Source organism: Ictidomys tridecemlineatus, chromosome 9 (genome assembly GCF_052094955.1).
Source record: "Ictidomys tridecemlineatus isolate mIctTri1 chromosome 9, mIctTri1.hap1, whole genome shotgun sequence".
Lineage (NCBI taxonomy): Eukaryota > Metazoa > Chordata > Mammalia > Rodentia > Sciuridae > Ictidomys > Ictidomys tridecemlineatus.
In genome coordinates, this window is record NC_135485.1 from 39452044 (window position 1) to 39596222 (window position 144179).

Here is a 144179-nt window from a genome sequence, read left to right on the forward strand (position 1 = left end):
AATAATAATAATAATTCCCCAGTACAGGTGGTGGAGAGGGCAGGTAAAAAAAATCATCAGTGGGACTGATGAAGGTGGGAATGGTGGGGTGCAGGAGATCAAGCCCAGGACAGGGCACATGCTAGGAAAGTAGTCTATCACGGAGCCACATCCCAGCCTTGGTCATGCCATTCTCCTGGCTTGCTCATCCAAACTCTCAGTGACTTCCATGAGGATGGAATGTGGCTTTCCTATAGCCTTGGCTTAAATATTATCTTTCCCTTTAAAAGATACTTTGAATAGCTGCCATGGTAGTGCATGCATGTCATCCCAGTGACTCAGGAGGCTGAGGCAGGAGGATTCCATGTTCACAGCCAGCCTGGGCAGTTTAGTGAGACCCTGTCTCAAAAAACAAGGCAGGAGCAGGGTTATATAGTCTGGGGATGTGGCTCCATGAAAAAGTGCCCCTGAGTTGAATTCCCAGTACCAAGAAAGAAATGAAATCTGAAAAGCACATTTTTTTGGGGGGGGGTGTGCTGAACTGAAAATAAACACAAATCTTTCTTTTTTTAAAAAAAATGTATGCTCAAATACACATGAAGTATTGGAAATAATTTAAAAGAAAAATAAATGCTTTGCATAAAATCAATTTCTTAAAATATAGTTCTAGGTTGTAAAACAAAGAAGTGCACACAGATGCCCTTTTTAAAAGAACATTTAAAACCCATTATTTAAATAAGTTTCTTACAAGGCAATAAAATCAGGCAAGCAAAGAAGTAAAAATTTCAAATCTCTCTGACATATTTCTATTTTTGTGCCTTATTTGTCACAGTGGAGGGAACTGCTGACAATAAAGTTAGGAAGGTGATGTAAATAGAGAGGCTGTTGCTAACTATAAGGTTACAAGTTAAAAATTGAATTAATTTTCATTGCATGTGATTTTTTATAAATTCTTTTAAGTGTAGTCTAAATTTTAGTTTAATGCACTTAAAATAAAATTTATGCCATTTATCAAAGGGAAATGTGGGCTGATTGTTGCTTCAGCCTTTGTATCAGGGATAAATGAGTCAGAACCTTCTAGCACCTAAGCTTTTCTTAGATAATAAAGAAAGATTCTTGGAAATCTTTATTAACTCTTTCTAGCCACTTGAGCATTGTTCAGAGAGCTACAGTTTGAAAACTGTGCTAATAGAGAAATTGGGAGGACCCAGAACTCAAACTGATTTCATTCTCTTATTCACTCAATAAGTTATTCCCTGTCAATCAAATATCCAACCTTTAGGATATTTGTCAAATACAGATAGTTTGTTTTGAAAAATTAACACGTAATAACTGTATTTTTTAAAAATTATTTTTTGATCCTGGGGATGGAACCAGGGTGTTCTACTGAGCTACACCCCCAGCTCTTTTTATTTTTAATTTTGAAACAGGGTCTCACTAAGTTGCTGAGGCTGGCTTTGAACATGGAATCCTCTGCGTCAGTCTCACAAGTCACTAGGATCACAGGCATGGGCCCCCATTTCTAACTATTTTGTGATCTTGATAATAATTGATAGTGCTATGGGAAGTGCCCTGCAGGAACTATATTGTTTTATCCTTGCAACAATCTTGTTATAGGAACTATTACTCTCTAGTCCCTTTATACAGTGGAGGTAATTGAGGTTCAGAGCAATTAAGTTGACTACAATCACCCAGCTAGGGAGAGTAGGAATTACAAGCCAGATTTTCTGAATCCAAACCCTACATTTAGCCACAATGGTGTAGTACCCCTCACCAGAATGTTCCTAACCTAGTAAGGTGTAGAAATAACACCACCAATTTCTGAGGTAATAATGGAGAGCTTAATTTAAGCTGTATTTAGAACTTGAATTTCACATAGCAAATTTTTCCTCACAAGGACAGAGTTTTAGCAATCATAAAACCTTCCTTTATCTAGAAAATAAGGACTTCTCTTATCTCAGGACATTTGGTGGTTATCAGTATCACTTTGTTTTCCAACTACTTGTTTTACAATAATTTAAATTCTATTGGTATAGATAAATCCTGCCCATCTCCCTATCAACCTTCAGGAAGGAAAACTTGGAAATCAAGGTATTAGCCTGATTGATGAGAGAAACATGACAGGGATGTGTCTCGGGGAAGATGAGCTGACAGATTCTCAAGTATGGGGCACTTTTTCAAAAAAAAATAAATGTACTTCGAGGAGCACTACAGTCCAGACTTTTTCATACTTGACACAAGACATTTTAAAATGTAATTTAAAATTAAAAAAAAAAAAGGAGCCAACTTGCACTTTGAAAAGTCACAACTGTGTTCTTATATTTGTGGGTGCCTAAGCAACACCTCCAGATCACCTTCAGCAGACATTCATTCCACTGCCAAAATAATAATGTTTGGGGACAGGTTAAGCTGCTCTGACCTTGACTTCCCAGAATGTCAGGATGAAAGGAGAGAAGCAGAGGTTACAGCCTAAGAATGAAAGGGACAGAGTCCCAGGCAGACAGAGCCCACAGAACTCCTGAACAGGAGAAAGTGGGCAGGTCCACCTTCAAGAAAAACTGCAGCCCTGTTTCTGGATCATGGCGAGATGAGGCTGTCTCCTTTCAGCCCTGTTCCAGCCCATGAGCCTGAGTCACTTAGGCCTTTGACTCTGTATTTTGCGGCCAGGGTGAGGCTACCCCGCAAGGCTTGCCTTCTGTCATCTGTGGGGAGATTCTGCAGTCCCTGTGTTCTGGGATCCTGTAAACAAAATCCCCAGGGAAGAGGAGAGATAAGGAGCAGATGTGATCATCCCAATCTGAAAGACAAAGCAAAGCAAAACAAAGGGCAGAGTTTCCTCCACGGGATCAAGACAGGTTTCTGGAGATGACTGGGTTCTCCTAGGCCCAGGGCGCTGTGGGAGGGAAGTGAGCCTCCCCAGCACAGAAAGCAAGGGTCTCTCTTGGCTGTTTATCTAGAAGGTATTTCTAGATCAGCCATTTTGATTTGCAAAGGTGTCAGATGGATGCCCTCTCTGTAGGAGTCTGGAAGACCAGTTCTTTAAGTGTGAATTTCCCAGAAAAAAACATTTACTAAAAATTTTTTTTTAAAAGTACAGTTAACTTGGAATTTTCCATAATAGTTACAAGTGCTTTTTTTTTTTTTATGAACTGTTTAGTGCAGCCATGTGGAAAATATTACTCTTCATTTGTGTTCTGCTGGAAGGCTTTAGATGGTGTTCTCCTTCACCCTCCTGGTATTTATCTGTGGCTGACAAGCCACCTTGACAGGTGGCCCTGAGAATTCTCCAGGGGCCCGGTGAGGCCTGGCCCCCACTCCCGGGTGGTCTGAGCCCAGGGTGTTGGGGAGCCAACTCAGCATTCTGGGTCTGGAATCATTTCTCCATCCCCTCCTCAGAGCTGCTGGTGGTGAAGCTATTTTCCTTCCAACGTGTGAACCGGGATTTTGGCAGCGTGAGCTCATGAAGAAAGCTCATGTCGCTGTCACAAGTGTAAAAAGTGTTTCAAATGTTCCTGGAAGGCTTTCAGCTGGTTCTGTCCATGCCTAGGTCCTTCCTCCCCTCCCAAGATGACGGGCAGATTGGCTGTGTGTTGGAGATGGTGAAATCATTGATGTGGATGACTAATTGACATTGTAAAGTTCCTTAGGGATGGGGGGAGGGGGTTTCAAGGCTGGATTTATGTTAATGTGGCCAAGAAATAAAATGTATAACAACCTTCAAGAATTTAATATTCTTTTGCAGACAGGCTCCCAGAGGATCTTATTAAACACACAGGCTTATTTTGAAGCAAAGAAACTCAATGGTTATAAAAGTAGAGGGGGAAAAAAATACACCAGCCTTTATTTGCAAACATTTATTTCGGATGGTATTTTTCCTACTGCAGCCTCATTCAAATGTATTTTTTTCTTTCTCCTGTTTTTTTTTAGCTTAGTTGTTCTGATTTTTTTAAATTTTAATTGACAAAAATTATATATATATTGCTAGACGCAATGGTGCATGCCTGTAATCCCAGCAGCTCCAGAGGCTGAGACAGGAGGATCACAAGTTCAATGCCAGCCTCACCAACTTAGATGGGCCCTCAGCAGCTTAGTGAGACCCTGTCACAAAATAAAAATAAGAAGATTGGGGGAGTGACTCAGTGGTTAAACACCCAGGGTTCACTCCCTGGTACCAAAAAAAAAATTATATTTATGATGCATAACAGATGTTTTAAAATTTGAAATGACTAAATCAAACTAATTAACATATGCATTACCTCATTTTATTCTAGATTTTTTTGGGGGGAGGGCACTGGGGATTGAACTCAGGGGCACTTGACCACTGAGCCACATCCCCAGCCCTCGTCTCACTGAGTTGCTAAGCACCTCACTTTTGCTGAGGCTGGCTTTAAACTCACAATCCTCCTGCCTCAGCCTCCTGAACTGTTAGCATTACAGGTGTGAGCCACTGTGCCCTGCCTCAATTAAAAAAAAAAATTAATTGTGTGTGTGTATGTGTGTGTGTGTGTGTGTGTGTGTGTGTGTGTGTGTGTTATAGGGGACTGAACCCCGGGGCTCACTACTTACATCTCCAGCCCTTTTTTTTTTTTTGAGACAGGATCTTACTAGGTTGTCCAGGCTGGCCTCCAACTTGCAATTCTCCTGCATCAGCCTCCGGAGTTGCTGTGGCTACAGTTAAGAGCCACTGTTTCTGGCTATTTATTCTAATTTTTAATGAGACTCCCACCCCCCAAAAAATGTTTACTGGGCTGGGACGTGGCTCAAGTGATAGCGTTCTCGCCTGGCATGTGTGCGGCCCAGGTTCGATCCTCAGCACCACATACCAACAAAGACGTTGTGTCTGCCAAAAACTAAAAAATAAATATTTAAAATTCTCTCTCTCTCTCTCTCACCTCTCTCTTAAAAAATTTTTTAAAAAAATGTTTACTGAAATCCTTATGTGTGTATAGCCGGCATGGCTAAGAAGAACCGCAACTGAGCACTTTGAAGCTGTTCTGAGGTCCTTGGGTATTTTTCTGTTTTCTCCTCTTTCTTTTGTGAAAGAAGCTTGTGCTAGTACTAAAGCTGTGGCATAACCCAGTCCCAGTCCCAGGGGATCAAGGAGTATTAGCTGCATTCAAAAGAATATTACTATGGTTTGAACAGGTGTTCTCCTGTTAAAAGGTGGATCTCCAGCCTGTGGTGCTATGGGAAAGTGAAGGAAACTGCAGGATGTGATGCCTTGTGGGAGGAAGTTAGGTCATTCTGGATGTCCCCTTCAAGGGGATATAGGGACCCCAGCCTCTTTCTCTTTTTCTTTGCTTCCTGACCACCAGGCAAGCAGCTTCTTCTGCATGTGCTCCTGCCGATTCATTTTGTGTCACTGTTGCCAAGAGACCATAGACTGGAACCATGTATGGACACATACCTTTCCTCCTTTTAACTTGTTAACTTCAGGTATTTTGTCACATTAGTGGAAAGCTGACTAACCCAATAATTCTTAAGAGAATGAAATGACAAGACCTGAAAAAATTATTTGCAAAACATATATCTGATAGACTTTTAAATCCCAAACATGCAAAGAACACTTACACTCAACAATCAAACAAAACAATCCAATTGTTTTGTGGTGTTGTGGCTCAGTACTAGAGCACTTGCTATGTGTGGGGCACTGGGTTCGATTCTTAGCACCACATATAAAATAAAAAAAATTTTTTTAAAAGTCCATCAACAACTAAAAAAAAAAAAAAATCTGAGCAGACATTTCACCAAAGATGTGCAGATGGAATAAGCATATGAAAAGGTGCTCCACATTGTGTGCCCTTAGGCATTGTCAACAAAAACATTGAGCCAGCACTGTACACCTGTTTCAATGACAGAATCCCAAATCCAGTAACTCCCATTTATTGCTGGTGAGCATGCAGAATGACAGTGGACAGTTTGGCACTTTCTTACAAAGCTAAACTTAATCTTATTGTAGGATCCAGCAATTTTGCTGAAAACTTATGTCTACTCAAATACACATTACAGGTGTGGTGGTGCACACCTGTAATCCCAGAGGCTTGGGAGGCTGAGGCAGGAGGATTGTGAGTTCAAGACCAGCCTTAGCAACTCAGTGAGGCCCTAAGCAACTCAGTAGACCCTGTCTCTAAATAAAATATAAAAAGGCTGGGGATGTGGCTCAGTGGTTAAATGCTGCTGGGGTCAATCCCTGGTACCAAAACCAAAACCAAACCAAACCAAACAAACAAAACTCTTTACATAAACATTTATAGCAGCTTTATTTATTTATTTATTTAAAGAGAGAGTGAGAGAGAGAGGGGGACAGAGAGAGAGAGAATTTTAATATTTATTTATTTTTTTCTTAGTTCTTGGTGGACACAACATCTTTGTTGGTATGTGGTGCTGAGGATCCAACCCAGGCCACACGCACACTAGGCGAGCGCGCTACCACTTGAGCCACATCCCTAGCCAGCAGCTTTATTTATAAATGTCCAAACTGGAAACAACCAAGATATTCTTTGATAGAAAAATGGGTAGACTGTGGTATATCTGTAAAATGGAATATTACTCAGTGATAAAAAGAAATGAGCTATTGGGTTGGGTGAATCCTGATATAAACTATGAATTTTATTAATAACAATATATTAGTATAGATTCATCAACTGTATACATATACCACACTAAATGCTTATTGTTAATGGCAGAGCAAGATTGGTATTGGTGGGGTGTATTTGGAAACTATGAACTCTTAGCTCAATTTTTATGTAAATTTAAAAGTTAAACTTAAACCTAATGCCTGCTTGGGCCCTGGACCTCTTATCTCTGCTCTCAGCTGTGGCCATTAATTAAGGAGATACCAGACGAGGGGTAACAGGTGATAAAGAAAACAAAAACAGACACACACACAGAGAAAAAGTTGGGGCCAGGTGGGCAGCCAAACTCTAATGGAGCTTGACTGACCCAGAGCCAGCTCAGCATGTTTATTTTATAGGTTTCATCAAAAGGGAAAAGTTTCAGCAAAGCAAGCAATCTGAAGGACACAAGACTGGCAAAACATTAGGGTCATCTAGTTAGGCTCAGAATTCTCTATTTCTGGGAGTTGGTAGCTGAGCTCAAGGTCTCAACTCTGGCCTTTGCACTAGGTTTCCTCTGGCCAATGTCACCATAGCAACTGGGCCTTCTTGACCTGCATCTTTGCACAGGCAGTTCCCAGCCCAAATGTAGCCATGAGAGAGTCAGACCATGATTCAAATCACTGCTCTCCACATGTGTGCATATACAAATATGTGACAACAAATGCCATCATTATGTATAATTATAATGTACCAATAAAAATATATGGAAAAAAAAAGATAAAGCCTATTACCAAGTATGATGGTGCACACCTGAAATTCCAGCAAATCAGGAGCCCGAGGTAGATGGATCCCAAGGATCCCATGTTCAAGGCCAGTCTTGGCAATTTAGTGAGACTCTGACTCAAAAGAAAAAAAAAAAAAAAAGGTCTGGGTACATAACTAAGTGCAAGAGCACCACTGAGCTCAATTTCCAGTATTTTTTTTTCTTTTTTTTTTTATTGGTTGTTCAAAACATTGCAAAGCTCTTGACATATCATATTTCATACATTAAATTCAAGTGGGTTATGAACTCCCATTTTTACCCCAAATACAGATTGCAGAATCACATCGGTTACACATCCACATTTTTACATAATGCCATATTAGTGACTGTTGTATTCTGCTACCTTTCCTATCCCCCATCCCCTCTCCTCCCATCTTCTCTCTCTACCCCATCTACTGTAATTCATTTCTCTCCTTGTTTATTTTCCCATTCCCCTCACAACCTCTTACATGTAATTTTGTATAACAATGAGAGTCTCTTTCCATTTCCATGCAATTTCCCTTTTCTCTCCCTTTCCCTCCCACCTCATGTCTCTGTTTAATGTTAATCTTTTCCTCCTGCTCTTCCTCCCTGCTCTGTTCTTAGTTGCTCTCATTATATCAAAGAAGACATTTGGCATTTGTTTTTTAGGGACTGGCTAGCTTCACTTAGCATAATCTGCTCTAGTGCCATTCATTTCCCTGCAAATTCCATGATTTTGTCATTTTTTAGTGCTGCATAATACTCCATGGTATATAAATGCCACATTTTTTTATCCATTCATCTATTGAAGGGCATCTGGGTTGGTTCCACAGTCTAGCTATTGTGAATTGTGCTGCTGTGAACATCGATGTGGCAGTATCCCTGTAGTATGCTCTTTTAAGGTCTTCAGGGAATAGTCCAAGAAGGGCAATAGCTGGGTCAAATGGTGGTTCCATTCTCAGCTTTCCCAGGAATCTCCATACTGCTTTCCAAATTGGCTGCACCAATTTGCAGTCCCACCAGCAATGTACAAGAGTACCCTTTTCCCCACATCCTCGCCAGCACTTGTTGTTGTTTGACTTCAGAATGGCTGCCAATCTTACTGGAGTGAGATGGTATCTTAGGGTGGTTTTGATTTGCATTTCTCTGACTGCTAGAGATGGTGAGCATTTTTTCATGTACCTGTTGGTTGATTGTATGTCCTCCTCTGAGAAGTGTCTGTTCAGGTCCTTGGCCCATTTGTTGATTGGGTTATTTGTTAACTTATTGTCTAATTTTTTGAGTTCTTTGTATACTCTGGATATTAGGGCTCTATCTGAAGTGTGAGGAGTAAAAATTTGTTCCCATGATGTAGGCTCCCTATTTACCTTTCTTATTGTTTCTCTTGCTGAGAAAAAACTTTTTAGTTTAAGTAAGTCCCATTTGTTGATTCTTGTTATTAACTCTTATGGTGTCCTATTAAGGAATTTGGAGCCCGAACCCACAATATGTAGATCGGAGCCAACTTTTTCTTCTATCAGATGCAGAGTCTCTGATTTGATATCAAGCTCCTTGATCCATTTTGAGTTAATTTTTGTGCATGGCGAGAGAAAGGGATTCAGTTTTATTTTATTGCATATAGATTTCCAGTTTTCCCAACACTATTTGTTGAAGGTGCTATCCTTCCTCTATTGGATGCTTTTAGCCCCTTTATCAAATATAAGATAGTTGTAACTTTGTGGATTAGTCTTTGTGTCCTCTATTCTGTACCATTGGTCCACCCGCCTGTTTTGGTACCAGTACCATGCTGTTTTTGTCATTATTGCTCTGTAATATAGTTTGAAATCTGGTATCGCTATACCGCCTGATTCACACTTCCTGCTTAAAATTGCTTTTGCTATTCTGGGTCTTTTATTTTTCCATATGAATTTCATAATTGCTTTATCTATTTCTACAAGAAATGCCATTGGGATTTTGATTGGCATTGCATTGAACTTATAGAGAACTTTTGGTAATATCACCATTTTGATGATGTTAGTTCTGTCTATCCATGAACAGGGTATATTTTTCCATCTTCTAAGATCTTTTCTACTTCTCTCTTTAGGGTTCTGTAGTTTTCATTGTATAAATCTTTCACCTCTTTTGTTAGGATGATTCCCAAGTATTTTTTTTTTTTTTGAGGATATTGTGAATGGAGTGTTTTTCCTCATTTCCGTTTCAGAAGTTTTGTCGCTGATAAACAGAAATGCCTTTGATTTGTGTGTGTTGATTTTATATCCTGCCACTTTGATGTATTTATTTATTAGTTCTAGTAGTTTTTTTGTAGACCCTTTTGGGTCTTCTAGGTGTAGAATCATGTCATCTGCAAATAGTGATAATTTAAGTTCTTCTTTTCCTATTTTTATGCCTTTAATTTCTTTCATTTGTCTAATTGCTCTGGCCAGTGTTTCGAGAACTAAATTGAATAGAAGTGGTGAGAGAGGGCATCCCCGTCTTGTTCCAGATTTTAGAGGGAATGCCTTCAATTTTTCTCCATTCAGAATGATGCTAGCCTGAGGCTTAGCATAGATAGCTTTTACAATGTTGAGGTAAGTTCCTGTTATCCCTAGTTTTTCTAATGTTTTGAAATAAAGGGATGCTGTACTTTGTCGAATGCTTTTTCTGCGTCTATCAAGATGATCATATGGTTCTTATCTTTAAGTCTATTGATGTGGTGAATAATGTTTATTGATTTCCGTATATTGAACCATCCTTGCATCCCAGGGATGAATCCTACTTGATCATGGTGCACAATTTTTTTGATGTGTTTTTGTATCTGACAATTTCCAGTATTTTTTTTTTTAAATCATAACTGGTACAAGTGTCAATCTTTGGGGAATTGGAGATCTACATTTAGCCTGATATTGTTACTGGCTGTGTGGCTTGGGGCAGATCATTTAACTTCTCTGAACTTCAGGTTGTCTATCTGTTACATGAAGATGATTTCATCTGATCTGCCTAGACCTTGAGGGCTCTGTCCAGGACAAATGAGAAGATGCAAGAATGGAGGCAAAAACACACTGGGGGAGCCTCTTTATGTCTTCTTCACTAGCTCCCTAAGGTCATGACTCTGGAGCCTCACTGAAGGTCTAAAGGCAGCACCCACCCGCCAGTCACCTGCCCAGGCATCCGGCTCATCGAGGTCTTGACCCCTCACTTTGTTTACTGGCTCCTCAGGGGGGTGGGAAGCACCAAAGTTCACTGGAGAAGGAAGACTCTTAATGAAGCAAACTGTTGGAGGAGCAAAGTGGTTCCTGCTTGTAATTCTACCAACTGGAATTGGGGAGCTGGGGCAGGATGATTGCAAGTTCAAGGCCAGCCTGGGCAACCTAGCAAGAACCCTTTCTTAAAAAACAAAAAGGACCAGTGAAATAGCTAAGTGGCAAAGCACCCTTGGGTCCAATTCCCAGTACCCAAACAAACAAACAATAAAAACAAAACATTCTGGGGAAAGAACCAGACACTGACAAATGGAACCAACCAAATTATGTTGTGTGAATGTACAAATACACAAAAATGAATCCCACTAATATTTTTATGTCTACATGCACATATATAATTACAACTATAGTGTACCAATACAAAAAAATTTAAAATAAATTGAAAATATCCTGGCCAGATATCATCGTGGTACATGCTTATGATTCCAGTTACTTGGGAGGCCAAGGCAGGAGGATAACAAATTCGAGGCCAGCCTGTGGAACATATAGTAAAGTCCTGTCTTAAAAAGAAAGAATTAATTCTGATGTTTCAATGTGCTCTTGGTCATGAGATGCTTCAGAGTTTCTGTTCTGAAGGTGGAAGTGAGCACTCACACACGTGTGCATGCAAACAATGTGCATGTGTCTCAAGAGAAAGCAGTTTATTTTCTCTTGCTATATCAGAATACCTGAGACTGGGTTACTTATCAAAAAGAGAGGTTTATTTTGGCTCATGATTCTGAAGGCTGGAAGTCCAAGATCACTGTTTTCTTTTTTGTATTGTGGATTGAACACAAGGGTGCTTAACCACTGAGCCACATCCCCAGTCCTTTTTATTTTTTTTTTTGAGACGGATCCTGCTAAGTTGCTAAGAGACTTATGAAGTTGCTGAGGCTGGCCTTGAACTTGCAATCCCTCTGCCTCAGCCTCCTGAGTCTCTGAGATCACAGTCATGCACCACTGTGCCCGGCTTTTTGTTGTTGTTGTTTTGTGGAATTGGAGATCCAACCCAGAACCACGAGCATGCTAGGCAGGCACTCTACCACTGAACTACAAATGCAGACCTTTTAAATTTTTATTTTGAGACAAGGACTTCACTAAATTGCCCAGGTTAGCTTTGAACTTGTAATCCTCCTACCTCAGCCTCCTAAGTGGCTAGGATTACAGATGTACACCACAGTGCCTGGATTTGACTTAAGTTCTTTTTTTTTTTGGAGGGGTACAGGGGATTGAACTTAGGGGCATTCAACCAATGGGCCACATCCCCAGCCCCATTTTGTAATTTATTTAGAGTCAGGTTCTCACTGAGTTGCTTAGTGAGAACTTTTTTTTTTTTTTTTTTTTTTGCATTTGCTGAGGCTGGCTTTGAACTCCTGATCCTCCAGTCTCAGCCTCCTAAACTGCTGAGATTACAGGTGTGTGCCACTGCACCAGGCTCGATTTAAGTTCTGACTGAAAAAAAAACGCATCCAAACCAGAGCAGAGAGGCCATTGTGAAGCCTTTGGGAGGGTAATTCCTGCTTGATGTATATAAGGTGTTCCTCTCCTGGGGGTAGGAGTATGAAACCTGTTGTGTTATGAAGCTCTGGGCCCTTAGAAGATGCTCTGTCAGAGGCCATATGATTGTTCCAGAGGGTAGACTCAAAGTTAGACTCAAAGGGTGGTTGGAGGGTGGGAGGCAGGAGGAAAAGGTTTTGGGGGGTGGGTGCAGTTTCTGTGAGGCTGCTAGCGCCTAGGTCCACGCAGACATCAGCCTCAGGGGTCATTCTGTAGCAAGAACCACGGAGGGGTGTGTGGGCGGAGTCCAGAGCAGTGGGAGCAGAGGACTCCACCAGGACTGGACCCAGCGCCCCTCCCCCAGCCACGATGGCACTGCAGCTCAGGGCCACCCATGATCTGTGAACCTTGGTGAGTTCTTTCAAGGCAGATTGGCTGCACCCCTGGACACTGAAAGCACAAGGTGACCTTCATGGTGAGGGGAGGCTGGGAGGGCAGACGCTGTCTGAGACTAGGTCACTTAGCCTCTGTAAGCCTCATTTTCATCCTTTGTAAAATGGAATCATGATTTCTGTCTGGGTGGGGATGTCGTGCAGTGGTAAAGTGTTTGTCTGGCTGTACAAGACCCTGGGTTCAATCCCCAACATTGGTAAACCAAACCCAAACAAACAAAACAACCCTCTACCTAGTTACCTATAACAGGGTTAGAGATGGAGGGATATAAATCATATAATGTGTCTGACCCATTGTGAGAGTCCCATCAATGCCTGTTATTACTGTTTCACGTGATACTTGAGTAATTTGTATAAACGCATAATTTGCATCTTATTTGATGACATGTCCCTTAGAGAGAGGCTCTGGGTGTGTTCATCTTTGTCTTTTGTTTGGAAGGCTGGGCATTAAGTCCAGGAGTACCTGACCACTGAGCTACATCCCTCGTCATTTTTAGATTTTAGTTCAAGACAGGGTCTTGCTAAGTTGTGGAGGCTAGCTCTGGATTATCCTCTTGCCTCAGCCTCCAAGTTGCTATGATGATGGGCATGCGCCAGCAGACCCAGCTCCATCTCTGCCTCTCTTTAGAAGGCAGGAACTGCTTCTGATTCTTTTAGATCTTCATTCCCTGCAAAGGGCAGCCACGTGGTAAGCAGTGTGGAAAGCATGATGAGTGAATGAGTGAGAGCCACGTGGAGATGAAGGGAGTGGAAACCGGATCAGAGTGATTTCCATATGCCTGTTATTTTTGCTTGAAATTCATTCCCAGATCTTCTCTGCTGGGATCTTGGCTGTCATGCATTTGCTGGGGTTGACTGGATTATTTAATTGCTGTTTTCTGTCTCTAACTACTGTGATTATGACTCAAGTAGTGGATACATTTAGAATGCTATATAAATAATAATTATTTTAATTATGGTTTGACCTGTACGATATACTCTCACAGCATAGCTGACTGTGCATTTGTGTACGTGCCCTCTCGAGAGTGGCACAGAAATCTCTCATTGTGAAGATACAAAGGAGTCGCCCCTCTGTGCACATGGTGATTTTGGAATTATAACAGGGAGAAGTATAAGACTGCAGTGATTATAGCAAGTTTTGCAGAAAGAAATGGCTTTGAAATAGTATATAACCTAAGTGTCTGGTATTTAGATAACATAAAATTTAATTTTATTGACAAGGCTTTATTTTTAGAACCAGGAAAAATGGGCACAGGGCATTTTTTTTTTCAGATTTTCTCTCTGAGAATGAAAGTACATTGTTGGTTTAAATAAGATTTAAGCAAAGTAATTTGCATAGTGTATTCAGCTACATGTCTGGCATTTAGTAGGTGCTAGATGAGTTTTAGGGATCATCATTTAGCAACAGCGTATATCTAAGTAACCATTTAAAGCATCCAATGTTGTCTATATAATTTTTAAATGACCTCCATTGTAACAGGGGTTCACTTGATGCTTTGACTATATCCCTTGTTGCTTTTTTCCCCAACCTTATTTTTCCTGACCTTCTCCTCTCTAATCTTTTCCCTGATCATCTTTTCCCTAATCTTCTCCTTTCTGATCTCTCCTCTGTAATTTCACTTCTCTGCATCACCTCTTTAAAAAACCCCTGCTCCCCATGATGGGTAGAATCACTGGCTCGGGGACAGGAGTCCCCTGGGTTTCCCCTTCGCTAGCCAAGCAATAAAACATTTTCCTTTTTCTCAAGACCTTGTCCTGAGAGACCTTGTTATTGGACTGGCATCAAGGACAAGGACTGAGCTTTTGGTTATGCCATAAGGAGCTCAAATTTGGTTCACATGGCACCTTGGAGACACTTATCAACTCAGCAAATATTATTTTTTGCACTTGAAGTGCTCAGGGACTGCATTAGACACTGGAGGAGCAGACAATGGTTGGGGCCCACGAATAGAAAAAAATGAAAAAGATAGTACGTGCTCCTGTGGAACTTAAGTCAAGTTGTTAAAGGTCAACATTCCAACAATTAACTTTAAAATCTTGATTGGTGCCTGGTTTGGTTGCACACACCTGTAATTCCAACTAACTACTCAGGAGGCCGAGGCAGGAGCATCTCAAATACTGAGAAACCAGCCTCTACCTCAGAGCAAAGCCTGTCCAAGGAAGGGGGTGTGACCTTTGTCCTTGGAAAGACCCACAGAGCACTCCTAGGCACATCCCCACCCTGTTAAGTTGTTTATCTACAAATAACATATCATATTTCATACATTAGATTGAGGTGGGTTATGAACTCCCAATTTTTTCTTGATGTCAAGAGCTTTGTAATGTTGTGAACAACCAATAAAAAAATAAAATAAATTAAATTAAATTTTAAAAAAAAGTTGTTTATCTACAAATAACAGTAGAGATCTGCTGTGCCTGATGTCCCTGACTTAGTCAGGCTAGGTGGGGACCCATAGCAACCCCCTAGCAGCCACCCATCAGCATGAGACAGGGAAATACCTGGGATGCCAGATGACCCTCCCAATAGTTTTGGTGGTTGATAACATGTTGGGGAACCATGTAGTTAAGCAGGAACACCCCTCTTGGCTTAAACCAATCAGTTCAAATGAATCCCCCTCTTGTAGTAACCAATCACCCCTACCCAACTTGTTCCCACCAGTGAATGTGCTAATCATGTTTTAGAGTTGTTGTTTGATTGTCCCGTGGTGTGTGATGATTTGCTAAGAGATGCTATGATGTATGTGAAGTCCCTGCCTTCCCCCAAAGAGTGTATAAAACTGCTGCAAACCCTGGGCTCAGGGTCTCTCAGCATCACCAGTTGCTGTGTGTGCGCGTGGAGGACCAAGCTAGCTCACAATAAACGCGTCTTTGCTGCTTACACCGATCTTGGTCTCTGGTAGTCTTTTGGGGGTCCCGAATTCGAGCATAACAGTACTAGGCCAGCCTGAACAACTTAATCAGACCCTGTTAAAAATATTTTAAAAAATAAAAAATAAAAAAGGGATATAGGTGAGTGGTAAAGCACCCCTGGGTTCAACCTCAAGTACCACAAACAAACAAAAAAAACTTATTTGGCTTTGTTTTTGATTACAGAATCAGGCAACACTTTATTCCATAAAAGTAGAATAAGTGTCCCAAGGAGCCAAGTAGAGTGGTTGCTTTTATAGGCAGGGAAGAGTTGAAGAAAATAGCAAGAATAAAAAGTGGATCTGAGCTGGGCACAGAGACCTATTCCTGTAATACTAGCAGTTAGGGAGGTTGAGGCAAGAGGATCACAAGTTCAAGGCCAGCCTCAGCAAATTAGCAGGGCCCTAAACAGTTTATCAAGATTTGTTTCTAAATAAAAATATTAAAAAGGGCTGGGGGATGTGGCTCAGTGGTTAAGTGCCCCTGGGTTCAATCTCTGGTACCCCCCCAAAAAAATAAATAAATAAAAGTGTATGTGTGTGGGGGGTCTGTTATTTCAAAGTTTCTTTCCTTATGAAAGAGGAGCCTGGGCAATAGATAAACAACTGATTGCTAATATTAGAGATTAGATTACTTTTTTTGTATGTAAGGATTAAGGAAGGGGGAACTTCATTATCATGCTGATAGAACTGGTCTGTAGGTTGTTATCTCTTTAATCTTGATTTCTTGGAAAGTCCCATAAACACTTTAGTGATTTGGACCATCCATCCCCCACCCCCACAGCTGAAAGGTTTATTTAACCAAGTGAAAAAAAACCAGACAATCATGGAGCAATAATAAGACTCATACTGGGCATCAACAGTACTGTTCTAATTGTTTTACTCAACCTAACTCTTGGACCTTTACCCAGGGAAGGAAACTGAGACAAGGGGAAGGAAAGGAGAGTGTTAGCAGATGGACAGCAACCCCGCTGACTCCGGAGGAGTCCATGTTTCTGACAACAACATTACATTGTCTCCTGAGGATGTGCAGATGGCCAGGTGTAGTAATGCACATCTGTAATTCCAGCAACTCAGGAGGCTGAGGCAGGATGATGGCCAGTTTGAGGCCAGTGTGGGTAACTTAGATCCTCACCAACTTAGAAAGACCTGTCTCTAATAATAATAATAATAATAATAATAATAAAAGAAAGAGAATGGGGATGTAGCTCAGGGTTAAAGCACACCTGGGTTCAATCTCTAGTACCCCCCAAAACAAGCAAGCAGACCCAAATATAATTCACAGAGAGTGGTTACAAAACCACTCATAACTCACTTGAATCAAATGTATGAAAGATGATATGTCATGAGCTTTGTAATGTTTTGAACAATCAATAAAAAAAAAAAGAGAGAGAGAGGTCAGGAATACTCCCAGGAATGTCACTGAGCTGAATTTTGAAAGGCTAGAAAAAAGAATGTCAAATAAAGAAGAGCAACTTCTAAACGGGTTTGCCTAGCACCCCCATTTCCACCCCTTCTTAGGGTTCCCACATCAACTCTAGTTAAACTCAACTGTAGCTCAGCACATTTTACACAATTACCTTTTATCTGTCCTTTGCCTGTCATGTGCAAGCTCTCTGAGGACAAGGACCTCGCCTGGACATCTTTGTCTCCTGAGCAGCCAGGAGACCCTCAAGTTTATTGACAGGACCTGTGCAATTAACTTTTCCCCTGAAATTAGATGTTTTATTCCAATAAAATGACCACTTTTAATTTAAAATACCAGATGCCCTGCAGAAATGCACGTTTATATGGGGCTAAGGTATGTTGAACATGCAGCTTGTGATGTGAAACATACTTTTGTGGCTAAATCAGCAGGATCACTGGAGCCAAAGCAAACCCTTAAACGTGTATGCACCGCAGAGGATGAATGCGTTCCAATTATCTGGAAAGTTAATATGGCATTTTAAATGAAAATGACAGTAAATCCTGCTCTTGTTCTCATTTGAATACTTCGTGCTTCTCTATTCTGCTCACACAGAGGCTGCTTAGCCTCCCTGGTCCAGTAGGAAATGCTCAGTGGTGGCTGTCAGGTGGATGCTGTTTGATGGGATAGACAATAGAGGGAAATCAAGTTGGCACCAGAGAGGCTGAACATATTTAAGAAATGCACAAAATCACCAATTTATGATAATTAATGTATTCTGGAAAATCTTCCCAGGAACATTCTTTTTTATGTTATCACATTCTCTCCCCATTGTTATTGAAACGTTAGAACACTTGAAGCTTATTCTTTCTTGCACTTCAGGATCTGAGCCAGCTGCTCCCTAAGGCCTGAACAGCTCTCTAGGAAGGATTGAAGCTCCAGAGACCAGTGTAAGAAAAGGGGCATTCTTCCTGGAAGACATTAGGGTGCTTCCTGGAGATGTGGAGGGATATTGGATTATTTGCAAAAATTCATTTTCTGTAACTCCCAAATCTTCCCCCAGGGACGAGGCTGTAGTCTCCTTTAACAGGAAATCTCTCTGGATTAACTCCTGGACTTTCTGGAGCCTCTTTCCTCACAGGCAAGCTCTGGGCTCCTTTTGCATTGCTTGAGCCATCTCTCAGGGCCTCTCCATGTCCACTCCAGCCATGCAGTTTCCATACAGCTAGGCAGACTCCTTTCTTCAGGTGGTATCAAAATTCCCCACTCAAAGATGATAGTCACTGTTATTTTACTCACTGTCTGAAATAGACAGGATTCATTCAGTCATTGTTCCCACTGACATTTGATGAATGCTCAGAATATGCCAAATGCTATCTGCTAGGAACAGGTACTGCAGCAAGTCATGAAGCAGACAGGCTTCTCATCTTCAAGGACTTTACAGTGTAATGAGAAAAAGAGAGAGGGAGGGAGGAGGGAGAGAGAGCACCGATAGATAAAGATGTAAGCACAAGCTGTGATTAGTGCTGTGTGGTAGTTTTGTGGCAGAAGAAAGAACAGGAAAGAAAGGGGACAGGGACCCAAGGTCTTGAAGTCTAAGATATGAAGCACTGGAAGGAAGGCTTATGAAGATGGTGGGGAGGGTGAGAGGAAGAGAGTTTTCAGGCATTGGGAAAGCAGTGTGCAGATTTGGAGGAGGGAAATAGCCTGGCAGATTTTTAGAAGAAAAGACTATTGTAGTGAGAGTGGTATGAGTTGCTGGGAACTGTGGCACACGACTGTCATCCCACAGCTTGGGAGGCTGAGGCAGGAGGATCTTGAGTTCAGAGCCAGCCTCAGCAGCTAAGCAAGACCTTAAATAAGATATAAAAAGGGCTGAGGATGTAGCTCACTGGCTAAGCACCCCTTTATTCAATCCCTGGTACTGGGGAAAGAGAGAAAGAGAGAGAAACAGTGAGAGAGAGAGACAGAGAGAGAGAGAGAGAGAGAGAGAGAGAGAGAGAGAGAGAGAGAGGGAGGAGATGACTTGGGGGAGGTAGGCATGGAGTCCCTTTTAGTTTCAATGAGATGGCTGGGGGTGTGGCTCTGTGCTAGAGCTTTTACTCAATATACACTAGGCTCTAGATTCAATTTCTGGGACACACAAATACAAAATCAAATGAAAAGCCATTGAAAGCTATTAAGCAGGAAATGACATTGATTAAATTAATGTAATAGCAGGCTGCCCATGAGAATGCATAAAATTAAAAAGACAGACAAACATCATGGATTGGATAGATTTGAGAACAAATGCAGTGTTCATACTCCTTAGTGAGAGCAAAAATTGGTGCAACTGTTTGAAAAATTGGCAACATCTACTAGAGGATGCATACCAGGAAGGACCCAGCAGTTCCACTCCCTAGTCTATTCCTAACAAAAATGCACTCATATGCTCACCAAAAGGAGAGTGTTCATGGCAGCATTATTTGTGATAGGTATAAAATGGAAACTACTCAAATATCCATCAATGATAGGATGGATAAATAAATTGGGGTGAAATCATACAATGAAATGCTCCCCAGAAAGGAGAATAAACAATCTCCTACTCTAAGCAGCAATGTGGATGAATTTCATTAACAAATGTTGAGTGAAAGGAGCCAAATAGATGAGTCTATTTATATAAGTTATAAAACAAGCAAAACCAAACTTACTGTGTTGGAAGTTAGGGGAGTGAGTACCTTTGGAAGAGGGGATCATGTAGAAGTGAGGTGATTAGCTTCTGAAATACCGGTCACCTTCCACATATGGAGCTGGGTGCTGATCACGTGAGTGTGTCCTTTGGTGTAAAATCACTTGAGTTATATACTCTGGTTTGTGTTCTTTATATATATGTATTATGTTTTGATAACATAAGAGCTTATATTTTAAAAAAGAGTGACCCGACTGCTGTGTGCAGAGTGGGTTAACAGGCAGTGGTAGACACAAAAAAGTCATTGGAAGTAAGTAAGAGGAGTCTCTTGGGAACAGGTGGATGGCATGGAGTGGGAGGGAGTAGAGGACAGATTTGAAATACTCTTAGAAGGTAAAATTAATAAAAGTCATTAACGGCCCAAAGGGAGGAACAAGAACAAAGAAAACCTCTAGCTTTAGGGTATTAGAAAACTGAGTGAACGAGGTATCCTTACTCCAGAGGTGAAGGACTTGTGGAGAATCACATTTGTTTGAATTCCTTGTGACTCAAGGCTTCCCACCATGGAGTTGGTGCTGGCTGATTCCAGGGGAAATGGAGAAAATCAAAAGGACTCAGACAGAAAACCTGGAGCATTGCCAATCCTGAAATGAACTCCCAGGATAAAAGGGGGAAATAGTCATACTCAGATAGGGTATTTTTTTCCCCCCAGGATTCCAGAATCTCTCTTTCACCTCCCTGATTTCCTTAGCTCAGATCAAATAACACCACAAAAGCAGTAAGGAGATGCTTGTAGTCTTGTCTTGGTCACAAAGTGGAAAATTCCCACCTCTTATTATTCTGTTCATAGAGTGTTGCAATAGAAGAAAAAAATTTTCCTAGGAAAAAAAAGAAAAGGAAACAAAAATACCAACCAGAGAACATACAGCAGATTGAGAAGTAAAAGAATGTGTTGAATAAAAATTATGGGAGGCCATTGTTTTGAACTAAATTCTTGAAAAGACCAGGTTAAATAGTTCTTGAAACACTGGCCAGAGCAATTAGACAGACGAGAGAAATCAAAGGGCTACGTATAGGAAAAGAAGAACTTAAATTAGCCTTATTTGCTGACGATATGATTCTATACCTAGAAGACCCAAAAAGCTCCACCAGAAAACTTCTAGAACTAGTAAATGAATTCAGCAAAGTAGCAGGTTATAAAATCAACACCCATAAATCAAAGGCATTGCTGTATATAAGTGACAAATCTTTTTTTAAAATATTTTATTTATTTTTTAGTTTTTGGAGGACACAACATCTTTGTTTGTATGTGGTGCTGAGGATCGAACCTGGGCCACACGCGTGCCAGGCGAGCACGCTACAGCTTGAGCCACATGCCCAGCCCCATAAGTGACAAATCTTCTGAGAAAGAAATGAGGAAAACTACCCCAATTACAAAAATCTCAAAAAACAAACAAACAAACAAACTTGGCAATCAACTTAACAAAAGAGGTAAAAGATGTATACAATGAAAACTACAGAACCCTAAAGAAAGAAATCAAAGAAGACCTTAAAAGATGGAAAGATCTATCTACCTTGCTCTTGGATAGGCAGAATTAATATTATCAAAATAGCCATACTACCAAAAGCACTATACAGATTTAATGTAATTCCAATCAAAATTCAAATGACATTCCTCATAGAAATAAAAAGAGCAATCATGAAATTCATCTGGAAAAATAAGAGACCCAGAATAGCTAAAGTAATCCTTAGCAGGAAGAGTGAAGCAAGAGGCATCACTATACCAGACCTTAAACTATAGTACTGAGCAATAGTAACAAAAACAGCATGGTATTGGCACCAAAATGGATTGGTAGACCAATGGTACAGAATAGAGGACACAGAGACTAACCCACAAAATTACAATTATCTTATATTAGACAAAGGCACCAAGAACATGCATTCAAGAAATGGTGCTGGGAAAACTGGAAATCCATACGCAACAAATGAAATTAAACCCCTATCTCTCACCATAAAACAAAACTCAACTCAAAGTGGATCAAGAACCTTGGAATTAAACCAGAGACTCTGTGTCTAATAGAAAAAAAAGTAGGCCCTAATCTTCATCATGTGGATTAGGCCCCAACTTCCTTAATAAGACTTCTATAGCACAAGAATTAAAACTAGGAATCAATAAATGGGATGGATTAAAACTAAAAATGTTTCTTCTCAGCAAAAGAAATAATCTGTGAGGTGAATAGAGAGCCTACATTTTGGGAGCAATTTTTTTTTAAGAGAGAGAGAGAGAAAGAGAGAGAGAATTTTAAAATATTTATTATTTAGTTTTCAGTGGACACAACATCTTTATTTTATTTGTATGTGGTGCTGAGGATTGAACCCAGCACCCCATGCATGTCAGACAAGCGCGTTACCGCTTGAGCCACATCCCCAGCCTCTTGTGAATGAATTTTTAACCCCACATATCAGAAAGAGCACTAATCTCTAGGGTATATAAAGAACTCAAAGAGCTAAGCACCAAAAAAACAAATAGCCCAATCAATTAATGGGCCAAGGACCTGAACAGACACTTCTTTGAAGTGATATACAATCAATCAACAAATACATGAAAAAATGTTCATCATCTCTAGCAATTAGAGAAATGCAATTCAAAACCACTCTAAGATATCATCTTATTCCAGTCAGAATGGCAGCTATTATGAAGACAAACAATAATAAGTGTTGGTGAGGATGTGGGGGAAAAGGCACACTCATACACTGCTGGTGGGACTGCAAATTGGTAAAGCCAATATGGAAAGCAATATGGAGATTTGGAAAGCTGGGAATGGAACCATGATTTGACCCAGCTGTCCCACTCCTCGGTCTATACTCAAAGGATTTAAACACAGCATACTTCAGGGACACAGCCACATCAATGTTTATAGCAGCACAACTCACAATAGCTAAACTGTGGAACCAACCTAGATGCCCTTCAATAGATGAATGGATTTTAAAAATGTGACATTTATACACAATGGCATACTCAGCAATAAAAAAGAATAAAATCATGGCATTTGCAGGTAAATGGATGGAGTTGGAGAAGATAATGCTAAGTGGAGTTAGCCAATCCCAAAAAACAAAATGCTGAATATTTTCTCTGATATAAAGTGACTGATTCATAGTGGGCTAGAGAGGGGAAGCATGGGAGGAAGAGATGAACTCTAGATAGGGCAGAGGGGTGGGAGGGGAAGGGAGGAGGCAGGGGGTTAGCAATGATGGTGGAATGTGATGGACATATTATCCAAAGTACATGTATAAAGATACAAATTGGTGTGAACATACTTTATATACAACCAGAGATATGAAAATCTGTGCTCTATATGTGTAATAAGAATTGTAATGCCAAAAAAAAAAAAAAGGACCCCGTTAAAAAATCCAAAATGGACTCATTCACATTCAAGTTCCAATTCGCCAAGCTGAAACTAAGCTGTTTAGGTGAACTTCTGAGAAATCAAAATGAGAGCAATAACAGTTGAATTTCCCAAACAAGTCAGTTTCAACTGGGATCCCCATAATCTTTACACAAAACAATTAACCTGAAATAATCTGAGGATAACTTATCAGTTTTTTTCTGATAGTTCCCCCCACTACACACACACACACACACACACACACACATACACACACCCCTTACAAGGACATCACCCTTAATTTGACATCACCAAACTGCTTTTTGTCTTTCTCTTTCTTTAAGCCCTTCTGTCTACAAAACCAATTTCCTTTGCTTGGATCATCAGAGCACTCAACATTCTGATTCTGTTTTGCAGAGTGAAGTGTTGTTGCCTCATTCTATCATCAAAAAACAAAGCCAATTAAGATGGCTGAATTAAATTGCAGTGATTTTTTTGTCCACTGACAAGTGTTTTCTGAATTGTCTAGATTCTGATCTAAAGAATAGGTTGTCAAGGTCTGGGTGCTGGAGCCTCAGAGGGCAGGACAATCCTGGAGATGGTGTCCGGGACCCTCCATGGTAGCCTTTGTAGGCTGTGGCAAGGATCTTGGAACTCTAACAGTGGTCCACTTTGTGCTTTGAAAATGACCCTTACTGCCCAGCCACTGAAATTAATTTTAATCTCTCCTGTACTCTCATCGCAGGGGAAACCACCTTGCTTCCCCATTTTAGGCAGATTTATCTGTCCTTGAGTACACACCCACCATAGAAACAAAGAAATCCATACTTTGGGGATGGCACTGAAGACCTCAGAAATGACTATCTCCCAAGTTAATAAGCAAATTACAACTCAAACAGAGAATGCGTGGAATGTAGCCTTTGAGTCACCCCTATAAAAGCCCCTTGTTCCCGCTGATGGGCAGAATCACAGCCTTTGGGACAGGAGTCCCCTGTGTTTCTCCTTTGCTAGCAAAACAACAGATCTTCTTTTTTCCTGTTTCTCAAAACTGTGTCCTCATTATTGGATTGGCATCAGGGACAAGGACTGAGCTTTGGCATCAGAACTACCTGTGGGGTACATCTCCATCCCTCAATACACCTTTGGAAGTGAGTGGCATTTATGCATTTGAAGCACAATACTGGGGGGGGGGGAGGGGAATCACAGGAGGAAGAAAACCCAGCTTGCCCAGCCTAGGGGAGAAAAAGCACATGTCAATTCTGAGCTCTCTGATTAGCAACTCTGTCCCCATCAGGTTCCACCTCGTAGACTGTTTCCAGCATCCAAGAACACCTTGCCCACTGTGGGGCAGCCCAGGCCAGAAAGGTCCTGTTCCTTCCCTACCTGAGTATGCACAGTAGCTTTGGCAAGTCAGAGACCTTTCCCACTCTGTCGCTGCCCTGGCTATCAGTGGCTGGGAGGAGCATCAGATAAACTAGCAGTTTCAGAAATGCTTCAGAAGGAGCACAATGGCATCAGAACTGAGGGATTGCATAAAATGGAATAGAAACAATGGACTCCCATTGGTCTGGATTCAGAAAGTATGAGGACAATTAAAATATTTATTTTTCATACAACCTTCCAGCAAATATGTTGACCTGGTTGGCATTTAATCTCTGGATGGTGTGTGTGATGGTATGTGTGACCCAGGGAAAACCATGTGTCACCCAGCTATGGAGTGAAGCTTGTACTGGTCAGGGAGAGAGCTATGCATTTTATTTTATTTATTTATTTTTTTTGAGGTGCTGGAGATCTAACCTAGGACTTCAAGCTTGCCAGGAGAGTACCCTAGCACTAGCCTCAACTCCAGCCCCAGGCATTTTAGCTACAGTTCTTGGTGACACTCTGCAGAAAGACCCAGTACTAGGCAGAATCCATCAGACAAGCCCTTCCTTTGTTCTCCAGATGGGGTGGGGTGGGCAAATCTAGAGTCTCCAATTCCACTTTCTCATGTTTTATTGGTGGCTTTAGGGAAAGCAAACAGGAGCCAGGCAGATAAGATAACCACTCTCTGAAGTGTGAGCCTGTAGTTTAAAATTGTCTTTTATTTGGAAATACATTCACTCTCATTTGAATGCAAGAGCAAAACTTAAGCACGTAGCAACAGACCACTCATGTATTCCATATGCAGAATAAAGATATGAGGTCTAATTTCTATTGTCAATAGATTAATTTTGTATGCTAGGTATTAGGTTCAATGAAATAAATTTTTGATATTCAATTATTTTTTCTCCCTTTCAGTACCGGGGATTGAATGCAAGGGCTTGTACCTCCTGAGCTACATCCCCTAAGACAGGGTCTCCTCTAGTTGCAGAAGCTGGCCTCGAATTGGTGATCCTCCTGTGCGAGCCTCTCAAATCACTGGGATTACAGGTATGCATCACTGTGCCTCACTTCATTGTTGTTGTTTTTTTAATCTAGAGAAATAGAAGCTATGTCTCATAGAATCGTCAGATCTAATTTGAATGGTACCATTGAAAAAGTTAAGTGATCTATAGGAATCAAGGACAGTGTATTTCAGGTATTTCTTACTTTGCATGTGTGTGATAATCTGATGTGTTTCTATCTCAAGGAGTATTGAAGTATATCTTAAGTATACTTTCAGGCTTTTTTTTTTTTTCAAATGAAAATATGGCATTCCACATTTATTTAGGAGATTATGGGTTAGTGTTAGAGGATTAAATGCAAAGTTCAAAGTCATCACAGTTATGGCTAAATTTGACCAGTATAAAAATAGGCATTAGGGCTGGGGATGTGGCTCAAGCGGTAGCGCGCTCGCCTGGTATGCGTGCGACCCGGGTTCGATCCTCAGCACCACATACCAACAAAGATGTTGTGTCCGCCGAGAACTGAAAAATAAAAATTAAAAATTCTCTCTCTCACTCTCTCTTTAAAAAAAAAAAAGAGTTTTAAAAATAGGCATTACATCTGAATTATCAGCATCTTTCTTTTAATTTATATGTATGTGTCTGTCAGGCCCGACTGGCATTTGTAACAACATGAATTAACCAGAAAGACTATGAATCTTTTAGTTGGAAAAATCATTTAGGTTCAATCAATCTTTATGTTCCCAAGTGGACAAAAAGGGGCTAACCCACAATAATATTAATATCAGGTTTTTCCATGGTTTCATAGAAAATTATATGGTTAGAAATATTTTCTATAATCCTTGTCCATTTTGGAATGCTATTTCCATGGGAGAATTGCTGAAAGTTAAGCTTTTCACAATGTGGGACAGTCTGACAATATTGTTTTAGTGGTAATAAAAGTAAAATTTACTATGCCATTTTTTTTTTTTTTACTAGCAGCTCAGATTTTTTTCCACCCCCAGTGGTGCTGGGGAATCAAACCTAGGGGCACTATACCATCAAGCTACATACCCAGCTTGAGATTTTTGTTTTGATATTTGAAACAACTGATGCTGGTTTAATATTATGAGGTACTGACTGGATGTCATAGAAGTCAATGTTGAGCATTTAATTAACTAATTTATTATTATTATTATTATTATTATTATTATTATTATTACCATTACTATTTTGATTTTGGGGATTGAACCCAGGGATACTCTACCACTGAGCCACATCCACATCCCCCACCCCCCTTTTTTTTGAGACAGGGTCTGGTTAGGTTGCTCCAGGCTGGTCATGAACTTGTTATCCTTCTGCCTCAACCTCTGAGTAGCTGGGATGCACCATCACACCAGAAGCTATTGAGCATTTTAGTTTGAATTGAACTGAAGTTCAAGTTCAGGGATATATTTCTGCAGTTCCTGGGGGCCCGTTGGATTTCACATTGGCTGTAAAGCACACATAGGGGCAAGGACTGCCTGTCCCAGCCAGGATGGAGTGAGTACACGTCTCTCTCGCACTTCCACCTCCGTGCCTTTGTGTATACTGATCCCTCTTCAAGGAACATACCTCTGGCTTTCCATCCTTAGTTACTGATTTACTCTTCAAGGCTTGGCTCAGACAGAAGCCACCTCAGGAAGCTCCCCGACTCCGTGCTTTCACAGCTCTACAATTGTTCCTTTCCATTTGAAACCACCCGGGTACCTAGCACAGAGCAGGCAGTGGGAGGGATGGAAACCGGTCGTGGTCAGTTAGAATTGCATCACTCCCTCGCCCCCTCCCCCAGCACTTATCTGCAAACCTTGGTGCCCTGAGGATGACTCCAAACAGGGGGCCCGTTGGATTTCACATTGGCTGTAAAGCACACATCCAGGGTAACCGCTGGCTTGTTGAAGGCTAGACTGCAATTCCGCCAGATTTCAGAGGTGACTGGGAGGCTTGGGGTAGGCGAGGCCCTGATCTAGTTCCTCTCCACAATATTTGGGAACACTTGGCTGAATTTCTGGCACCAACTGTGGACGCACCCAGGGTGGATTTCGATTCTGAGCTGGCCTCTTGCGCCCTCTAGTGGTGGAAAATTACAGCCCGGTAGCGCTAGAACTCAACTAGGTCCTGTGCTTTCTTTCCGTCCCCGCCCCCACCCCCAAGGAGGACAGGCACTAACCTTTAGTGAGCAGTGAAGTCAACGCATAAGTACATTTACGGAGCAATAAAATAACTAACAGGATACACACACACAACAAGAATCTTAGACCATCTTGTTGGATCATTAAAAGGCCTTAGGTATCTTATTTTGTTGTGCAAACCCAGATAGCCTGTAAGTAATCAGTGGATAATTGAAAATACACCTTAATGAAAGACAATCACTTTGTCTTTGTGAGCCTGTGAAACATTAGCTCATGGAGCTGGACGACAGCACGAAGTCCTCTTATCTCCCCAAGATAACTCCACCCCCAGGATGACAGATTTGGAGATGTCATCAGTTTGGAGTCTTGGTTATGTTCAGATTTTGAGATAGCCAATCCTAGGGGAACAGGTTATCTCTCTGAACAAGGACAGTTCCTTAGTCAAATGCATTCAATTGTTGTGTGCTTCAATGTCACCATTACAGGACACTAAAAACAGTCCTTTCCAAGAGACAGAGACTGCTTTGCTAACTTTGTACCCATCCAAACAAACACTTTTTTTTTAATTTAACTTAACCACTGAGCCACATTCTCAGCTCTTTTTATTTTTTATTTTGAGACAGTCTCATCAGTTGCTTAGGGCCTCACTAAGTTGCTGAGGCTGGCTTTGAACTTGCCATCCTCCTGCCTCAACCTCAACCTGAGTTGCTGGGATTACAGGTATGTGCCACCACCGAGCATACACTTCTTATACTTTTTAAATGACTTAAAAATAGTATCTAAATGTAACTTCTTTCTTTGGAATTGCAAGAAGCTTTAAACACCTCTTCTCAGGGAAAATTTTTCTGGAGGGACAGGACCAGCCGGGGCTTCTCATGATGGCCACAGTACCAGGTGTCCATGGAGCACTAGTCATGTCTGCCATTTAATCAGGACCTGGATTGTTTTCTGTCTGTCTCCCCCACCAGAAGCTAGGCCCCACGTAGGATTTGTCTGTTTGTCCATGACAGAATCCGAGTCTAGCACAATTCCTGGCACAGGAGGTAGTGAATAAATATTTGCCAATTTCTACAGTTCAGTGGGGAAAAATACTGAGGAGAAAGGCCAGAGGGGAAAGGTGATTTCAATTCTTGTTAGGAAGTGAGGGAATCCACACTCAAATTAGGAGCAACAAAAATCAAGATCAGAGACAGCTGGATGGAAGGCTGAGATTGGCACCTAGAGGGTCCATGCACCACCATAGCCACCTTAGCCCAGTGAGAGGAGAGAAACCCAGAGTTCTCCTATTGGAGCAGAAGCCATCATCTCCTGGCCTTGTGCAGGAGAAGATGTTGGCCGAACCTCCAAAGGATGCTTTCCTGGCAGGATTGTTTTAGTACCTTACAACAACGGGGCCAATTTCCCTTTCTGAGAGTGTATTTTTAAAGCACTAACCGTCCATGTTGCAAATACCTTGAGGCTCTGGAGCTGCAGAGAGGGAAGGTCTGTGGGAATAGATTAAAAGCCAGAGTAAGACTAGAATGAAGAATGAAACCATGAGACCAGGAGAAAAGAGAGGGCCGAGAAAACTGTTGGACCTCTTATCCCCTTCAGCTTTCTTTTAGTGTCCCTGACTCTCCAAAGACGATTCAGTCGAACCAGCAGCATTTACAAGTTCAATGTTGTAAAAGACACACAGGGACTTCAGATCCCACAGGGAAATGGTAAATGAGCTCATCAGCAGGAAGACATCCAGCTTTGGTAGGCTTCACCGGGATGTCACACAGCTGTGTGTGTCTTCAGCCTTTCCGCCCTGTTTCTGAGTGAGGGTGGTTGTATTGGTAGTTGGAATGAGTAAAACCCTTTTTGACTCGATCACTTAGGCTAGTTTGGCTACAAGTAACGGAAAAATTCAAAATAAGTGACTTAATAAGAGAGAATTTTAATTTCACTGCATTTTCAAGGAGAGAGAGGGGCAATTAGTGTTTGTTGGGGCCTCTGGGGTCAGGGACCTTCTACTTTGTTGCACCCTGCTGCCTGGTTTACATTTTCCAGGTGGCCTCATAGTCTAAGACAGCTGCTGAAGCTACATACATCTACTTTCTACCCAGCAAAAACACCCGTCAAGGAAGAATATGTCGTTTACTTTCTTTCTTTCTTTCTTTTTTTTCCTTCAGTACTAGGGATTGTGCCCAGGGTTCTCCCACTGAACTATATCCCCAGCCCTTTTTATTTTTTATTTTGAGACAGGGTCTCAGTGAGTTGTCAAGGCTGGCCTGGAACTTTGGATCATTGAGATTATAGGTGTGCGTTACCCGGGTCCCACTGTGTCCTTTCCTCTTTGGGTACTTATTGGGCAGTTTCACCTACCACTACTAGTACTTCTTCTTTTCCTCCTCCTCCTCCTTCTTCCTCCCCTCCCCCCTCCTCCTCCTCCTCCTCCTCCTCCTCCTCCTCCTCCTCCTCCTCCTTCTTTTTCTTTTGATACTAGGGATTGAACCCAGGGATCCTTAACCACTGAGCCACACCCCTCTTTTAAATATTTTATTTAGAGACAGGATCTCACTGAGTTGCTTAGGTCCTTGATAAGTTGCTGAGGCTGGCTTTGAACTTGCCATCCTCCTGTTTCAGCCTCCTGAGATGCTGGGATTACAAGCATATTGCACCATGCTCAGCTTACTGGATGCACCACTTCTGCTTACTGGATATTGACTAGAACTCTTCTTCAAGACCACCTCTATCTGCAATAGAGATTGTTAAAGGAAGGTTTTGTCCCAAGAAAGTGGGGGGTGGAGGGGAGAAGTCAGTGACTCTATTACTGAGAAGGAAATAATAATTTCTAGAGGAAAATATACATCCTTTGTCTCTGGAATCATACATCTATTTTTTCCTTCCTGAGAGAGAGTCCTGCCTCAGTCTCTCCAATGCTTGCTGGGGTTGAAAGTGGGAGTAGAAAACTAGTATTGAGTCTCATTAGGACAGAGTTCTGGCTTTAACTCCACTTTGAGTCTTTGGGTGATCTAAAATCAAAATTGATATAAAGTGTATTTAAGAATCAAAATAAGGGGGAAGTCTAGTTTTGTCAGTCATATAATAACTAAAGTTCTTAGGTTTTCATAGAATTTTTATTATCACTCATAAATACAAAACTATCACTTAAGTCTCGCTACAATTTATAATGTAAATTTTAGTTGATAAGTGCAGTTGGCTCTAATGTAAGCATCATGTAGGTTTAAATTTTTTAGTGGCCACATGAAATTAATCTCAATAATATGTTAAATCCAAAATATAATTTTTATGTACATACAAAATTTTTTTTAAAAAGTGCAATTGGCTCTTTATATTCAAATAACCCTCACTTTATGGATTCAGAGAAGTCCACTGATATTCAGGAGATTTCTGGCTGATCTTTCTCAGTTATCTTCTGTGCCTACCGGAAAATGCTAGAGTTATCCAAAAGTCTGTCCTGATTTTTCTTCTCATTTTAATCCTTTTCCTGAAATTTTTCAGTGTATCGTGTGTAAGAGTAGCCTCATCATTTTCCTCTCTAAATCTGTTCCTGGTTGTCCACCAACTAAGCAAAAGTCACCAGCTATAGCTTAAGCCAGGGACCACGCACGCTATTGCTCACAGCTCACATTCCATCATTCAACCAGTGACTGTTGTGCCTTCTACTCCCCTTTATATGATCACTTTCAATCTCTCCAAAACCCAGCCACCACCCAGGAGCCCAGGAAACTTCTTCTTGGCTAGGTGGCAGCAGTAGCCTCCTTGCCTCCTGGGATCATCCAGATGCATCTTGCCTGAAATTCAACTTTGCTCCTGTCCTGAGCCTCCCTAAATCAATTCTGGTTCTTCCATAGAATTACACACAGACTCTTAGCATGGCCTAGAAGACCTCCTCCATCTGGCCTTCTAGCTCATGCTCCTTCCCATCTAGAGCTATTAAGAACACCAGTCACTCTAAACCTCTTTTACTTCAGCTGACCTCATGTTCTCTCTCACCTCTAAGCCCATGCACATGAGACTCCTTCTCAACGGGATCCTTAGGTTCTCAGAGAGGATGTCTTTTTCTTCTAAGAAGCCCTCTCCTATCTCTCAAATGGGCTTCCTCTCCTCCTCTGTGCTCAGACACCACTCTCTATATTTAATACTGCTATGGTATTACAGTGCAACTCCATGTTTGATTGCTTGAATAATCCCAAGAAGGCAGAGCTGTATCCTTGGTCCAGAACCTTGGGTATCATAGGCTCAGTACATATCTATTGTATTGAATTATGGTATGTAAGTTTGAATAAAAGCCACATTATTTATTTTGGATATTATTTAATTCCTAAGACAACCACATGGATTATGTATGATTATCCCCATTTAATAGAGAGTAAAGGAAGAGCCCAAGGTTCCATTGGTTTTCCACTTCACAATATCTCCTCATGGAAGATGTTTTTCCTTCCTTCCCTCCTCCTCCTCCTCCTCCTCCTCCTCCTCCTCCTCCTCCTCCTCCTCCTCCTCCTCCTTTAATTCACAGGGCTCTGTTGTACTACTGGGACTTGCAGAGGACAAGGCCTTTCTTCAGTCAGACTGGTCTAAACAGAGCCAGCCCTCCTTCCCCTCCTTCCCCTCCCAACCCACAGCTGTGTGCTGGAAAGCTGGATGGCTGAGGCCCCTAATAAAGAGCAGACCTCCCAACCTCCTTACTCCCTCCCCCACCCCTCACACGGTTTTTCAAATTAAAAGCAACTAAAACGTAAGGCCTCAAGGGGAGAGGGAAGTTAGGAGGACAACAACATCCCTAGATAACACAAAGCCAGGCTCTCTCCCAAGGTAAAAGGGTAACAAAAAGCCAGATCCACGGACGACCGGTCCTGCCACATCTGTCCCAGCTCTGAGGAATGTATGGCCCACCTTGGCTGGGCTGGACCATTCAGCCAGCTCTGGTTCTCAGGATAATTAAACAGGCTGTGTGTTAGGTATCATCCACAGGGAGCTGCCTTCTGCTACTCTCTGGAGAGTTCCAGAAAACACGGAGGTGACCCTGCATCTTGGACTGAGCCGGCGACCACGGAAGAGGTGGGTCAGGGGTCCTGGAGAGAGGGTCATTGCCAACCAATTTACACAGGCCTGTTGGACCCTTCACGAGAACTCCTCTTTTTCCAAGTCTTGGACCGCTTTCAATCTTAGCGTGCAAAGAGGCTCCTGGGGCTAGCTTCGGAGCCTCCGCAGGGGGCAGACCCGAGGCAGGCGCTGAGTCCTCTTCCCTCTCAGGGACCCCACATCTGTGTGCTGCATCCGCGACCTCAGCCGAGCCTTCCTGGGAAGGACCCTTAGCTGGCCCCAGGGAGGCAGCGCTTCCACACGCAGACCAGAGTTAAAGGGGGTGGGAGAAAGGGCACTCAGTGCAGTTTTCTTTTGCAAACCACCAAAGGCCCTCATGTTCAATTCGAGAGGCCAGAAACACCCTGGCCCCAGCCCATCGACTGCATTTGAAAAGAAATTCGCAAGTTTCTTAAATGTGATTTTCACAACTAAAGGCTCTGGTTCCAATTACATCCTTAAGTCTTAAGCAAAAGAACCTTTTGCTTTAGGTCGGAGGAAAGTAGTGTTGGGTTGGGGGTGGAGCTGGGGAGCAGAGGAGACCACAAGAAGCCAACTCGGAGGGAAACGCCCACGAAAGGCAGAGGTGTGGCTCCGCGAGCTGCTCTTAGCCAGGAACTGGGTCGAAGGAGTTGGGGACACCGGGCAGGGCAGGTAAGCCTGCCTCCCCAAACAGTTACCATTTTGATCTGGTTGTAAAAGGTTTGCGGGACTCTCTTTTCGAGGGTTAGCTCACCACTGCACCTCTTTATACACTTGCACCCAATTTCTGGTTCCTAGAGGCACAAAGACAGGGCCACAGTCATCGCTCTTCGCATCCCTTTCCTCCAACTTCCCGGCCCAGATCAGTTCGGAAGTTGGGCCTCCTTCCCCTGCGGTCTCAGCCATCTGGACTCCCGATTTTCAGAGAAAACCTTCACTCTTCACCCCTGGGGTGGGAGTGGACACAAAAATCAAACATAAGAGAAAATCACCATCCGGGTGCGTGTTGGGATCTCTGTACACAGCCTAGGCTGGCGAAGGCCAGGACTTTGGGATCCCAGAGCGACATGGTCCTCGCAGGATCTCCCGGGCAGACACCCAGGAAGGAGAGAAAGGACTAGGCTGCCAGCCTTGGCCAGGCAGTGCGTCTTGCCTACTGCGCCTCCGAGACCACCCAGGACCCCGGGCGTCGAGGGAGCAATCTGGAAGGATCTTAGAACAACACAGGAAGAACGCGGCTGGGCTCGCCCCCCCCCCCAAGCCCCGTCCTGACTGACGGGAGCAGACCCGACCTCTCCAGGAGCCCCGCGGACCGTAGAGGGCGGAAAACACGATTCAAACCCGCCTATGAGCAGTGGGAGGGGCGGGGGCGGCAGGGGCAGGACTGGGTTTAAGAAACCACCCGCCTCAGTTCGAGGGCCTCCTGCCCGGAGGTTGCTCCTGACCACTGGGTTTATTTTGCTTTGGCAGGGGAGGCAGATGTTGACCTCTCTTCATTTTGCTCGATCCAGCCTCGCCGAAATCTCCCCCCACCCCAACCATTTGCTTCCCTGCGCCACCCCCCACCGGGTCGCTGTCCCAGGAGTCAGCTCCCCAGGCCTTTAAACCTTTGAGAATGTCACACATGGAAACCTTTAGCAAATGTTTGTTAATGATCATAACAAAGGCATCATTCAAATTAGGCAGGTAATTACTACCAGAAGGACAACTGGGTCCTCGCTTGCTCATCCATTTCTCTCTGCTTCAAACTCCGGAGGAGTTTCTGCTCGGAGACACCTCCGCCTAGCCCGCATTTTGGGCCCCTCTAAAGGGCTCTAAAATGAACTGTGAAGTGACCATTTGCGGGGAACGCTGGGCCCCTGCGTGCTAGATAGAGCCCGCGGCGGCCTGAACCAGCTGGCCGTAACTGCGTCGCAAAGGGGGGCCCTCCTTGGCAGGCTCCCTACTTCGCCTCTTTCCCTTTTGGGCTCCAGGTATAAAAACTCAGACCTCAACTTATAGTTAATAATTGCACGAATGCCGGTACCGGCTTCCCCCTTTACCTTCGCACTCTGATTTTTTTGAGGGGGTCCTTAGTCCCCGTTCGTTATCTACAAACATTACGGTATCCTGCTAGCATTCCGAACAAGGGGCTGTTCATACATTTGCCTTCAATGATTTCCTGAAGGAACATGTGGAAGTAATAGCGAGCAGTGCAGTCACTCGAGCTGAAGATGCACGAGAAGGGCGTGCAGAAGAGCCCGGGGGAATGAAGCCCCCAGCTCCGCCCTAGGAGTTTTTTTTTTCTTTTAGAGTTTGACACCCCACGATCCTGTCCCAGTTAAGTACAGCTCCGCGCTCTTTGGAGCTTCTCTCTATGACCCTCCTCTGCCCGCTATCCTGGGTTCACCCTCCTGGTGAGGCAGAGGTGTTGGCTATTCGATGTGCCAGTCTCAACCAGGTCGCTCTGCTCACTGAAGGGTGTGTGGAGTGGATGGTGGGGTGGGAGAGGAGGATAAAGGATGACTCCCCCCACCTCTCCCAAGCAAGATAATTCAAAATTCGAGCGCAGAAGGCTAATGGGCTCCCCTCCCCCGCCCTCTCTGGGCTGTCCCACTCCGCGCAAGTCTGGTTCTTGGAGCATCAGCGCCCCCTTTCCCTCGCAATCAGGATTGTGCTTTTCCAATACTGTCTCTTCTGGTCTGGGGCACCGGGTTTGAGGCTCAACTTTAGCGTACGATCCATTCGGTGGGAAGGAATTGAGGGAGAGTCAAAATGCACCCTTCCCCGGGATGCGGAGGTGGCAGGCTTGTTTTAGACGGTCCTCCAGACACCCAAGCCTGAGGTCTTTTGTATGGAGATAGAAGCTAGGGCAACCTCTCCCAGATAATCCCCATAACAAAGGCACAACAAGATAAGTGGCTCCTAGGGCATAAAGGTCGTTCTGTGCCAAAACGTTCCCAATTTAAGCAGATTCTCGGTTATTTGTACTCTATCTTCGACTCCATTTAGTCTTTCAAAAACCAGTCATCATCTTATTGGACTCAACCGTTTGCCTAATCCCATTAAAGGATTAACAACTACATGGTTCCCCCCCCCAACCTCTCCCCCCCCCCCCGCACCCCCAGTACCCCAAGGATCCTAGTTCAAAACGACGCAACCTCTTAGAGATTTCGCTCCAGGGCCCTATTTCTGGTTAGGCCAGGAGTTGCTACAGAGGGACATTTCTCAAGTCCAGATTATATTCTTTCTGGGCATTAACTACAATTTTACGTGATCTTTTTCTTCTTCTCAAAAAGAATACACAGCTATAGCATCGTAGGAAAATATCCCCCAAATTGGGAGGCAAACTCTGGAAATGACGGTTTGTTTGTAGTTCCACGAAACCCCTTTCCCGGCAGAGCGTCAACACCTCCCCTTTCAACCACCCCCACCCCATCTGGTCTGCTCCCCGCCCGCCCCCTCTCAGCCTCCCCCCAGCCAGTTGTTGTTGAAGTCTGGGGGTTGGGACCGGACCCCCTGATTGCGTAAGAGCAAAAGCCAAGGCGCAATCTGGAGACTGGGAGATTCAGAGTGCAGGGAGTTCTAGGGTAACTTTTATTTTGAAGAGGCCAAGGAAGGGGGGGTTCATTTCCTGACAGCTATTTACTTAGAGCAAATGATTAGTTTTAGAAGGATGGACTATAACATTGAATCAATTACAAAACGCGGTTTTTGAGCCCATTACAGTTGGAACTAGAAGGAGAGAAACAGAGGAGAGGACTGCAGCAGTGACTTGGAGGCCGTGGACATACTTTTTACTCCATGTATAGGATTTCCATTTCGGATTGACATAGGAGGAGAAGGTAAGAGAAAGGAAAAAATGATTTTGTTTCTAAATGATCAGACTCTGGCTCTGGAAGAAGCGAAGTTAACTTCAAACTTGGGGCGAGGAGAAAAAAGAAGAAAAAATGTGGAGCTGAATTTCAGTTATGTATCCAGAGAGTAATTTATTCTGAATAAATTTCAGGGGGTTGGAGGGTGTAACCATAGAGTTAGGAAGTCTGAAATTGAACAACAACAACAACAACAACATTTTCCAGACCTATTTTTTAAAAGCAGTGTTTTTCTAACAACCCTATGGCCTCCCAAAGAAACTGTTTAGGCTTACATTTTTGAGGTTTCTTTGGAGGTGGGGTGGTATTCGTGGATACTGGGACAAACACCAAGTAACGCTGGGGGTGGAGGTAGAGGTGTTTGCCCTCTTCTTGGCAGTGGGTCCTGGAAGGCGACAGGTTTTTAATGAGTATTTTCATTCCTCGTTCGCGGTTTGGCGGGATATTGCAGCAGCCGGTGGTGTGGAGCGCGGCTGGAGGACCCGGAGAGGTGGGGAGAGCAGGGCGCCGAGTGGGGCGCGGGAAAGGGTTTTGAGGCGGGGGAGGTGTGAAGGGCTTGCCTGGAGGAGGCCGGACCTCGGGTGCCTGCCGGGTGCACATGGCGCCAGCCAACCGCGCGTAATTACTGGACGGCGCTGCGCCTGGTGCGAGCCGGGGCCAGACTCAGCGCTGCGGTGGAGGCAGGACCAGCCGAGAACCGGCCTGGGCGAGGGTTTGGGGAGCTCCGGAGCGATTTGCTGGGTCAGTGAGGTGTGAGAAACAGCCGGCACCAGCCCCGCAGTGCGCTCGGATTGAGTGCCTCTGGCGGGGGCGACAGCGGCGGCGCGGGCGAACGGTCTGGAGTAATGACAAACACATTTGGCCTCGAGTGAAAAAGTCGTCGTTGCCTCGCATTCCAGCAACTGGGATTTAAGGAATTTGGAGCTGCACTCCAAGGGGCCCTCATTGTGCACGGTGGTCCCCACCCCCCACTGGTCTCCACTCGCCTCCTTCTCAGTGGAATCGTTTCTGCAAAGCCCGGTGCTCGTTTTTTCTGCTCAGTCCCGGCCGCAAGCAGAAAAGAGTGCAAGCTTCCCCCAAAGTGCTGACCTTCTTGTGAGGAAGTCAGAAACTACCCGAAACGGACAAAGTTGGCTGCTGGTAAGACAGGCGAGAGGCCAACCGTCCTCACCCATCCTGTGGGCACCCCAGCCTGGGGTACTCTCTCCCCTTGGTGCTTCTCTCCGTGTTGGGATGCGTGGCACTGGCCGCCCGCGCTCATCCGGCGCAGCTTCATCCTCACCAATCGCCCTTTCTGTATTTCTTTCCCAGAGGCGGCCTCCCTGCGGGCTTCCGAACCTTCTAAGCGCATCTTTCCTTCAGTTTTTACACCTGAGATTAACTCCTCTGGGCAGCGCCAGGGGAGCGGGCGGCGTCCACTTGGCTTTGAAATTATTGGGGTCAGCGGTCTGTTCGGAAAGGGTGTTGACCAGCCCATTGCTAAAGGGAGAGTGTGGCCCGACCCGAGCGTGCAGCCGGATGGTGTCTGCACGGCCCGGCCAGGTGTACGGAGTGCCAATGCCCTGGCGTCGCGCCTTAGTCAGAAAGGAAGTGCGGGACACTCTGTCTACTGTAGGTCTCTTTCGAAGCCAGGGCGCCCGTCCCGCACTAGACATCCCCCAGCCCAGGCTACGACCTCGGAATGTGCGGAAACTGCTTGGAGGAACTTGACACTGAGTCCATCTTCGAGGGTGGGAGGAAAACACTGGCTGGGAGGAAGCGTGGATGGTCCCTATGAAGTCTGGGCCGCCCTGCGCGGGGCTGCACTGCCTGGAAAAGCCCCGGACTGGGCGGTGTGGGAAATAGCTTTTTGGCTCCATGGCCATATTGCTCAATGTTTTGGACCCACTCGTCTCGCCTCGATCGCTCCCAATCAGAACTAGGAAGCTTTATGGAGTCTGAAGGCAAACGGGGCACGACATCCCTGCGAGGTCCTGGGCCGCCAGAGGAGAGGGAGGGGCGCCCCCGAGCTTGCGGACCTCACCCACAGCCGCGCTGGCTCTGGTTTTTACATAACCCTGCTCTCCATCGGCCGACCTGGACTCTGCCATTGCACCTCCTCCCCGTCCTCGGCCTCTTTCTTTCTACGGTCCTCTTGAAGAGGAACATTTTCTTGACTCCCAAACAGCCGGGGACCTGTCCTGTCCTACTGTGACGCCCTGGTCAGTCCCTGCGTCGGAGCTCTTGCCTAGTCTTGCTTCTGGATTCACCCAATTACAGCTGGACCTTGCTCTAGAGAGTGAGTGGGCGCCAGAGGAGAGGGAGGCGCCAGGAGCAAGTCGTAGATGGTCCCTTGTGCCCAGCGATCTTGATCCAGTTCTTAAATCGCCAGGGACTTGAAACAGAGCCCAGGCGCCCAACTCTCGGCCGGGGCTGCTTTCCTCCCGGGGCGCAGACAGGGGAGGGATGCAAGGGGAGGGGCAACGGGCTGGGCTTTGCAGCTGAAAACGCGTCTGGCGCCGAGGCGGGCCCGTTTTGTGCCTCCTGGGGACAGGCCGTGGGCGGCGCGCGTCCTGGGGACGTGGTGGCCAGCGTCTTCCTGTAGACCTCGATGGGTGGGACTCCTTCTGGCTTTCTGGGAGCTGGCACTAGGTTACACACTGTAAAAAGTGACAATTTTAGTGGAAAGAGCAAAAGAAACTGAATAAGTGACCAAAAGGTGCGGCTTTTAGTGTCCCTCGCGTCCAGCGCGCGGGGTCTCCCTGCAGCATCAGCCTTGGGGAAGAGGGGCGTAAGGAATGTTGCGGGATCGCGCCCAGCGCGGGATTCAGGGCCAGGGGAGATTGCTTTTCCCGACTACACTGTAGCCCTGCCGGTGCTAGCCTTTTGCTGAAATGGCTCGGCGGCATTTCCTTTTGTTTTAAACTGAACGGCGAACCGGGGATGGGCTGGGAGAGTGGATGGTGGGAGGGGATAAAAGGGAACTTCATACTAGGGTCGCCTCCTTCCCTTCCTTCTACTACAGTTCTCCCTCCCCGATGAAAGGGGAGCAAGAGGCGACAGTGGACTAGGGTGTGCTCGGGGGCGGTAGCGGCTAGGGCGAGCGTCGGGCCAGGTGGGTACAGGAGAAGGCCAATTTCTTAAAAGCTGAGGGGGCTCAGGCTTCCCTCGCCTAGGTCTGACCCTCTTACCGCCGCCCGTGGCCGTGTGGCTCTCTGGCCCACAGGAGGCGCTGGTGCACGCTTGTAACCCTAAACCCCTCGGCCCCTCTCCCTCCACCCCGCCCAGCCCCTCTCCCTCTACCCCGCCCGGCCCCCTCTCAGGTCTCAGTCGAAAACAATGCAAACGCCGAGCGTCGTGCCTGGGGTGTGGCGGCATCTTCTGCTCTGTGGCTGGGAGCGCGGCGACTAGGGGAGTGGGACCTCGGAGTGGACCGGCGTCACCACCAATACAGTGGCGACCGAGCCTCCCAGAGCGTGGAGGAGACCGAAGGTGGAGCGGCCCACGCCGCGAAGGTGTGGGTGTGGCGGTGACGGGAGCAAAACGTCTCTGGTGCAGAACCTCGGAGGGAAGGTTTGCAAGTCGCGGTCCCGGCTGCGCTGCCTGGGACCTGGAGTCTGAGCTGCGGGCTTCGGAGCGAGCCAGCCGGGTAAGATACGCGGCGCTGCCGCGCCCTCTAGCGGGATCCCGGGACGAGCCCCGTGTCCGCTAACCCAGGGTCGGCGCCGCAGTCGCGGAACGGAGCTGGAAGCTAGGGCCCCTAGAAATTAGGATCATCAGGGTCACCTTTACCTCTTCTGGGGGCCTTGGATAACTCCCGGCAGGCGCTCTTGGTACCTGGAGGCGCTGGGTGGGCGAAAGGGAGCTAAGGTCCCGGGTTTGGGTTGGATAATTGGAGTGTTAATTATAATTCAGTCTGCGGGGGACCAAAGTCCCGCGCTCTCTTGGGGGACAGTTGCCAGCTTCTGCGTTCCAGCCTGGCACAAGTTGCCCTGCCGCGCCAGCGGCCTGTTGCTGTTTGTTTGTTTTACGACCCTGCGTTATTGTGCAGCGGAAAGGTCGTTTCCAATCAGCCAGGCTGCGGTCCCTGCCGGGCGGGTTTATGAGGGGTGAAAATGGCAAGGAACAGATTGGACTGCGCGGCTGGGGACCTGCATCGCGGACCCCCTCGGCTTGGCCCAGGTGGTCTCCCTGCTCAGACGGGCTGAAACGCGAAGTGGTGAAGGCGTGGGCTCCACAATACCTGAGAGACGGGTCCTGCTGAACTTTTACTGTCTGGCAGAGCAGCGTCCTCCTGGATGCCGAGGCCAGGTTGCCTGGCGCACCGCTCCTAGCGATATCGTGGCGGTGCCCGCCTCTAGCCTGGGGCCCTGAGGGGATTCAGGCATTTTCGACAGCAGTTTTGTTATATTTGATTTCTATTCAAGGCTTTCAGCAGAGATCACCACGAAACCTAAAAGTACAGCCTAAGAAAGGAAGATTGTAAGTTAAGATTTGGGGAATTTTAGCTCAGAATTCTTTGCGGTGACGTCTGTGTATCAGGGAACCCAGGGATGCACGTCTTTGGACCAACACTGCCATCTACTGGCCATTCTAAAGAACTGCCATGACCCTCGGAGTAAGCTTCAAGGAGATTCCAAGCAAGGGGGAAGAAACGTTTTTCGCCAGTTAGGAGAACTTAGCTGCAAGAAACGTTGACGGACATTTATTTTGTGGACATTTATGTAGTTTTCTGCCGTTTTTTTTCTTGTTCTGGGGATGGAACCCAGGGCCAAAGGCATGCTAGGAAAATGCTCTACCACGGAGGTACACTCCCCAGCCCTCGGTCCAGATTGTTAATCATCTAATTTACTAATGAGCAAAGGCTTTACCTTCCACTTCTGATGATCAGGGTAGAACTGTGAGGAGATAGGCGGGCATTTGAGTTCCTGTTACAAGCAAGGAGACCTAGTTTGGGGGATTTGGTGACCTCAAGTTAAATGCTCAATAAGGTTGTCCCATTAAGAGTCATATCAGTTTAGTGTTGATTAGAAGAAAGTGTCATTTTGTTCTCCCATGGTTAAATATCTGGTTCATGGAAGCAGAAAGATTTATGAATTCTGATTGTCCCATAAAATGCTCCCGTGTAAAAATCCTCCAGCTCCCACCCATCATTGGAATGCCTGATGGAGCTCCGGGAAGAGCAAAACAACAGAGTTCTGGTGGGGCGCAGATCCTGGGAAACATAGTCTTCACTGGAAAACACAAGTGGCCACTGAGGTAGACCTGAATTGGGGTTGCCTGGGCTGAAGTTATGAGACTGCGTAGAACTTTGCCGAGAACAAGTTAGATGTGTAATTTTCACAGTTAGAATTAACTTAGGAGAGCCGAAATTAACCCGACCTCGGAAATCTGAATCTTGAGGTCATCAGTGGCTTTGGGGCCCTGAGAGTGTCTCTTGTGGTCTTTAATCATGCCGGGGTGGAGTGAAATTCAATATTCGATGGTCCTGCGGTGGGACGTGTTGTGCTGGTGGTGATGGAGAAGCTGGCTGTGATTTGATGAGAGGAATGACATGGTGTTTTGGACACAGGACCCTTGCATTGCTTATTTCCTCTTCACTCTCTGAGCATGGTTGTCTTCCCTTGAAGTCCATCTTCAGTGGCTCTTCATTACTGATTGCAGGGAACGAGATGGTACACTGTTCAAGAGAACGGGTGTAGCTGCAGTCAGACTCGTTTCTCTCTTTATGGGATTGTTTATATTGATTGATCTCCTAATACTTTTCACAGCTATATCAGGCGGGAAGTGGCAAGCACATGGGAGTGGACCACTGGCTTGGGATGAATTCAGAGTTCAGATCCACCTCCCCAGTGATACAGGACAAGGCTGGAAATAGTCACCTCTGATGTTGTTTTCATATAATACATCTTAGGAGTCTGTAGAAAAAGAATCAATCTGAAAACTAATGCCCTTTGTATTCAGCTATTTAAGTGAGTCCCACATAATGTTGAAGGGCCAGCAAGTCAGGTATTATTAATCCCAATTTATAGAAGAAGAGACTGAGGTTCAGAGAGATGGACAAAGAGTCATATCTGGGAACAGAACCTAGTCCAATGTGATTTGTACTGTGTTTTCTGAGAGAAGGAACAAAAAAACCACGTCACCTGCTTGAGAGCAAACGTGGCACAGATTTCTTTTCCCAGCTTGTTTCTCTTCACTTGTAGAAAATGCTTTTTGAGCTGTGAATATGGAGGATGGTTGAATCCAACATATCGTTGGGTGAGAGAAATAATGAATGATTAAAAAAAATGATCTGAGGGGCTGGGGTTGTAGCTCAGTGACAGAGCGCTTGCCTAGCATGTGCAAGGCCCTGGGTTTGATTCTCAGCACCGCATAGAAATAAATAAAAATAAAGTTCTATCCACAAAGAAAGAGAGAAATGATTTGAATGACATCTGCTTTTTCTCCCTGGAAAGTGTCTGTCGCCACTGACTCTTCTGGCACCTCAGAATTTGTGACCTCAGTGACTTGTTTTTGCCCACCTGACTTGAGGATGATGTTCAGGATAGAAGGAACATTTCCTTCCAGAGTAGAAAAGCACTAGGAAGAGCAAGACTCACTCCCACAGGGCCAATAGGTGAGGGGCACCTCTTTCCCGTCACCTCCCTGTGGGACGGACACTCTGCAATCACTCACTAGTACGTGGTCCGAGTTACCCGTGAGTAATGACATGAAATTTCACAAATACGCCTGGGTCTCTAGTCAGGGAACTGATGTTATCTGAGACGGGATTTTGAAATCTTAAGCAAACGCGTGTTGATGCTCAGCCTTGGGGTCACTGTCGCTCTGCGGGAGGCCCTGTGCTCACTGCCCACTTTGTATGTCAGTCAGTAATCCTCCCTGCAGCAGGTCCCCGCTATCTGGACACACAGAAGGAAATCTGGTGGGGCCTGGCCAGGGTCATATGCTCTGTAAAAGCAGGGAGTCCCTCTCCTAAACTTGCCAATGCTTGAAAGAGACATGGCCAGCAAGCCTGGCTGCAGAGATGCCGAATAGAAATGTGATAAAACTCAAGACATCAAGCTGACGCTGGAAGCCACTTTGAAGTCTGCTAAGAGGGTTATCAGCGGGAGGCTGATATTTGTATGTACAAACATGCAGGCCGGTACTGCTAATTGTGGTAAGTCAGGCGGCCAGCCTGGCTCTGGGGGCCCCTGTGCCTGCAACCGCAGCTGTGGGGAAACCCTGTGTCTCCCAGTACCCGCCAAGATCCCCAGAAGCCGTCAGCCAGCTAGCTTCCTGTGAACTGACTGCACTTGGGTTCACATCACTGCAATTATTTCTCCCACTGTGGTGAGCAGGGAAAGAAAGGGAGGGGGGTTCCCATTTGCATTAGGAAATAGTGGGCATCTAAGAGGACAGGACACTGACCTTCCCTTGTGAGAGACTTGGAGTGGAGTGGAGAGAGTAGAGCTTTTGCATCACAGAGACCCTGTTACAATCCTGGTGCTTCCACCAGCTGTGTGTCTTTGAGTCATTTGCTAAACCTCTCTGGGCCTCAACTGCCACTTCTTGGACTTAGCTGTCACAGAGTTATTCAAACAAGGAATACACATACAAATTTTGGCTTAGTAAATGAAGATTTCTCATTCTCCTATGTTTTCCTTTCCAACTCTCCCACCTCCAGCATTCCATCTTTCAGCGGTCCTTCTTCTTCTTCCATTTTTCTGATAGAATCCAGTGAAGCAGAAATTAAATTTCTGCAACCAGGTCACTGTAAAGCCAAAACACATGACCAGGCACCACCAGGAACTACATTTAGGCCATTATCGACTGGATCCTCCTCAACTAAAACAACCAAATAACAGCTAGGGCTAAGTAGGACATAGGTTGACCCCCAGCCCCCCAGGCTTGTAAAGACAGCTACCCAGGAATCCTGGGCACACAGCTTAGTCTCAGAGGTGACAAACCGAGTCCCCTTAGCTTGCTCCATTGCATGAGCTGGGGTGCAGCGGGACCCCCCACTATGATTATCTTAAAGCTTTCATTCCTGCTCAGGGCCTAGGAGTGCAAGTTGGTTGCCTAGAGGCCCCAGTACCTGCATGCCCACCTGCAGCTCCTTTTCATTGATTTCAGCAAAAGGGCTTATCAGTGACTTGACCTGGGAGGTAGAGGAGGGATAAAGTGAGTGGAAGAATAGATGAGAAAGAAAAGACAAAGGGGTCCTTTCATCGAGCCACAGAATAGACGGTCAGTGGTTTTACTGCAGGTGACACGGACTCCTCTGTTTATTTTTCATTTTTTTGGTGGTCCTGGGGATTGAACTCAGAGGTGCTTTACCTTTCAGCCACACTCCTTTTTTTTTTTCTTTATTTTTAAAGTTTTTTTTTAGTTATACATAGACACAATATCTTCATTTTGTTTGTTTATTTACATGTGGTGCTGAGGATGGAAACCAATGCCTCGTATGTGTGAAGCAAGTGCTCTGCTACTTAGCTCAATCCCAGCCCAGCCCTTTGTATTTTGAGACACGGTCTTGCTGAGTTGCTGAGGGTCTCAGACAGTTGCTGAGGCTGGCCTCGAACTTGCCATCCTCCTGCCCCAGCCTCCTGAGTTGCTGGGATTACAGACATGTGCCACGGTGCCCAGTTTGATTTCTTTTTCTCCCTGAATTTTTGTTTCCCTCCCTTCTTTTCTTCTTGCCCACTGCTTGGCCCGTTTGTGTCTTGTGGATGTTCTGTTTCCATCTCTTTCTCCACTTCTCCACTCCCCAAATTTTGTTGTGGGAAATAGGTCTCTGCAGTGCTGTTTCCTTAATGTGAAAGGGCATGATTGAACACAGGAGTTCAGGCACCGTCCTCACCTGTTTCCTCATTCAAGCTGTGCCCAGTGTCCCATGCCTTGCTTAGCCCTGTTGTAAATCCTCCTGATCTTAACCCGAACCCCGGCTGGGCTTGGGATGTTGTTCTGTGCCCCAGCTTAGTCTCCAGCATGAGCTGGGGTGCAGCGGGACAGGTGTCTTGTAAGTGACATCAGTGAGTGGGACTTTCTCAAACTCTACATCAGAAAGATACTTTCATATTAAAAGTTGTTCCAGCCCAAGCAACTTTTCTGAAAGTCGTAGAGGATGAGACTTTTGATGAATTGTGATATGGAAGGAGGGACAATCCAGTTGGAGAAAGAACTGCTCTAGTTGAGAAGCTGAGAAAAAAAAATCCATTAACATTTATTTCTTTATTTTTGTATTCTTAATTTAAATGGTCTAAAGAATAATTCTCCTGTATTCTCCAAGACAATAAATTGGGACTTGTTGGAATTCTGAAAGCTACAGGTGATCCAAAAGGTATTTCGGCTTCAGATCCTGTCGTAATCTTGGAGTCCCACCAGGCTATTGATTCTTTCTTTTTAGACCTCTGACAGTGGATCTTAAATGAGGACTGTTTTTTTTTTTTTTTTTTACTTTTTATTTTTTGCTAAAGTGTTGCAGTTGACATTTTTGATCATGCAAAGTATAAAGAGAACTAGGCTCAAGGGTTGTTTCCTATTAGCTAACATTGTTTCTGTTTGGCTTTTGACTTTTGCAGTTTTCCGGAGCTATGGGGACTTCCCATCAGGCCTTCCTGGTCTTCGGCTGTCTCCTCACAGGTATGATCCCTGTCCTGGGGAGCCCTGTTTTCTGTGTACTCTGAGCATGTAGTTCACAAGATTGCAAACCGAAATGGAAAATTGTCTGGAATGATCACGGATTATCAGTTTCCTTTGCTGCTTTGAGTTAATTCCATTTCAAAAAGATCTCTTGTGCTAGTTTGAGACAAAAAAAAAAGTATATATATACACCTGGCATTGAAATGTTAGTTATAATAGTCCAATCTTGCCTGCTACCTTCTTCTGGGCTGCTGGGAGAGGTGTATCAGAAAAATTCAAGCCTATTCAAAGGAAATAAAGAATAGAAAATTCTTGCCCAGGCCATCATACCTGTCAAATCAACTTGCCCTAATGAAAAATGCTCATGATGCTTGGAAGTCTCCAAGTCACCTCTACCCTGTCTAGGAATCTAATTGATAGGTAAGTGTTTAACTCTGGAGGAATACTATTGTACTTTCTCATCGAGAGAATGCCATGTGCCATTTCTTGAAACATTTATCAGATTTCCCTAGTTTTCACCCAGGTATTTATGCAATGCAGATGCTCCCCTGAATCCACTGCCTTTCCAGCCCGAGGAGTTAAGTTAGCCTCATGTCTTTATGTTTACCCACATGGGCACCATGGAATTGAGCAAGACCAGAGACTTAAAAATTCTAAGCTCCACTAAGTGTGCCCCACCTATAGGGTGTTGGTTGGCCCAGTAGCCTTGACAACTGCTATCCCAACAAGCCCAGGAACCACAGTGGTGGCATGTTGAAGTTGGATGGGATTATTCCCACATTAGCCTCCAAGGTATATTAGAGGCTATTCATTAAGTTATAATCTCTTCTGTCTGTTCTATAAGATGAGGGAAGCTAGACTGAAATTTGAGTTCCTAAGATGAACTTAAGAGTTTGTGCTCTTCGGCTTTATCTATTATTTGTGAATGAATCTGCATCATCCTGCTTTGGCTTCTTCAAGTTTGGCTTCTTCACTTTAGAGAGTGACAGCATTAGAGGGCTGGAAGAAGTGGCAGATGCGTCATTCTTGAGCACAGATCTGCTCTGTGCTTCATTCAGACCATTTCCCTGCCCTTGTTCCCCCCTCCTCCCTTTTATTGTGGTGCATGCATCCTAGGCAAGAGCTCTATTGCTGAGCTACATCCCCAGACCCCTCATCTTTTTTTTTTAATTAAGGGGAATTTCTTCAGGGAATCTACAAGATAAAGGACCCATGTGTGCTTGAGCCCATGCCGTCTTGGGATATTTCATGGTCACACATAAGAGACTGAAATATGGAATTGGGATCAGATGTCCTCCATCCATCTGAGTGTTTGGAGGGGCGAAACTGGGGGCTTTGGTGGGGTTATTGAGGCCCTTGGAATACTCACTGCTCTCAGCAGATGCAGTGGCTGTTATAATGGGGGTCCTTTCATGAGCATCCAGGCTAACGGATTTTTGCGTAGAAATGGTCATTGTTCGTGTGGCTGCTACTGTGGCTCCTCTCAGTTCCCTGAGTGAGACCGTCCTTTCTGGCTGCACCCTATTCAGAGCGTGTTTCCTTTTACAGGGCCGGGCCTAATCCTCTGCCAGCTTTCATTACCCTCCATCCTTCCAAATGAGAATGAAAAGGTTGTGCAGCTGAATGCATCCTTTTCTCTGCGGTGCTTTGGGGAGAGTGAAGTGAGCTGGCAGTACCCCATGTCTGAAGAAGAGAACCCCAATGTGGAAATCATAGATGAAGAGAACAACAGTGGCCTTTTTGTGACAGTGCTGGAAGTGGCCAGTGCCTCGGCGGCCCACACTGGCTTGTACACTTGCTATTACAACCACACTCAGACAGAAGAAAGCGAGATTGAAGGCAGGCACATTTACATCTATGTGCCAGGTGAGTTGGAAGGCTCCCCTGGACGGGCTGCTTGGCCTGTCTCTCAGGATAACTGCTTCGTGTGTGTGTGTGTGTGTGTGTGTGTGTGTGTGTGTGTGTGTGTTGTGGGAAGACGGGGAGGGGCAATCAAATGCAAGGTCTTTGTAACTGTGCTAAGATTTATTAAAATGTAAAATTACTAAGTATTTATTAGGGAAAATTTTAAAAATAGAGAACACGCAAAATTAAATAAAGATCATTTGTAAAATCATTATCAAGAAATATTCATTTTGAGCCAGGCACAGTGGTGCACGCCTGTAATCCCAGTGGGTCAGGAGGCTGAGGCAGGAGGATTGCTAGTTCAAAACCAGCCTCAGCCAAAGCAAGGTGCTAAGCAACTCCATGAAACCCTGTTGCTAAATAAAATACAAAATAGGGCTGGGGATGTGGCTCAGTGGTTGAGTGCCCCTGGGTTCAATCCCTGGTATCACTCTTCCACCCCCAAAATATTCATTTTTAGAAGGAGTCTTTGCTGTGTTGTTCAGGCTGGTCTTAAACTCCTGAGCTCTAGAGATCCTCCCACCTCAGCCTCCCAAATAGCTGGGAGTATAGGTGCTCCTCATTGTGCCTAGAGGAACTTGCAAAATAAATAAAGATCATTTGTAATGTCATTATCAAGCAATATTTCTTGTTGATACTTCAGATCTGTACTAAATTTTGAAAAATCATCTTTCATATGGCGTGTCCTTGATTGGCATTGTGCAAAGTCTGAAATAGACTCATTTCTACTCACTTTAAGTGAATTTAGTGAGGGAAGACCCCATGCTAATGACGTTATCCTGTGTCGAGATGGGAGTAAAATGGGATTAAGCAGGTGAGGGTGTTATCAGGGGGAAGGCCTAGGAGAGGAAACGGGAGGGATCCTGCAGAGGCTGGGAGAACCATCATACTGCCTGGTCAGTGACCGTGGGGTGATTGGGTTCCAGCCTGCTGTCCTGGCTGAGGAGGTTGTGGAAGACCCCAGCCTATGGTCCCCGTTTCATTAATTCATTGGAAGAATTATCCCCAGGGAGTGTGGCTGTAGGTTTCCATGGGCTTCTGGGCCAGGCCTTGGATCATGCTGGACCCTGTGGTCAGAGGGAGGGATGTGAGGTGCCGTGCCCAGGCTTACCTGTGAGCCTGCAAACCTTCTGGTCTCCCTTCGGCCTGGCCCTCCCTGAGTGCTCCTTTGTGATTCTCTTGCTGTCCTCTGTCTCTGTGTATATTGCCTTCTGTGGAGGACAACTGTTCAAAGAAGGACCCTTCTGATGTTTAAATACGGTGCACCATGGTAGGGAAGAGGAGCATTTTAGTGAAGTCCTGACTGATGTGTTCTGTTTTTTTTTTTTTTTTTTTTTTTTTTCTGTGATGCTGGGGATTGAACCCAGGGCCTTGTGCATGTGAGGCAAGCGCCGAGCCATATCCCCAGCCCTGGGTTCTGTGTATTTTAACCTGAAATTAATTGGCAGCTTAGTTTGCTGAAATCTTTGGTGACAAAGATCAAGCATTTGATCTAAACACAAATGTGAGTGATAGGATTTTGGTATTTTGTTGGGCAAATTAAAGAGGGCTACTGTTAAACGTTAAACTGTTTATAATTCTTGCTGTTCTTGTTTTGGGCTGGGTCAGGTAAGGAGGTTCTTCTTACAAATTGTTTTTGCCTTTCTTTTCCTTTTTTTTTTTTTTTGTACCAGGGATTGAACTCAGGGCCACTCAACCACGGAGCCACATCCCCAGCCCTATTTTGTATTTTATTTAGAGACAGGGTCTGGAGTGGGGAATGGGGGAGGGTGTTCTGTCTGCTGTGAAAAGAACAGTGGGAACTAGGAACATAGGTTTGTTAAAGGTAGGTGAGTCGCAAAGTGTTGATCCACCTAAAATTGTCCAAAAATTTTTGTTCCCTCCCACCACAAACCCCATCCAAGCAGTCCCTGCTTTGCTGACCCACAGGGGTCTTTTTCTTTGTGATTGGGGAAGGCCAAGGCTCCTTTCTGCAGCTGGTGCTTGAGACTCTTTGTTCTTCTTGCCATGGTTGCTTAAACTCATTGCTTCTTGGAGGAGAAGATTTTAGGCCCTGGAATTGTAATTTTTTTTTCTTTTCTTTTTTTAGGTGAGGATGGGAATAGAACCCAGGGCCTTGTGGAAGCTAAGCACATGTTCTGCCACTGGGCTGCATCCCCAGCTAGGAACTTGATTACTTGAGTCATTATTTTTTGATAGATTTCTGTACTGCTCTTTAGTAATATTGGCTGTAGGAATTACGGGTTTCTAAAAAGCATTTCCTGATATAAAAATTATGACTATGTTCTCCTGTTTTGAACAGAGTTGAACTGTATTATTTTGTTTTGCATTTAAAAATTTTGACTTGAATTGCTTGCTAGTATTTCTATTTATCATCAGCATTTTTTTTTTTTTTAAACTAGGGTATGGGCAGTTTGATGTTATTCAGAGTTTAAAAAATTACCTTCGACGGTCACAGTGACTCATGTTGGTGGGGATGCTCTTCTGGATATATTTTAAAAAGTAAAATTCATACCTAATAAGAATAATGCCAGGCTGGGGATGTAACTCAGTGGTAGAATGTTTGCCTAGCATGTGTGTTCCTGGTTCCAGAATTGCAAAAAAAAAAAAAAAAAAAAGAAAGAAAAAGAAAACACCAATGGAATAATTTTTCTGTATATATATGTGAAAAAGTGAAATTAATGCTTAATAGATTCTTCTTTACTTTCTGAACTACAGACCCGGATGTGGCCTTTGTGCCTCTAGGGATGACAGATTATTTAGTCATCGTGGAAGATGATGATTCTGCCATCATACCCTGCCGTACCACAGACCCGGAGACTCCTGTGATCTTACGCAACAGTGAGGGACTGGTGCCTGCCTCTTATGACAGCAAACAGGGCTTCAATGGGACCTTCAGTGTGGGGCCCTACATCTGTGAGGCCACCGTAAAAGGGAAGAAGTTCCAGACCATACCCTTTAACGTTTATGCTTTGAAAGGTACTTGTACCCTCTTCCTCCTTTAAATAAGAGCAACAGGAAAATTCATCAGATGCTTGTAGGATTTTTAATTTAATCATACTTCCTGGAAACGGAGAACTGGAATTCTGGTTTGGGGATTTAGGACCCCACCTTTACTAGACAATGCTGCTGACTGCAGTGGTCATAGTTTTAATTTTAATACGTTTTAAGCTTAACATTAAGCTTAAAATCATTAAAGGCTAAAGTTTGCTTAAAAGGTTTATGTTTTATCGGCTGACTTTAAAATACTGTAAGGAATTCTTTTTGTGCATAAGCTTCTTACTATTTGATTCATGTCTTGACGACAGAGACCCTAAAAACAAACACACACCCCGGGGGGGCTTGGATGCCTGGATTAATTTTAGTAATTTAAGAATTAAGTGATTTTAGTTATGAGAAAAGGCTCTATTGTAGACTTTAGACTTCATCCCTTTGATGTGAGTGGTTAGTGTGAATGGGAAGGTCCAAAGCAGATGGGGGGTTGGGATGGGTAGATGTTTCTGGAGCATTCACCCTACACGTAGGCAAGGGTATGCCATCAGACTCTTGTTCCTTAACAAGAGTTTTGTGCCAGACACATACTGGGTTCTGGAAAGGAGCTAAAAACAACTGAGGAGCAGAGTGGAAGAAAAATGATGGGACAGGAGTAAAGTGCCTATTCCCAAGTAATGGCACCAGCCCAGGGGTCTGTCAAAAGATGCAGGGATAAAGAAAATGTGGTCTAAATACACCATGGGGTTCTACGCAGCCACAAAGAACAAAGTCATGTCATTGCTGGAAAATAAGTGGAATTGGAGACCAGGATTTTGAATGACATAGTCAGACTCAGAAAAAAATGCATACTTTTTCTCCCCTATGTGGAATCTGGAAGGAAAAATGGGGGTTGGGGGAGAGACTGCATTAAACTAGAAGGGAAACTATCCAGGTAGAGAAAGGGGATTGATGGGAGAGAGGAAAGAAGGGGTAGGGGAGATACTGGGGAGTGACAACAAATTATGTTTTTATGTACGCACAAATACACCACAATGAAGTGTACCAGTGCTTATAATTAATATGCACCAATTGAAAAAAATTTTAAAGTTATCTAGAACAGTGTTGGTCAGTAAGGATTGGTGGATAAAATGAGTGAATACATCAGTAAGAGTGATTGAAAAAATGTTCAACTGTAACTAACCCAAATGTGGTGTTCTGTTCAATTGTAATTTATTTTTACTATTGTTATTATTTTGCATTTCTATAGTATTATAACTACATGCCAAATGGTGTACACTGACTCAAAATGAAGGTTTCTGAGATTTTCCAATCTTTATCATGATTAAACTTTTGCAAATTATTTTTCAGGGTTTTCTTAAACAAACCTAAATTTTGTAAGACCCTAACTATATTATGAATGTTTAGGTCTTTGTATTTGTTGATTTTTATAGCAACATCAGAACTGGATCTAGAAATGGAGGCTCTGAAAACTGTGTATAAGTCAGGAGAAACGATCGTGGTTACCTGCGCTGTTTTTAACAATGAGGTGGTCGACCTGCAGTGGACTTACCCTGGAGAAGTGGTAGGTACCCTCAAGAGGCATGAAGGTTCTGCACTGAGCCCTCTTCTTCATACTTCAGAAAGAAATAGGAAAGTTCTGTGGCTACAAGAAAACAGTCAAATAATTAGAAAAGCAAACAACACCCCTGTTTTTTTTTTTTGGTATCAGGGATTGAACCCAAGAGTGCTTAACCACTGAGCCACATCCCAGCCCTTTTTTATATTTTATTAGAAACAGGGCCTTGCTATGTTAGTTGCTTAGGGTCTTGCTAAGTTGCTGAGGTTGGCTTTGAACTTGCCTTCCTCCTGCCTCAGCCTTCCTGAGCTGCTGGGATTATGGGTGTGTACCATTGTGCCTGGCCCTCTGTATTTTCACATTCATTAATTACTTAGAAAGCCATTCATTCTCATTGTCTTGGCTCTCATGCTTTGGATTTGAGGCATCTGATAGGATTGGTTACCTGCCCCCTTTCTTACTTCTTTTTTTCTTAAAAGATGTTTTAGTTATAATTTCCCAATTTTTTCTTTTCTTTTTTTTTTTTATTGGTGCATTCTCCCTTTTCTGCTGGTTGGTACCCAGGGACACTGGCCCTTCCTGTTCTCCTCCTATCTGCCTGGCCCACCTTCAGTGAACAGGCATCTCTATAATCATTCAACAAAGATTTAATGATGGTCATGAAATCCTAAGCACTGTGCTTAGGATGACAGAAAGATGGTGGAAAGTGGAGGAACTAGCTTTTGTTTTTAGACTTTATATATTAGAATACCTGTAGGTTCACAGCATGATTGAGACATTCCTGATGTAACCCCTATGCATTTTTATAGGCTCACTTATTATCAATATCCTCCACAAAGTAGGCATCTGTAATAACTGATGAACTGGTATTAAGAGCGAGCATTGATTTTTTTGTTTTTTTGGTACCAGGGACTGAACTCAGGGGCACTCAACCACTGAGCCACATCTCCAGCCCTATTTTGCATTTTATTTAGAGACAGGGTCTCACAGGGCTTCACTGTGGCTGAGGCTGTCTTTGAACTAGAGATCCTCCTGCCTCAGCCTCCCGAGCCGCTGGGATTACAGGCATGGAAACACCACCTTGGGATGGGAGCAAGCATTTTAAAACTCAGTTTTCTTCCCTTCTGTAGAAAGGCAAAGGAGTCACGATGCTGGAGGAAATCAAAGTCCCATCCATCAAATTGGTGTATACATTGACGGTCCCCGAGGCCACGGTGAAAGACAGTGGAGATTATGAATGTGCTGCCCGCCAGGCCACCAAGGAGGTCAAAGAAATGAAGAAAGTCACCATTTCTGTCCATGGTACATTCCGCTTTCTAAAATGTCAGTCGTCCATGCTGCTTGGGATCCATGTGCGGTTATCATTATTTATCAGAAACTCTTCCCTGTACAGAGAAAGGGTTTGTTGAAATCAAACCCACCTTTGGCCAGCTGGAAGCTGTCAATCTGCATGAAGTCAGACATTTTGTGGTGGACGTGCAGGCCTACCCTCCTCCCAGGATATCTTGGCTGAAGGACAACCTGACTCTGATTGAAAATCTCACTGAGATCACCACTGATGTGGAAAAGATTCAGGAAATAAGGTACAGAACACCCTCCCCAACTGTGCTTTCATAACATGTGTATCCCTAGACAGACTGAGGCCATCGCGTGTCCCATGGCCCAGACCAAAAAGCCATCTGGTACTAATGGCAGTTCGAGTTAAGATACAAAATCACCTCCCTTTAATTATAACATTCCAATATGGTAACCGCATATTTTTGAATATTTAGTGATAAAACGAGAAGAAAGAACTAAAGTAACTTGTCTGCTCCAATGTCAGACAAGTTACTGGATCCAGCTAGGGGTGGAGGAAAGATGTTGAAATTGGAAGCACTTGGAGTGAATGTTTTCCTTGATTTTTGCCATATCATAAGTAGCTGTGTGGGACGGTTCCACTTGTGAGGCAATTATCACATAAGTTTATACGAAACAAGCCTCCAGGGCTTATTGGGGGCACATTTGCCCCTCTCAAAGCCTCCACAGGAATTAAAAGTACAGCCTGGCTGAATCTGGTCAGGAGAGAGACATGTGGTACAACATGGAGATCTCTGCCTTTGAGGAGAGTGGTAGATTGCTCACCCCTTGACCTCAGTTTCCTCATCTATAATATAGGATTAATCATGCTTTATGTTTTTTAATGCAAAGAATTGGATCAGATGCTATCTGGAGGTCTCTTGAAATTTTAAGTTATGATTTGAATCCACAAGTCAGAAGGTGCCTCTTAAAGGGCCAGCCAATTCAGTCCGATGTCCTTGTTGGAAATTCCCATGAGACAAAAGTCTGTTCTTTATTTCAAGCCTGCAGAAAAAAAAGAAAACAGAACCTTTCTCAATAGTTCACTTAACTCCAGAGTCTGCTTTTTACTTTGCAACCTGAATTCCATATGTAATTGATAAGCCACGTCTGAGAAAATGGAACGTTTCTCCCTACAGTTCTGTGGGATCAAACCCAGGGCCTTGTGCATGCTAAGCATGTGGGCTGCATCCCTCACAGAAAATGGAATTTTATGACCTCTATAGAGCAGTGATGGAAGTAGAAGTGGAATAATGAATCTGGAAGGTTTTTTTGGTGATATGAAAAGAAGGTGCACAAGGAGGTGGGCAGCTTCCCACAAGGAACTTTCTAGGAGTCTGTTGAGGCCAAAGAGAAATAGGGTCCGATATACAGGCTGTAATCATCAGCAGCAACAAGTTAGTCCTGCCAACTAAGTGGTTCTGGAAAGCTGCCTTATACAGTGATTCAAAAATCTTTCAGCATAAATTTTATTTTCCAGTTTATATTGTGGGCCAGGAAGCATAGGAATGAATATGGTGAATGGTATGTTTGGCTTCATGGAGCTTAAAACCACTGGACCCACTCCACTGGGTCAGCTTCCTTGGCTGAACATACGTAGGCAATTAAGGACAGAGAATCACTTGGCCATCAGCAGCTGGTGTGCCTAAGGCGGCTCTCAGGAAATCCAGTGCTGAAGCAAATCCAATATGGCGCAGCCCAGGGAAACTCAGCCCAGGCTGCTCTTACACAGGTCCTGTCGCTCCAGTATTCCCACAGTGCTTCGGAGCCCAGGAAGTACTTTCCACATAGAATCTCATTTAACAAGTCCTCAGAATGACTGCTGTGTGCACAATTGCCAAATTTTGTACACAAGGAAATTGAGGCATGGAGAATTTCAATAATGCCAAGGTCTTCTCACCTTTATAAATTAGCATAACATGCTAAAAAGTTACAGGAACCATGAAGAAGAGCAACTAATTTTTGCATATTGTGATGTTTTATAAAGGACAGTTAAATGGGAAAATATTTTTACACACACACAAACACACACACACAGAGCCAAATATCATGTGTAATATGCATAGGAAATCTTTTGGGGAAATGTTCATTTATTAAAGTATGCAGAAGTATATTTTTCTAACTTGTTTTCTTTTGGTAATGGAATCCCACACTTTATAAACAAATCAAATGAAGAGGGTGCATTGTATAAAACTTCTTCCTATTTCTGTCTCTGTCTGCCCAGTTACCTCCTCCTCTCTACAGGGAAGCACTATTTAAGTATTGGGGATTGAACCCAAGGATGCTCTACCATTGAGCTATATCCAGAGATTATTTTCTTCTTCTGTTTTTGTAAGACAGAGTCTTGCTAAATTGCTGAGGCTGGCCTTAAACTTGTCCTCCTGCCTTAGCTTCCTGATGTGCTGGAATTACAGGCAGAAGTCACCATACCCAGCTAAGGAAACACTGTGATTGGTTTCCTTAGGTTCTTATGAAACTGCTGCAGTCTGGCTGGGCACAAAATTGAAGCCAGATTTAAAATTAGGTAGTCAGTGTATTTAGGTAAATCGGGTCTAGTATCGAGTGAAATCTAAAATGGAGGCCATGCTGGGAATGACTCAGGGAAAACACAGGACAATTCATGGAATGTTAATGAAGACCCTAGGCCAAAGTCCACCTCGAAGAAGTATTAATGAATAGCCCCCAACAGATTTGGAGATAGCCCATCCCAGAGAAGTGATAAGCCCATCCCAAAAGTCCTTCCTGCCCTTTTGGCCCACCTATGTCCCACCCTTCAGGCCCTCCAACCTACATTCCATCACCAAAACTATAAAAAGGGGAAACAGCACTTCCATGGATTCCACCTCTTGGGTCCCCTTCTTCCTCCGGGAGAAGTCTTTTCTGCTGTCCTTTAATAAACTTCTAATTTCTACTCTGACCTTGCCTCGGCATGTGCTTCTTTGGTGTTATTCTTCAACATTGGGGAAGCAAGAACTCGTCACTGGTCAACAGCGGTAACAAAATCACGAGCCACTCAAGCAGGAGCAAACTTTATTTCCAAAACTCCCGCGAACGCCATGCACGTGGCCTTCTTCCAGGACACACCATACCAACAGGAAATCCCTCCTCCGGAAATCCCTTCTACCGCACTTCCCCAACCAATGGGAACTCTCTGGGAATCCCTGTGAGAGCTCCAAAGTAGCAGGCCAAGGTGGACAGCAGGGGTCTAATATCCAATTGAATGCACATCTTAACATAATCATTATCATCTCAACTTGCTGGTGTCATCTTTCAACCAAAAATGCCATGCATCATTCCTGCTATGGCTCTCAGCATGAAACTTTCCAGTTTCTTGAATCAATACAGGCAGTTAACAATGCTGAGTCCTGTATTCCTCTTCATATCACACTTAGAGGCTATTCTCATTTTTTCCTCAAATGGTGTTGCTTTTTTGGCTGAACTATATAAATGACATGTATTTAGGGGAAGAAAACAGGTAAAAATCAAGGAGTTTTCTTTCCCCTCTTTCCCTTCCTCCCTCTCCCCTATTCTCCTCTCTTCCCTTCTCTCCTCCTCCTCCTCTCCCCCATCGCTTTCTTTTTGAAAAGTTGGTAGTTTATTCTCATTCAAAAGGGAGACCTTACCAGAACTAATAGCTCTTGGAGATGGCCTTTGCTTATCTCAAAATGTCTGGTTTTCTGTTGTTAAGAATTGTGTCTAGGGCTTGGGGATGTGGCATGCGTGAGACACTGGGTTCCATCCTCAGCACTACATAAAAAAAGAAAAATAAAAGATATTATGTCCACCTAAAACTAAAAAATAAATATTAAAAAAAAGAATTGTGTCTATTATTCAGATATTTGATGTTTGGAAACTGTTGAGAATTCCAGGAAAGAGATGATAACAGATAAGAAAAAAATGTGTTTTACTTTTTGACAAAAATAAAATGAACCTTGGAAGACTGTCATTCTTTAAATAGTTGGAGTTTATTTAGCTATTGCTTATTGAAACAAAGTTATTGTTTTTTTTTTTTTTTTTAGGTATCGAAGCAAATTAAAGCTGATCCGTGCTAAGGAAGAAGATAGTGGCCATTATACTATAATAGTTCAAAATGAAGATGATGTGAAGAGCTATACTTTTGAACTATTAACTCAAGGTATGTACAAGCAGTATAAAGGTATAGCTTGGTGAATGGCGCTCCCAAAGACAGCTTGGCAGAAAGAGAAGAAACCCTTTACTGGAGAAGCAGGGCCCGGAGATGTCACATGTCAGGGATAGCTTTGTTGTACTTATGAATTTAGGTACTAGTACTATATAAATAATCCGTGGTCCCAATAAAGTCGGCAAACTAATCCCCAAATTGGAAATGCTCCAAAATCTGAAAACTTTCTCAGTATTGACATGACGCCACAGTGGAAAATCCCACACCTGACCTTTTGTGACAGTCACAACAGGTCACGGTCAAAACACAAGCACATCCCTATGTGTTCATGAAGCATAAATGGATTTCATGTTTAGACCTGGGTCCCATCCCCAAGATTTTTCATTATGTATATACAGCTATTCCAAAATCTGAAAAAAATCTGAAATCTGAAACACTTCTGGACCTAAGCATTTCTGACAAGGGTCACTTGACCTGTAATTCTGAGGCATGCTGGGTTGCTCTGGAGCATTCTGGGAATTCCTAGGCTTTGCAGCTTTCTTAGCATCTGTCTAGTTCTGAGATGGGTACAGTGATGCTTTTTGGTCCAGATGACCTGCAGGTGCTCTGGAGGGGTCTGCGTAACTCCCCTGTAGACATGGGACAGTGGTCCCTGCTGAAGAGAGAGGAGTATCCGAGTCTGTTACATTCAGGTTCAACTCCTGTTTACTAAGTTCCTCCATGTGCCAGGTACCATTTGAGGTGGGCTGTTTTGATCCTTACAGTAAGTCTCTGATACAGGTCTTAGCCTATCACTAACTTGACCACAGATTCTTTTTTTGAGGGAGTGGGTATTGGGGATTGAACTCAGGGGCACTCGACCACTGAGCCTCATTCTCATCCCTATTTTGTATTTTATTTAGAGACAGGGTCTCACTGAGCTGCTTAGCACCTCAATTTTGCTGAGGCTGGCTTTGAACTCGCCATCCTCCTACTTCAACTTCCTGAGCTGCTGGGATTATAGGCGTGTGCCACCGTGTCCGGCTGACCACAGATTTAAAAAAAAAAAATTTTTTTTTTTTATCTTTTAGTTATAGGTGGACACAATATCTTTATTTTATTTTTTATGTAGTGCTGAGGATGGAACCCAGTGCCTCATTCATGCTGGGCAAGTGTTCTACCTCTGAGTCACAACCCCAGCCCCACAGATTCTTTTTTTTTTAAAAAAGAACCTTTATTACCTAACAAAATCCTGCAGATGTAGTTGGGTAGATAACTGCTTTTGATTATATTTTCACTGAATCTATTAGTCAAACCCCAGCTCTCAGATAATTTGAAGAGCCCCTTGCCTTTCAAGCCAAATGACTACAGGCACTTTCCAGTCCTCACTCCAGATTTTACACACCACAGGCACAAACCCCAAGGCACTGAAACTGAAACGCTTCACCCAGCAGGGGCTGTCACAGTGGAGTGTTACCCCAGCAAGTGGATTCAGCCCCTCTAGCAGGGTTCCAGTGCAAGGTGGTTGACTTCTGAAGTCACCTGCCGCTTTGGATTCCCCATGAGTTCTGGTGTTTGCATCTGACTTCTTTCCGCCTCTTGCAGTTCCATCCTCTATTCTGGATTTGGTCGACGACCATCATGGCTCCAGCGGAGGACAGACTGTGAGGTGCACGGCTGAGGGCACACCTCTTCCCGACATTGAGTGGATGATCTGCAAGGATATTAAAAAGTATGGAAACTGGACGTTCCTTATTCCTTGGTGATCATATTACTTCTCTGGTTGGCGCTTTTTGCACTAGTGGTTCTTATTTGACATAAGGCTCATGTTAGGATTTTGAACATGGCCCCCAGCTTCCTGGTGTGTGTGTGTGTGTGTGTGTGTGTGTGTGTGTGTGTGTGTGGTGTGCATGTGTTCATGAAGAGCTGTAAGAAGAAGCTGTAAGGTCCGTGGCTTTCATTGGATCCTCTCTGAGTCTCTAATGTGAAAAATAGTGAATTTTAAGAACCACTCTCCTATGAGGATCTTTACTACTATGGCCCATATTTTTACTTCATATTTATTTTCTGGCAAACTTATTTTTTAATTGGTGAATTATAATTATATATAATACCAGATATCACTATGATACATTCATATCTGCACATAGCATAATTTGGTCTTATTCATATCCCTGTATCTTCTTTTTTCCCTTCCTTCCTTCCTACCTCTAATTCCCATCCTCTACTCTACTTGTCTCCCTTCTATTTTCATGAGATTCTCTCCCAATTTTATCTTTAGTTTCCATATATAAAACACAAGACCCTTGTGTATCTGGGTTATATCCCTTAGCATGATGTTTTCCAGTTCCCTCTACTTTCCTGCAAATGACATAATTTCATTCTTTCTTATTGCTGAATAAAACCTCATCATGTATCCACACAATATTTTCTTTATCCATTCACCTGCTGATGGCTACCTGGACTGGTTCCATAACTTGGCTATTGTGAATTTTGCTTCTATAAACATGAGTATGCATGTATTGCTATAATGCTGACTTTAATCCTTTAGGATAAATACCGTAGAGTGGGATAGCTGGGTCATATGGTGATTCCATTCCTAGCCTATTGAGGAAACTCCATACTGATTCCCATAGTGGTTCTAGTAATTCATAATCCCACCAACATGCATAAGTGTCTCTTTCCCTCTACATCCTTGCCAGCATGTGTTATTATTTGTGTTCTTGATATTTGGCAAACTTTGGGTGGCTAGACTGGCGTTTGTACATAAATGAAAATGGCACCCATGTGATGGCTCACTCCCTCGCTCACCACCTGCTGTTGGGTGGGAGTTAACTCACCATTTCCTCATTCGTCTCTCATTTCTCTGCCTTCTTAGGTGGGCATGTGGAGTCATGGGCACTGGCTGTGTTCTGAGGCCTTGATTGCTTCTTCCTAAAGACTGAGACTCCTAGTCCTCCCTTCTAGAACTTAAGGATGACTTGCATGCTGACTGGGGCTGGAATCTGGGTCTTATAACTCAATGTGAAGGATGAGTTATAACCCTTGTGACACCTTCAGAGTTGTTTTCAGTGTGGATGTTGAGAAGGGCCTACCCCAGGCCTTTTGGAAGGGGTGGGATATTGGCATCATTAAAGATGCTTGATGTTGAACTGCTCAGTTCACTCGTAGGGTCAAGGTTTGGGATCAGTAGTTACATTTTATAGAATTTGTTTGTCTCTGCCTCCTTCACAGTAAACTCTCAGTTATTCTCATGCAGGTTATTTCCTTTTGAGTATGAAAGTGAGTTTTACTGTTAATATGCACAAAAATCAAGAAAGTTATCCCATAGGCACCTGCAAACATAGACAAGGTCAGCAACATAACAAATTCACCAACCCACTCTTCTCCCTGACTGCCAATAACCAGCCCTATATTTATGTGCTTTTTCTCTGTAGATGTAATAATGAAACGTCATGGACAGTCTTAGCCAACAATGTCTCAAATATCATCACGGAGATCTACCCTCGAGGCAAGAGTACCGTGGAGGGCCGAGTGACATTTGCCAAAGTAGAGGAGACCATTGCAGTTCGATGCCTGGCTAAGAATCTCCTTGGTTCTGGGAACCGAGAGCTGAAGCTGGTGGCTCCCAGTGAGTTGCTCAATAGTCAGGGGAACTCCAGCTCACCATCTGGGCCTCATCTTTCTCAGGAAGCATGTGGAATCCCACATAGGGTGGTATCAGAATTCAGGTCCCCAGGCAGAAATTCAGCTTTGAATGCAGCTGAATCTAGCCCTTTCTTTCTTCAAATTCATATACCAAGCTGCATCTTGCAAAGGACACTGGACATTTTGCTTGTCTAATAGTATAGCTACTCAGTCTCTGAGTTGCTGAACATCTGAACATTTGCATGTGGGATGGAGAAGGAGGAAGAAGAATCTTCCATCTCATTGCTCCTTACGGTAGTTGAGACAGGTTGAATTCTTAAAACAAACAAATAAACAAACAAAAAACCATGAAGTCACAAGCAATAGAAACAAATGCCACTTTTCAAAGTAAACTTTATTTAAAAAGCTTATGAAATACAGACTTTTGTACATGAAGTAGCACTCAATCTCATTTTTCAGTCTTTATTGTTCTCTTTCCGATTCTGTCTGAAAGGTTACGCTAAGGGCATCTTTGGAGAAAGTGCTGAGTTCCCCTGATTGAATTTTGGTGTAGTTTCATGGGTGTAAATGTTTGAGAGATGGTATTGCCCATCCCTAAAATGTGCCAGGCAGCCCCCATTCTTCCCTACTGGCAGTGAAAAATTCCTGGCCAGGTGTAACCAATACCTTCCTGCCTTCGGCCTATCTTCAAGGAAATTCTCCATCCTGTCTCTTTCTGATCCTCCAGCCCTGCGTTCTGAGCTTACGGTGGCAGCCGCAGTCCTGGTGCTGTTGGTGATTGTGATCATCTCACTTATTGTCCTGGTTGTCATTTGGAAACAGGTAGGTATTTTCCCAAAGCACTAAAATCTTTGAAGCCTGTGAGAACAACAGCTTAGTTCAATGCCTGGCACAGCGAAGGGGCTCAGTGATTACAGGTGGATGGATGTGGTTAAATCCTACTGCAGCTTACTGCTGCAGTGGGTGCTCTGGTGCCTTGGGACCTTGGTAATTCATTAGTTACCTGTCCTGGTCCTTTCTAGAAACCAAGGTATGAAATTCGCTGGAGGGTCATTGAATCAATCAGCCCCGATGGACATGAATATATTTATGTGGACCCGATGCAGCTACCTTATGACTCGAGATGGGAATTTCCAAGAGATGGACTAGTGCTTGGTAAGTCCCTCTGACTGTGACCTCCCAAGACACTATTCTCACTTGTACGCAACATCACTATTTAAATCCCTGCAAGGGACCTGAGCTTTGCTTAGTAAGAACTATGCAATAGAAATTCACTTGCAGAAATATATTTCCATCTTGAAAAAGAGTTAATTGAGGCTGAGGATGTAGCTCAGTGGTAGAGCCCTGGCCTAGCATGCATGAAGATGTGGGTTCAATCCCTAGCACTGCAGGGTAGGCATGGGGGAGAAGAAGCAAGTATCATTGCAATGAATTTTAAAAATCTAATACCATAACAAATTATGGCTAAAGAAAATTTTACAAAGGGAGAAAGGAATATAAGGAGGCCTAGCAAAGATACCCACCAACATGGCTTTGCTTTGGAAATGACACCAATCGAAAATGAAGTGAATTTCTACAACTCAAAAACAGTAAATGAGAAATGAATGCGGACAGTCACAAAGTAGGTTTTGATTCAGTACATTCTGAGGGTGCATAAGAAGCTTATATATATATAAAATATAAGATATTAAAATATGGGTACATCTTAAAGGAAAACATATAACAATACCCAAGCCAACTTGTCACAGATTTCAAATATTTCAATCTTGGGCTGAGATCAAATACATGAAGTCCAAGGGAGTTTTATTTATTTTTCATTTTTTAAAATCATATTCTGAATGAATGAAAACAGGACAAAGGCAAAGTTAGAGCTAGAGGTTGTGTCACAGTGAATAATATAACTAAATACAGGTTTTAATCATCTACCTGTCTCATTCCAAAATATGGCAGAGTTTAGATCTTAGAGAGTTACTTAAACTGAAATCAAACGAGGTATCCTCCCGGCTCCCAATTTCAAATGCTTTTCCTTAAGCTTTCTTTATTATATTTTCACCACTATTTCCCCAAAAAGGATGAGGAGCTTAGGGAAATTAAAAAGTAATAAAATTCAGGGGAAAAGGTAAAATCCCTGCTATGCCAAGGGGCACTGCTTGGTCTCCCTGTTCCTGGGCCCTGTCAAGTTACTGGTGAAGCAGTACCTTTCCAGGAATTGCCAGCCATGCAGCCCTGCGGATAGGGGCAGGGTAAGCTCTCCTGGTGTCTTTCATGAGCAGAATCTACCCTGGCTGGGCTGTCCACAGTCAGGCTGATTATCTGGAAGCCTCTCTCTGGACTGTGAGCTCTTCAAGGATGGGACAATAGTCTCAGTTTCTCTTTGTCTCTCCTGACATGAGGCAATGACTGGGCTCAGGGCATGCTGAGCCTCTGTGGCCTTGCTGGCAATGGGCCGCAGTGGGCCCAGCTCAGTTTTTACTTGTCTACTCCTTGGAATTGGTGGTATTTTGAATACTCAAGTATTTCCAGTGGTTAAGGATTTATTGATGCAAAGGATGCCTCTGTTTGTGTGTGTAAAACAGAAGGGTGTTGAGCCAGGGGGTATGGGCAGGAGCTGGGAGGCAAAAGCAAAGGAGCCCAGGGCTTGGCCAGCACCCAGCTGCTAGCCAGAGAGTTCACACCAGGGAGGGCTGCATCCTCCTCTCTCCCCGTCTGTGTTTTCCTTTCCGCTGCAAATGTTATTTGACAAAAGCAATTACTCTAATTTCCTCCCCTGTGGGCTCCATTCTTTTTTTGACAGGATGACTTGGAGGAGTAATTAGGCTTACTCAATATGGGAAAGCACCCACCCAGCTGTTCACCCCGCAGAGGAGCCCGGTGTGTTGATGGTTCTTCTTGTCCACAGGTCGCATCTTGGGATCTGGTGCATTTGGGAAAGTGGTTGAAGGAACAGCCTATGGATTAAGCCGGTCCCAGCCTGTTATGAAAGTAGCAGTGAAGATGCTCAAACGTAAGTGTTGGGAGGATTTGAATACGAAGAGATTAAGTGAACTGATCAAAATCGGGTCTCAAATTGAAATACAGCCGTCATAGCAAACTTAGGACTAGATTCTGGTTCTTTGACTCTAGATTTTATGTGTGTTTAAAAGTTTGTCAGTTCATTCTGTTTTGGTTGTTCTTGTCACTTGTATGTTGGAAAACGAGGAGTTATTTCTAGTTACTTCTTTCTATCCTAAAGACTAGAGACTGTCACCCGAGTCCAGACTCCATGGGCCCTCTGCTTCTCTTTTGTACACTTGGTAAATGTAATAATGTTGAATCACAGGAGCAACCACATTCTCGGGGTTTTCTGGAAATGAGAGCTAGGTAGTTGAGTTGAACTGACTCATGATTTATTTCTTCAACAGCCACTGCCAGGTCTAGTGAAAAACAAGCTCTCATGTCTGAGCTGAAGATAATGACTCACCTGGGGCCACATTTAAACATCGTCAACTTGCTGGGAGCCTGTACTAAGTCAGGTAGGCTCACCGACCTTCCTGGGAGTGAGGGTGTGCTCTGAACACCTGTGGTTGTGAAAAGCTGTCAGACCAGACTCAAATCCCAAATCCCCACTCACACCCCAGCCACACCAGTGAATAGAAATCTTTTCCTTGGAGTCCTCTCGCTCCACTGAGCCGATGGGAGTCATTGTTTTTGAGCCATATCTCTTGGTGGTCCAAACACAGCAATTCATGGCTCCCCTGTCCTTGGGTTTTCATTCTGGTTTTGGTCCCCACAGGCCCCATCTACATCATCACTGAGTACTGTTTCTATGGGGATCTGGTCAACTATTTGCATAAGAATAGGGATAGCTTCCTGAGCCGCCACCCAGAGAAGCCAAAGAAAGAGCTGGACATCTTTGGATTGAACCCTGCTGATGAGAGCACACGCAGGTGAGTGTACAGAGACATGGCTGTGTCATTGTCCTATAAGCCTCACAGATGGAGAGAACCCATGTTCTGACAGAATCCATGTCTGCAGGGTCAGGGCCCAAAGTAGCAAGACTTGGAGACGAGCTAGCCTGCCCAGTGGTCCCTGACAGTGCCCATGGATACCCTGTGTCTGTAGGCACTTTGGACCGGAATATCATGCAGGAAGGCCTGGGACATCATGCAGGAAGGCCTTGCTGATAGGAGTTAAGGGGAGTGAGAGTTGGAATCCTTCTGGAAGCCATTCTCCTGTTTATGTGTGATCCACTCTGGATGTATGGAATGCAGCACAGGCCATGGACGCCTGAGTTTATATACCTTGTGAGAATCTGTCTGAGGATCTCCAAGCTCCAGCTGGTGGTCCTTGCTGAACCTGGGCCTGTGGATCAAGCCAGTGATGGTGGTCTCCACTTCAGAAATCTGTCAAGTGACTGTAAAGATCTCGAAGGCTATGAAGATCCATAAGATCAGAAAGTGCAATGAGTTGGCTTTATACACATTTACTTAATGGATACTAAGTGGGTGCGAATTTATCAAGTAGCAAGAGTTGTCTCCTCAAGCCACAGGGCCACAAATCCCATGTTCATGGTTTATAGACTGAGAAACAGAGAAAGAGTAATGATGGGCCTTAATGTCATGATTTTTTTTTTCAAATTTTAAGTGTCATAGACTTATAACATTTTATAAATCTTTGGGGACATAGCCCCCTGTTGTAAATGTCATTTCAGGGTGTCTGTGTTCCCACTGAAGACGTGTAGAAGAGTGGCACTGAAAACAAATAAATAAGTGAAAAGACAGTAAGAACCGTGTCAGCCAGAGTTAGCAGAACCTGAATAATCCCCTGGTCTTTCCCATCGCAAATGGTGGTCATTCTACAGCTTATGAAAAGTGCCTCCTTCATGCTAGAAGGAGTCATTTTCCTTTCATGCCACTGGAACCTTCCTGCGGTCCCCACGCCTGGGTCCTAGGTGCCCTGTGTGTTTGTGGGATTCTTGGAGTCATCTTCTCAGGCCCTTCTCCCTGCCTGGGCCACCCCATGTGAAGGGTACTCTTTGGTTTTGCTTTTGCTCTGCCTCCCTCAGTACCGGGCACAGGGCAGGGACCCACATCATCATCTGCTGAAGCATCTGAGTGGCCACTCCAGAAGGGCACCTGGGTGAGATGTCTTTTCTGTTTTTACAGTTACGTGATTCTATCTTTTGAGAACAATGGTGATTACATGGACATGAAGCAAGCCGACACTACACAGTACGTCCCCATGTTGGAAAGAAAAGAGGTCTCCAAGTATTCGGACATCCAGAGATCACTGTACGATCGCCCGGCCTCGTATAAGAAGAAATCTATGTTAGGTAAGAGCATCTTTATCACTCTGCTTTAATATGATACTTAAAATACTCAGAGGTGGGTGAACAGGAATGATAAGTAGACCTGTCAGGCCACGTGGTCCCTGAATGCAGGTCTGCTCAGCTGGGTCTGTGACAGGTTATTATAGGTTGTGGCCTGTGAATTAAAAAGGATAAAGACAGATTTCTTGCAATGAATTTCCCAAACTTCAAATGCGATTGCTTTATAGAGTCATTTATTCTGATATGATAACCTTTCTTTTTTGTTCTTAACATGTCTTTTTAATTGGAAAAAAAATTGTTCTCAATAGATTTATTAATTTTTGCAGTACTGGGGATCAAACCCGGAGCCTCATTTATGCTAGCCAGTTACTTTACTATTGACCTACAGCTCCAACCTCCTTTTTTTTAAATGAAAATAGTGAGAATTGATTGTTTTGTTTTGGTGATGATTGAACCCAGGGCCTTGTGTATGCTCAGCAGATGCTTCACCCCTGAACTACATTGCTACCTTTGATAATTGATTTTTTTTTCGGTGCCCTTACTTGACAAACTGCAAGTTAGGAAGCTTTTGTTCTTTCTTCCTAGTGGCTTTTTCTTAAGTTTTATAAGACTTATATCTATGAGTTCAATAACCCTTAATTTTAGCTTTCCTAAGATCCAATTTGAGATAAAAATTGGAGAGTAGACAATTGGAGATGTATTTTCTGACAAGTGTTTCTATTGACTGTTGTCTGAAGGCAGATCTGTTTTCAAAACAGAGGTGTAAATGGAGGATTGGATGGATTTATTAACCCCAGGGTGCCCAGCTGATGCTATACCAGATGGACCACCTCCTATCTGCTCGGGGGTGGCCCCTCTGGGACTCTGGTCTAAATCACAGATTTGAAGTAGGATAGTTGTAGGTAGGTCTGACCTTGGCTTTTTCTGTGATGTTGTTGTCTTTGGGGCCTGAGCCCTCGCATTGGTTGATGCAAAGTGTTGAGCTGCCATGAAATTGTTTGGAAAATCACTAATGTGCTCGGAATATTTTCAAGGTTCTTAAGCAAAAGGTACAATCCATTAAAAATAGAATGTGCTTGTTTCACAAAGTTCAGTACACAATGATATTTTCCATTTCTGCAGTTCTCGGTTCCATCCACTTCACGTTGCCAAATGGGTGAACTTCCAAGCACTTTACAAAGATTAGCCAATGAGGGTTATCGGAACCAGTGCTTCCTCTCCTCTCCCATATTTTTAAAAATAGTTTACATCGCTTCCCAGGCTGAGCTGGTAGACTTGGCACCAGACATTGGGGGACCTGAGTCACGCTGAGGCCCAGGCCCTGTTGGCAAGCACATTACAATTTTCCGGCTTTCCTGTAGCTGGCTAGAAAAATGTGAATGGCTGAAGCTATTCTTCACTTTGCCTGAAAATCCTCAGGACTGAGAACTACTGGCCTAGATGGCCTTCTTCCTCGAAAACTCTGGGACCCTTCCAGATGGGATGAACTGGGGAAAGTTACAAACAAAGGGAAGTCAATGCAAAGTCACTGGCCCTGGTTTTTTCCCATATTTTTTTTTTATTAGTGCATTATGGTTGTACATATTGATGGGATTATTTTATATATCCGTATATGCATACAATATAACAATATAATTTGCCCAATATTAGACTAAGAATGTTCTCTCTTAGAACATTCAGCCTTTGGTTTTGGGGGATTGGCTTTTTTCACTTAGCAATACCCTTTAGATCCATCCGTTTACTGGCAAATGTCATAAAGTCATTCTTGTTTATGGCCAAGTAATACACCATTGTGTATATATACTGCATTTTCTTTATCTATTTATCTGTTGAAGGGCCCCTAGATTGGTTCCATAGCTTAGCTATTGTGAATTGAGCTGCAATAAACATTGATGTGGCTGTGTCACTATAGAATGCTGATTTTAGATCCTTTGAATATATACCAAGAAGTGGGTCAAATGGTGGTTCCATTCTAAGTTTTCTGAGGAATCTCCATACTGCTTTCCAGAGTGGTTACACTAATTTATAATTCCACCAACAATGTTATGAGTGTACCTTTTTCCCAACATCCTCATCAACATTTATTGTTACTTGTATTTTTGATAATTGCCATTCTGGCTAGAGTGACATGAAATCTCAGTGTAGTTTTAATTTGCATTTCTCTAATTGCTAGAGATATTGAACATTTTTTTCATATATTTGTTGACCGTTCATATTTCTTCTTCTTTTGAGAAGTGTCTATTTAGTCCCTTTGCCCGTTTATTGATTGGGTTATTAGTTTTTTTTGATGTTAAGTTTTTTGAGTTATTTGTATATCCTGGAGATTAATGCTCTATCTGAGGTAAAGGTGGCAAAGATTTTCTCTCATTCTGTGGGCTGTCTTTTCACATTCTTGATTATTTCCTTTGCTCTCCAGAGACTTTTTAGTTTGATGCCATCCCATTTGTAGATTTTTGATTTTACTTCTTGCTCTTTAGGAGTCTTGTTAAGGAAGTCAGTTCCTGAGCTGACATGTTGGAGTGTTGGGCTTACGTTTTCTTCTAGTAGGTGCAGGGTTTCTGATCTAATTCCTAGAAGGTGCAGGGTTTCTGATCTAATTCCACTTTAAGTTGATTATTGTTCAGGGTGAGAGATAGGTGTTAAATGTTATTCTACTACATATGGATTTCAGTTTTCTTGGCACCATTTGCTGAAGAAGCTATCTTTTCTCCAATGTATGTTTTTGGTGTCTTTATCTAGTATGAGATAACTGTATTTATATGGATTTGTCTCTGTGTCTTCTATTCATTGGTCTTCTTGCCTTTTTGGTACCAATACCATGCTGTTTTTGTTACTAAAGCTCTGTAGCATAATTTAATGCCTGGTATTGTGATGCCTCCTGGTTCACTTTTCTTACTAAGGAGTGCTTTGGCCCTTCTAGGCCTCTTATTTTTCAAAATGAATTTCATGACTGCTTTTTCTATTCCTATGAAGAACGTCATTGGAATTTTCATGGGAATTGCATTGAACCTGTACTGTCAGCTCCACTCCCAGGGTGGAGTCACTGCAGGGTTCCGTGAAAGGAGTTCCTGTAGGTGGAGTTCCTGAAGGTGGGGCTTAGGTCTAGGCAGGCCCCAGGTGCTTTGTTGAGTGGCAACTAGTTGGGAGATATTAAAATCTCTCACTTCTGGGGTCATCTACCTGGGAGACTGCACCCAGGAGACTCCCCAGGGTTCCACTCATGAGGGGGAGGAGCCAATCCTTTGCCCTTTTAGCTGACTGTGGATCCTGCCTTTCCTGGCTTCCTGGGCTCACTCCCCAGCACAGTCCCACACACTGGTTCAAATTCCTGCCCTGCTCTGAGCTGCCAGACTGAAAAGTGGCGGGGTGGGCAGCCAGGCTCTCCCCAGGCTCCCTGACCATACACTCTGTACCTGCTTTCCTCTTGATTTGTTAGGCACAGTTTAGGTGATGTGGCAGGTGTCAGCTGGACCAAGAACTAGACCCAGCTCAGATTTCCTGGATCCTGGTTCCCATAGTTGCTTCAGAATGGCTCCTGCCTCAGCTCTCTGTGGACAGTTGGGAAACACGATGTGTCTTTCATGCACCAGTGGACTATGCAGGCAGCCTATGGACTAGCCAGTGTTTTGATCTCAGATTTCTGTGCACTAAGCCATGCCTGAAATGCAGCTTCCTGCTTTCCCCAGGGGTGGGTGGGCTCTGGTAGCCACCCTTGGTGGTTGCGGGCTTTCTCTTTATTGTATCCAAACCTTCTGAGTCTCCTTCTGAGTCTCCATCGTCTCTGAGTGTCCAGTATTCAGTTCCAGTGAAATAACTCTTCCATCCACTTCACTGAGAAGCCATATATCCACTACCTTGGTCTCAGCCATGGAGTGGCTTAGAAAGTAGCCTTCTGTACTCCCCACCTTCCCTGGTCTCCATTGACCCTGATCTTTAAGCTTGTCTCCTTGTCTGATTGGCAGTTGATTTAATCGATGACTTATAAGACAAAGACTAGGAAGGTAGTTTGAAAAATAAAATAAAGCAATTCTTAGAAATTATTTTTTTCTCCTTGTCCTCATGTATATTTGTCACAGAAAATTTCAGTGTGTATGTGTGCATTTAAAGATGGCTGGTGTGATTACTAACTAAGGTTGGAAAAGAGAAATCTGGGAGTTAAACAAAATCATTATGTGCTGGGCATGGTGATACAGGCCTGTCATTCTAAATAATCCTGAGGTTGAGGCTGGGGAATTGCAAATTTGAGGCCAGCCTCAGGAACTTGGTCCCATCTCAAAATAAAAAATGAAAAGGGCTGGGAATGTAGCTCAGTGGTAGACTACTTGCCTATGATGTGTGAGTCCCTTGGTTCGATTTCCAGTACTTCAGAAAAACAAAAAACCAAAACCCAACAACAATACAAAACTACATGTGAGAACCCATTAGGGAGAAGAGTTTTGATTGGTCCTCATGGCCCTGTGTTCTTACATACTTATATATAAATCAGGGATGTCTTTCTGTATTTAGGTTGACTCTCTCTTTAACTGAAATACTTGGGACCAAAGGTGTTTTGAATTTTGGATTTTTTTCAGGTTTTGGAACTTTGCATATATGCAATGAAATATCTTGGGGATGGGACTCTAGTCTAGACACAAACTCATTTATGTTTCATCTATACCTCTACACAGAGCCTGAGGGTCACTTTACACAATCTCTTCAGTGTACTTTCATTTCAACTGTGACCCATTACATGGGGTCAAGTGTGGAATTTTCTACTTGTGCCATGTCAGTACTTAATAACTTTTGGATTTTGGAGCATTGGGAGGATAGGAATGAATGCTCAGCTTGTACAAATTTATTTTTAAAGAAAGAACCTTTTCATTTTTTTATTTATTTGCACTGCTGGGGATTGAATCCAGCGTCTCATGCATGTGAGGCAAGTGCTCTTGCCCTGAGCTTTGCCCCATCCTCCTTTGCACACTTAGATACCCACCTGGGAGGTCTAGAAACTGCATAGGAAAATAGCTTTGGATGTGTTCTTTGGACAAGCCTCTGTAGTCTGACAAACAGACCAGCCTCATGGGAGGGAGTCCTAGTGGTGGGTGAGCTCTCATGCTGTCCTGCTCTCCTTCCTGTTCTGCAGACTCAGAAGTCAAAAACCTCCTTTCAGATGACAACTCAGAAGGCCTTACTTTGTTGGATTTGTTGAGCTTCACCTATCAAGTTGCCCGAGGAATGGAGTTTTTGGCTTCCAAAAATGTAGGTTCAAGGAACGGTGATGTCTTTAGACCTGGCTGCAGATTTCAGAGTGAGGGGAGGGGGAAGCATTCGGCAGGAAGACCTGGGAGAGGCCGGTGACAGTAGCTGCTTCTCCTTTACCCCTCTCCTCCTCTCCCCCTAGGGAGGACGTGGGTCCTAGCAACATTGGCTGCCTGTTTTTCTCCAGAGTTTTCTGTGTCTTAAAGGGGTTTGGTTAAGGGCAAGCCCACCATGCCAGGACAGACTTCCTTAGGTGCACATCCTCAGCTTCAAGTGCCACCATGGAGCAGCCAGTCTGGCGGGAGAGCTGCTGTTTAACCACAGATGGACTGACCCTGAGTGTTCTTTCCTTTCCACCCAGTGTGTCCACCGGGATCTGGCTGCTCGCAATGTCCTCCTAGCACAAGGGAAGATTGTGAAGATCTGTGACTTTGGCCTGGCCAGGGACATCATGCACGATTCCAACTACGTGTCGAAAGGCAGTGTATGTATCCCTGTCCTCACTTGGCCTGCTCCCCTCCTTCCCTTTCTTCTCTGAAGTCAGCTGCTGCTTCTTGCCACTGGGAGCCTGTATCTTTTTAATAAGGAGATTCATGAATGGGATTCGGGAGTTCACTAAAGCTCAGGCCTGAGCAGGAGTATCTGCACCACCTTGTAGGAGGGCTGAGATTTGGGCAAGTTCCTTGCCCATTCTATGCCTTAGTTTCTGTCTGTGGAATGGAGGCAGTAGTAGTGCCTTCTCCTGAGCCGCTGTAGGGAGTTAAATGGGGAAATTCATGTAAAGATCTTAAGGCAGTGCCTGGAATATGGACACAAACAGGAAGTGTTAGCCGTTGATCAGCAAACTGCGTGCGTGCGTGTGTGCAGATACAGGCAAGGCTTTGCAGAGACAGTGTTTCAGCTTTTATCAGATTTTCAAAAGGGGCACCTGTGACCCCCAAAATGTTAAGATCATTTGAGTTAATATGTCCTAGAGGTACAGTTTCCTTAAAAGTCATTGAATCGTCTGCTCAAACTGTTCTCTCCATCCCTTTCACCTGAAAGCAGATGAAGCAGTTTAGAACACACCTGCCACCCACAGGTGCAACTCCACCTCACCCCACTGCACTGGCTGTGAGACAGCTCACAGGGGTTGTCTCATCCAACTAGAGACTCTGTCCTGTGTCTCTGCTTTGTGTGCCGCAGGGACTCATGTGGCCATGACCCATGGCTGTGGCTTTTCCTAGGCACCTTGAACACTCTACTAAACTTTGGTATTGGTAGAGCCAAGCTCTCACCTGTTCATGTGAGGTTGTAAGTCTCTGGAAGGATGCTAACATGGTTACTTTATGTATCTACCTCAGTTTAGTATTTTCCCTGAAGTTTGGATCCAGTTTCACAACAGAGGCTATCAAATACATCTCAGTGTGTGATTCTTTGAAAATGACTACATATTTATTAATGTTCAGAAGCTAATAATCAGCCCACAGATGGCTGGATCTTAGTTTTGTTCCTAGGAATCCCTGCCAGGAGGGGACAGGTCTGTTCAGGGCTCACACTTTATGGGCAACAATTCAGGATTAAATGTTTTTGGACATTATTCCTTTGGAAGAGGTGGGAAGCAACATTGAGCATTAGTTGCCAAATATGGATTAAGAACCCATGGGATAGCAGGTCCCTTGAGTGCTGCAGTAAACAGTACACACAAAACCCTGCAAGGTGACATCATTAGTGCCAGTTATTCTCAGCCCGGGAGGACCCCTTTCCACCCCTACTCCTGCAGATCATCACTGAAGAGACTGGGGGTTAATGTCCTCCCTTCTTCTCTGCAGACCTTCCTTCCTGTGAAGTGGATGGCTCCCGAGAGCATCTTTGACAACCTCTACACCACGCTGAGCGATGTCTGGTCTTATGGGATTCTGCTCTGGGAGATCTTTTCTCTTGGTACGGGCCTGGCAGCTCTGCTTGTTTGGGATTGTTCTAGAACTGCTCTGGAAGGGAGAGTGTTTGTCCCAGCTCTAGGACTTGATTGCTGCTGGGCTGCATGCTGTGTGAACCCACCTTGGGTCCTTACTATGTTGTGGGCCAGTGGAGACTGAGAGGGGAATCTGGGGGCTGCGTGCGCCTGGCCCCTGGACTCTACTCTGGGCTAGGTCACAGTGATTTTTCTCCTACATAAGTGCTCCCGATGACACCCATTCCCTGGCTGCTTCTTCATGTGGGACTTTGGGTTGAAAGGTTCACCAGGTGTGAGGGAGGGTTTCCTCCTCCTCACCTGATGGCGATGGGAGCTGGGGGAAGGTAGCCTGGGGAGGGAGAGGAGCACGGCTCCCTTTCCTGGTCATTCTGGAGGGGAGAAACTTCTTAGGCATTGAGCCAGTCAGTCTCCAGGGACTGAACGACCCAGGTGTCCCGTGCTGCCCGGTGAGGGCCCCTACGAGAAGGATAGGTCACTACCTCTGCCCTCCAGATGGTTCACACAAGGAGAGAAGATTCACACACTTGGAAAGTCTGTGGTGCTGACTGAGCACTGTAATGCGAGCCCAGAGGTAGAAGAGAATCCTGGAATAGTTTTGGAAGGCTTCAGAGGAGGAACTGAACTTGACCTGGCTCTGGCTATAAAAATAGGAAGGGTTTCGTGAGTGAATGTGGGTGTTCTCCTGGGGAAAGTCAAGTGCTTCTTCCCTCCTGGGTCTCCTTTTTCTACCTTAGTTCTCCCTGTAGAAAGGGGCATTATATGGATCATGTGGCCCAACAGAGAGAGTCTCACACCCCCCTGAAAAAGCAGAGAATTATCTAGACAAGCCAAACCCCAATTTTGACTTTTGCTTTAATTATTTGAGCTTTTCTAGTCAAAATAATTTTCTTGCCCCTGATGATTCAGAATTTCCCCTGGCTTTTCTGATTTGCTTATGTATGTAGCTCCAATCATCTGAAGCATGGAAAAACATTTTAATACTCTTTCTAAAAATGCACAATTTTTGCCCAAGGTTCTTGGGCTAGACCGACCTAGAGTCCTTGTTAAGTTTTTTTTCTTTTTTGTGTAGTACTCAGTCTGTGAATGCCAGGCAGGCGCTCTACCACTGGGCTGCATCCCCAGCGTCCCTTTGCAGGGAGAACCAGGACATTGAGGCACCAGGATCACCGGTGTTCCCCAGTGTGCTCTGTCACCTCAAGCCTTCCAGCAACATGCGGACCATTTGCCATCCTCTTATCTTCTCTGCCTCTTAGGTGGCACACCCTACCCTGGCATGATGGTGGATTCTACCTTCTACAATAAGATCAAGAGTGGGTACCGGATGGCCAAGCCTGACCATGCCACCAGTGAAGTGTGAGCTCCTTCCCCCTCCCTTGTCCCACGTCCCTGCCATGTAGTCTTTGGGGTCGGGGGTGCCCACCTACTCTACCCATGCCCACTCTGAGCCCTGTCTCTCTCCAGCTATGAGATCATGGTGCAGTGCTGGAACAGTGAGCCAGAGAAGAGACCCTCCTTCTACCACCTGAGCGAGATAGTGGAGAATCTTCTGCCTGGACAATATAAAAAGGTTTGTCTGGGCCTGTTAGGGTGGTGAAGACCATGAGTCCTCGGGGAGAAAATGGCTGGCATTTAGGCCAACACCGTTAGCACTGATTGAAAACAGCATTTTCAAAGGAGGACACAGATTGTGTGATCCTGTGTCTGGGGCTTCATGGAGCGCCCCACGAGCTCCTGGTAACAATGATGAATGAAAACCTCCCGTTTCTGCGGGGCTCCCCTTTCATCTTATGTCCATGACACCTGTAAGCACTTTGTTCTCCAGATGTTTCAGGATCTGAAACTCCCGTGTAGTTAGAAGTGTCAGGACAACCACGTTCATTAAATTGCTGATTTGACTGCATTTAAATCCATGCATTTAAATCCATGGTAGATTGGCTTTTACCAGCTGACTGGAAGAAGTAACCTGACTGTTATCTGTGGCTCCAGCTGGTTTTCTGTGGCAAAGGAAGCATTGTGCAAAAGAACAAATGTCATTCCATGGATCCAAGCAGGAGGTGTAAACGAGTGAAACGATTTTCTGTCGAGGCCTTAAAAGGGCAACTCAGGCGAATTTGTAATAAATTCTGTTTCTTTGATTTGCATTAGTCACTGTGTAGACTTTCCATGCTTAATTCTCTTCCACCTCAAGGAGATACAGCATTAGGAGATTGCACTGGAACCTCCCATGTGTTGAACTGTGAATTAAATACTTGAGTTGGATTACCTGAGTGCCCATTACAACTTATTCTTTTTTTTAAAAAAAAATTGTTTAAATGCCTCTTTTATTTTTTTCTTTTTCTTTTTAGTTATATATGACAGTAGAGAATATTTTGACATATTTATATAAATATGGAGCCTATCTTATTCTAATTAGGATCCCAGTCTTGTAGTTCTACATGATGTGGAGATTCACTGTGATGTCTTCATGTATGAACATAGGAAAGTTATGTCAGATTCTTTCCACTGTCTTTCCACTGCTTATCCTCCCTCCTTCCCTTCATTCCCCTTTGTTTAATCTATTGAACTTCTTCCCATCTCCCCTTGTCGTGGGTTAGCACCCACATATCAGAGAGAACATTGGAACTTTGGGTTTGGGGGATTGGCTTATTTCGCTTAGCATGATAGTCTCCAGATCCAACTTCTATAAGGGTGGATGCAGAAGGAAAATAACCTTAGGCTGGCCAAAGATGCTTTGATTGGGAAGAGACTGAAATTATTGTTTAAAATAGGGACTGAACCCAGGACCTTGTGCGTGAGTGCTCTATGACTGAGCTATAGCCCTAGCCGTTTTTATTTTATTTTGATACAGGGCCTCCCTGAGCTACTCAGGCTGGCCTCAAACTTGCCATCCTCCTGCCTCAACCTCCTCAGTAGCTGGCATTTTTGATATTGGAGGTTAGACTTCCCCAACATTTAGGGATCAGGAAGGTGTTGGGTGTTCTGCCCCTGGTAGAAGTCCCCACCCCTTTCTATAGGAACCTGGGAGGGACTATGTGAGGAAGGCCATGGGAGTGCTGGGTGGGAGTCCTAGCTTCCGACTTGGGGAAGGGGCTCTGGATATCTGAAGACCTAACAGCAGAAGAGCTCCACCATGTCCTCATCTTTGGAGAGCAAGATGCACAATCCCTAGGGCCCTGTGTAGTTTTGAAAACACCTCTCTCATAAGTCACATATGTCCCCTGACTCCTGGGGCTGTGTGTGGGTGAGTCATGCTTCCTTGGCCGAGAATCTTTGACCCGAGTCCTCAGGACATAAGATGGTCCTTTGATTATCTAAATCCCATGTAGATGAGGTAGTCTGGAAATACATTTAAACTGTAATAAGTTCTGAATGTCTATATTCATTGAATTTTATCAGTGACATTTGACTAAATATGTGAAATGAATGTTCATAGAGTTATGAAAAAATTCACCTGGACTTCCTGAAGAGTGACCATCCCGCTGTGGCACGCATGCGTGTGGACTCGGACAACGCATACATTGGTGTCACCTACAAAAATGAGGAAGACAAGCTGAAGGACTGGGAAGGTGGCCTGGATGAGCAGAGACTGAGCGCAGACAGTGGCTACATCATCCCTCTGCCTGACATTGACCCTGTTCCTGAGGAGGAAGACCTGGGCAAGAGGAACAGACACAGGTAGATGTGGGTAGCCACCCAACTGCCCGCCTTGCCGCCCCCAGCACTCCCAAAGGGGAGAACCCAGGCTACTGACAACGAGGCTCTCCTGGATATCAAACTGTACTGGCTGATCAAGGTGCACAATCCCCAGGGTTCCTTTGCAGTTTTGAAAACAGCTTCTAGACTATTCTAATCTGCACCTGGGACTGTGTGTGACAGAGTCATACTTCCCTGGTGGAGAATCTTTGACCTGAGACTTTGTGCCATTTGATCACACCAACACAGCAGCTGTGGGGATTGGTAATACATGCCTTTTCTCTGTTGTCTTAGAAAGTCACTGAGCTGAGGCTGTAGTGGAGAGAGACGCGGGGCCAAGTTATTTGATTCTCCATCCGTGGTTCTTAATCTTGGCTGCAAATTGGAATCACTTGGAGGGGATTTAAAAACTACTGATATACAAGCCACATCCAAGCTGATTTGTTCTTTTTTTTTTTTTAAACTTGTATTCTGGAGAATTTCTAACAAATGCACAATTTACATAGTATAGTAGTATCAGGTGTCCATCACCCAACTTTGATGTGTCCAAACTCAGGGCTAGTTTGATTGCATGCACAACCATACCTTTACCTCCTGGGTCCCCTCTGGATTATTTGGAAGCAAACCTTGACATCATATCATTTCATCTGTCAATATTGTTGTAGGTTTCTCTAAGAGATAAACGCTCTGTTATAAAAAATTGCTACAGTTATTAAAAGTTATTATAAAAAAACTACAGTGCCATCTTCTCACCCTAAGAAATGGGCCATGGTTTAAGAGCAACAGATACCCAGAGTTGCAATTTCCCTGGTCATCTCACAAATGTTATTGTACATTTGTTTTTTTTTTTCTATTCAATACCCAAATAAAAGTCACACATGGCATTTGTTGATATATCTCTATAAGTTCTCCTGGCCTCCTTTGTGGCCCCTTGTATATCATTTGTGAGGAAACCAGAGTGTTTGCAAGTGGGGCTCCATGTTCAGAATCCTGCTGATCCCATTCCTGTGGTGTCTTTATTTTCTCCCGTATTGGTCATATTACTGGGTGTTGGTTCTGAGGCTTGACTGGGTCAGGTGGATTTTCAGAAGACATGCTTCAGAGATGATGTGTGTCCTTCAGTCAGGAGGTACAATTGTCCTACTGTCTTTTGTGACATGAGCAGTGTTGGTGATCATTACTGAGATTCATGAATTTATCACCTTGGTGATGCTAATGCTCAGCCAGGTCTGAGAACTGCTAGCTCATGTGGACCAGATGGACAGGACCTCGACCTTGTTCCCAGCTCTCATCGCCTGGCCCTTGGCAGGGTGATAGTGACTCCTGGTTCAGGGTCCACGTTGCTCATGGTTCTTTGCTCCCTTTGTTCAGGACATTGCTTTACCTTCTTCCTTAGTCATTCAGTTAAATACATGCAGTTATTTAGGCAGAAGAGCATAGCAGTGTTTTGGAGGTTTCTGATTATACTTTCTCTAACCAATATAAGTAGAAGGTACAGTCAGCCCTTGTTTATCTGGAGGCTCTGGGTAATTTGGAAGCACAGTTTTTGTTTTTGGAACTGGAGGTGGGGCCAAATGGCCTGTCTGATTTACCTTTCTAATTATGCTTTGTGTAGGCAGCTTTTACAATGGGCAAACAGTGTTCCTCCACATTTGGGGCCTGTGCTGGAACTTCAGGTGGCCCAGGGAAGGCTGGGCAGTGGGTCTAGAGGCTCTCTCAGATCTTTTCTCCATTTGCTTTCTTCGGATTGAAGAGTAATACGTCACCTGTGAAAGGGTTCAAAATAAAGTTAGAAATCACAGGGTAAATGATATCAGATGAATATTTCTGATAAAAAAGACATCAGAAAAATGCCTAGGAGTTTTGTAGGACTATACCAGGCTGGGTGGCAGGATTTACAAAATTCTACAAAGAGAACAATTCTAGTTGCTAGGTATTTGTTAGATTTGCTAATTTGGACTTCTACGAGGGCAATGTATTTGGTCTTCTTGGAAACACTCATGATATATCCCAAATATCCTCACCACGTCAGGTGAGACTCTGGCCCTAAGTGGTGAGAAGGGCTGAGTGGGAGAAGACCCAGCTGGGAGGCTTTGGGCCCAGTCAGGCAGGAGTCAGCCAGGAAGTTATCAGCCTTCTCCTAAGGCTCATGTTTTTGGCCTTGGGAGGGAAGTGGGCATGGAAAGACAGGGTCTTGCTGTGGAGGGCTTGGAGTACCAGGTTAGAACTCACTGGAACCAGGCCTTGGGCTACAAGGTGGGCACAATTGCTCAGGAACCAGTTGAAAGTCCAGTTGTCAGCTGTCACGGTGAAGCCTGAGCTTGGGTGCCAAAGCATCTGGCAGGAATGGCTCCTCACTCCCAGTGGCAGTTACCTGCTTTTGTCCCCACATTCCTGCCTCTGGCCTGTAAGATAGATAAGCAGAGGGGTCTGACTTACCTGTCAAACTCCCCCCTCCCCCTGGGGGGGTGGGGGCAGCAGTTCCTACCATGGCATTCATGGTAGTGTCATCAGTGCAGATCTTAGTTAGGTTGGGGTAGCAGCCAAGGATTCATTGGGCCTCTAGCTGGGGCCAGGGACCTATAAGCAGCATCCAGCTTCCAGAGAGAGGGGCGTTAGGACTAGGTGATCATCAAGACCAGCCGAATAGACTGGGGTTCAAAATGAGGTGCCAGGACCAGGGTATAAATGGGGAGGCAAAGGCTCAGTTCCAGGGAAAGTCCCAGTCTGGGATCATGAAGGGACAGCACGGCTCAGGGTTCTGGGAGCTCTCCAATCACTGTTTCTAGGCTTCCAATTGGCCAGCCATGATTCCCCGCTTAGAAATGGATAGAGAGAGAGGAGGAACATGGACCAAGGAGTCAGAGTGGGCCAGATAGGACGCGGCTGGAGGGTGATGGCACGTGTGAGGGTGTGTGAGTGTGGGTGCACACAATGTCCTTATGGATGGCCACGCTCTCTTTATGGTCTATAAACCATGTGTACAGCAGCCTCACAATGAGGAGAATAAACTTTGGTCCTGCCCATCAGCAGAGGATGATGAGTTTGGAGCAAAAAAGATATATAGAAAAACAAAGATAGCAATACAAAGCAGAGCAAGGATAAGACTGTAAGGTTCACAGAAGGGAGGACAGACGGGGAACCATGACAGGCTGGTGACTTTAGGGAAAAGAATTTTCCCAAAAACTTTGGTGAAAAATGCTTAAATGTACAGAGATGTTGTAAGAATATATCTACCACTTAAGTTAACAGTTGTTGACATTTTGTCACATTGGCTTTATCTAGCTCCATGTAAGTAACCGATGTTGTGCGTCACCTATTATATGTAGAATGTATACGCATAGCATGTCACATACAGCCATATTCAAACTTTATGTTTCTTGATCCATCATTTGCAACTAGATGGGAAACACCAAGATACTTCCCTCCCAGGGTACAATATACACTTCCTAAGAATAAGCGTACTTTTCCACATGATCACAATATTGTGATCAGACATAAGAAAATTAAGGGCTCTTCCCTGATTATCAGGTAATGCCCAGACTTTATTCAGATTCAGAATACAAGTTTGAATAACAATTGCTAACATTTATTGAACATTTGTATGCTTCATGATTATGACCTTATTTAATCACCCCAGCAGGTATACTGTTGGGCATTCTTGTCACGCCATTTTATAGGCAAGAAGACAAGTTCAAGTTCAAGATGTTAAGTAAGGTGTGTGAAGACCACCCCAGACCTAAGGCTATTTTACTCTAGTTACCCTCCCTCTTAGCTCATATTCTAGTAAGGAAGAGCCTTCACCTGGTCCTTTGAGACTTAGAGGGTGCAGGATGCAATGGGAAGGGGGAACAGACATTTCAGGAGAGAGGAGTGAAATCCCCAGAACTCAGTCTGCAAGCTCAGGAAGTCTCAGAGAGAGCAAGTGGATGCTCTGGCTGTGCTTGCTGCTGGTTTCCTTTCTTCCCTCTTCCTTCCTGAGGACTTTTTATCAGCCGTAGCTTATCTTCTCTTCCATTAGCATTGCATAGGGAAAGTAGAAATTATTACAGCTTGTTTGCAACTCAGATGTAAGACCTGGGAGGAGGAAAGCTGAGTAAAGAAGGCCTGTGCACTCTGGTTTTCCACGTGACCCGTGCAGCAAGGGATGATGAGCAGCTGTCTGTCATGGTAGCAGGCTAGCCACATCTGGCAGCCTGAGTGTGAGGGCCGAAGAATCTTGCGAGTGTTGCTCATTTGCCTTGGCAGCCACCCTGGAAACGGGGTCACGGCCTAGCTGATGCGTACCCATGCCTCACCTTTCCTTTTCTCCCCCTCTGCCAGCTCACAGACCTCTGAAGAGAGTGCCATTGAGACAGGTTCCAGCAGCTCCACCTTCATCAAGAGAGAGGACGAGACCATTGAGGACATCGACATGATGGATGACATTGGCATAGACTCCTCAGACCTGGTGGAGGACAGCTTCCTGTAACCAGCAGATTTGGGGTGTACCTTCTACTCCAGGAGCCACTTTCGGGTCCCTCTAAGAAAACCACTTTATCACAATGCAACGGTCCAGAGGAGGATTGGGTGATGTGTGAAGTTCCCAGCCAAGGGCCTCAGGGAGCCTTCTACATAGGAACGAATGGGATACTTTGAGATGAACTTTTTCAGCGTTGTCTCTTGCAATGCTTCAGGAGCATCTCAGCGGTGTGTGAAGTTTGGAAATAGGTGGACAAGGGAATAATAAGGCCACAGAAGTCGAGCTTTGTGTTTCAAGGGCATTGGTGAGATTCCCACAGACAGAATTCGTACTGCAACAAAACTCCAGCATTGTATTTATGTAAATAACTCTAACCAAGGATGTGTTTAGATTTGTATTAACTATCTTCTCTGGACTTCTGAAGAGACCACTCAATCCATCCATGTACTTCTCTCTTGAAACCTGGTTATCAGCTGCTGTTGAACTTTTTAATGAAGTGCATGCAAAACCACTCTTGAACCTTAAAAGGTACTGGTACTATCACATTTTACCTTTTTTTTTTTTCAGCGTTAAAGAGATAAAAGATAACAATTAACCAACCTTGTTTGATAGATTTGGGTCCTTTAGAAGCCCAACAACTCATTTTCGTATTGTAATCAATGTTTATAATAATACTACTGTTACCAGTAATGCTAAATGTGTAATATGTAACATGATTTCCCTACAGAGAAAGCACAATTAAAAAAAAAAAAAAAACCCTTACTAGGTAGGTGACAAGTTTGACAGTTTCTGACATTTATATTAAATAACATGTTTCTCTATAAAATATGATAATAGTGTTAGTTGATTAAATTTAGTAAGCATAGAGAGCAAAGTATAAGTAGTGATGTCCAGGAAGTCAAAGCTTTTAATTGTGTACTAAATAGGTTCCCTAATCCATGATACTAGAATCAGTTGATGACCCACAAAGTAATGGGATTAGAAATAAGCAAAACCCCTGAATCCTCAGTGTGCTCGATAGAAAGGCATGAGCCTGTGCCAGTGACTTCTTGTGTCATGATCCAGTGGAAATTACAACAGTCAGCAAGAAGAAAGGATTTGCAGAGAGACTTCTTTCATGACCTGTGATAACTATGGTGGATCCCCAAATCTACAAACCTTAAGAACCAGAAGGATGCTCTAACATCAGCTTCTTTCATTCATCTCTTTCCCCCAAGAGAGAGTTTAAAACCCTGAGACGATAAAGGTGTTGTTTCATGAAGGCTGAGTGTGCATTAGCCTGACACTAATTCCCACATATGACCGGCAGCTACAATCACTAAATTCTATGTCTCCATTCCAGAGATTCTGGATTCGTTTGAGAGAAGCAGGGACCTCTATGTTAATAACTCCCTGGCTATTCTGATCAGTCACTTTTCAAAAACACTGGCTTAGGTTGCCATGGGGAAAAAAAAATAATTGGAAATTTGGAACTGAGCTAAAAGTCAACCATGCCGGAAGCCTACTATTTAAGTCCTTTTGGCTTTAGGTCACTGACATTTAATGCCATATATCTAGCAATTGCTGCCCTTAATTTAACTTTCCTGTCTTAGTTGAGGCTTGGAAAGCTAAATCTTGGTTTTGGCACATCTTCTAAAAGTTTGAGACAAAGTAAAGTCACAGCTTCCTACTGCATGGTGGAACCGATTTGTCCCCCTCAAGGAAAAGGACGTAAAATACATGACACAATTCTGTTTGCAACATTTCCTGGTCTCTGGACAGATAGCCAGGTCAATATTCTGGTGAAAAAGATTAAAAAGTTTTCCTAATATTTTGGGATTAGGTGGGAGGATGGACTGTCACATCCATCCAAACTGTCAAATTGGTTAGTGCGGGTTCATCGGCATTCTCCGCAATGTTCTTAATTGCCGACACCAAATGAATGAAACATGGGCTGTGATTACTGCAATCACTGTATGTGCTTCCGGCAGGTGATGCTTTGGAAGATGTAGCAGCAATAACGAGGTACTTGACTACCCACTGGTGTCATCTCAATGCAAGCCCCAACTTTCTTACCCACCTTTTTCATAGGAAGTGTGAAGACTGAGCCAGATTGGCCAATTAAAAACGAAAACCTGACTAGGTTCCGTGGAGCCAATTAGACTTGAAATACATTTTGTGTGTTTCTAGAATCACAGCTCAAGCATTCTGTTTATCACCCACTCTCCCTTGCACAGCCTTATTTTGTTGGTGCTTTGCATTCTGATGTTACTTTGAGTCTTGCATGACATCACCGAGGCTGAACAAAGATTCTCAGACCAGCCGCTTTCAGTCCTTACAAATGCTCCCACCTAGGATGAAATGGGACTCTTTTTATTCCCCCTTGCAGTGTTTTCGGTGTGTCTCAGATTTGCTTCCTTTTGAATCTCCTGCAAAGTCCCCCTCGAGAAAAATTGCCAATCTTTCCTTGCTTTCTATTTTTATGATGACAATCAAAGCTGGCCTGCGAAACACAATTTGTGACTTTTTTTTTAAATGATCGGTAATATCCTTAAAATGTGGTCTGCCAATCTGTACAAAATGGTCCTATTTTTGTGAAGAGGGACATGAGATAAAATGATGTTATACATCGATATGTATATATGTATTTCTATATAGACTTGGAGAATACTGCCAAAACATTTATGACAAGCTGTATCACTGCCTTTGTTTATATTTTTTTAACTGTGATATTCCCCACAGGCACATTAACTGTTGCACTTTTGAATGTCCAAAATTTATATTTTAGAAATAATAAAGAGAAAAAATACTTACATGTTCCCAAAATGGTGGTGTGGTGAATGTGTGACAAGAACTTGCTAGGGAAGGTACATCAATACAAAATGTATTTCAAATGCCCCTGTTCATTTTTTTCCCCTCTTAAAACCTGTAAATGAAGATCTTTATATTTCAATAAATGATATATATGTATATATAAATATAATTTAAAGTTTTGCTGAGGTTCCAGCATTTTTTTGTTTTGTTTTTAGTTTGATCATATATATTAAAGCCATCCTGTTCAGCTTTCTTAGCAACAGTACAGTAGGACTCTATGTTTCTAATGGACCCATAGACATCTTAAGATTTAAGATGTTATTTGGGTTATTGAGTTTTCAGACACATCACTTGATGTAAAGATGATTGGCACTTGGCTCATTTTGATTCTGTCTTTTTGTTTGCTTACCTGTCATGTTGGGTGGTATTTTGCTCTCTTACGTAAGGAACAGAAGGCTACGTTTACTCTGTACAACATTCAAACAGTGTAGAAGGGTAAGAACCATAATGTTAAAGCCTCTTTTCCTCCACTGTATCTCTTCCCTGTGCCTCTCTTATTTTCTAGGAGCAAAACCACATCACTGTTTTGTATTCTTTCACTCCTTCGATTTCTTTTCTGTGCATCTGTGTCTATAACCTATCTCTATTTTCATTTCATATTTAGCCTAAATGTGATTGCATTTTATGTAACACTTTGCAATGTGCTTTTTCCCCCTTTTTCTTTTTAAATTGACTATTTATTAAAGCAGTTTGAGGTTCACAGCAGTGAAGTGAGTGAAGATGCAGATATTCCCCACATGCCCCCCGCCCCTACATATACACAGCTCCCCCGTTATCCACATTCCCCATCACCATGGAACATTCATTACAACTGAGGAACTTGTATTGACACGTCATCAGCTCCACAGAGCTTTTGCCTTTTTATGCTGTATCTTGGAGATCTCTGTGGGAAGTTTATATAGGTAGACCTCTCAATTTTTTATCAGCTTCATGGTATCCCATTATGTAAATGTACTTTATTTTATGCAATCACATTCCTGCAAAATAGAGTTCTTTGCTATTAAAATGACTTTATGAACATCCTTGCACACACATCATTGGACACCATAGTAGTGTTTTGTTCAAATAGATTGCTACAAATAAAATGGCTAGGCCCCAAGGTAGGCAGAAATAAATTGATGTTGAGCCCACATCTCCCTGTACGATTGCCATGTAAATTCTTAAAGGTCTGCATGAGAATTACTGGCTTTGCAGATTCTCTGAAGTTTCCCAAACCCCCAAACCCCACATCACTGCCATTGCTCAGGAATTGTAGTCTTCAAAACTAGGTTGGAAGAGATGTGCTGGGGAAAGTGCAGGAGTACTTGGGCTTGTGTTCTGACGTATGCCAAAGTAAATGACTAGGAATTTTTTTAAATGATACAATTCACCTTATTTACAACTCATGGATAATGGAAATTCTGTTGTTAATAATTGGACTAGGGCTGGGATGTAGCTCAAGCGGTAGCGCACTTGCCTGGCATGCATGTGGCCCGGGTTCGATCCTCAGCACCACATACAAAAATGTTGTGTCCGCCAATAACCAAAAAATAAAAAAAATATATAATTGGACTATAGCATCCTCTTCCAATAAAACTCCTGACTGCCCCAGTACGAATAGCCTTAAGATCTAAGCAGATCTCCTTAGGAATTTGGCCATAGGTTGAGTATCAGCTCATCCTAAATTCTGGGAAGGAGACAGATCTCTGGGAACTAATAATCTTGCTGATTAAACAAGAGCTCTCTAACGCAGCATCAACATGGAGTGCTCCAAGCTTGGCTAGAGAGATTATTTGGTCATCTGTTTTTTTTTTTTGATGTTTAATTTTACATCTTAATATAGTACTGACATCTCTACCTACTTTATCTAGTCCTGATAAAATAAAAATGACTTTTATTATTGGACGGTTTTATAACTTTTCAAAGATCTTTCACATTTATTTTTTTCTACTCTTACAATTGACTTTTCCTCTTATTCCTACAATAACAGGGAGACATTTTATAGGTGAGGAAACCAGGGTACCACAAGACAAATAAGTTCTCTAAAAATGATATAGCTGGGCAATGGTAGCCCCGGGATTAGAAATTCCAAACACACTAATTCCTCTGTCATTTACACTACACCACACCATGAGAAAAGCAAGCGATATGGGGAAATATCAGCGCTCAGAAGTAGTTTGTTGTACTTCAATATTTTCAAAGACAAACGATAGATGAGTTGCCTGTGAACCTATCCTACATGTCTGTGATCAGAACAATTTCTTTTCAGGCTATAACACAAAGAGCTGATAATGGGTGTTATGACTCTAATAGGGTTGTGTTTCATGAAATGCAGCTCAGGAAAATGGCCTAGAATATCAGAATCCATCATAGACTAGACAATTTTGTCTGGGGTAAGTGTGACAGAAATGCTTCATTATCTCTGTCTCCAAATACATGTAAGAATTAAATCCAATTGCATTGTTTTAACAGAATTAATATACTGTGTTTCCAACAGACACAAATTTTCACCCCCACAATTAAGCTATATGGGAAAATACATATGTGGCCTTAATTAGTAGATTAACACATTCTGTTTCACCTGGCAACGTAAATAGCACCCGTGTCCTGAAGAATAATGAATGTAATCTTCAAAATGTATTCATACACTGGTAATGTTTCCATCACCCACATTTTAGTTTACATATAAAGCGATGGAGACATCAAGGACACATGGTCTCACATGGTAGGGGAACATATTTGCTCCCTGTTTCTGGTTTATAGGCTAATTGGAATTTTAAAAAGATTTGCCACATTATCCTGGCAGATGGTATTTTGCTTTATCATTATTCATGGGTATTAATGACTTCCCTCTGGAGCATGTGTATCCTGTCTATTTTGAATTTCATTACATTTCATGCTGACTGCTCCAAACAGAATCAGATCCAGTATTTTCTGTGCAGTACTTGAGCTGCAGACCCTTTGGTTGGTCAAAGCTTTAGACTTGACTGGGAATTAAGTCACTTTTTGAAATGAAAGAAACTTTTTTTTTTTTTTTTTGTCTCTGTTCTGTGTATTCCTTCACACTTCTAATTTTGTTCAGCTTGCTCTCCCGAAAGGCTGCGGGTAGGATCAGGTGGATGCAAAGACATTTCCAGAGAGAATGCATCTTTCATTAGCCTGAGATGATTAGGCATCCTTTCTTTCTCCCTGGAAAGACTTGGGTTTGGTTTCCTATTCAGAAAATGCATGAGAACATGATACAATGATCCAGCTGCAGAAAGTCATTTTTTAATTAATTCCTTCCACAAATATTTATTATAGAACAGATTTCTCTTTGTTGGGTTATTCTGTAAAATGCTTAAGCCTGAATGAGGCAGCCGGCAGAGTTCATTCCATCCAAATTCATTACCTGAGGGGACCATTACATTGCAGAGAAGGGCACTGCAGAGCAGAGCATTGTGGGAGGTAGAGGCCATGGTCCTTCCTTGAGTCACAGAAGGCCAAGCGGGTAGATTCAGAGTGCAGCTTGCTGAAGCCTTCTGACAAAACAGGAGCTTTACTGCAGTAGAGGACATGAAGCGGCCAGAGCATTTGAGTGTGGGGAGCCGCGGCTTCTTGCAATCCGCGTCCTTGCTGTGATTTCAGGCACTTACACGGCTACTTCCACATACATCCTCCAAACTTTTATCCCTCTATTCTACAACTCTACAGAGCTAAGCACTGTTTTAGGTCCTCGAATTTGGCAGTTATCTCAATGGGCAAGACTCCTGCCTACATGGAAATAGTGCCTCTATGGAGCAGAGGCAGAGCTGTTTGAGGCTCAGAATTGTAAAGACAAAGTCCCCCTCTGGGTAGAGCTTGGTCAGGTTTGCTAACAGCTCATTAGAGAAGACTGGAATTTTCTAGTTGTCCCTTGATATCATGAGGAATTAGCTCCAGCGCCCCCTGCAGATGCCCAAATCCACAGACATAAATGTTCAATCCCTTATATAAAAAGGCATAGTTTTTGCAGATAATCTATGCACGTCCTTCTGCATACTTTGTCATCCCAGAATTAGTTACAATACCTAATATGATGATGGTAAAGAGTTAAGTGTAAAGAGTTGTCATACTGCATTATTTAAGAAATAATAACAAGAAAAATAAAGCCTGTGCATGTACAGTACAGATGCAGCTGTCGCAGGCCTACTGAATATATTTTGCCCAAATAGGACAGGGGTGAGACATGCTCCAACCACAAGCGGTGGAAGGGCTGAGGCTCTGTAACATGCTGCTGCTGCAGCAGGGCGCACATGCGTACCACTTCTTTTGCGTAGATTGAGAGGAGTTCTGGATTTATGGTAAATTCAAGTTTCACTTTTTGTATTTTTTTTTAATTTGCTTATTTTTTTTTTCCTGGTACTGGAGACTGAACTGAGGAACACTTTACCACTGAGCTACATTCCCATCCACTTTATTTTGATACAAGATTTTGCTAAATTGCCCTGCCTGGCCTGGAATTTGCGATCCTCCTGCTTCCACTTCCAAGTAGTTGGATTACAGTCCTGGGGGTTCACGACTGGTTGAATCTGTGGATGCAGAGTCCACTGATTCAGATGGCCGGGTATTTTGATGTTTTTACTGCAATTACCTATCCTTTGATAATTTACTTAAAAGTGGTTCATGTTTTGATGCTACTTAAGTTGTGTTTTTTCAATTTGTATTTGTTGGTCATTTATGGAAATCCAATTGACCTTATAGTTTGCCACCTTGAACATTTCTTAGGACATTTTTACATAGATAATAATGTTATCTGTAAGTAAAGACAGTTTTACTTCTTCCTTTTCAATGTAGCTGCCTTTCATTTCTTTGACTTCCCTATTGCACTGGCTAGGAACTCCATCACAAAGCTGGATAGAAATAGCAGAAGCCACAGTCTTGCTGGGTTCCTGATATTATGGAGAAATTATTCAGTTTTTCACCATTAAAAATAACATGTAGCTTGGCATGGTGGTGCCTGTCTGTAATACTGGTTAGTTGGGAGGCTGAGGCAGGAGGATCACAGGTTTAAAGCCAGCCTCAGCAATTTAGCAAGGCCCTAAGCAACTCAGCAGACCCTGTCTCTAAAAAACAAACAAACAAACAAAAAAAAACCCAAAGTGTAGGTTTTTCATAGATATACTTTATCAGATTAAGGAATTTTCCTTCTTGGTTTGGTGAGAATTTTTATCTGAAGTAGGTGTATTTTGTGAAAAGACTTCTTCTTTTAAAATCTACCTCGATATTGTCATATGGTTTTTCTTTTTTTTTTTCATTCATTAGTGTGGTGAATTATATTGACTGATTTCCAAGTACCCAAATAATATGCATTCCTGAGTTAAAATTTGTAGAGTTATGATTTATTATCCTTTTTATACATTGCTGGATGTGATTTGCTAATGTTCTGTAACGTAGGAGTTTTAAATCTGTGTTCATGATTGATAATGACTTATAGTTTTCCATTCTGGTCATGTCTTTGTCTTCGTTTGGCATCCATCTAACAGTGGTATCAGAGAATGGGTTGGATGTGTTGCCTCCTCTTCTCTATTCTAGAAAGATTTGTGTAGAATTGATATTATTATTTTTTTCTTAAATGTTTGATATAACTTGCTACTGAACCTATCCAGGCTTGCCAGTTTCTTTGTTGGAAGATTATAAATTACTAACTCAGTTTTCTCAATAGATACAAGGCTATTCAGATATTTTTTCATTCTTGAATAAGATTGGGTGGTTTGTGGTTTTGAAGGAATTTGTGATATAAGTTATTGAATTTATGGCATGAAGTTGTTGACTTTATTCTTCACTATTCTTTAATATTGGAGGATCGAAGTGTTGTCTTCCCATTCGTTCACGGTATTGATCATTGTTGCCAACTCTCCTTTTTATTGATGATTTTGACTGGAGGTTTACCAATCTTATTACAGTTTTGAAGAGTCAGCTTTTGGTCTCATAGTGTGGGTACTTGTTATTTGTCCCATTTTTATTTTATTGATTTCTACTCTTTATTAGTTCTTTGCTTCTGCTTACTGTAGGCGTAGTTCTTATTTTTTTTTCTAGTTTCTTAAGGTAGAGGCTTAGATAATTTATTTAAGACTGTAATTCTTTTGAAGACAAGAATTTAATGCTATAAATTTCTTTCTGGTCATTATCTTAGCTGCATCCTACAAATTTTGACTAAGTGCAGAGAAAAGAACCTTTCATTAGCAAGGGGAACTGAAGGGTATATGTGAAATGAGTTTTAAAGGATTTTTTTTTTCCTGAAGAAGGTAGGAGTAGTCTAAGCCCAAAGAAAGACAGGCTGGAATGTTTTAGTTGATCTTCCCCTTATAAAATGTGCTCGTGAATCTTTGATAATTGTACTCTACAGATAGAACATCTCTTTGAAATGCAGGGACAGAGCCTGCCAGGCCCATAAACCAAAATTGATGGAAAGGCTGAAAAGTTGTCTGGCTCTTTGAAGTTGACCTGTTAGCTGATGCCATTTCAGATGAGGATGATATTGGTCCAATGCAGAGTGAAAAGAAGGGCAGTCATATGTGAAATTTGGGGGTATTGATCAGAATGAAGACAAAATGAGGCTCATATGGAGTGATAGGACATGGTCTGCTTAGATATGGGTACAGAGTCTTTAGAAATCTTATCAGAGTGACATTACTGTGGATACTCCAGCCTTTCTACAGCCATGAGATCCTTATCTCTGCATAATTTCTCATCCTCTGCAGCAGATATCATCATCTACGTGAGAGCAGATTGGCTCACTTTTCCTTTCGAAATATCATTTTATTGCTTTTTTTCTAATATAAATGTAGAAAATCAAAATTCCCTTCCAGCTAGAATTTGATTCCGGCCAATACTATGTAAGTATACTTTTGGAGAATGACTTCCCTAGTGCATTAAAAAGGCCAAAACTTGAGAAGAAGTTTTTCTTTTTCACTTTGCCCTTCCCATATTTTCTTGCCTGGGACTTAGTAATACTGCCTGGAGTTGCAGCAGCCATCTTTTGAAATGTAGTTGAAAACCACACAATGAAAATAGCAGTCCAGGAGTCAAAGGACAGGCTCCTTAGTGACATTCTTGCACAGTTGCATTAGCTCCTGACCTAATTACCTCCAGATTCCTTTTTTTTTTTTTTTGCATGAGAAAAGTACATATGTAAGTGACTGTCTTGGTGTTGTCCAGTATTTGGAACAAATGCATTCATAAGCAATGCAACATACTAAAAAGTTAGTTGGAGATGCCTGTCATTGTAATCTTTAATATATTTTCCTCATGGGGCCTACAACATCTTTTGGTTGTCCTGTTAATTCACTGGTTACTTTTTCTCAGGCTTTTAGCTGAACCTTTGTTTCTAGAGTGCCCCTCCCCTCTTCATCTAATCATGGCTTCAAGTACCTTATTGATGCTGGTAACTCCTAAATGTGTGTTTCCAACCTGGGCCTCTTCCTGAACTATGGATTCACATGTCCAGCTGTCTACTCAGCATCTTCATGGATATCACATAGTAGGCCTCTTTTCCCCTCCCACATACTCAGCCTCTTAATTTCAAAACTGAACTCTTCCTTCGCTTGGATTTGACCTGTCCTCTCTTTCCATCACCATGACCACGCTTATCTTCCCATCATCCATGACTCAAATTGGAGTCCTCCCTGACCTTCTCTTTCTTGTCCTGCATCTTAGCTGTCAACAGACTCTGGCTCCACCTTACCCACGTATCTGAAATGTGATCAGAACCCGACTAGACCCCTCCACCTCCAATGCCACCACCAGTCCCTTTCCTGGGGTCACTGCCCCGGCCTCTTTCAGGGCCTGACTGCTTTACTCTTTCCCCTTCCACAACAGAGTGATCTGAAGCCAGGGTCCCTCCTCTGACCAGTACCCTGCAGTGGTCTCCTTTTTGCTCAAAGTAAAACATAGTCTTGAAATTAGTGTCAAGGCCCTGCACGATCTGCCTTCTGTCACCTCCCTGATGTCCTCTCCTGCCCTCTCTTCTCTCTTCCTTCCAACCTTCCTGGTCTCACTGCCATTTCCATGAAGGACACACCCCTGCAGTGACCTTTAGCTGGCTCTCCCTTTGCCTGTAATGCTGTTTTTCTAGTGATGTTTGGGTAACTCCCTGGCTGCCTTCTTGGTTCTGCTCAAGTCCACCCTTTCCAAGAGGCCAACCATGACTGTCCTACTTAACACTGCCTGGGCGCCATCCTGCCACCCACCCCACATGCCCCTTCCACTTCTTGCCCCACTCACCCTGCTGCCTCTTTCCAGCCTTCTAACACATGGGGTTATTGATCCACAAGCTCTTGGTCTCTTCTGCTGGAAGGTGAGCTGCACAATGGCACAATGTTTTGCTCACTGAACTATCCCTGTGCCTCGTTCCATGCCTGGCCCAGAGTAAGTGCTTAGGAAATATTTGTTGCTGGATTGAATGAATCACTCATCCACAGAGGGAGGAGTGACAGGGGGAGGTTCAGGGCTGCACACTAACTGAGAAAGCAATCCTCAAGTCTCTGGCAGCTCACCAAGCTAAACGGTGTTGACCCCAAAGCTCCTGCCCACGTGGATCCACTCAGATGCCTAATGCCTGATGGCTGCACTCCTCTCAAGTGACAAAACACGACTATCATCATGACAGTGAATGGATGGGGCATTTTAGACAAGGTTGCATCTGAAAATCGCTCCTTATGTTGAAATAGAGCTTCTTTTGAGCCCAGAAACATCGAGCACTCTGTGGAATGCACTCATTTGCCATCAGACTTAGAGGGAGAATGCCATTGCTTGTTGCAAACAAAACTCAGAGGTTTTTCCTTTTTTAATAGTTTTGTCTTTCTTCTTAATTTATTAGTTTTCTATGGCCATATTTAACATTGATTTTTTTTCTCAACTTTTTTTTTCAATGAAAAAATTTCAAACATCAGGAAAAGTTGAAAACACTGTACAGAGAACCCCCATTTACCCACCAACCAGATTCTGTAATTGACAACAGAAACCCAGAGTTTTGTTGGCAACTCGTCCAGTGCAGGGGGAGCGAGGAGAGGGAAGTCAGAGGTGGTGGAATTTCTGGTCCCAAGCACTACGGGAATGGAGTGCTTGGGTGGTCTTGGGTGGTGGCTGTTTTTGTAAGGCATGCAAATTTGCAGAACTTGGGGTGATTTTTTTTTCAGAAAAAACGAACTTCTACCTCTCTGAGACTGAGGATTTGCTCCACTTCTGGTCTGAATAAGCAAACACTGTTTGCCTCCGTTCCTCTTCAGATTCGGGAGTTTCTCGATGGGCGCTACTTGGCAAAGGACCCAGTGCCTCCATAGAGGCTCGCTTCAGTGTGGAGCCCACACTCAATGGTCTGTATTTAGATGGTGCGACAGCTGAGGAGGAGCCACTTCATGGAGCTGCCCTGAGTGACGGCTTTAGAAATTCTCTATCCCCCCAAGCTGTGCAGCGGGAAGGGGACCCGGGACACTGGCAGAATTGGAAGTTGGGGTGGCCCTTAAATCTTGGACCCCAGGCACCTCCTCTGCTTCACCCCCACCATGGTTCTGCTGTAATCTGCTCTGATTCTGAACCCTGTGGAGCTGGCATTAAAAGCTCCAGGATACCTGGCATTTCCACAAGCTGAGCTTGAAGCCACTGTGTTGTCCTCTGCTTTGATAAGCCTGTCCTTGTTCTCATCTTGAAACTGCCAGGGGCTCTCTGTGCAAAGTTTTACACACACACACACACACACACACACACTGTGCAAAGTTTTACACACACACACACACACACACATTCTTTATTTCTCTTTTTAAACAGTGATAAGTATAGAGTTTAATACCATTGGAAAAGACCATTTTCCTTCTGTTTTTTTTTCCCCATTCATGGATGGCCTTCCTTTGCAAAACATCATTTTTTATTTTTTTTTAAATCAAGGCATTGTATTTAGAACAACAGGAATTAAAAGTCTGATGAGAAGTTTCTGTAAACTAAAAATTGGGTTTAAACACAAGCTTAATAGTCAGGTCCTGGTTTTGCCAGGTCTGTAGAACTCTTGTGCCTGGGACCCGGATTCTGATGACTTCAGGGTACAGTTTCTTAAAGCTGAAACCTCTTGCAGCTAAGGGGTGGAGCCTCTGAGGCCCTGGGCTGCAGATGGTGTCCAGTACCACAAGGGGCTGCTAGAGAGCAGCAGAAAGGAAACTACTTGAATGTGTCCTCTTATGGCCTCCTCCCCTTCTCCTTAATCTTGGTGGAAGTAGGTATTTTCCTCCTTTGGGGGCGATATTTACTCATCTTTTCATATGACATTTCTTTATGACAATCGCTCAGTCTCTCTGGTCTTTGGAGGGACTCCTAAGATGCTTTTCCATCACCCTCCATGAGAAATGAGGAAGCCATTTAAGTTGATGTGGTCTTTAGAGGAGAGGAAGAAGGAGGAGGGCCCTTCCATCCACAGGGACCCAGCTGGCCCACCAGTCGTCTTTGATCAAGGACAGATGAACAGATTCCAAAAAGTGCTGCTGCTTGCAGGATGAGCTGGCCCTACCACAGGGCAGCTTCGGGGGAGGAAATTAGGCTGGCATTCGGCTTCGTTTACTTACTCCTTGGGCAGGAAAACTGGACAGACTTCTAGAAGAATTATCAGACTAAAGGGAGCTGAGTCTAAGGAGATAGAGAGATAGATAGGTGGATGGATAGATAGATAGATACAAAGAAAGAATGTATGTATGAACTCCGTACCAAATGGGGATGTACCCCATGCAGCCAAGAGACCTACTCTTTCTAAATTTTCTGAAATGTTTTAAATATTGCAATTATTCCATCAGAGCTGTTAGATCTTATACACAATGAACACTATTTTTGTATTTTTTTTTTTCAGTACATTCCCTTGTGATTCAATGATTCTTAATTGCTGATAGAATCCCAAGGGAGGCAATTGAATGATCTCTTTGGCTTATTGCAGTGTGGGTCCAAGATACTGGAAGAAGTGTAGAGGTGTTTCCTTAGGATGTAAGAAAGAGCATTTTGTTCCTTCATACACTAGTCTAACCTGCTTTCTTCTTTCCTGTACATTACTACATGGTCTCTTTCTTGAATTTACTGTCTTGTTGGATTATCATATGAATGATCTATCAGATATGTTGATGCATAAATTATTAAATTCAAACATCAGTGGTTTTATAATGTAGAGGCTTATATTTTATTCCACAACACTGAAGTTTGGAAGTCACCAGAGACCTAGAAACAGTCTTTCTGTTCATTCCCCATCCTTAGTATATAGCTTCTGTCCTCACGTAGGTTACTTCATAGTCCAAGATGGCCACTAAAGGCCCAGCCATCAGGCCCAAGTTCTAGGGAGGAATTAAAAAAAAGGAAATAGAACAAAAGGGTGTATGTCTCCTTCCTTCCTTAGGAGGACTTTTTAGAAGTTTCATTCAAAAGCTTCCATTTATATCCCATTAGCTATCACTACCAAAAAGTGCTGGGCACACCGAGATCCTGGACAGTATGGGAGTCTGTTATTGAGGAAACATGGAGAATGGACATAGGATAGGCAACTGGCAGCCGCTGCCACCTAAGAAATCCAATTCTCCGATGCCCATGAGATTACAGAGGACATAAACCGAGGAGTTAGCACTCAGAGAGCTGCACTGTCTTTCTGCCCTCACTTCGCCTGTCTATCCACTGGCCATTCAGTGGAGTCCCTCAGGCCTCTCTTACCTTGAACTCCCCTGGAGTCATTTGCCAACGGATCTTCTCTATTTTCTGCGCTACCGTCTCTTTTGTTGTCCAGACTCACGTAACCAATTATTGACTAGGGCTCCTTGTAGGATCCTCAAATTTAGGAAGTCTTAAAGGAGCCTTCCTTCAGTGTGCAGGCACCAGCTGCTCCAGCCCCAGGCCTGGATGTCATTCTGACCTCTTCTCCTGGCTCCTCACACCCTCCAAGTTCTGCTCCCTCGGCCTCTGCCAGGCTCTCTCCTCCCCCTCCTCTCCCTTCCCACAGCCACCACCAGGAACAAGGCCACTTCACCTCTCACCCGGGGCCACAATTCCTGAGAGGTCTGGGCTCCTGCATGCCTCCCTCGCTCTCATCCATTCTCTGCACAACAGCCAGAGAAACGATTAATTTTTATTTTATTTTACAAAAAAAAAGGCTACTTATGTCACCTCACAGCTGAATATGAATCAGTGGCTTCTTGCTGTCTCCAGGAGAAGGTTCAACTCTGTAAGGAGCAGGCAGCCCTTGGTGAGCTGGCCCCTGCCCTCGTCACTTTTTGCCACTCTCCCTTTCTCGCTGGCTAGCCACAGGATTTTCTTGCTTGCTTCTGTGCTAAACTCTTTGCTATGTCAGGCCTTGGCACACAATGGTCTCTCTGCCTGGAAGGTCTTTCCTCCCATTGCCACCTCTTTGTTTAGTGAATCACCATTATTTTTTTTTGAATATTAGATACACACACCCCCCAGACCATGCCATATGTTAGTAAACTCAGAGCTCACTGTCCTTGTCCTTTGAAGTGTTCATCAGTCTTCTAATTACTTGCTCAATGGTAGGTTCCTTGAAGCCAAGCTTTCTTTGTCTTCCCCTATACCCCAGTGCCTGGCACAGAACTTAGCACCTATTCACTCCGTGAATACAATCCTTCATTCCTTTACCCATGAATTCAAAAATATCTGCTGACACTCTTGTCTTCCTCTGTGGTTCAGTGGTCAGTGGAGAAAGACTTAGGAAGATAATTACCCCAATAGTTACTTCTTTAGGGTTTTAATCAGGGATGCAAACAGAAGGCTGGAGCATTAAACATGGTGTAAATGGGACATAGGGAGGGTCAAGGAGAAGGAGTGGGGAGGGGAGGGATGAAAGGGGAGCTTTCCATCCAAGAAGCAAACGGGAAGATTTCTCCATTCCCTCCCAGAGCCTTATGCTGGACCATCAAATTACATAAGCCCAGTGTGAGACAAGCTCAGTAAAAGTATTTTTTTTTTTTAACCAATTACATATCATTAGTGCTGCTTCCTTGGAGCTTGGGATTTCAGAACAATCATCCAGGAACTGTTGACCACTAGTTCCTCTGCTTGGCCCTCCACCATTTTTTTCTCCGACTGTCAGAATCTGCATGGAGCAGGTTCCATACACCAGCTACACAGGCACCTGTTAATCCTCCACTAGGCTCCTGAGGTGGGCCAACGTGGGTAAGTGAGATGGTGGCTTAGTGAGTGCACAGCCTCAGTGAGTGCACAGCCTTGTCCAGGATGCTGAACAAGAGGGACTTGGAGATGGGAAAGGAGTTAGAGGGGGTCCTAGGCACCCACCTTTTCCTCCCTCCCTCCCTCCCTCTTTCCCTCTCTTCCTCCCTCTCTTGCTTCCTTCCTTAGTGCTGGGTGTGAAACCCAGGCTCCCGACCTTGCATATGCTTTACCACTGGGCCACACCCCTAGTCTCCTAGGACAGCCATCTTAGAGCTTTCTTTGTCAAGATAAATAAAAAGAGCAGTTTTCTTTTCTTTCTTTTTCTTTTTTTTTTGTACACAGAATTGAATCCAGGGGTGCTTAACCACTGAGCCACATCCATAACCCTTTTTATATTTTATTTTTAGACAGGTTCTCACTAAGTTGCTTAGGGCCTCACTAAGTTGCTGAGGCTGGCTTTGTACTTGTGATCCTTCTGCCTCGGCCTCCCAAACTGCTGGGATTGATTAGTGGTGTTTCACCACCAACTCTGCCCCGTGGTCATCCTGTGACATCAGACATTGCTTCCAAGCAACTGACACCCTCAAGATATATTGAGCATTTATTGATGGCCAAGCACTAATGTGTCCCAGAGAGTCAGATGGGGAATAAGGGTGAAGTTCCTGGCTGGGGGCTGGAGGGCAGAGACTCCATTCTGAGCCCTCATCTTTGGATTCGGGGGTTTCTCATGGGCCAACCTGCCCTCCACCTGCCTTACCCACGTGGCGGATAGAGTTTGTGTAGAGGAGTCAGATTTTTCACATGAAATCTGTGAGCTTGGGGCCTGGGAGAGCCCGCGCAGATGCAGGTGCTTTACCTGCGCAGGTGAGCCATCCCTGCGCCGAATGACCTTGGGAGAATTCTTCGCTGCTTGTCCAAGGCTGCAGGTTGGCCACCAGGGGGAAGCATCGCACCAGGATAGCGCTCAGCCGACCTGCTCTTTGTCCCGGTCTCCTATTGTCATCCGGAGGGGAAGGCAGGTGAGGGCCACCACAGGCAGCTATTGTTCAGCCAGCAGAGGTGACCATGCCGCCTGGGGTCTGCAACACAGCCAGGCAGCCAGTGGACACTGGTGAACGGTCAGGATGGAATTTATGAATGAAGGCAAATAAAGCACTGAGAAAGATCACCCTTTGCAACAAGGTCTTGGATTCCAAAGGTTCATGGAGCGTTGAAAAGTGGGAATCAAAAAATCAGCTGGCTTTGAGATGTGGTCCTGTGCTTCTGGCCGAGACTTTTAGCCTCATCTTTCCCACAGTGCACTACGGCTTTCTGTCCAGATCATAGTGCTGTCCTGAGGCTACAGCCAGAAGCATGGCCCAAGGTACCTTAGAAAGGATGACCCAGGACGGCAGAAGTGCCAGCACCACTGCTCAGGTGAGCAGGGAAGAGCCGCTCTAAGCTGCCCTGGACTCTGGTTCACTTGACCTGGCAGTGAAGGGCTGTCCGGGCCTTGTTGTCCTTTTGCACTGCACCCCGGTGGAGTACTGGGAACCCTTCCTGGCTCCAGGTGGCAGGACTTGTCAACTTTGTAGACAGCGCGGGCTGGGGACCACTAGAGCCTTCCATCTCAGAGCCTAGGAGCCAAGGGCCATTCCTGGGTGATAGCCAACAAGACACAGGACTTCAGTCCTATGGACACACGGAAAGGAATTCTGCTAACCCTGGAAAGAGCATAAAAGTGGATCTTTCAGCCAGGCGCAGTGGAATTACACGCCTGGAATTCCAGAAGTTCTGGAGGCTGAGGCAGGAGGATCTTGAGTTTAAAGTCAGCCTCAGCAAAAGCCAGGCGCTAAGCAATTCAGTGAGGCCCTGTCTCTAAATAAAGTACAAAATAGGACTGGGGGTGTGGTTCGGTGGTGGAGTGCCCCTGAGTTCAATCCTCCATACAGACCCCTCAAAAAAAAAAAAAGTGGACTTTTCAATAATCGATTTTCCTTTTCCTTAACTTTAACCCCAAGCCAGGTCAGCTGACTTCCCGCTCTGCAGTACCTCTCCCAGCCTGGATGCTTGGGGGTCATCTGATCTTTATGGGGAGACCTTGAGCAACAGAAAGTGATTCCTTAGGCTGATTTACTGTGCACCTTTATGGTAATGCCCATCCCTGTGCTTGCCCTGTTAGAATTGGATTTTCTAGAGTGTTCCCAGAATGCAGGGGAACCAAGCACCACCCCAGATGTTCTCAGCCTTCCTCTTGCCTTGATGGGTGCTTATGGTGAGTGTGTTAGGCAGAATGCCTCAGGATTTCCAACCCTGGTGAACTCACACCTTCTCCTAATATTCAGGCAAACATAAATCTGGGTGCTATGGTGAGGGCTTTGCAGATGTGATTAAAGTTACATATCAGTTGACCTTAAGAGAAAGAATATCCAGGTGGGCCAGACTCAGTCGCATGAGCCCTCTAAATGAATGTCTGTCTGCAGGTCAGGGACAGGGAAGGCAGAGAGATTGCAAGTGCGAGAGCCAGCAAGATACGGGGACCTCAGTCCTTCTACTGCAAGGAGAGGAACTCTGCTCAACTGGAACAAGTTTGAAAGGGAATCTTTTCCTTGTTGAGCCTCCAGGTAGAAATAAAGCTGGCAGACAGCCTGATTCTGCCTCCAGAGAACCTGCCTCCAGAGAACCTGGCGGAAACATGCTGGACTCCAGACCCAGGGAAACCGTGAGTACATTTATGTAGCAATAAATCAGTAAGTTTGTGATAATTTATTACACGAATCATACATCATATAATTCACTTATTTAAATGGGTATCCCATATCCTGACTGACACTCTGTAGAGGTGTAGAAAACAGATACACTGTGTCTTCTTTGGGTGAGGGTCCCTAGATGCAGAGGAAGCAGCCTGACCCCCCTCCTTTCTTCTCAACTCTTTTCTCTCTACTCTCTTTCCAGTCAGAAGAGCAGGCTCTTCTCTCCCCTCCACCCCAGACTTATGGCCTTCCTACCAGGTGGGAAGGACTATTTTCCCTACACTTCTGGGGAAATCTGTGATTTGAGACCTGCTCTGAATGTTCTGGAATGATACAGAATTGAAGACAACTAAGGATTTATATTATGGCTTGTGGTCCCTCAAATATTATCCCTGTTATATGCTACAAAGATGCAAAATGTGATATGTGATCACATTATGAACTGGCGCTCTGGACAAGAAGAAAAACAATTTTTACTTCCTAATCATTTTCTGACGAGGTCTTCAACCATACTCAAAGTGACCTTTTTTTTTTTTTGTCTTCCAAATTAATTTCTTCCACAAGTATAGTTTCAGTTCCATGGTATTGTAAGTGCTACTGTGATTTGAAATACTTATTGGCAACACGGATTTAACATTATCAAATCATCTTTGTGGAATTTGTTTTCTTTACTAGAGGATAGTCGGCGATGTGTTATGGCCTATTAGAAGGCACAGAATCAAAGCAGTGTTTTATCCTGGGGGGTAAATTCTCTTTGAAGACTGGAAGAACAAACTATGTGCTTTTGATTTATAATCTAAAATTTATTTGTGATTTTTAAAGATTTAGTGATTAGTTTTGGAAGAGAACGAAACATATGCTGGATTTCCAAGACAAAAACCATTTGGTTTCAGAAAATTCATGGGCTTGTTTTTAGTCTTGTCAAGACGAGGTACCTAGGGGCTGGGGCTGGGACTCAGTAAGTAGGTAGAGTGCTTGCCTAGCGCATGTGAGGCACTGGGTTTGATCCTCAACACCACATAAAAATAAAAAAATAAAATAAAGGTATTCTGTCCATCTACAACTACAAATTTTTTTTTTTTTTTTTTTTTAAAAAAAGAAGAGGTACTGAGCTGGGCGCGGTGGCACATGCCTATAATCTCAGTGGCTTGAGAGGCTGAGGCAGGAGAATCACGAGTTCAAAGCCAGCCTCAGCAAAACCAAGGCACTAAGCAACTCAGTGAGACCCTATCTCTAAATAAAATACAAAGGAGGGCTGGGGATGTGGCTCAGTGGCTGAGTGCTCCTGAGTTCAATCCTTGGTACCCCCACCCCCAACAAAAATAAAAGAAGAGGTGCTGCTTAGGAGATAGTAGGAAGAAAAAATTGATGGTGCTGAGATCTACTCTTTTTGAGGCGGGGGAATCCTGGACATACATTTATTTATTTATTTTAATTTAGAGACTGGGTCTCCCAAGTTGCTGAGGGTCTTGATAAGTTGCTGAGCTGCCCTTGAACTTGCAATCTTTCTGCCTCAGCCTTGCCAGGATTACAGGCATATGCCACCATGCCTGGCAGGTTCTACTCCGAAGGAACCCTGAGGACCCAGGGCTGGTTGGCTTAAAGTCAAGAGAATCATGGAAGGTGTGAACTAGAAAACTTGAGTTAGCCAATTTTGAGACATGTAAATGGTACTACACCATCTTGGAGGATTGTTTTGTACATATTTCTAAATATTCAAGCACAGGTATATTCCCCCTAGGAGGATCATTTTTGGGATGCAAAGAGAAATAAGGAGTTGGAGTTGAGGTTTTGACGGCCCAAATAGACTCTCAGCACCCATTTCAGCAGTCATAGTTGGAAATGCCACTCACTGAATTTCAAGAGCTAGAGAGAGCTTGAGAGAAAAAAAAATACCATATTTTTTTTTCTGTATTCCCAAAGCTTTCCTTTAAATATTGAATATGAGAGTTTGGAGGATGAAGCATAAACATTTTTTCACTATAAACCCAAGTGCTGGAAGAATGTAGGATACGACAGATTCCATTTCATTCCACCAAGGAAGGCAATTTCACTCTCTGAATTAGTAGGAGGAGCTTGGAGCCCTCCAAGGCTGAGGGCCCTAGGAGAAGGTGGGCAATAGACATTCCCCTGGGAGATCAGGGGGTGAGAGGATGGGAGAAATTTGTACCCCACATCCTGACTCAAACTCTGTGGGGAGGGGGCTCGTGAAATATCCTGTGCCTGTACAACAGAAGGATTCAGTTCAACCTTTAAATTCCGTGAGATCTTTCAGATGGGAAACTCTATAACCATTCTGGGGTCACAGGAACTACAGAGAGCCGTGAGGTAGGGATTGGGATTCTTGTGCCCATGACTCCTTTCTCTACTCTGAACCCAGAGGGGTGTTGTTGGCTTCATATGATGACCTCTGTGGACTACTCTGAGAGCCATTTTCCTCTTTGTGCTTAGTGAGTTAGTACAACAAGCACAACATTGACCAATGGGAGAAAATCCTGATGAGGAGGCCCATAAGGACTGCTGATCATCTCTTTATTTTAGTTTAGTTTTTTAAATTAATTTTTAAAATTTATATATGACAGCAGAATGCATTACAATCTTATTACACATATAGAGCACAATTTTTCATATCTCTGGTTGTATACACAGTATACTCACACCAATTTGTGTCTTCATACATGTACTTTGGATAATGATGTTCATCACATTCCACCATCATTTCTAACCCCATGCCCCCTCCCTTCCCCTTCAACCCTCTCTGCCCTATCTAGGGTTTGTCTGTTCCTCCCATGCTCCCACTCCCTATCCCACTATGAATCAGCCTCCTTATATCAGAGAAAACCTTTGGCATTTGGTTTTTTGGGACTGTCTAATTTTACTTGGCATTATCTTCTCTAACTCCATTTACTTACCTGCAAATGCCATGATTTTATTCTCTTTAATTGATGAGTAATATTCCATTGTGTATAAATGCCACATTTTTTTATCCATTCATCTATTGAAGGGCATCTAGGTTGGTTTAACAGTTTAACTATTGTGAACTGTGCTGCTATAAACATTGATGTGGCTGTGTCCCTGTAGTATGCTGTTTTTAATTTCCTCCGGTATAGACCAGGGAGAGGGATAACTGGGTCAAATGGTGGTTCCATTCCCAATTTTCCAAGAAATCTCCATACTGCTTTCCATATTGGCTGCACCAATTTGCAGTCCCACCAGCAATGTATGAGTGTACCTTTTCCCCTACATCCTCGCCAACACTTATTATTATTTGTCCTCATAATAGCTGCCATTCTGACTGGAGTGAGATGAAATCTTAGTCAACTCTTTATTTTTAAAAAAGACGTTTTTTGAGAAAAAAACTTTTTTATTCTAAAAAAAGAAGATTTTTGAGAAACAAATCATAGATTATAAAGTCCACTTGTTTAAATTATATAATTCTGGGTCAATTAGTACATTCTCAGATATGCAACCATCACGACAGTCAACTTTAAATATTTTCATGACCCCCAGAGAAAGCCCTGTATGCTTGAGTCCTTCCCTCAGGACCCAGCTTCCTGAACTCTAGATAAACATGAAGCTACTTTCTGTCTCTATGGATTTGACTGTTAGGGACATTTGGTATTTGTGGAATCATTTAATGTGGACTGTTTGGGATTGTTTCAGGTTTTACCCATGTTGTAGCATATATCCAAATATCATCTTTTTTTTTTTATGACCCAATAACATTCCATTGTATGCATCTGGTACCTTTTGCTTATCATTTGTCAGATGATGGACGTTGGGATTGTTTTCTCCTGAACTTCATTCTGTAAGTTCTGTGGTGTTGATGGTCCTACTACCAGGCACCCAATAGTGAGACCTGCTTCCCTTTCCTGGAAACATAAGTAGACGAAGAAATTCTGATCTTTCTAGAATTTAGACAAATCAACTATTAAAGTGTTGAGTGGCACTTGAAGTGCTGCAAACAAGGCAGGCCAGTGGCTCAGAGAGGGCTTGGTGGTCGTTTGTCTAGATAGCAATCCAGGATAATGCTTCAGAGAGGTCTAGGTTCTCATGTCCCGAGTGATCAGGAGACCTGACTCACATTTACCCAACTTATCAGAAACTCCAAGCCATCTGATAAACCAGGAAGCTGACTGATGAGCTTACAATATCAACAAATAGACCTGGACTGAGGAGTTGGCTGGTTTACAGGTGATCTCCCTGTAGGAAAGTCTACTTGAGAAGTCAGGTTAGCATGAGTAGGTTGCCTTGTGAGGACCGTTGCAGGCACAGGGGACTGGATGACCTGAAATAATTGACTTTTAGACCATAGGAGCTGGGTATATCTTCTGTGTATATTTGATAATCATTCTCTGATCAAGGCACCTGTTTCTCAATAAGGCTGGACAAACACTGACCTACTTCTGCTATTTCAATATCTCTTTCTTCTCATTCCAAGTTGGGCATTGGCTTTTTATGTACACAGAGATTTTCGTTTGTTTTGTTTTGAGATGGGGGTCTCACTATATTGTCTAGGCTGCTCTAAAACTCCTGGCTTTGAGAGACCCTCTTGTTTCAGTCTGCTGAGTAGCTGGGACATGTCACTGTGCCTGGCTTTACACTGAAATTTTATGATTATTTAGAACAGAAATATTCAAACTTCTTTTATTATTTTTAAATGTTAATGTTACGTATATAATGTGCAAATTATATGCATTGGCTACTATCAACCTGTACGTTAAAATGAAGATTTATTTCTATAAATGAAAAAGCATATTAAAATATGATTTTCCTATATCTCAAATTGTCTTGGTCTCCCTATTTGAAGAATACTTTTTAAAAGAATGTTTATTTTTTTAAATTTTTTTTATTTTCGCATTAAATCCACCTCATGTTCACGATCACATTTTAATCATCTTATCTTTTGGTTGGGTTTGTTCTCGTTAGTATTAGCCTCATAAACTTATCTTTTAAGGTAGTTATTTAGGTAGGAGAGGAAGGGAAACCTCATTAGTTCTATATGGATTCCATTAGTTTCAGTTTAACTAAGGTCACGTTTTCTGTTTAATTCCCAAGATTCAGGGAACCGTCTGTGGCAGCCTTATCAAATCCTGCAGGGAGCTGATGTTTGGCCCTGGGGCTTCTCTGAGAAGAGAAGTGGTAGGAGATGAACGTGAATGGGGGTCACTCCTAACAGAAATGTGAGTTAGTGGCACCATGATGGTAAAATCTGAGATCATAAAAGAACTTGAACAAGAGTCACTGAGAACTGGCAAGAGTCACTGAGAGCCCAGGATTGTGAGTGACCAGCCTCCTGAAAGTAGTGCAGGACTCTTCCTTGCTAACCGCACCCAGTGATGTATTGGTTGCACTGTGGGGACTCAGAGGAACTGAAGTGACAGTGGGTTCCCCAGAGCACAGAATAGGCTGGTTCCAGAAAATTCTCTGGTCACAAATGATAGATGCTATCATTGAGAGACACTATTAGATTAGAATGTGGGTATCTTAGAACACTTGTGGCTAAAAAAATAAAGGGTGAGTTGGCTTCCAGGTGGAAAAAAAATCCTGCTTCTTGAGATACCAGCATTGCTAGAAGAGAGACTTCTCTCCCTGAACTAGTCCGTGGTTCTTAATGTTTGGATCACCACCAGAGATTCTGATTCCACGTGTCTGAGATGAGGCTTGGCCATTGAGATCTAAAACAAAACCAAACCAGACAAATAGTTCCAGATGATTCCAACGTGCAGCGAAAGCTGGGAGCCACTGGACTAGAGATAGAAGAATGGGCGACCCAAGGAAGTTGTGGGAGGAAGCTTAGGGGAACGAGGGGTGATCTGAAACAGCCTGAGTAACCCCAGAAGGCTGATGGCAGGGCCTCTCCTGACCATAGACACGGGGTTCCCACAGACACTGTGAAGAGGGAATTCAGAAGGAAAAGGAATCAGGGCAAGGTGGGAGAATCTGGTGGATGGTTTTTGGAGGTGCTTGAGAATATTCTAGAACATTCTGCAGAGGGAGTGTCTTCAGCACTGGTTCCTCCAGGTGTCCTGCTCTCTGTGCCCGTGGAAGCCTGGCGAAGGTGGGCGAGCTGCCTTGTGCCCCTGCGTTTTGCCCTGGCTCTTAGCAAATGCTCTCAGATCTGAAGGCAAAACCCTGTGTGTTTTTCTTTAGCCCTCATGTTTCCATCTCCTCTGGCCATGGAATTATTTTTTTTCTGCTTAGCACATTAACATCTTGCCTCTTTCTCATGACACACTTTTGGGAAACTGCCCCAGAAACCCTAATCAGTGGCTTCATTCACAAAGGACAAAGAAGACAGCTGCATCCTACACACATGAAACAGGGCGAGAACCCCGGTTAGGCCCTGGCCCCTCACTGTAATTGTGCCCTTTTCCCACCCCCGTCGCTGCCCCCCTTCCCGTTACCATGGCAGTGCCCCAGGAGAGTAAGGACCAGGCCTTCTATTTCTTTCCTGCCTCCCCACCCCCCTTGGTGTCTAGAAGAGCTGAACACACAGTAGGCGATGCTGTGGAGCGTTGATTGATTGAGGGTTTGAGGGGGTTTCTCTGGGGCCATCTGCAGGTGGGCTGGGCGGAGGAGAGGGCCTCCTACCGTTTGCTTCTGTGTTTCTGGGTGGAGGAGTCAGGCGAGAGGGTGGGAGAGAGCAGGTCTGGAAGCTCACACAGCTTTGGCTTTTTTTTTTTTTTTTTCCAATATGCTATGACCACAGATATTTCACAAATGAAGAATGGCGAAGGGCACATTGGAAAAAGAAAACATTTTGATTTCTTGACATGTTCCGTTCAAGGGTATTTTTTTTTCTTTTCTCTTTGTAAAATGGTTATGCAGCTTCCAATGACGTTGTTTTTTTTCAATAAAGAACGTTCTTTGAAGCTGGAAAAGAAAAGGACCTCCTACTCTCACCACTGTCTCTAAATGCTGAATACAGTTTCAAAGGCCCAAACCAAGTGTCAGGGCCTGCTATGGGACCCAACAGGATATTCAAAATAGAGGAGGCTGATAGGGCAGAGGATTTGAGATGCAGGTCTCCATCCCAGAACACCTGGCCTCCTAGCTGCCATGCCCCATGAGTGAGGCGTGTCATATCTACCGGAGAGAGGCCAATTTGGATATCCATTAGTGAAGCCTGGGGACCTGTATAGTTTCTAAATTGATAGCCCATATTTTAAAAAATTCTATTTATTGCCATGAAGTCAAGAGCAGCCTTCCTGGGGAGGAGGGTGTTAAAAAAAAAGCACAGACATTCCATTCAGTATCTGAGTGCATGAAAGACCCGGCTATTTGCAATCCCTCCCCGCTGCCCAGCCCAGGCTCTGGCACCCTGAATGGAAGGCCTGTGGGCATCTGCATGATGCAGCCCGCAGTGGGGTGGCTGCACACTGCGGGTTCTGTCTTCTGGGCAGCTGGAGAGGCTTCCCAGGGCCTGAAAGCGCAGATTCTTAAGGTGTGAGTGCTGATGTAGGATTATCATTTAAATCAGCTGGTTCTTACTTTCTTAAGTGTGGAAAAAGGAGGAGGATTAGAAGTGTGTGTGTGTGTGTGTGAGCATGAGGGTGAGGGGCTGATGTTTGTGGAGTGTCAGCCGCGTGCTGAGAACTCGATATGTATCTCCAGATAGAAATGACTATCTATTTATAGCCACCTAGTATCTATCCCTAGAGAGAGTTCTGTCCGGGCACTCCCCGACTTGCAATGGGATGATGTCCCTGTAAAGCCATCATAAGTTGAAAAATCCACCCCCGAGCATCACTACTCAGCCTCTGCTACCTTCAAGGTGCTGAGAACTCTTAGCTTAGTCCACCATTGAAGGAGATCACCTAACACAAAGCCTAATTTTATAACAAAGTGTTGAAGAGCTCGTGCAATTTGAGTCCTGCTCTGAAAGAAAAGCAGAACTATGAGTCCACTTGGGCAGCATTGCAAAGACAAAAGACCGGAAGTCGAACTATTGCAAGTAGGAGATGAAATATCAGTTTTATACACTCTAGCTTTACACCCATTTCAGAGAAATATCTGAATATGTATCAATATATCTGTTTCTATACAGGTCACTTTATTCTATTTTTAGGACAACTATGTTAATACTAAGAAGGAAGAGAGACAGAGGCTGAAAGTGGATAAATAAGGCTTACCTGGGGTCCCACCGGGGCCTGGGCCTGCCCTCAGCTCAGGTCTTACCTCGTTACCTAATGGTTTTTACCACATTAACCTTTAAATCACTAAAGGACCGTGGTTCAGACAGGAAAGAGGCTGCAAAATGTGAGCCAAGGGATAGTGCTGGGAGTCCATCCCAGTCCCCACTTGAAATGCTCAGCCCCAAATCCTGCTTTTCTACCACATACTCCCACACTGTTTTTATTTAGGTATTTATTTTTGGTACTGGGGATTGAACCCAGGGGTTCTTAACTACTGAGCCACATCCCCAGCCCTTTTAAATATTTATTTAGAGATAGGGTCTTGCTGAGTTGTTTAGGGCCTCCCTAAGTTGCTGAGGCTGGCTTTGAACTCACCTTCCTCCTGCCTCAGCCTCCAGAGCTGCTGGGATTACAGGCGTGCACCACCGTGCCCAGCCTTCCAACTCTTCTGTGTGCCTAAGTCTTATGCAGTCGGCTCCCTCCTCCGCCGGACCCCTCTCCCATCAGGTTTCCTGTCTTTCTTTCCCTCACAGCTGAGCTTGGATCTCCATCTTTATAGCTCTTCTCTTGCAAATATGCCCCCCTTCTTTGGATATCCCTCTATCCTTCCTGTCTCACAATTCTGCCTTCTCTGTACTTGCTCCCCAACTGTTGAGATTCAGGAGAAAAATCTCATAGATTAGTATCATTTCAAACATGTTCATTTTAATAATGTTAAATAGCCTCAAAGCTGCCCAGTAATAATATTGTGTTTTTCTAATCAGCTTAGTCTCCCTGGATCTGCCAACCCCTGACCTCCCTGTTTCTCTAGCCACCGGCTCTCACTCGGGAGTGACAACTTTGCTTCATTGTTCTGGGAGAAAATAGACACCCTACAGGAGGGTGTCTTCCCATTACCCAAGTCACAGGCCTCCGGGCATGGCGACCCAGCCACTCCCCTTCCCTTTCCTGTCTTGATGGACCAAGGGCTGCCCTCTCACACTGCCCATTTCTTGCTCTGCTTGGAATCCACCACCACATCTTTTCAGGGCCCTTTTCTTTCCCATGGACCACGCCTTTCTTTCTTTCTACCGGGATATTTTTCCTATATTAATTTATGTCCTTGTTTCCCCCAACCAAATAAAACTATCTCTGTGAATTCCCACGTTTCTGTTTTGTTACTGCCTTTTCTCTCACTTTTGGTCCCTGGCAATCTTCTTGAGTCTTCTACTCTCCTTGTATGAGCTCTCAATCCTTTGGAATTTAGGTATTCAACCCACTATCCATGATCACAATGGTATTTGCATTAACTGAGGTTCTTCAAAGAGACAGAACCAATAGAAGGAGGGAGGAAGGGAGGGTGGAAAGAGAGAGACGGCCGGAGGGAGGGAGGGAGGGACATGATGATGGACTGGCTCACATGCTTATGGAGGCTGAGAAGTCCCACCATCTGCTGTCTGCAAGCTGGAGGCTCCAAAAAGTCAGGATGTAGTTCAAGCCAGAAGGAGGGCCTGAGATTTATGATGTAAATTTTAGTCCAAGACCATAGACCTGAGAACCAGGAGAGAGGGCATTTGAAGACAAGAGAAGACTATCCCAGCTCAAGCACTGAGAGCAAATTTGCCTTTCTTCCACTCTTGTCCCATGCAGGCGCTCGTTGGATGGATGATGCCCACCTACATTGGTGAGGGTGATCTTCTTTACTCAGTCACCAATTCAAATGCTATTCTCTTCTGGAAACACTCCCACAGACACACCCAGAAAAAATACTGAAGCAGCTATCTGGACATCCCTTAGCCCAGTAAAGTTGACACATACAATCATCCCTCACAGCTCTGTAAAAGGCACATTGTGAATTATCCAGTGAACATTTTTCAGTCCTCATTTCACTTGACTCAGAATTTCTTGACCACAGTTGCCTCTTTGTTATAATATTTCTTCCACCTTTTCGGTGGATCCTTCTCAATCTGTCTTTCTTTTTGCTCTGTTTTTTTTTTTTAAATTATTTATTTATTATTTGTTCTACTTAGTTGTACATGACAGCAGAATAAATTTCAATTCATCATACACAAATGGAGTGCAACATTTAAATTCTCTGGCTGTACACGGTGTAGAGACCCACCATTCGAGCAATCATACATATGCCTATGGTACTACATATGGTAATGATGTCCATCTCATTCCACCATCTTTCCTACCCTCATAACTTCTCCCCACCCTCCCCTTTGCCCAATCCAAACTTCCTTCATTCTTCTCATGCCCCTTTCCACCATGATAGATAAGCATCTACTAATCAGAGAAAACATTCAACCTTTAGTTTTTTGGGATTAGCTTACTTTGCTTAGCATTATCTTCTCCAACTCCATCCATTTATCTGCAAATGCCATAATTTGATTCTCTTTTATTGCTGAGTAATATTCCATTGTGTATATATACCATAGTTTCTTTATCCATCATCTATTGATGGGCATCTAGGTTGCTTCCACAGTTTAGCTATTGTGAACTAAGCTGCTATAAACATTGGTGTGGCTATGCCACTATAGCATGCTGATTTTAAGTCCTTTGTTTTTCTTCCTTTTTGGAGTTTCCTTATGTAACAATTCTGGATTCCTCTTTCTCTATAATTTCTTCCTAGATTTTTTTTTAAATACATCTCCAAGATTCTACATACTATCTATTTAGCGTGATAATGTCAGGTTAGTCACTGCTTAAAATCTTCTAGGGATTTTTCCACTGGATTTAGAATCAACTCTAAAGTTATTTCCATACTTTGCAAGCAGAGGAATGATATTTAAAATATTTTCCAGCCATACAGCAGAAGCACCAAGCAATTAGAGGTACTATTAGCCTCAGTGCTGGAGTGAAGGCAGGAGGCCCCCCTCTGGTGGCAGATGTTACCTTCTTAATCACAGGGGGTCCAGGGGCTTCTGAGACAAGTCCCAGAGTAGTAGGGGGCAAGGGAGTGTCTTCTGTCTGTGGTCAAAATTTATTCAAGAAATCAGAAACCATGCTAGGTATTTCAAATGTAGGGAATTTAATACAGAGAATCGTGACATAGATGCCTAGATAGTAAATTCAGGAAGCAACTGCCAATCCTGGGACTGGGGCAATAAAAGAATGAGGTGGGGTACCAGAGCCCAGTGACTCAGAGAAGGAGAGACTTCTGCCTGCTGGTGCTGACACCTATTGTGGGCCGAGGTTGGGCCAGTGTCAGATGTGTCAAAAGAAGCCCAAGGCTGGAGCTGCAGCAGCCCATGGTAGGAGGAGGAACAGGAACTGATGTTTTCACAGTCTGGACATCCAGACAAGCACCTACCAGCTGACAGGCAGGCCTGCCTCGAGGCCCGCCTGCCTCGAGGCCCCCCGGCCTCCTCCTCCAGCCTCTCCGCTCACCACCCTGCTCTTGATCACTGTGCTGCCGTCACACTGGCTTCTTCTCATGTCTGGTTGGGCCGAGGGTTTCTTGCTTCCAATCCATCACTCACATTTCACCCTCTGTCCTCTGGTTGTCAGCTGCTGTGTTACTGACCACGGTGGTTTAAAACAGTAGCAATCACTTATGTTGTTCTGGCAGCTATAATTTGCAGGGTTTGGGGAAGGCTCGCCTTGCTCCCTTAGCTATCACCTGCCGGTGACTTGACTGAGGGCTCATACATCCCCTTAGGACAGTTCCCTTCCAGACGGGCAATCTGCTGCTGCCAGCTCAGCCGGGGCTGGGGACAGGGGCCGAGGCTCTTCTCCAGGGTAGCCTTGCCACGTGGCTGGGTTCCAAGAGCAAGCTCCTAACACACAGAAGGCTAATTAGAAGCCATGTGGTCTTTTATGACCTACCTCCAAAGCGGCCCAGCATCCTTTCCAGTGTGCCCTCTGGGTCAAGGCAGTCACAAAGACCTGTGCAAGGACCAGGGGAGGGGACGTGGGCTCCACCCCTGAGAGGAGTGGCAGGTTCTGGAGGTGCATTGGGGACGATGTGCAGTTTAGTTTTATAAAACAGAATCTGCCACCATTTGTCATAGTCTTATTTTGGTTAGTCATTCTTTGGGGTCTGGTTTAAATTTCACACACCTCCCCCCAAGACTAGGGCTGCAGATAAACACAGTCAGACCACTCCCTCTCCTCCTTTGTGACTCTAATCATAATTTTATATTACACAGCGATTTCTGTGGCATTTTCACTTACTGACTCTTGTTTCCTGTCTGCCTCTGCCATAGATGAGATTATCTGGAGTGCAGGACTGCCTGTCTCATGCTCCGCCGATCTGCAGTGGTATCCTCAGCACCTGGCACATAGCAAGCGCTAAATAAACTCTCACTGAATGGGTTAATCTATTGAATGATAAGTAACCCCCCCCCTCCCCATGTGAATTCAAATGGTATTTGGTCAGGAGTTCATTTTGAACTCTCATGCCGAAAATGTAAAGGCATGGTAATCCAAACCTCAGTTATGACTCTGTAAATGGTTAAAAACTTCCTGGCTTTGATTTCCCCATGCTAGTAGATGTTCAACCCAGAAAACCACAGAATCGTGTGGGTATTTTTCCAAAAGAGGCTCTTTTAAACCAGAGGGGAGTTTCATCTGAGAAGTCGTTGGTCCAAACAGCCTGGTCATCACTCAGACACCTAATGTTGTCACTTTTAGTTCAAGAGGATTCCTCTCTCTGATTTTTTTTTTTTAAAGTTGTTTACTGTTTCAGTCTGTTTTCTGTTGCCATAACCGAATACCACCAACTGGATTTAATTTATAAAGAAAAGACATTTATTTGTGACGTTCTGGAAGCTGGAAGTCTAAGGTGAGGGGCCGCATCCATTGTGAGTCTTCTTGCTGGTGATGACTCTGTCCCAAGACAGCACAGGACATCACATGGTGAGACAGAGCAAGCGTGCTGGAGAGAGCTGGCTTTCATAACAAAGCGAGTTTGAGTTTCTCGCATGCCATAACCCACTGATCTGTGGAAGGATTAACCCCTCCATGAGCACAGAGCTAATCACCTCCCAAACGTCTCCCTCTCAAATGCTGCATACCTAGGACTCCAGACTGTTCCCAGCACATGAACTTTGTGTTTCAGGTCATTACCTACCACAGTCAAGCCATAGCACCTATCTTCAGTCAGACGTTGGACATTAAGTTAAATTAAAAAATATTAGTAATTCAGTGAAACTCAGAATCCTAAGACAGCAGAGAACCAATTGCTGTCGTTCAGAAGGCTATGAGACGGAGGAACTTGTGGATGGAGAAGGGGACTCTAGTGGGGGTTGGATGGTGGACTAATGTTGCTTAAGGACGAGCTTCCTGCCGGGTGTTTTACATCAAACCTCACCACAGTCCTGTGGAGTGGGGAGTGTCAATCTCTGTGTGAAAGGCACGAAGACCAAGGGCTCGTGTGGTTCCATATCTTGCCGTCCAGGGCAGCTCCCAGTGGAAGTGTTAAGACTCTGTCTTTAGCTCGCAGAGGTTCCTGTCAATGCAGGTTCGTCATATTCAGCTGTGACTTTGTAAAGGATGCCTCTCTTTCCGTCATGGACAGGAGGCATCTCTGAGCCTCTGACGGGAGAGTTATCTCCTGGACTGAGAAACATGAGTTTCCTCGTCCGCCTGCCTCATGCCACATTCCACGATTTGCTGCCTGTCTGCCCACCTGACTCTTCCTCAGTGATGCATACAGGAGACCCTGGACTATGGAGTGGAGATGCCCACAGGACAATTGTTATCTGAATAGGTACATGAAATATGAAGTTTCCTTTTTACACAAAACGATATAAAAACTCTCCTTTCCCTAAGGTAACTGGAAGGAAGCATCAAAGCAAACAAATTAAGTCTGTAATCTGAAAGGCCGGGAGCCTTGAATTGTGATGATTTCTAAGAGAATGGCTTGTTAGCTCAAAATTATGAATAATTAACAGAATTTCAGTTTCCTCCTTCATGAGTTCAGACCAACACTGTCCAACAGAACTATAATGAGAGCCACAGACGTGAGGCATATATGTAATGTTAAATCTTCCAGTGGCCCCATTAAAAAATAAAAAGAAACAGGTGTTATTAATTTTAATAACATATCCAAATATCATTTTAACATGCAATAGTTATAGTAAATTATTAATGAGATATTTTATATTGCTGTTTTTTAAAAATCAAGTCTTGGAAATTTGGCATGAATCATACAGCCCATCTCAGTTTGAACTGGCTACATTTCAAGTGCTCCGTAGCTCCAAGTGCTGATTGGCTACATACTGGCCAACAGGCCCAGGAGCTAAAATAAACCTAACTAGTTTCTATAAGGGCGAAAAAGAAATGGAAGCCAAGTATTTGACAGTGTGCATTGGTTAAATAAGTAATGGCCCATCTATTATAATGGAATCTTACTTAGTCATTAAAGATAATGTTTTAAGGGGTTCTTAATTGATATCAAATGACACTGAGAACAAATGCTAATGAAAAAAAAGCAGGTCATCCTATAGTATTTTTGCTATTTTCCTAAATCACGTATGTATGTGTGTATGAAGCAGACCCCCATCTCTCCCTGTTCATTCTCTAGTTCCTTATCTACTTCATTCTACTTCACCACATAAATCATTCAATTGTATGAAATATGACATGATAAGTTCGCCCATTTATTTGTTTAGTTTCTGTCCACCCCCAAAAGACAAAAAGTTTGACTGGGTGTAAAACATTATTCTGGGTCCTGAGTATGAAAGTACTGAACCAAAATTTAAAATATGTCCTTGCCTGCCTGAGGCTTCATTTTCATTGTGGGAAGATTGAAAATAAACAAATGAGGGGGCAAATCTGCCATATCATATATATCCCACTCTTCCACGTTTTATCATCTCATCTATCACTTAATGCAAAAAGCTATGCTGCCAAACAGAAGAGGCCAGGTACGGAGCAGCGGGGCAGGAGGTGGCATCTGTCCTTGTAAGCAGGGTCCTGAGGGAAGATGGCCCTGCTCATGTTGAAACAGAACAGGAGCAAGTCAAGCAGGTGTCTAGGGAAGAGGATTCTAGGCAGAGGGAAGAGTGAATATAAGAACGTTTATTGAAATGAACATTTTGAGGGACTGGGGCTCAGTGGTAGAGCGCTCATCTAGCACATGTGAGGCCCTGGGTTCGATCCTTAGCACCACATACAAATAAAATAAACATGTTGTGGCTAACTACAACTAGAAAATAAATAAAAAGAAATGAACATTTTGAGAGGACCAAGTACTAGGATGCTGGAATCGAGAGTTCAGCATGACTATTTTCAGCTGCCTACAGGGTGGTAGAGAAGGTGATATGCGTAAACAGGCACCTACAGAGCATACCGTGAATATCATCAGCTCTGCCTGTTAGATGTCCCCATGGAGATATGTGATTCTGAAGACAGATCAGGGATGAAGATGAAATTTGGGGATTATTAACACACAGGTGATAGTTTAAGGCCCAGGAGACTACTGAGATCATGGGAGAGTGGGTGTCGAGATAGATAAGTGGAGAACCAGTATTAGGGTTGGGGAGAAGAAGAGTGTGTTCATCACCTTTCCATCTCTGAGGCACGTTACTTGAGAAAAATCAATTTAAAAAGAAGAAAGATTTATGTTAGTGCATGGCTTCAGAAGTTTCGGTCCATGGTTGGATGGCTCATTGTTCTGGGCTGGTTTGGTGGTGAGGCAGAGCATCATGGCAGGTGGCGTGGTGGAGCTAAGCTGCTCACCTACTGGCAGCTAAGAAGCAGGGAAAGAGAGGAAGGGGTCAAGGTCCTGGTGTCCCCTTCAAGGCCATGCCCCAGTAAGCTAACTCCCTAATACTAAGACTCACTTCCTAAAGGTTGTGCCATCCTCCACCCCCCACTAAGCTCCATCTGCTGGGAACCAAACTTTTAATACATGAGACTTTGAGGGACATTTAACTGTAGCAAAAAGCTTGCAAAGAGAGGTGACCCCTGGCAATGAAAGGGAGAACGTGTTTCAGGGAGGCGGTGAATGATAGTGTCAAATGCTGATGCCGCGTGGTTAAGAAGTGCACCGAGGACTGACCAATGGACTTGGAAGTGTGGAGGTCATGGACCTGGACAGCTTTAGTGGAGCAGCAGAGGTCAGCCTGCTTAGAATGTGGTCAAGACACAATGGGAGCCAGAGAGTCTGGAAGAGTCTTGGAAATTTTGAAGAGTCTTGGAAACTCAGGATTCTGAGTTTCAAATCTAGAGGGTCTTGGAAGACAGTGTGCTATGAAGGGGACAGAGAGATGGGGCTGGAGTGGGAAAGGAAGCCCAGGGCCACACGAGTTTGTTCCTTATTTGTTTCTTTGTTCTGGATGGGAGAAATCACACTCTGTGTACCTCCTGATGGAAATGACCTGGCATGGAGGAACTAGGAAGAGGAGCTAACAGCCACGCAAGTCTTGGAGTCCATGAAAGGAAATGGGATGGGGGTGGAGGTGGAAGGAATAGTGGGAACACAGTCTGTTTATCCCTTGTACCAGAAGGAAAGACAGAGGACGTGGGCAGAGGTGGGGCTGGTGGACATGGTGGGGGAAGGTATGGCTATTCTTTCTCTTTTACTGCTTTCTTTTGCCAAGTAAAACACAAAGCAAGATCATTATAGCCCTAAAGAACTACTCCAAGGTGTTAAAATGAGTTCTGATACACAGAATCATGGATGTTTTAAATGATCTTCTTTTTGCCTTTGTGTTTTTGCTTTTTAACAAGTGTGTCACATTGTCCTTTTTTTTCCTTTCCCTTCCGTAATTATAGGCAGCATCTGAAAGCGCCCTGCTTTTCTACTGCTCATAAAGGTGATCTTAACCAGTCCTGCCTCTTACCAGTCATATGTCCTTGGAATGGTTACTTACATCTCTTTGTGCATTTTTTTAATTCATAAAATGAGGATGATAATGTCAGTGCTATTCAACTCACTGGGATAGAAGAATCTTAAATGAGGAAATGTATGCAAAAATAATTCGAAAAGAATCAGCATGGCGTGGATATAAAATGTTCTTATTGTGGTTATTTCTGGTTTGGGTAGGGAAGTATGAGGCAGGCACAGGATCTAAGAATAGGCTGGAATCATCAATTCACCCTTCACAAGCTACCAAATAGTCTTGAGAGCAAAAACCTACTTTTCTGATTCAGATCGATTTGCATCCTTTTATGAAGCTTGTGATCAAGATGGAAAGCTTTGTGCTCAATCCTAGAAAACAAAATATGAAACATGTTTCCTTTGCTCTTACATTAAGTTAAAATGTTTCCTACTGGGCCAGCCAGTTGTCTTTCTGGCTTCGGATACATTAATTGTGAACATTTACCCCACAGTTTTGCATTTGTATTCAAAACCACCCAAAGAATATATAGCCATGATTATTCTTTTGTTATTTTTTTCAAATTACTGTGATTGCATTGTTAGATATACTTCAGCACATGGGCCCTGCTGGCTTGTCATCATTAGACACATTTAGAGAAATCTACTAAATAAAAAAATCACAAGATGAAGATAAAACCACTTATTTAAGGCACTTTGTATGAATTAAGTAATGATAGTGGAGTCACATAACTCTTCCTCAAGTATTTCTGAGCTGCTTTTGTGTTTCCTGGTATTAGAATATTTCATTGTCAGCCCTGAGGATTATAAAATGGAAAGACAATGCCGAGTTTTGCTGTCGCAGGATGTGTACACTATTGAAGATAAATGCTCATTAATCTTTCTTTCAACTTATTTACATTCTTCCCCTGTTTATGGTAAGACAGTATAACCCCAGCATCAAAGAACATTTTGAAAAAAATGGGAAAACCACAACCATCTCATCATCCGAATGTAGCTGTTTTGCTTTTATGTATTCCTGGCCCGTCTGGGTCCTTTCATGCACATAGCTTTACATGGTTACAATTATAGCATGCCTACAATCTTGAGTATGGATTTTTTACCGTTGTATTGAGAAGAAAGCGGGTTTTTTTCAAACTGAAGAATAATGGTTCAAGTTATATTTCTACCTTTTGTCAAAACTTGATTATTTCAGAAAAAGCTTGAGATCAGAAGAAGTTGTTAAAACACTGAGGCAATTGCAATGATCTCCCTGCTCTATGCTCCTCCAGAACCGGAGAAATAATTGATCACCTTGGGTACCTCCCACCGAGCTGCAGGATTTCACACCCAGGCGGCTCCAAACTCAGAATCATCTTCCATAGTTACTGAGAATGCAGGAAATTTTCTTCCAGAGGGAAAAGCTCTTGGAGGAGTGGACCACAAAAAGATCTGAGGTATCAGTGGCTGAATCTTCTAAAACGGTACTTTATTAAAATTTTGAGTATATTTTGACTTCTAACTTGATGAAAATCCTGTGATTTATACTGCCTCTGAATAATTGCAACAATAAAATGCATTTTATGATTGGTGCTGCTCATTTGACATAACATCAGGTTTCAAGTTTGTGGTAAGTTGATTGCAAAGGTGGCCCCAATTTTTCACCCTTCTTTGTAGCCACACCCTTTGGTAACATGACTTTATAGCTGTTATGGTTTGGATGTGAGATGTCCCCCAAAAGCTCATGTGTGAGACAGTGCAAGAAGGTTCAGAGGAGAAATGATCAGATTGTAAGAGTCTTAACCCCATGAGTGATTTAATCCCCTGATGAGGATCAACTGAGTGGTAACTGAAGTGGTAGGGTGTGGTTGGAGGAGATGGGAATGGGGGTGTAGCTTTGAGGTATATATTTGTATCTGGCAAGTAGAGACTTCTCTCTCTCTGCTTCCTGATCATCAATGTGAGCTGCTTCACTCTGCCCCACACTCTTCTGCCATGATGTCCTGACTCACCGTGAGCCCCGGGAATGGAGTCAGCCTTCTATGGACTAAGACCTCTGAAACTGTGAGCTCTTAACTAAACTCTTCCTCTTCTACGATTGTTCTGGTTGGGTCCTTTTAGTCACAGCAGTGAAAAAGCTGACTAAAACAATAGCTCTTCCCCATCCATGGAATATGGGCTGGTCTGTGTTATGCTTTGGCTGATGGAATGCCATAGAAGTGATCGGGCTGTCAGTTCAGAGTTTGGAACTCCAAAGACAATGCACACATGTGTTCTTACTCATGGAGCACCACCCAGCCTCCACGTGAACTAGCTTGGGCTAATGGGCTGGAAGATGAGAGAGTGTAATAATTAGGGACGGGTCAACCTAATTGAGGCCCAACCACCAGTTGACCACAGAAGCACAGGTGAATCCAGGGGACATTAGCTGAGCCCAACACAGTTAAGCAGAAGCATCCCACTGAGAAATCATACTCACATGGTATGTTCTTTGAAGCCACAGAGTTATGGAGTAATTTCTTTTGCATAGCATTATCTTGGCAATGCATTTTGAGTAAGAGGTTCTATCACCTTTTACACAATTCTAACTTTTTCCTCCTTAGGCTTCTTTGTAACAGTAAGTTGCCATATTGGGGAGGGCATAGAGGGGACATGTGTCTCCCCCATTGCCATTGCCTCTCTTCTATGAAAGGCCTAAGATTTGTAGAGAGTGCAGAGTGATTGACAAGGACTTCTAATCCCTACTGAATTCTTGAGCTGAGATACCCACCTTAGAGCTTTCACACTATCTTCTTCAGCTAGGTTAGTGGGGGGTAGGACTTCCCCTCCCTCCCTCCCTCCCTCCCTCCCTCCCTCTCTCTCTCTCTCTCTCTCCAATCTGTCAAACCTATAATCTCTTTTCAAGTGAGCAGGAAACTGGGAAAGATAAATGAAATTTGAGTGGTACTGTTGCAGGAGAAATGGAACAGCTGCAAGGTAACATATAATTAACACCAGATTCAGGCCAGGACCCTGATAAGAGAAGCACCCAATTCACAAGGAACTCATAAACCCACCTGAAATGTGAGAGGCTCAGTCTTACATGGGGGAGATGCTGTTTTCATTGCTACTTATTTTGACTCTAATTTTAAGTCATCTTTATCTCACATGTAGTATAGTATGAGTGTAGCAGATTCCTCATATAAACTATGTGGTTGCACAGGCTTAGATGTCTCACAGGTCAAGCAAATCCCCAGGCTGGGCAATAACTCTGCTCTTGGTTCTGATGTTTGAGTTCTTGACTTCTTATTAATGTGTTCTGAGGAGGAAGTTTTCTAAGTTATTCCAGGAAGAAGGGAGAATGGACTAAATCTGCTCTTTCCCTATTTTTAAACATACATTCTCTACATTGCATTGCAAATGAAAACACATGCACAATTAGTTTTATAAATTTACCAAACACAGGAAAGCAAAAGGGACACACACACTCCCTATCTCTTGCCCTGTGTTGCTCTGCACCGTCTGGGAACTCTGCCAGCAAGAAGGCCATTAGATAAAAACCCCTGGATCACACACCCCCAGAATCACCCCACAACAGTTTTTTTTCCTTGGGACTTAATTATGAAACATAGGTTGGTGTGTGTTGGATTGGCTAATGTGGCCAGACCTGTAAAAAACCAGCATAGCTCAATTTGTTGTTTTAATGGCTACAGGGTTTAAAATGGTCAAGATGCTCACTTGTGATTATTTTAAAAAATTGGCACTGATTTGCTGTTGTTTGTGGGGGCAGCAGGCATCTCTGAGTTCTTTTGTTTTTGAATATTTATTTAAGAACTGAAAGCTAAAGCAAACTAATAACAACAGTGTTCTTGATCACCTGAATAATCAAGATGCAAACATTACCTCCAGGACCTAGCTTATGATTTGATTATTGATAAGGCAATGCCAACTGTGCTAACATTTGGAAGGTACAAAAAAGAAAAACCTAGTTGTAACTGGTAGCTACTGCTTGACTCGGCAGAAATAGAGAACAAACTTTGAATAACAGAAAACACACACAAAAAAAAAGAAAAAAAATTGAAGGAAGAAAATTAGTTGCTGGTAATCCTATCACTCAAAGACAACCACTATGAACAGTTTGGAGTATTCATTCCCAGTGTTTAAATGTTTTTCTATGCCTCATTAGAAACATGAATAAATAAACACATGGAAGGCACCCATATAAAACCTAAATAAAGATAAGAGCAAAGTCAGAAACTTGCATGGAGTTGGAAGACAAATATCTGGCCCTCCATCCACTCCCTCCCTGCAAAGCAAGGGTGATCAAACCAGGGGTCACGCAAAGTGAGGTGGTAGACAGACAGGCTCAACCCAGGCTCAACACAGGCTCAACAGTGGCACTACCTGTCACTGCAGCCAGAGCGAACGTTTACCTGGAGTTATACTAAGTGCCGAGCACTATTTTAATCACTTAAATTTTTTTTTTTTAGTTGTAAATGGAAACAATAATTTTATTTATGTATTTGTTATTTTTATGTGGTGCAGAGATCGAACCCAGTACCTCACACATGCTAAGTAAGCATTCTACCACTGAACTACGACCCCAACCCTTATTTGCTTTTATATATTAACTCATTTTATCATTGCAACAACCCTTCAAGTAAGGGTTACTAGAATTCTCATTTTACTTAAAAGGAAATGAGCCACAGAGCTGATCAGGAACTTGCTCAAGCATGGATCTGAATGCAAATTCAAGCAGTTTGCTTGTGGTGTCCTTGCCTTTGAAGATTATGGCTTATTATTTTCTTTATTAATCGGACTCTGCAGCACACTTCTTCAGGCACCTTGGTCTTGTAGAAGGAGCCCATTTGGCACAGCTGGGGAGGATTTCATCTCACCACGGCAAGCATTTATTGCCTTGAAATGCGCTCCTTTACAACTGCAAGCCGAGTGTCATCCATCACAATTCATTTGTGTTATCGCCTATCAGTAGCTTTTCAGCGTTCCACTTTTCTTTCCGAACAAAATAAATTATATTCAAATGGCAGCCATGGAGGAAACTTTCCCCTCCTTCCTCATCAACAAAGCTGGTGGCTGAGCGCAGAAGCCCTGGGGAAGCAGCATCTGCCAGCACCCGAGGATCCCCGCCCCTGTGAGCCGAAGATGGAATGAACAGGCGCTGGGGAGTTTGCGACTCTCGACATTTGTTCAAGTCTGGCACATGCACACATCATTAGCAACTATATCTGGGAGGAGAGATCACGGAGGTGAGGGGGAGAGTGGATCTGATTAAAGGGCTGTTCAAGAGAGGAAATTCAGGCATTTAGGTAGAAGAGTCATCGTTAAAATGAGTGAGAACAGAGCAAATAGCCAGGTATGTCGGGGAGGAGTTGGCAGGCAATTTGGACAATATGCCTCTGCAACTTCTGAAACAGAGCCATTTCATGCCATGGATTCTTCAGAATGGCTGCTTTTATCCCACTTAGCTCCAAGGGCTGTGTTGCCTCCACTAAAATGAAGCTTCCACAGGACAAAGATTTTACTATCTTGCTCAGAGCTGTGCTCTTGGCTCCAAGTAGATACAACTAAATACTCATGGGAGAAGTTAACATATACTTGCCCCAGCTCGCATTGACCTGAGCTACGCAGATTAAGTCTGAGACGCTCCATAGGAATCAGAAGCAACACACGTGCATCATCCAACTAAAGCTGACTGTAGTTCAAGTACACAGGCTCAGTGGCAAAATACTAGCAGAATACCTCTTCACACCCACTGTGACCCTGTGCATGAGGAGGGTCCAGGAGCAACAGGATCACAGCAAGCAGGGGACCTTCACTGAGGGCTTGCTACTGGCAGACATGGGTTCTAAGCTGGTGACTCACATCAGTGAGCCTGCTTCTCTCAACACCCCCCCCACCCCATGGAGCAGGGAGGTACCAGTGTGATCTCCCCACCTGACATACCAGACAACTGGAACCGAGTCGATTAGTAATCTGCCCAGAGTCCCCAAGCTGGCAAATGGTGGAGCTGAGATTCTAGCTGTAGTCCTCTGCTATTCTCTGTGGTTCTGATTCTCTAATCTGAGGGCACTAAAGGGACACAAGAATTGGAGAACAATTATGTCTTAAATTCCAGCCCTAACACCAAAAGGGAGAGGAGTGAAGGTAGACTGTAGTTTGGAAAGACTTTGTGGAAGGAGGCAGTCTTGAATTATATTACTAGCTCCCATCTACTCATCACTTATCCTCCTGTATACTTAACCAACAAACACTTATTGAGCTCCAACTATGTTCCTGGACCTGACCTGAGCACTGAAGTGGTGGAGATATATATTGAAACACACATACACAATATATATATATATATATTGCTTCAATAGTCATATTTCAGCAGTTTTAGCGTCTTTGCCCTAGGAAGGTGGAAATTAAAACATGCCTTACACTCACCCCCGGGGTCTTCCATAGCAGGGAGATTTGAGCCCTGTCTATCAAAACAGAATGCTATACCTCTGACATAGCAATCCTGCAGGAATTTCCCCACCGCCAAATGACCTGTGTACAAGGTGATCCACTGCAGCCCTGTTTTTAACAGCCAAAGATTAGAAATAGCTCACATGTCCATCAAAAGGGAACTGCTTAAATAAAACATGGTAAATATACCCGACGAGATGACTAAGCTGCTGTCAAAAGGACAAAGAAGCCAAGAGCAGCTAACTTGAAGGCACCCAGTGAACAAGCCAAGAGCAGAGTGCAGTGGCCACTATCTGGGTGGAGGAGGGGCAGGTAGAAACATCTTTGGTTGAGATTCTGCAAAATACCTCCAGAAGGAGACACCATGCGTTACAGTGTTTGTAGCTTTCAGTGGAAGGAGTAGGTCGATAGTAGTTGAATGGCAAGAGGGGCAGGAGAGATATTCTCTGAATGCTCTTTTGTATGTTTTCGATCTTGGATTTCGTGAACGTATTATTCTCCAAAAAGAAAAAAAAATAGGGAAAAAACCAAAAACACCACCTTATGTGTCAGACCAAGTGTTAGTGGAATATCTATGAAGCTGGAGTTTTCATGTAATTCCCCCAATTTTCCCAGGGCACCCAGAAGGGAATGCTGGTCAATTTGAAACCTACAATCGCCTGATTTGCCCCAGAGGTGCTGTGACATTTGGTTTCAAAAATGTCCTTGGTTGAGCCAGATCCCTTTAAGGTCCTCTTCCTTGCCAGTGACCTTCTCCTCTGACCTCATGTTTCCAGTCTGGAAGAAGCTGGTCTGGTGGGTCTCACTGCCAGGGTGACATTTGTGCGGAGCTTGAGGTGGGTGAGGGAATGAGCCCCCAGAGCACTGGAGGAAGGAATTCCAGAAAGAGGGAATCTGAGGCAGCAGTGAGACCGGCCGGTGGCAGCTGTGGCTAGAATGGAGTTGACAGAAGGCACGAAAGGAAGCAGAGACACAGCAAAGGGAAATCTGCAGTTGGCGTGGGAGGGTGAGGGACAGACGGAGGAGAGCACCTTGCAGCCCTCTCCTGGGAACTCCCACAGCCAGAGCCTCTGCTGCCAGTCTGCTCTCTTGTCCCAGTTGGCTAGGAGGACCTCTGTCTTCTTCTGGAGACCCCGTCCTGCATCAGATCTCGGAGGGCTGTCCCAGACTCATTCCCTGTCATGGTAGCCGGCCCAGGGACCTGCTCTCTCCCAGCTGCCACCTGGGACTGGCCCCACATCCGTTGAACTCTGGTCTGGGTGGGAGAGTGCCACAGCTCAGTCCCTGCTGGGACCACAGGACCCTGGGGAGAGGCAGGAGCTGGCCTTTCAGCACGGTGCGAGGTGGCCTTCCTCCTGGTTCTCACACACACCTGTAGCTCAGGTGGTCTTCTTGCTGCTCCCTCCTCCTCCACACACCTCTCCACACACCACCTATACATCCCTCGTTCCACTCAGGTGGATCACGCTGGGTGTCCTCAGAGGCCGTCCCTGACCTCCTGAAGTAGAAGAGCCTTCTCCCCATCCACCCCCGAGACCCTCGCCTGCTTAGCTTCTGTGCTCTGTGTGTTTGCTGTCTGACTCCTTCCACTTGAACGCAGCTGCAGGAGAAGAAGGGCTTGATCTTGATGCGAGATGTAAAAGAATAATGGGAAAGAGGTTTGGGATTTTTCTAGCAAGGAAACTTGAGCAGCAGAACAGGTAGAGCAGAGGGGAAGACGGGAGTGAATATCCCAAAAAGCCTATAAGGGACTTTAATTCTTGGTAACTTGTTTTCAGTGATAACAAAGCAACTTTAAAGGCCATTTTCATCAGATCTTGGATAAGGGTCTGAGGGCTCTCCTCAGCTCATTTGAGCTTTCAGTTAGCTGGTAAATGGACCTGGTGGGACCTGGTGTCGGTGCTGACAGTACAAGAGAGGAGTGAGTGGGTGGATTCCTTCAGTAACTGCTACCTCAGCAAGGGGGCAACGGTCTGAGGAAGGGTGGTGGTGTAGGTTTTTGATCTAGTAATTGGAGGGGAGAAAGCAGGTTATTGAGGTGGGGGAGACGGTGGAGGGGCTGGGGCAGAAGGCTGAGGGGGAGGACCTATTTGAGCCAGGCAATAGGGTGGAGGTTCATCAGCAGGGTTAAAGTAGTGGATGAGTCCAGAGGGGGAGAAAGTTGGGGGATTGGTGTTTGGGGGAGTTGGTTTGCAAGCTGGAAGAATTTGTAGAGGTTTGCAAGAGGTGCAGAGAGCAGGATTGGATCGGAGCAAGAAGAAAGTGATCTCTACCCATTTTTTCGAATGCTCACAGTAATTGTAGAGATCCCTCAGAATGGAGGGATCCAGGGACCCAAAAGGGGGCCATCTGTTTTGGTTGTTTAAGGGATAAGTGGGCCAGGCCTGGGTGCTATATTTGATTAATTTTGGGGGTTTGATGTGTGGTGTCAAGGAGAGGGTTTTGAGGTTATCCAAGAGGCATTGTAGGGGAGAGTCGACTGGCAGAGAGGACACATTACCCATGTCACAAATGTAGTATAAGGAGGAGGGAAGAGGACGAAAACATAGTATAAGGGAGAAGGAGACACAAACGTAGTATAAGGGAGAGGGAGGAGATGCAAAGATAGTATAGGAGAGAAGGAGGAAACTGATTTATTGGCAAAAGGGGCGTCCCCAATAGAGCCAAAAATCAGGAGTGCCTTAGTGGCAGGTTCGAGCTGCAGAGATTGGTCGCCACCGAATCCTCATAGTCGAAGCTCTCGTCCTGGACGGAGCTGGAGCCGTGGGAGACCTTGGCCAAGGCTTTTCGGGACCCCTCCTGGAGAGGCTGGATACTCCCAGGGCTGGAAAGAGGGGAGAGAGAGAGACAGGGGAAGAGGGAGGAAGGGAGGGTAAGGTTCTCTCTGGCGGCCAAGTCTTGAAGGTGAGGACATTAGGAGAGCCACCGAGACCGTGAAGGTGTGATGTTCAGTTTTTTGTTTTGTGTTCCTGGAGGTTACAGAGTATTTTGAGGGAGACCTACAAAGCCTATGCTGGGAAACTACCAGCTGGGAAGGGGAAGGGGAATAACTTTGAACCCAGGAGTCTATTCTGCCCTAGGAAGGAGTCCCTGAGGGCCACCGTGGCCTTGAAGGCTGTGGTGGGGTGCTTTCCTCCCCACAGGTGAGCAAAGAGGTTTGCCGGACAATCAACGGTCAAATCCTCCTGACACCACCATTGGGTTTAGGACTCCAGGAAGGGGAAACTCACCAATCGAAGGCCGGTGGTGGATGGAGTTCAGGCCGTCGGTGAGTGGCACTTCCGAAGGAAGAGGGACCCAAAAGTGGGTTTTAACCCTCTCCCGGATTTCGGCACTAAATGAAAGAAAAGTGACCACAACACTCAGAGCAACCAAGAGATCTTTATTGCAGCAGTGCAACAGAGGAGAAAAGAGAGAGAGAGAGAGAGAGAGAGAGAGAGAGAGAGAGAGAGAGAGAGAGAAAGCAAGAGAGAGAGGGGCCCGGCAGGAGGGAGTTTTTATAGCCCAAATCTAATGAGGTCTCTGGGTCTGCAAGCTGCCTTGTTGGCACAAGGGGGGTAACGTGTTCGGCCTTGAGCAGGGACTTGGGCATTTGGGCTTGAAGCAAACAAATGATAAAGAGCCAAACAGAGGGTCTGAGTGACCAGGTCACCCTGCAGCTAACTTTGTTTGGCATGCCCTGCAGACAGCTTACTCAGCTTGTCCTGCACCTAACACCCAGCCTTTTTTATTTTTGAGATAGGGTCTCACTAAGTTGCTGAGGTTGGCTTTGAACTTGCCATTCTCCTCCTCAGACTTCTGAGCTGCTAGAATTACAGCCCATCCCTGGCTCTGAAGTCTTTCCTTTAAGAAAAAAAATTTAGAACTTGAGACAATTGTTCTTTTCCTTGGTTCTTTCCGGTAAACATGGAGATGTGTCTGTTAAAACATGCTGTTCCTGCTTTTGAAAATACAAATGTGTCTTCCTCTCCTTTATCTTTCCTTCAGAGATTTGGTTTCAGGTCTATTTTATCATTTGATTTTTCTTACAAATGAGCAGAAAAACCACCTCAGAATCCTCAAGGCCTGCCTGGTCCTCTGTTCCTGAAATCCAAGTCTCTTTTCCACAGTTAGACTGAGGTCAATTAACTTGTCTGGGGACAACCTCCTGTTCTGATCTCCACTGAGCCCACTTTTTTCTCCTCAAACCTGATCTTCTTGATTTTCAATCCACTGACTTGATAAATGGCACAATTTATTAAAAAAAAAAATCCCCAAAGTGATCTCCCCTTCCTACCAGGCAGGTAGGTTATAGAATGGCCCCTCATGATCCTCGTTTCCTGGAGTTCACATTCTTATATAATCTTCTTCCTCAAATGTGGGCAGGGTCTATGATTTGCTTCTAACCAATAAAACATGGCAAAGGTGATGAGTGTCCCTGCTGTGCTTAAGAGGCACATTTGTAACTTGTCTCTTGACAGAATGTCTCTTTCACTGACATTGATCAAGCCAGCTGCATGTTTGCCAGGAACTTAGGATGGTCTCTGACTAACAGCCCCCAAGGAACTAAGGCCCCAGCTAACTGAATTCTGCCAACAACCATGTGAGCTCAGAAGTAGGTCCTGTCCCCGGAACCTTCAGATGGGACTACAGCCCTGGCTGACAACCTGATTGCAGACTTATGAGAGACCTGAAGCCCAGGACCCACTAAGCCATGCCTGGATTCCCACCCCACAGAAAATGCACACACACACACACACACACACACACACACTCACGTGTTTGGTACTGGGGATCGAACACAGGAGTACTTAATCACTGAGCCACATCTTCAGTCCTTTTTATTTTTCATTTTGAGACAGGGTCTTGCTAAGTTGCTGAGGCTGGCTTTGAACTTGTGATCCTCCTGCCTCACCTCCTGAGCCTCTGGAATTATAGGTGTGCACCACTATGCTTGGCTCTTGTGTGTTGTTTTTTAAAGCATGATTTGTCACACAGCAATAGACAACACATACACTTCACCACATCTCATTTGTCACCAAGTTCCGTTGCTCCAACTATCAGAGAGCTCTTAAGTCTCTATATTGGTCCAAGCTCCTTCTGCCTGTCCTTTGTGGGGGTCCTCACCCAACCCTCATTTGGACTAAACCATTGCCTCCTGATCTGTGGGGGCCCTGGCAGGAGAGAGAGCAAAGGCCCACTCAAAGGGTGTAAGTGGAGACAGGTTCAAAAACTTGGGTCCGTTCAAAGTAGACCCTGAGACAAGGCTGGGGTGTAGGTCGTTTGTTTGGGAAGTGATCCCTGGAAGGAAAAGTGAGAGAATAGGGAGAGTGACAGCAGAAAGAGAGCAAAACCAGCGAAAGCCCATCGGTGAGTGAGTTATTGCTGAGACCAGTGGGCTCAGTCCTGCTGAGGCCTCTCTGAAACCTGAGAGTCTCCAGTCGCCCACCAGCACACAGACAGGACGAAGAATCCACCTGTTCAAATTTGTTCCCAGGGAACTTTACTTGACCCACACTTCTGGGTTGTTTCTGGCATCAGAGTTATGCTCCGGGAAGTGAGAAGCCCCAGGTGAGAAGCAGAGAGTGGCAGGTGGGGGGTAGGAAGCTGTCAGTGGGCTCAAGGCAGCTGATTCCCAGCTGTATGTAGATGCAGGTGGAGCAGGTGGCTCCGTATGTGATGAGGGTGGGCCAGCAACGCATCTGGTACCTCCAGCCACCTGGATTGGGAGAAGCATGAAATCATTGTCTTTCATCTGTAAATACCTGTTCCTGGGAGCTGTTTCTTTGAAGCAGGCTTCGCAAATATTTGGGAAGATACAAGAAGAGTCAGTATTTGTAGCCATTAGTTTTAGTAATTATTCATGACACCTATGCACTCACTCGAAAGAGTCTGTTTTCAGGCAGTGAATTCATGGGTTACGGTTCCTTTAGAAAATAGCTGTGACAGCACCCAGCCTCACTCCTGTCTTGAAGAGCTTGCTGCTCGTGGGTTGTGTTCACCTGATCCTGAGCCAGTGTGAATGAGGATTGTGGTGTCAGGAGTTCACCCCGTACCCACCTGACAAGACAGCTGGGTGCTCAGAGGGCTGGGGAGGGTTGGGAGGGAACCCTTCTTCCCGTTCCACGTGCTGCAGCCTCTCCCAATTTCTGCCCTTGAAGAGTGTTTGGCTTATCCGCTTGTCTAGCTTTCACTCCATCCTCACTTCCTGTGTTTCATCCAAGTTTGTCTGGAACTCAAGGCCATCCCAGATCTCTCGTCAGTTGGGACTATCTCATCTTCTTCCAGTCCTTTCTGGTCCTTTTCTGAGCTATGTTAGATTTTGCTGTGGTTTGAATGTCCTCACCAAAACTCATGTTGAAATTTAATTTGCCTTTGAGATGAGAAGAGGGTGGAAGCATAATGCACCATGGAAGAGAGATCTTTGGGAGTAATTAAGTTTAAATGAGGCCACTCATACAAAGAGACTATGGCTTTATGAGAAAAGGACAAGAGACCCGAACCAGGAAGAGAGACCTGTGCAAGGAAGACTACCAGCAAGAAAGACCTCACCAGATGCAATCTCTCGACCTTGAACCTCTCAGCCATCAAAACTCTGAGCCAAAGAAAGATTTATTCTTTACCGATTTCTTCATTTGTGGTATTTACTTATACCAACAGAAAATGCAGAGTTAGGTGGGAAACATTTAGATTTTTTGCCAAGAAGTCCATTCCACGCCCCCTGCTTTAGCTCAGATCCTGGGAGTTCTAATGCTACATCAACCTGAGTTCATTATGCATTTGGCCAAGGAGCTGGCTGCCAGACTGTCCCTGCCAAAGGTTTGTTTTTTGCTGTCTCAGCTATTTTTTCCAATTCTGCTTGAGCAGGTCTTAGAATTCCCATCATACTCTGTGACCAAGATAGAATCTAGATTATAACAAGATCTGGCATTAAGCTGCTGAAATAAATGAGAAAGACTGAGGGGTAGAAATAATGAGGTCCATAAGATTCAGTCATTCATAAAAATATTTCCAAAATATTTAGCAACAGTGTTCCAGAATCACAGTAGGAATTTCATAGACACAGGATGGGTACAGAAGTATGTCCCCCAGGGGCTCTGGCAACCAGGTGGGTGAAAGTGGGGATATATCAGCCCTAATTCATCTCCCATTCAACTGGGAGAGATTGCCCCATGGCTCAGGAAAAGCATACTGCATTTAGTGCATCAGCTGCATAACCCTGGGATTGGTAGTGGTATTGAGGAGATCTCTTCTCTGGTCTTGAGTTTCCATGAAGCAGGTAGTCCTGACCCCTTGCTGTCCCCTATGCTCTCCTTCTCCACTGCTTCTTATCTGGCTGCTCACAGGAGGGATGCATTCAGCTCTGCCCTAAGTTTTATGAGGCTAGCCTTCTGGAGGCAGTTCTGTGATGACCCAGTGTTCTGTGGGTCTGGGTGGGCAGTTTAACTTTGAGCTGCAGGAATAGGAAGCCTAAATCCTAAGTCACGTTCTCCCAAATTGACTATTCTATCATAAAGGATATTTTGATCTCCATTTTCCAGATAGTCTATCGGTCAGCTTTCCATCACTGTGAAAAATCAATAAAGGACAAAGTTTACTTTGGAACACAGTCCCCAGTGTGTTGACTCTGCTATTTCTGGGCCTGGGGTGGGGAGTGCATAGTGGAAAAAAGCTACTCACCTCATGGTGGCTGAGAACGAGAGAGAGAGAGAGAGAGAGAGAGAGAGAGAGAGAGAGAGAGAAGGGGCTATGATTTCAATGTCCCATCAAGGGCAGGCCCCAGTGACCTAACCTCCTTCCACTAGACCACACCTCCTAAATGTTCCAGAGACTCACAACCAAGGCGGACATTGAAGGTCCAACCCATAGCAGACCCATGTCTATCCGTTAGTTCTCAGATTTAGTGGGAAACAGGGATTCTGTTTATTGGTCCTCCTCAAAACTCACCACACAGTTGCAATGTCATAAGGTTTGTGAGAGATTGAGAGATGAATCTTTAGAATGGGCTTGGAACTTAGAGTTAAAAAATGCTGGCCTTAGACATTTGACCTAGTATTTCTACTTTAAAGATATAAGTAAGGATTCGGGAAACAATAATGACTAGAATGAATATTTGTTTCAACTTTGATAGAGAAAAAAATAGAAATCAACCTAGTTACCCATCCACAGGGGATTGGTTAAACAAGGTATGATGCATCTTAATGACGGGATACTGGAGAGCCATTAAAACTGTCTTAGGATTCTATCTATGCACATACAAAAATGTGCATAAGTACAAAGTGGAAAAAGAAATACGCAAAACAACATATGGACTGATTATAAGAAAAGCTACCATTTGTCAAGTGCTTATTGTGTGCCTGGTATTGTGCTACATATTTTTCTAAATGATCTTTATAATGCCCCTGTGAGGCATGAGGTGCATTTCTCATTGTCAAGATGAGAAAGCTGAGGCTTTAGGAAATTAATTCCTTGCCCAAGGTCACATGCCGATGAGAGAGCTGGGGTTCCATCTCCGATTCCCACAATCTGTGTGTTCTGGCTTATAATGGTCACATAATCAAAAATCCAGAGGGCATCTGAAAAGCTATACAATAATGTACATAGGGTAGTTAACTCTGGTGGACAGATTACAGATTTTTATTTTTGGCCTTTTTTTGGGGTACATTATAATTTATCTGTTTGTGAACTCTCTCTCTCTCTCTCCTTCTCCTTTCCTTAATTTATTAAATAAGTGTGTGTTCTACTCCTAGAAATAGAGGAAACAAAACCTTGTCCCAAGGGGTTTACACTGTAGTGGGGAGGCAGACCATGTACCAAGAAAAAAAAAAAGTAAAAGTAAAGTCCATAGCAAATTTGAATGTAATAAGTTAATGGGGAAAATAGAGCGGGGAGGGAGCTATGGAATGTCAGGGCAGGGGTAATTGCAATGACAGATAGGTAGAGTCGAGTTGGCCTCACTGACAATGCAATGTTGGAGCAAAACATTTGGGAGCAGTGGAGGAGGGCATGCAGGAAGAGGGCAGAAGTGTTGTAGCAGAGGGAACAAGATCAGAGGTCTTGGGACAAGAACATACCCAAAGAAGTCAAAGAGCCCAGAGGTCAGAGTGGCTCCCTGTGGAGAGATGGGGAGGCAGGAGGGATGAGATCAAAGAAGAAATCGGAGTCATTGAGTGAGTACTCAGAGCTGATGAGAAGACTTGGATCTTTTTGAACAAGATGAAAAGCAATGCGAGTGATTTGGGGCAAAGAAAGGATACGACTGGACTTACTTTAACAGGATAACTCTGGCTGCTGTGCGGGGAACAGCTATCTGGGAGGAGGCAGGAACTGAAGCAGGAAGAACAATTAGGAAGCATTAGAGAAAATCCAGGTGAAAGACAGAGTGGTTTGGACTAGGACTTGGTTTCCCCACCTAGGATAGTTTCTTAGGATGAATAAATCTGAACATTGTGTGTGTGTGTGTGTGTGTGTGTGTGTGTGTGTGTGTGTGTGTGTGTAGGGGATGTACTGAGCATTGCAGGACTTATAGCAGCATCCCAGGCCTCTGCCCACTAGATGCCAGTAGCACCCTCTCAGTGTGACAGCCCAGAGTCCCCCAGATGTTGCCACCTGTCCACTGGGAAACAAAATTGGCAAATGGCGTTAAAAATCTCTAGAATAAGGTGACAGTCGTGAAGAGGTAAGAGGTGATCAGATTTAGGACTTGTTGAGTTTACATGTAGGAAAAGAGAAAGAGTCAGGAAGGATTCCAAGGTTTTTGGCTTGAGCCACCAGGGTGAAGAACTGCCCTTGACTATAGATAGGTGAGGAAGACCACGGGTGGCACAAGTCTGAGGCAGGGCAGAGTTCATTTGAGAGGTCCAGATCCCAGTCAAATAATACGGCTTAGGTGATTTTAGAAAGGGTAAAACAGAGATAAGGACCAAGGTCATGGGGGAGTATACATGATGTTCCAAGGGTCCTGGGGAAAGAGAGCGTTGTCAAGGGTCCTCACAACCTTGGGGTCACAGATACTCTAGGAGGCCAGGAATTCTGAGATCTCAGACTCACTGTCAGTCATAATTCATCTCGATGAGGGTCAGTAGTTGGCTTGCAGGTTGGATTCTTTCAATTAGGAGACGCCACCAGGATGTCTCTGGATCCGTTAGAACCAGAGCAGTGTGTCAGAGCCAAGCCTTTGATCTCACAGCCTTGAGTCTATTGAATTATTTACTATTGCACATTTGCTTTATTCCGTGTTTGGTTTCGCCCCACCAAAGAGGAAGGCATGATTTGGAGAACTTGGCTCTTGAATGACTTGCATATCTGATTTATCAAACTGAAAAAAAAAACACTCTTTCCATTTGGAAAAAAAAAATCCCTTGTGCTTTACCTACAATTCTTTGGATACATGTAGCCTGAGCTGCAAAGTATTTTGCTGTAGCACAGCTATAGATAGAAACTTCTCATCTGTCTGAGGATATAAACAACCGCAGGAAGTTTGGAATATGTTGTTAAGGCTGTTCTCTTGGTTTCCTTGTCACAAATTCTCTTGCCATTCCACAGAGGATGTGTTGCTTTCTGTTTGGTGTGTGGCTTCCGCTGTTCCTCTCTTCCTCAACTTTCAACAGTAGGCTCTTCTGACTTTCCTGTTAAAGAGACTGGAGAAAACAATATGGCACCTTGCTTTCTAACAGAGTGAGCAGATCCTTCAATGTCTGGGAACACGGTAAAATCTCACTATGTCCAACTGGAGGTTGCAGGGGAGATGGGTCAGAAGGGAGAGGGAGGAGAAGCTCTAACTTTAAATTAATGAAGATTCTGAGCTAAATAATATTGTTTTTACTTTATTTCTTTTAAGTAAACACAGCAATAAGAACTAGGCTAATAAAAAATTCCTTAAGCAGAAATCCTTCTGGAATACACTTCAATAAGTGTGAAATATATATAAAGTGCTTGCATTATAGCTAACATGCTTTTTAAAGATTGCCTGAAAGGAGAATTTCCTTTAGAGTTTCTCTATTATTAACTAAATTAGTACATTGGAAAAAAAAAACCCAAACCACAATTTCACAGTCTGTGTTAATGGGTTGAAATCAATGAAGTTTTATGCCGGATGCCCCCTTGCTATTATAAGACTTGCTAATTTGCCTAACTGATGTGACCCCTGTGGCTAGGTGATGGGATTTCAAACATAGGTTAGGATTAAGAGTAATAGAAGTAATTAATCATAAGAAGTTTTATGTTTTGTTTTGTTCTGTTCTTTTGGTTGCTTTTTTGAGTTTGTGCTGTAGGTTTGTGAATTCATAAGATCATTACATTCTTAAATTTAGATTAGCCAAGTATCTCTGTCTTTTTTTTTTTCAATCTGATCTTCTCAAAAATGGGCGAGGGGTATGGCTCCATGGTAGAGCACTTGCCCACCATGCACAAAGCCCTAGGGTCAATTTAGAAGAAACCAACAAACAAACTCAGATACTTTTTTGAGTTACTCATATACTGAAATGATCTTCTCAAAGAAATACAAGTAGAATTGCCCTAAGGCAATTAAGGATCTAAGATCTAGGGGTCTTCATTTTCTCACTGCATTTTTGGCAAGACTACTGCCAAATACTTCCCTCTTCCATGAATTCCAAACATTTATGGGCACCTAGGAAGTTTCGAGGGTCTGTCCAATAGCACTTTCTGCAAGAATGAAATGTTCCATGTGGGTTTTGTCCAACATGGCAGACTCTGGACTCTTTAGCTATGGAGCACTGGAAATATGACTGGTGCTGATGCACTGAATGTTTTTTTTTTCAGTTAATTTTAATTTTAATAGCACATATGGCTAATAGCTACCATATTGGACAGCTCAGCTTCTAGACAGTATAATAAAAAGAGAGAATTCTGTATAAACCTCAAACCATTCCTTTCCTTTTTCTCCTCTTCTCCATCTCTCCCATCCTTCTGTCCTTGAACATGTACTGTATACCTACTACTTAGGCTCGATATTGGTAGTCAAAATAGTCTCTACTTTCGAGGAATTTAGCCAAGGTTGGAATGACAGTGATAAGTGGTAGGAAGAAGGAGTGTGTAGTCAGGCCCCTGAGCACACAGGTAATGCTCTCTTTCTTAAATATATCCACAGCACAGGTGCCCATTTTGGCTAAATCATATTTTTCTCTTAGGCTGAATGTTCATTATAATATTTGTCAAAAGTAATCCCAATGAGGTTTATCAGGAAGTCTAATGAAAAATGAATGATTTGGGGATCCCAGAATTGCAGGGTGAAGAAGCTATGTGGAAAAAGAAAATGGGAACAAGAGGAACTGGGGGTTTTCAGAAAGGGGAGGGTTCTGGTTGTACCCAGAATAGGCAGGAAATAAAAGAGAGACCAATGACATCTCCACCAGCCAGGCAGAAGGAAGCCTGAGTGTCATGTTGGTGATTGTCCCTGGAATACCCTGTGGGTTCCAACAGTGATTCTCTCTCTCCTTCTCCATATGTGTGTGTGTGTGTGTGTGTGTGTGTGTGTGTGTGTGTGTGTGTGTCCTTGGTCCAGAACTTGCCATGTTGTTGTTGTTCTTTATACTCCAATGGTGTTTGGAGTAAAGTCTGAGTTTGACTTTACTAATGAATCATCTCTGCAGAGGGCAAACAAACTGTTCTGTCTTGGTCACACATTTATGGAATGAAGGAATTAAAAGGAATGATCTGGATTCTTGTGACCAAGTTAAAAAAAGAGACGACACAATACTTCAGCAGTGGCAATAAAGAGGTGGGGGGTCTAAGACAACAGATGTCCTGTTGGAGGGCCGCTGGCCTCTGGGGTCTAGTCATCATTTATTCACTCAACCATTATCTGTTTAAAAGACCTGACTGTGCCAAGCCGTCACAGGCACTGTGGACTGTGGAAGAAAGTACACGATGTAGTTGGGAGTAGGATGTTAACCAAGCAATCATAAAGACATAAAATAATTGAAGAAGAGGTTCAAAATGGGACAGAGAAGTCCTCTTGGGCCACATGAAGGATTTGGAACTGTCCTAAGAACAATGGGAAGCTATTGAAAGGTGTCAAGTAAGAAGTGATGAGAGACTAGGGTATGGTTCAGGGGTAGAGCTCTTACCTAGCGGGTAGATGACCCCGGGTTCAATCCCTAGCACAGGGTGTGGGGGGGATTTTGAGACAAAAAATTCAGGTTAAAAATATTATTCTGGCAGCTGTCAGAAGAGTAGGTTGAAAGGGAGTAAAAGTGGACATGGGAAGTTCAAATAGGGTGCTTTTTTAGTAGTTCAGGTGAAAAACAATAGTGTCTTAGACGCTAGGGAGATGGAGAAAAGTAGATGGATTCAAGGGGTCAACTAAAAAAAAAAAAAAGAAAGAAACCCAATTAAAAAAATGGCCAAAGGATCTAAATAGACATTTCTTCAAAGAAAATATCCAATGGCTGATAAGCACCAAGAAGCTTCTCAAAATCATTAACTATCAGAAAAATGCAAATCAAAACCACAATGGAATTCCACTTCATAACCAGGAGGACGAGCAGAATCAAAAGGATGGATGATAAAGAGTGTGAGTGATTATGTGGAGACTTAAGAACCCTCAGACACTGCTGATAAGAATATAAAATGGTGCAGCCACTTTGGAAAACACTCTGGCTGTTCCTCAAAATGTTAAACAAGGAGTGACCCAGTAATTCTGCTCCTAGGTACATGCTCAAGAAAATGAAAACATATGTCCACACAAAAAGTTGTACATAAATGTTCATAGTTACAGTATTCATAATTGTAAAAAAGGTAAAAATAACCAAATGTCCATCAAATGATGAATGGTTGAATAAAATATGGTACAGTAGTCCCCCCTTGTTTGTGGCTTAGCTTTACCAAGATTTGTTACATGTGGGCTGAAAATATTCAATGGAAAAGTACAGAAATGAACAATTCATAAGTTTTCAATTGTCATTCTCAGTAGTGTGGTGAATCTCAATTGGTTCCACTCTATCCCACTCAGGATGTGAATCATTGCTTTGGTCTAGTGTATCCACACTGTCTACACTGCCTGCTCAGTCTCTGAGCAGCTGTCTCAGTTACCAGATCAGCTGTCACAGTATCACAGTGCTCATGTTCTAATAACTCTTATTTTACTAATTAATGGCCTCAAAGAGCAAGCAATTTTATTACAGTATATTGTTATAATTATTCTGTTATTATTACTTACTGTTAATTTCTTACTATACCTAATTTGTAAATTAAACCTTATCATACGTGAAGGCTGGAAAAATCTTCAGACCTGGAGAGCAAATCAGGGACCCGTTATCTCGGCAGCTGCAGAACCACTGGTTCTTGATGATAATCTCAGGGATCGCCTGATTAAACCTGATGTCCATACAGGAGAAAAAAGCATAGAGATTCAGTATAATCTGGAGTTTTAGGCTTGGATTGGGGGTCTTGGAATGTGTCTCCTGTGGAAAAAAAGGGGACTACTGTACATCTACACAATAGAATATTATCAGCATTAAAAAGGAATGAAGTACTTGGGCTGGGGCTGGGGCTCAGTGGCAGAGCACTTGCCTTGCATATGTGGGGCACTGGGTTCCATCCTCAGCACTACATAAATTAATAAAATAAAGGTATTGTGTCCATCTACAACTAAAAGTTTTTTTTTTAAAAAAAGGAATGAAGTACTGATACATGCTACAGTGTTGATTAATTTTTAAAATATGCTAAGTGAAAAAAACCAGGTAAAAAGGCCGCATACGGTGTGATTCCATTTATTCGAAATGTTCAGAATAGACAAGTTCACAGAAAAGAGATTAGTGAAAAAGTTGGAAAGGAAGGAGAAGATGACAACAGGTGAAGGGCACAGGTGAAGGTCACAAGTGAAGGGTACAGGTGAAGGGCACAGGGCATGGGGACGGACAGCCCGGAAGAGAAAATTTAAATCATAAGCCTGAATTCTGTGCAAATTTGCCTCTAGGACCCCAGGGAAGCAGCTCCCCACGCCCAGCCTCTAGTTCAGGGCAGAGAAGGTTGGGGTGGTGAGGAAATCCCTTTATTAGATGCGGCACAGTTACTAAAACCACGGCCAGCGAGGAAAACCTCTGTGCTTTCCTGGAAGCACTTAAACTTTAAAGACCCTCTTATCTGCCATGTCATTAGGGGACCAGCATGGCGGCCCTTCGATTAATTTAATAGACTTTTATACAGCATTTATCAACATCCACGTAGCCGTGATACCTTACAGAAGTGCCGGCAGGAGATGCGCAAAGCTTGTAACTAGTGAGAGTGAGATTAGTGGGAAGCAGAATAGAGTTAAAGGCCCCCGATAGTGTTAAATAATAATGGCATCCCCTCGGGTCCCAATGTCACGGCAGATGAGAGGGTCTTTAAAGTTTAACTGTCCCCGCTGGAGAGGACGGGCAGTTTCATCCCCAGGGTGAGCAATCAGAGAAGGGACAAAGCAGTCGTAGGCAGGCTTATGGATTAAAATGTCCTTCTATAAGTGGCAGATGGGATATGTGTATTTTGATTAATCCTTTTTTTTTTTTTTTTTTGTCCTGAGGCCTGGGAATGCTCTCTGATGTTTACATGCTCTGAGAAAGGGGACAGGAGGATTGGAGATCCCAGAGCACAGCAGGGGTAAAGAGCTGGGATTTCAGTTTATGGGGAGAAGAAAGGCAGGAAAGAGCCAGCAAAAGGTGAGTGAGGTTAATTTAGGATGAAATAGCCAGAAGCAGGAATTAGAAGTGGAAAATCAGAAGTTTCTCAAATGGAGGCTGGTGGGCAGCAGGGCAGGGGGTGGGGGGCTTTTCTGAGCTTTGGGAATGGCGGGCACCCGTGAAGGCTGGAAAACTGTTCAGGCCTGGAGAGCAAAGCAGGGACCCGTTATTGTGGCAGCTGCAGAACCACTGGTTCTTGATGATGATCTCAGAGGTCGTCTGGTTAAACCTGAGGTCCATACAGGCCACATGCCCGGGATACCCATGGCAGGAATCCTGGGCTCAGACCTAATGCTGATAGCTCCCTCCTGGGGAGGGCGAGGCTGTGGTTGTCCCATTCAGTCCAGGCCCAGCTGAAAAAGGGACTCTGGTGGGTCATGGGCAAGCCCCCGGTGTGTGCTACAGGCCACCTTCTTAGCCTCGTTGGTGACAAGGGTGACGTTCTGATCCCCATTTGCTCACCCGGGGTAATTATCTGATCAGGAGAATCCTATCCTGAACTCCTTAAAAACCCTAACAGCTGTTACAAGGACCCATCAGCATGGGATATCGCCAAGGATGAACATTTGGAGAGCAGAGCAACAGGTGTGGAGCGAGGTGTCTTGTGCTCGTTCATGTTTGGGCAGCTTTAGGCCTTGGGCTCAGGGAGTATGGATGGGCACATGGAATTTCTGTCAAGATCGGCCATTGCTGCCAGTGGTGACTTTATCTGCTGGGAGTGGCTGGTTTCGTTCTGGCAAGGGCTTTAGTAAATACATATATATATTTTCTATCTCAGTATACAGAGTGCTACCACTTGAATTTGAACTTAGGCTCTTCTTGGATGACATAGCCACTGGTTTGTAGGTAAAGGCTGAGTCAAAGATAAGATCATCTTAGGCATGAGCCAGCAGGAGTCTGTCTCTTGCCTTTTTTATATTTCTCAGCTGTGTCTGTGGGCAAAGTTTTCCCTGAATTAAAAAAAAAAAAAAAGGAAAAAAATTCAAGTTTCATGAATGCTACAGAACACTCATGTGGGAGATTATAGCTTCATATTGTTAGTGTCACACCTAGAAGATATTGTGACATATGGTAGCCCAAATTAGGGCGTAGGAGGGAACTGGAAATGTTACTTGTAATTTTGGGGTATGTCCATTAGTTCTTCACATGTGATTTCATATTGACTCTGGATTATTGATTATATAAATTATTCCCAGTAAAAATTCTTATTAAAAGAGAAATACCATCTTCTTGGGAAGAGGCAGAGAAACAATAAGATAACACTATTGTCAACTCAAAGGCTGAGAGGATCATTGAAAGGGTCTATAAATGGGAATTTGTGTCTCTGGGAATCAAATTGCTCTGAAATCCAGGGGGAGCTCAAGGGACATTTAAAATATGCTTCCTTCTTACCACTAGAACAAAAATACAGAATGAATCCAAAGGAACTATAGGAGAACAGGCTGAGGAGGCTGAAAGAGAAGAGCTTCCCTTAGGAGAAGGATTGATGTCTTTCAGATTAAAAAAAAAAAAGAAAAGAAAGACAGACAAAGAAACAAGAAAGTAACCTAGAAGCCTGGGTTAGAGAACCAGGAAATGGGAGGTGCATCTGGGTCCAATGACTCTTAGGGAGCCAGTTGGGAAATGGTGAGAAATTTCAGTTATTCAAAGATGTGACAACATCGATTGGGGGAATTATCTAACAAATGAAGAAAACAAGAGACATGACCAGAATGATTTCCCCAGAAGGAGATGAAAATCCAGGAAAACAGGGAGAAGCAGCCTCTTAGGGCTGATCATAGGGTCCACAGTAAGAGCAATTAGGGGGCCATCTTTGAAGACTGAGCCAAGTGTCCAAGGTGGTTACATGGGGATAGATTTGAGAAGGGCTGACTCGAAGGATCAACATAAAACACTTCAGTGTTACCTGATGTGTAGCCATAGTTGAGGAAAGGGAGCATACGGGCATCTCCCGGCTCCAGATTCATGACCAAGAAACTGGCAGAATTACAACAACCAGGAGAAGGCGTGACCTACTAATGGGAGCAGGGCAGGTGGGGGTAGCCGTAAGTCTGATGGCAGAATATCTTCCAGGGGGGGCTTATCTTACTCAGGGAGTGACAATGGACAAGATTTGAACAACGATGGTCTTTGTCATCCACTGATTTCATTTCTCTTACTGTGTAAGGACAAATGGGAGAGTAAGTTAGAAGACACCAGTAGGGTCCATGGAAAAGAAAGCAGAGGAGGGGACGCTTGAATCCTGTGAATGTGCGAGGCCTTCGGGGGGGAGAGGAAGGGAACAGTTATAGAAGTAGTTTCAACTAGTACTCAGCGGAGCTCTTCTGAGAGGGGCCAGGTGAGAGCCGAGGATCTGAACACCATCACGCATTCCTCCGTGGCAGCTGAATATAGAGCAGAGAGCCATGGGCCTGGAACCCTGGGGCCACCAAGTCCTGAGGAAGACTGCAGTCTGAGGAGCACATGGCAAAGGCTGGGGCTTCCTCAGAGCCCCAGGGCACAGCATGGTGAGTTCAGGGATCTGCCAAGGGTGGCTCTCCCTGAAGCAAACGTCAAGGGGAGGGGAAATTCTCAAGAAGTGGGTTTTTCAACTTGGCCTCTGCAACTTGGTCGTGAGAGACAACTGAAGCACAATTGTGGCCCACTAATATCTGCCTACTTACACGGTTCCAAAACAACCCGGGGGCCCACGTCCCTGAGAACCTACACTCAATTCCTAACAGAGTGTTAGAAACTGCACTGAAAGGGAAACGGAAGCTCAGGATAGGCTGGAAGGAAAAGAAAGTTCTCAGGTAAGACCTACTGCACAAGTTTAGGAGATGACTTGGTGACTACAGTGAATAACATATTATTATATTCTTATAGTCTTGAAAATTGCCAAGGGGACAGTATTTAAGCGTTCTCACTTCGAAAAAATAAAACTATGTGAGGTAATGCATATGTTCATTGGAAATCCATTCCACCACACCACAATGAAAACATATTTCAAAGTGACATATCGTACACGATATAGGTATACAATTTTTATTTGCCAATAGAATAAAAGAACCCAGTGCCTCAGACCACCGCTGCTGCCTCTTCGAACATGGCCTCACTCAGAATGGAGTCATTTTCCTCCTAGACACGGAAAATAAATTGTGCTCTGATTAAACTCTGCACGGAAGAACCTCCCAGTGAATTTCAATGCCAGCTGTGGGCATTTGGCACAAGTCCTGGGCAGACCAATGCTGCGCTTTCTGTTTCTGCTCAGATACCCCCCAAGTCTCTGCTAGAGTCTTTGGCAACATGACACACTAATTTTAGGAACCTAATTTGTCTTGGAATGACTGAGAGTGCTTTTGGTTCCTAAATTTTGAGGATGTGAAGCTAGTGCTGTAATAATTATGCGTGTCATATTGGATCTTGGTATTTTCTAAAAAGATGACTTCCATGAGGGACTTTGAGGCCTGAAGAAACTATATTCATCCTATTGGGAGGAAGGATAGGGGATAGCTGTAGGAAGAACCCAAATCCTATCTCTTTCTCTCTCTCTCTCTCTCTTTTTTTTCTTTTAATTGAAAACTCTCTGACTTCAACTTCAGGATTTTGGACTTTAGACTCACAAGGGTGACATGATTTGCTTTAGAAATTTATTTTCTTTGGACTGTAATTTACAAGAGGATTTACCTCTCGGATTTAAATTTTTTTTTTCCACAAGAATTTGATAATAAAGGAGGATTTTTATTATTAGAATTTTTTATGTTGTCAATAAATCTAATACCAGATCTTTGATGAGCTATCCTGGATTTATTTTGGTACAGAATATAGGAGAGGGAGTGAATTTTCAACCTTGGATTAATGTACTGCTCAGATCCTCGATTCATGTTCTGATTACATCCTTTTGTGAAGTTTTTGTGACTAAATCTACACTTCCACCTGTAAACCCAGGAGGGTCCCTAGAGGAAGAGTGGCAGTTGGTATTGAAAGAGCCTCATAAAAGTGGATTCAGCTCTGACACTGGGTGCTGGTCCTCACTTTAAGCAGCAAGGATTTAAAAATGTTTAAACTACAGAAGATATATGTTTCCAACTTATCTATGTTGTGGATCACTATTTTTGTGGATTTTTATGTTCTGGTTACTCAAGTCTCTGCGGTGCCCCAGAAGGCTTCCTGGAGCAGGCAATAGTGCAAGGAGCCTTTACAGGAAATGAGTAAGGATGGCCAATCAAGTACCCTTCCCTTCTCTTGAGACCTTCCATGTTCCCCATGTCATCTGTGAAATGCTTACAAGAGCTGCCATGCTATTTCCTAAACAGATGAGGATATGGCCAAGGTTTTTGCCTGCACAGAAAAGGAAACTAAGGCACAGAGCAAGAGTTAT

General features: G+C 43.9%; 1 protein-coding gene and 3 long non-coding RNA genes across 6 annotated transcripts in view; 3 read left to right on the forward strand and 1 right to left on the reverse strand.

The window, feature by feature from the left end:
• Positions 1–16843: 16843 nt before the first annotated feature.
• LOC144366674 (uncharacterized) lies at positions 16844–27384 on the reverse strand. 2 transcript variants are annotated; one of them, XR_013425777.1, is made up of 3 exons: positions 27044–27384; positions 26812–26946; positions 16844–18100 (listed from the first exon to the last, which is right to left on the reverse strand). It is a non-coding gene; the product is annotated as an uncharacterized LOC144366674 (long non-coding RNA). The 2 variants fall into 2 exon arrangements; XR_013425776.1 differs by lacking the exon at positions 16844–18100 and adding an exon at positions 22518–25740 and having other exon boundaries at positions 27044–27319.
• An 8646-nt stretch (positions 27385–36030) lies between these two features.
• Positions 36031–85060, forward strand: Pdgfra (platelet derived growth factor receptor alpha). 2 transcript variants are annotated; one of them, XM_078021300.1, is made up of 24 exons: positions 36031–36247; positions 39545–39905; positions 45823–45883; positions 47432–47749; positions 50507–50767; positions 52213–52343; positions 53468–53639; positions 53731–53920; positions 57692–57807; positions 59398–59524; positions 61230–61423; positions 62168–62262; positions 62463–62595; positions 64340–64444; positions 64842–64952; positions 65213–65366; positions 66585–66751; positions 71871–71986; positions 72348–72470; positions 73798–73909; positions 75197–75296; positions 75405–75510; positions 77377–77618; positions 81960–85060. In XM_078021300.1, the coding sequence occupies exons 3-24, from the start codon at positions 45835–45837 to the stop codon at positions 82105–82107; spliced, it is 3270 nt and encodes a 1089-aa protein (XP_077877426.1). In that variant the 5' UTR covers positions 36031–36247; positions 39545–39905; positions 45823–45834; the 3' UTR covers positions 82108–85060. The 2 variants fall into 2 exon arrangements, with proteins under 2 accessions (XP_077877426.1, XP_005320067.1); XM_005320010.4 differs by lacking the exon at positions 39545–39905 and having other exon boundaries at positions 36032–36247.
• Positions 85061–100093: 15033 nt separating this feature from the next.
• On the forward strand, positions 100094–119310 carry LOC144366675 (uncharacterized). The gene is made up of 2 exons (XR_013425778.1): positions 100094–100792; positions 113152–119310. It is a non-coding gene; the product is annotated as an uncharacterized LOC144366675 (long non-coding RNA).
• A 20384-nt stretch (positions 119311–139694) lies between these two features.
• The window catches only part of LOC144366676 (uncharacterized), a 20854-nt gene continuing 16369 nt past the window's right edge, over positions 139695–144179 (forward strand). Inside the window, exon 1 of the long non-coding RNA XR_013425779.1 lies at positions 139695–139798. This is a non-coding gene — a long non-coding RNA (uncharacterized LOC144366676). The remainder of the gene's footprint in view (positions 139799–144179) is intronic.

What these genes read in the sequence shown, in the direction of transcription:
- Pdgfra (XM_078021300.1), top strand. Translation starts at nt 45,835, where the DNA reads ATGGGGACTTCCCATCAGGCCTTCCTGGTCTTCGGCTGTCTCCTCACA. An exon ending in AGTCACCATTTCTGTCCATG is followed by an intron (nt 53,640 to 53,730) that starts GTACATTCCGCT and finishes TTCCCTGTACAG; the next exon opens with AGAAAGGGTTTGTTGAAATC. An exon ending in GAAAAGATTCAGGAAATAAG is followed by an intron (nt 53,921 to 57,691) that starts GTACAGAACACC and finishes TTTTTTTTTTAG; the next exon opens with GTATCGAAGCAAATTAAAGC.